This window comes from Saccostrea cucullata, unplaced genomic scaffold (assembly GCF_032062105.1).
Source record: "Saccostrea cucullata isolate Sc308-1 unplaced genomic scaffold, CSIRO_AGI_Scuc_v1 ctg1483, whole genome shotgun sequence".
NCBI lineage: Eukaryota > Metazoa > Mollusca > Bivalvia > Ostreida > Ostreidae > Saccostrea > Saccostrea cuccullata.
The window spans coordinates 300852-445030 of NW_026932763.1; the positions used below are offsets into that span (position 1 = coordinate 300852).

The 144179-nt window shown below is 32.3% G+C and overlaps 3 protein-coding genes across 6 annotated transcripts; all 3 read right to left on the reverse strand.

Annotated features, from left to right (window-relative positions):
• Nucleotides 1-23978: 23978 nt before the first annotated feature.
• LOC134236036 (receptor-type tyrosine-protein phosphatase alpha-like) lies at nucleotides 23979-112775 on the reverse strand. 4 transcript variants are annotated; one of them, XM_062718216.1, is made up of 26 exons: nucleotides 112534-112775; nucleotides 112040-112288; nucleotides 108797-109054; nucleotides 108432-108566; nucleotides 107356-107493; nucleotides 107069-107209; nucleotides 106709-106846; nucleotides 106473-106576; nucleotides 105924-106036; nucleotides 105729-105787; nucleotides 105354-105643; nucleotides 105011-105098; nucleotides 104751-104818; nucleotides 104429-104465; nucleotides 103868-103965; nucleotides 103560-103688; nucleotides 103000-103148; nucleotides 102560-102695; nucleotides 101905-102051; nucleotides 100863-100956; nucleotides 99829-99902; nucleotides 99483-99617; nucleotides 97214-97333; nucleotides 24797-24945; nucleotides 24409-24544; nucleotides 23979-24187 (listed from the first exon to the last, which is right to left on the reverse strand). In XM_062718216.1, the coding sequence occupies exons 1-26, from the start codon at nucleotides 112583-112585 to the stop codon at nucleotides 24110-24112; spliced, it is 3315 nt and encodes a 1104-aa protein (XP_062574200.1). In that variant the 5' UTR covers nucleotides 112586-112775; the 3' UTR covers nucleotides 23979-24109. The 4 variants fall into 4 exon arrangements, with proteins under 4 accessions (XP_062574200.1, XP_062574199.1, XP_062574197.1 ...); XM_062718215.1 differs by lacking the exon at nucleotides 24797-24945 and adding an exon at nucleotides 96878-97026; XM_062718213.1 differs by lacking the exons at nucleotides 23979-24187; nucleotides 24409-24544; nucleotides 24797-24945 and adding exons at nucleotides 95925-96248; nucleotides 96454-96589; nucleotides 96875-97026.
• Nucleotides 112776-119753: 6978 nt separating this feature from the next.
• LOC134236046 (uncharacterized) lies at nucleotides 119754-128861 on the reverse strand. Its single transcript, XM_062718234.1, has 3 exons — nucleotides 128740-128861; nucleotides 126197-126259; nucleotides 119754-120900 (listed from the first exon to the last, which is right to left on the reverse strand). Exons 1-3 carry the CDS (start codon nucleotides 128825-128827, stop codon nucleotides 120725-120727), a joined length of 327 nt encoding a protein of 108 aa, XP_062574218.1. The 5' UTR covers nucleotides 128828-128861; the 3' UTR covers nucleotides 119754-120724.
• A 2682-nt stretch (nucleotides 128862-131543) lies between these two features.
• On the reverse strand, nucleotides 131544-134837 carry LOC134236053 (multiple epidermal growth factor-like domains protein 11). The gene is made up of 9 exons (XM_062718235.1): nucleotides 134780-134837; nucleotides 134128-134265; nucleotides 133810-133950; nucleotides 133190-133324; nucleotides 132869-133009; nucleotides 132546-132680; nucleotides 132214-132354; nucleotides 131991-132105; nucleotides 131544-131848 (listed from the first exon to the last, which is right to left on the reverse strand). Exons 1-9 carry the CDS (start codon nucleotides 134835-134837, stop codon nucleotides 131689-131691), a joined length of 1164 nt encoding a protein of 387 aa, XP_062574219.1. The 3' UTR covers nucleotides 131544-131688.
• Between the last annotated feature and the right edge of the window lie 9342 nt (nucleotides 134838-144179).

Below are 144179 nucleotides of genomic sequence, written 5' to 3' on the forward strand. Positions count from 1 at the left end.
ATCCTGGGTAGTGTATATTGTTGATTATTCAATTCATGATCCCTGGTGGTAGGACGGGGGCAAATAGGTATTACTAGAGTCAAATTCCGATAAAGAACAGCATTCCCAGTTACTCAGTTGAGTGATATGTCCCACGGACCTCTTGTTATATATTTATGAATTAACATATAAAGATTTTTATCTTTCTCAAACTACTCTAGAGAAAACTACAGAGTGTAAATTCTCTCTCTGAAGTTTCCACTGAATTGTCTCATAAACATATTAATTTTATTGTTTGAATTTTTTTTTTTTTTTTTTTTTTGATTATTGTTTAATAGGTTCAATGTTTCAGACGGTAAGTACTTTTGTACATTTACATTGTGGATCCATCTTTTTCAAAACCAAAAAATAAATGTAGGTTATCCATTAGAAACCTATTTTTTATTTAGTTTCTGTGGCTCACCACAAAATATGCATGAAATGGTTGTTTTTTGGACCCTATAAATGCACCTAGTTTTATACAGTACTAGTGCATCTCACCCAAACATGCACTCTGCAATCGGTCTTAATTACACACGTCATTATTCAACATATATACATATGATGATTATTGTGATTAACAAAGTTGTTCAAAAATTTCATTCCTGACAATAAGTGTTTACTGGCTTTAAAACCTGGCAATAGAACCTTAAATGGTGCTGTGAGATTCTAGAATATATGATAATTATGGAAGGCAAATTTAACTGCCCCTTGTATAATCATCAAGTAAAATATAGGGAAAAAGTCTAGATCTTTCTCTGATTAAGGCCTTATTTTGTTCATATATTTGAGCGAAAATGACAAAGTGCAATTCGGCAGAGTCAAATTGTGTAATTGCACACTTTTAGATGGGCTGTTTGTCACGTTGAGTTAAGGAAACAAAAAACAATATTTTCATTTCCATTTCATTGGAAAAAGCATATAAAGAAAATTATTTTTTTAAATATATTTTTAATTATTAAAAATTAAATCTTTTAATTTAATCTTTTTAGATATATAAGTTTTAATGCGTATTCAAAAATTTAATATCAATAAAAGTATATATCCATAAAATGAATACATATTAACCTTACCTCCACTTGCAGGGAATGTTCTCATATTTTGAAGTCTAATTCAAATTTTATAATGGTGAAATATAAATAAAAAGTCACAATGTCGAGGTTTTTTCAGTTCATAATTTGCCTGAATCAGTAAAATTCTAAACCAAACATAAATAAATGAATAAATAAAAATGAAAAAAAGAGATATATTTCAGCATATCATAATCTGTATTTAATGGCAAAGTTTTTATTTTACAATGAATGACACTTTGAAACATCGTCACCAATAATCACCAAATTAATCAAATATGAATGATACGTCTTCTTTAAATCTGCATTGCATTCAGGGATGTCCCTTAGCACCGGGAATTCCGCCTAAAAATACCCAGGCTATTGGTATCCCCTGTTAGATCTCTTTTTAGGAAGAAAACGCCAGACTTTTATTTTGCTTTTTCTTATTTAATATCCATTGATATTTTTTTTTTATTAATTGGATAAATGCGTTGTTACAAGGGGGAAGCGTTTTGTTTAAATACAATAATAAACATTGCAGATACTTTTAATCAAATATCTGTAACACAATACTCCATCCTCTCATTGATTACTGGACACGTCATTACAGGTGATGTGAATATAGTTTATAATGAGGATCCTAATTAGCATTAAGTCTTCCTTGTGAACACATTTCAAATTAAATTAGCAGTAACCTACGTTTAATTCGAATTAAACTCTTCGTGTGAACAGGTCATTACATTGTGTCTATAACTACTCCTGTCTATGGCCTAATGCCTAGGTCACATTTCCCGGCCGGTAGCCGTAGACCGGTGGTAATCGGTAGTAATCCGTGGTGTTAACGATGCCCCAACATCGGTCCACATCGGCCTATCTGTCCTAAAAGTATCAGTCACATTATCCAGCGATGTGCATACGATGGGCAACCAATGCGTTTTACGAGAAAAATGGCGTGGTTGCCGGCCGGACTTATAAAGGTTCAATGATGCATTGGTAATCATAAAACGATGTTCCAGGATAATCGACCGATGTATATTACATCGCTCATACATTGGTGAATATCGTTCGTACATCGGTCGACTACGGGCCAATGTTTGGTTGAACATCGACCGATGATCGGTCGTTATCTGTTGCCCACCACTCAACCCTCTGATGACCTCAGATTCAACGGATATTGGACAATGCTCGGCCATACATCGGTCGATCCTTGAAAGATGTGTTAATGATGGGTTGCCGATGAGGAGCGATGTGAGGCATCGTTGGAGACATCGCTGAATTTTAACTACGAATTATTTCCTACCGATGACCCCGCCGATTCGCAAAATAGACTCAGTCACCTTCCGATCACTAGTGGTGCCCAGCCGGCAAGCACACCATTTTCATCAAAAAACGCATCGGTTTCTCATCGTATACCCCATCGTTGGATAATGTGACTTATACTTTACTCTTTTAATGCTAAAAAAATCAAATATCTTCATGTTTGGCAAACAGATTTCTACAGCACAACAACCTTGGATATAATGAAATGAAATTACTCCATTAAAGGTCAAATTCATAGGAAATTGCTTTACTTGTAAATGATATATGTTGTATATAATAGTTAAAAAGAGGGAATTACAATATTTGTTTAATTTTGAACCTCGTTGTTTTCTTTTTCACCTGTTCAAATATCGCTTAAGATAACATTCATCAATAGAGTTACTTCCCTTTTTTGTGACGTCATAAGAGACACTCGACAGAATCTAGTTACAAACGTATAGTAAAAAGTGCTCTTGAATATCTAAAATATTGACAAATTTTTGGGAAGACAAATGTTGACATACCATAGTTATGCATAAATCTATCTTTTAGTTAAGAATAGACTTTGTGTGTTTGAGCCAATCAAGGACGTACACAAATTATTTTTTCTTCTGTTTCGTCCGAAGCCGATGAGCCTGAAAGTGGTAATTAAAATAACACAACTGACAAGGGATATATTTAATGACTTTTACTGAGTGTACTCAATATTTCCGCAAAAAAGTGTTTAAGGGAGTCGACTAAAAATCGACCAATATTTTGCGCATCGTAGAAAAATGAAGCGTATTTACTGTTTTAATGCAAGTTTTTTCTAATTGATTGTTTAACCGATTTTGCAATTGACGTCGTTGCAGTGTGTTTTTGACGTTAACATAATCTGTATTTCTTAAAGAAAGGGGTAATGAAATATTATTTAAGAAAAAGTAATAAACATACTCTCTTGAAATTCAAAACTTAAAAATTTGAGAATATCTCCAATATTTTACTATGTTTTCATGTGAATGCATTGTGAACGTCATATTTTAAAAATAGTAAAATTTGCTAATTGTTTGCATTTTGAGATGCCCTCAGGTAACAAGACAGTAGAATTTTGTGTTTCTTACATATATAGTATAATATTGTATTACTCATCAAATATTATAGTTTGAACAAAATGTTTATTGTAGTCTTTGTATAACTTGCTTTAAAGGTACTTAGACACAGATTTGAAGTTAATATTTTATCATTTTTTCTGTATAATATCACGAATTATATATTTTAATAGCATTTCACACAAAAATTGATTAAAAATCTTATTTCGTTTAAAAGTTATTAAAACTTTAATCTTTTTTTTTAGGGGGGGGGGGGGGGTTGATTGACACATCCTTGCACTTTCACAAATTTTAACTTTATTCTTAATCCTTAGGAAAAGTGGTAATTTTGAGACGGTCCGTCAAAAATACCTAGACGATATATTTCCCCCAAACTTTGCATGTACACTGAAGTTAATGTAAGTTATATATGGCATAAAAATGAGGAGTTTTGCTATGGTAGTTTTCACACAATAAAACTATAGTCGGCCCCCTTAACTGAGAATAAATTGATTTTATGTTTTGTTTTTCTTTCATCATACATATAGGACTAAGACGTTTACTGGATGAACAAATACAGAATTCTTTTTTTCTGAAATTGCATGGCTGTTTTTTTTTTGTGTGTGTTTAGACGTTGCGTACGGTGTTGGTGTCAGTTTCGGTAACGTCAAAATGACGTTTTTTAAAGAAAAATAAAAACCCAGTAAAACCTCCAAATATAATGAAGTTCATTGAAACACATGTAATAAAATTCACAGGGCCAAAAAGCCATAAGTGAACCTTGTTCTTTAATATTTTAGCATCCTTCTACATATGTGTACTGTTCACGGTAGCCTAGCGGTAGAGCGTTCGCTTCGTGATCGGGAGGCCCGGGTTCGATGAAACCTAAGACGTAAAAATAGGTAGCGACTGTTCCTTCGCCAAGCGCTCGGCATCAGAAGTGAAAGTCACGGGTCTTTCGGATATGACCTTAAACACGTAGGTCCCGTGTCAAGGTAGGCGCTGGCACGATAAAGAATCTTCACTGTTCAGTGACCCTGAGTGCTGAATATAGGTCTTCATTTGAAGACCCTCACCGGCATACGGTGACTCTCCATATGAGTGAAAAATTCTCGAAAGGGACGTTAAACAATATACAATCAATCTCTCAATCTACATACATGCAGGTACTTAATGCGCTGAAAACAACATTTATTTTCCAATTTCATTAATTAAGTAACAGTTATGTTATAATAATAACCGTACAAATATCGTCGAAATTTTTGTCACAAAATAATACATGTATTTCTTCAAATAGGATATCTTAGTTATGAAATTTAAACAAAAAAAAACTCCTTAACTCCTTTCACTTCGGAGTTCGTAATGACAATAAAGACTTAACGATAAGATAACGCTTAACGCAAGGTGAAGGCAATAAATAGAACGAAGAGCGAACGTATTGTGAACGCTGAACGCGATAGTACGGTTGATGCAAAACTGTGAACGGAGACCGAACTGTGAACACACGCTGAACGTCAGGTGGACGAACGGTCAACAACGGACATGGAACGGAAAAATGGGAAAGTAGAAGGATTCAGACTGTATTTAGGGCATTTAAAAATAAGTGATCCAAGGTCTTAATTTGTTGTTGGCCAAGTTTATCTGCGAAGCCTATGCCGTTTTAGCAGAGCTTTCTCTCTACCATTTCTTTTTCTTCAATTATTACTGATCTTGTAAAGATGTTTATGCTTACACCATTTTTATGTCAATTTACAATATGATTGATTGATTGTATATTGTTTTACGTCCCTCTCGCCTGCTGCTGACAAGGTCTCATCCGAAGTACCCGCAACTTTCACTTCAAAGTGTCGAGCGCATGGCGAAGGAACAGTTGCTACCCATTTTTTATCGACTTAGGTCAGTCGCGGCCGAGATTCGAACTCACAACCTCCCGATCACGGAGCTAGAGCTCCACCGACTAAGCTAACGTGAACGGTGATTTACTTAAGCACTGAATTCATATTTTTGGATGTCTTCGGTCCTATAACACACCTGGCCGTGCCGACAAATTGAATACCGCGCGTTAGCGCGGTATGATAATTTGTCGACACGGCCAGGTGTGTTATAGGACCGAAGACATCCAAAAATATGAATTCAATGCTTATATTTACATTCTCTAATTTTCCTTCTTCAGAATTGCTTATTTCGTTTATCTTAAATGTGAATTTAGCGCCTTTCAAAACTGCCGTGGTTAATAGATGTAAGAGCCATTTGTGACGTCAAATGATGTTAAATGACGTTACAAAGTTAAATTACGCAAACAAACATTGCGACGAAAAAAAATGACAAATTAATTCTGAACGCACATTACGTTAATTTTTACCAAATTTTTTCAGGATTATAGTTTTTCATTAAATTGAAATAAAACATTTTACATTTTGGTGTTCATAGGGTATTGAAAATGCATATAGTTCATACTTTGTATTCTAACGCGCGGTGACAAGGTTTCGCGTGTGTTATAGAAATTTGAATGTCGTGGATTTCTAATGGATTTCATAAGGAAAATTATACCTAATGTATATATAATATGATGTTTATAACATAACATGATCTATAGATCTATTACATGTATACTATATGATTTGTAAAATCACTGAAAAGAGGAAATAAAGATGGAATGAATTAATAAAGAAGACTGTGTTTCATCAATCATATTTTTTTAAATTCTTATTCTGACCTCTTTGTAACCATGAACGCCCAGATCCTTCTTTAAATGTCGATAAGACTGATGTCAATGGAGAAGACTGCGCCTTTAAAGCCACCTAGGAACGATATTGACAGTGGTAATTACTGAGTATACAAAAAATACGTGTGCTAATCAACTACGTGGTCATTATCAAATGTGAATCCGACGAATTGATCACCAAAAAAGTAGAAATCAGATCAGGAGGATCATAGCGAAAATGACCTTTAGAATTTTCAAGATGTGATCGTGTGCTATAGAAAGTAAGTATCTTTATTTGACAGGTCCAACCAAAAAAATATGCAGCAGTCTTTTCTTACAGAAATAGATTCATTGTCAAATCTTAATTGATGTCTTATTTTAGTGTTTATATCTCCGTAACGACTGAATTTGATTAAGAAATAAACAAACAAGTTCTGAGGAATGAACTTTTAAATAGTCATGTGATTAAATTCTCTGAAGCCCGAAGGAGAGTTTTCAAAAAAAGGCCATATCTCCCTACAAAAGATATTAAGAAAACACAAAAAAAGGGTTGGTTCATCATAAAATCGTCTTCTCAAGAACGATTCGGCTAAAAAAGCTGAAATGTATGTGTAAATTCTAATTCTAAATTGTTATAATCCTGACCCTTGGGATAGGGCGGGCTCACAATACGGAGCAGAAATTTATATTGAAATATTTCGGAAAAAATCTCAAAAATTACAGGACTAAAAAAGCTGAAACTCATATGGCAGCATCCTTATGTAGTGAAAATTCTTAATTGTTCAAATTCTGAACCCCAAGGGTAGAGTGGGGCCACTATAGGAAATCAAATTTTAACTGTTTGTAGAAATATAGGAAGAACCTTTTCAAGTCTTCTGAAGAACCACTGAGCCATAAAAGCTAAACGATTGTGTGGAAGCATCCTGGTGTATATTCATATTGTTTACATCCTGGATCACGGAGGTAGGTCGGGGCTATAATATGTTTCAGATGGGGATACGATAAATACCAAAATGGCTTAAGTTACTTAGGTGAGCGAAATGATCTGTAGGCCTCTAGATATTTTTCTGATTTATCATTAAAAGAATATTTGTTTCCATTTTACTCAATAAAATACTACATTGTAATTTCTCCGCAGCATTCCCTAATAAATATATTTACCGTTTGATTTTCTTATTAATGTTTTTGTAGCTCCAATGCTTCAGAAGGCATTGTACAAATGTACAAAAAGTACTTTTGTACATTCTCAAGTTATGTCCATCTTTTCAATACCACTAAAGAAGGTCATTCATGAGAACCCTAGAAGACTTACTTCCTAACAGTGTACTTTGTCCCAATAAGCACTTTGAAATCGGCCTTAATTACACACATTATTTTTCAACGCATATACTAATCAGCACCTATCATGTGATGATTAATGAAAAGAATAGTTTTATCATTCCTGGTGATTAATATCTACTGGACCTACCAGTAGGTCGATAAACGTGACGATAAAAGGTCAAAAGGTGCTGCCAGTTTCTGGAATGTAAGATAATTAGGGAAGGTAAATTTTTATTCCCCTTGTCTAATACATATAATCAAGCAAATAAGAATCTAGATCTTTCTTAGATTAAGGTTTTAACTTGTTCATATGTTTTAGTGAAAATGACGAAGCGCAATTTGGCAGAACTTACTTCTTGACTCTAATGCAGACGCTCTAACCATTGCGTCACATGGGCGATTTACATATGTAATCATGTATGAAATCATATATAAACAATGATACAGTCTTCAGATTCCCAGTTGCGGTATAAAACCAATAGTTCATACAAAAAGTTGTTGAAAGATGGTAAGGTTTCTATTACACATCTATTTAAAGGTTTCTTTTGCGATCCTTTTATTTCATTTTTGTTCTGCGAGAAACTGTTAAACTATAGGTTTCCTCTTTGTTTGTCTGTTCTCCTGGTCCTTTCGTCTACCTGCCACCATGTCCCACTTAGTTTTCCGCACTTTTTCTAAATGCTCACAGATATTATGCTGATTTTTGGTATGTGAGTGTTTCTTGACTGGTTACAGATCAAATTTGAACTTTGTTCCGATTTTTTTTTTTTTTTTTTTTTTTTTTTTGACGGAATTATGGCATTTCTATTTTTTTTTTAAATTGGAATGACTATCGATTTCGTTGTGCACTAAATAAAAGCCCGAAAAGAGCTTGTATCCTAAAGAGAAAAAGGGGCCCAGTAGAGGACATGTATTCCTTATGCAATACTATTAGAATGCTTATTTACTTAGGGAAGAATAGCAGCCCGTACTACACATCTCTAAAAATATTTTTCTGTGAGTTATATCACCTATAATATAGATTTAGAAAACAAAATGTTTTATTGCTTGGTAGCGCTGCTGGAATAACTTTCAGCACTGCTAAAAAGTGTTCCATATGAGTGAAAATTCTCAAGAGGGACGTTAATCAATGTACAATGATTAATAATCAGTGTTTTTACATGTATAACCCTATTACATGTATCCGCTTTACCCTATTCAACATGAATTTAGGTACATACATGTATATTATTACAAATCTCGGTCTCTCGGTCTTACGGCCTTTCATGTTGTAATTAAAGACTAAGAAATATGCTTCTAAGCGCTATCTTTAAAGTAGAAAAATATATATCATAAAGCTAATATTAAAAGCTGATTCTTAATATAAAAATCACATTGAAATCGTACATTGCCCATTTATACGATGTAATGCACAAATCAAAATATGGATTATATAAGTGGTAAACGCCATCATCCATAAATAAAGTTAATCCAACCGAAAATAAAAATCAGTGTTAGTGAACTTTCTTTTCCTATTTGATCGTTAACTATATCGGCAATATACATCATCAATTAATTCGACTAAGTATGTTTCTTTTTGTGAATGATTTTTTATTCAACTGGTTACTGTTTTTTTTTTTTCAATATACCGATGTTTATTCATAATAGGCACATTGTTACAGCTCGTTTTTAAATGGAAACATTAAGTATACAGAGTATATCGTCAAAGGGGGGATCAAATTAATTGAATTGTATATATACATTATGTACATGTGTACATGTATGTTCCATAAGTTATATAAATCTTCCATTTATATTACTTAAATAGTTTGCCGTAGTTTTACCTCATGATGCTATTCAAATTAAATCGTAATTCAATTCAGTAATATGTATACTAGTATATAGTTTAAATATTTAAACATATGTATATCTACAGTGAAAATGAAAGACTCCACTTTATTAAGTGTGCATGTTTTAATGTAAAAGAAATAATGAATAAAAAATACCTTATTAAATAAAAAAAAAGATAAATAACAAACCAAATAAAACAAACTGACAGCTTCAATAGCTGCAAATGTGATGGTGATTTTCTAGGGAAATGCTTTTTTAAGTCCTTAAAATGTCTTTTTATCTCGAAATAATATTTCGTTTTAAGATATCTTTGAATTTTTTTTCTTTTTTTCACTTTTTAAAACTATTTTCAGGCTAGTTTCTTGAAATTAACTTTTTAATATTTTTTTTCATGAATTCCTTTTTTTAAAACCTTATTTAGCAAATTACCATGTACACAAAAACTAGCGAAAAAAATAACAACATGCATTATATAGAAATTATAGTTTTAGTTACTATATTATAGTTAACATTATATCAGTACTAAAAAAACTTTTAAACAATTTTGAATTCACAACACTTTACAAAAATTAACAGCTTAAAATCTTATGACTTTTCAACTTTATACACATCAATTCCCCACGACAAATTAAAATCCAGGCTTTTTGATATCATTGACAGCTGCTTCTTCAATAAAAATGGAACTAGTAAATTTACTTACCTCATCATTGGTCATTTGCAAAATTATTTTGTTAAAACAGATTTTGATTGCACACATAAATACTCTGAAGTTGACATCAAGAAAGTGCTTGAGTTTCTGATTGACAATACCTATGTGGTTTTTGGAGACCATGTATTCCAACAATCTATTGGAATTCCCATGGGTACAAATTGCGCTCCGTTTATACCAGACTTATTTTTATATTCATATGAAGCAGAATTTATGCAAGATCTCATGCGTGAAAAGAAGAAAACACTTGTTGTGGCCTTCAACTCGACATTTATATATATCGACGACGTATTGTGTATTAATAATGGAAATTTCCATTCCTACGTTGATACCATATATCTTAGTGCGCTTGAAATAAAAGATACCACAGAGTCCGACACTTCTCATTCATACTTGAATATTTTACTTGAAAAATACATTAATGGTAATCTAACAACCAAGCTATATGATAAACGTGATGACTTTAATTTTTCTATCGTCAATTTCCCTTTCTTATGCAGCAATATACCTTCATCACCTGCATACGGTGTATATTTATCTCAGTTGATTCAATACGCAAGAGCATGCTCTACGAATGAACAATTTCTAAAACGAGGTAAATTATTGACAAGCAAGTTGATGAAACATGAATATCAGCAGTCTCGTTTAAAGTCATCATTTCGTAAGTTCTATGGTCGATACAATGACCTTGTAAGCAAATACAATTTATCTTTGAGTCAAATGCTCACTGACGTTTTTCATACCAATTGTTAGTCCATTATTTATACACTGAATTGACGACGGATTTTTTCCGCTATTTCCTGATCATGACAAGGAGCACACGCCTGGTGTGACCGGTCCAGGGGATACTTTCCCCTCCATGACACCTGATCCCACCTCTGATGTTTCGGGGTTCTGTGTTTACTCTGCTCTCATGTTGTATTGTTTTATGGACTTAGAGACTGAATACTGTTCGTTATCTCCATATCCTTCTTACTTACATTCATTTAAATGAGTTTTTTTCAGAAAAAAAGAAAGGAAAAAAACAAACAAACGTCTTTTAAATACAATTGCTAGATTTTTTTCTTCCGTGATGAACTATATATTGTACAGAGCAATCTGTGAAAATGTCACATCATTTTAGAGAAATAAAAAGTATTAACGGGTTGATTTCAGATATAAATCCCAAATAATGTAGCTGCATCTTTGCATTTTTTCTTTTTGATTTGATTATATGTCTTACAACCTTTTATAGCGTTCACATTTCATTTTTTTATTTCCTCGAAATACCGTGCACATCTATTCACATTGTTTCTCTACAATCATTTTGTCAAACATCTTCCCTTAGTCGGAGGGGGAGGCGGTGGTCGTTGAGGGCCTCTAATTGGGCCACTTGGTGGCTGCCCAGCTGATGGTCGTGGTAAACCTGGTGTATTTACCTTTGGAACGCCTCCAGGACCTCCAAAACCCTCTAAAAAGAAAACAAGATTTTTTCATTTTTTGCAAACCCCTGCTAGAAATGTTGGAGTGTTTATTTATATAGTGACCAGGAAGTCCCTTCTACCGTCTGTACGTCCATTTGTTCGTCAGTTAAGGTTTTGTGTTTCCATCTCTTATTTGCAACTCATCTTATATCACTGATTGAACATTAATGTGTCATTTACAGAATTTTTTGAGAAATTGCTATTGTGCACCTCTTATTTTTCACTTTTTGGTTCGATGCATATATATGTTTTTAAAAAAACACTACCATTCCTTCTATTATATTGAAAGATACCGGTCTGTTACTCACAAATTCTCTAATACCAATAAATAAAATTAGTTATATTTGCACAAGTTCTGTTTGACGTAATACAATCGACTATGCTCTTTTTTTTTAAAAAAAAAACTTTTCTACAAGAAAAATGAATCAAGAATCAATTTATAATAAGACATCGTACAAAAATTAGGAAATATGATACATTGTAGATTTTTTTTTATATCAGAAAAAAAATATTCAGGGGCGAAAACATAATTTTGCATAGATATTTGATGGAAATATGAATCAAGAATCAATTTTCCATAAGACATCGTATAAAAATAAAGGAAATCTGATACATTGTAGATTTTTATTTTACTGCGGTCTACTTCATTTTCATTTTCAAATCAGTATTGTTTTTGCTATTGTATATATTTCATAATTGTACATGATTTTTTTATATCATAAAAAAAATATTCAGGGGCGAAAATATAGTGTTGCATATTTGATGGAAATCATGAAAAAGTTTAATATTTTAACACAAGTTTTTTTTTCAATTGATTGATTAAGGAAGTATTGCCATTTTGTGTATATTGATGTAAAAATAAATCCATTTTTAGACGTCTCCATATAAGTGAAAAATTCTCGAGAGGGACGTTAAACGATATACAATCAATCAATCTTATTTTTGGACGAGGAAGAAAGAACGTACACTTAAGGAATTATATTAAGAAAAAGGAAATATATCTGTATGACCAGGATAAATACCTCCTCCCTGAAGATCCCGTAAAAGAAAGGTGCCTACAGATTTATCAAAATAAAGAAATAAATACCTTAAATAATGCTTTATCACTTCAGTTTTGTTAGATAAGGTGTATCGGGGCATAATTTGTAGATAAACAAGATGAAAAATTATGAAATTATTTTATTTTAAAGTGTTATTTCCAATAAACAATAGAAAATGGAAAAGGGAAACTTTTTCCGTATCCGATAAAGAACAAGTATCCAGATTTCCTACATTCTTTCTGAAAACATTAATTTGTTTGTTTTTGGCCTCTTTCTTTATTTAATGTCAAATTGAATACAGGTATCGGGACTCCTTTTCCAGTGATTTCAAAATAAATTCAACGAAAATGCTCCATTTTTCTCATAATTCTATTAGAGCCGTAAAGTATGGGAAGAAAGAAAGTTGAATGTGAGTATGACGTCATAATGGATCTAGCACCAAAAAAAGTGAGTCAAATGACATTAACATAGATCTTGACCTGAAGGTAGTAATATAAACAGATTCAGTTTTTGATGCCCATCACATGGAAGAAGATAGGGATCGCAAAATGCACGAAGTTTAAAATTCTTTAAAGTAACATTATAAAAACACAACATAAATAAATGTGCATTAAAGCACAACAGTGGTACTTATATAAACTACCATAAAGATGATTTTCTTTCAATGACAATACTTAAATATATTTAAAAAATGCATTTTTATTATTTTTTAGACTGGCACAGTTGTTAGAACGTCCTCTCAAAAGTCAGGGCGTAGGGAGTTGATCCTTATGTCTTGGTTCGAATGGGGAATGGAGACCGGTCCTTTGGATGAAACTGTATAAATCAAGGTCACATGTCTAATAGAAACTGGCAGGAAAAAAGACCCCCTGTGATTTAGGGTAGGGTTGTGTAATTTCGACCGATTATTTTTTTGAACTTAAGATTTGCTAAAGTATGTCACTGTTATGTTATGTTACAACTTTCACAGGATCCTTTTTCCTTCGAAATACCTTCTTAGTTTTCAGATAACATCAATTTTGAATATAGTTTTGGCCATAATATGAAATAAATGCGTTCGATTTACAAGATACGCGTGTTAGGTAATTTCGACCGCACACGGGGTATTTTCGACCTGTGAGCCAACACAAAGAAAAAAAATGACGTCAGCTCTAATATAGCTTAAAAAATATTAATTTAAATTTTACTGCTGTACAGCATAAAAGATCGAGTAAAAATACTGACAAGAAAGACAATTTTTCTAAATGTACCTAATTCGAAGACATCGAGTGCACCTGATGTCTATTTCGCTGATATGCCAATTAGTTAAGGCATGCTATACAAATTTACATGTACAGGCATCTAAACCGCATGTAAATAAAATAAATGATTTTTCACTAAATTATAGTACTTGTTTCTACCGGGTAGTAATGTACATAATTCTTATTCCAATATTTTTTCCGGACGGTCATGAATTATTTCTGCAGCTGGTGACGGATAGTTAATTGCGTCATTTTACATTGGTCGAAATTACCCACGGACGCAAGCCATATGCATATAGGGATAACTTCGACCGATTTCTGTTCAGCTGGTTTGCTATTTAATTTATTAAAACTAAATACTATAAAGTAAAAGGGTATAAATTTCATTTTCAAAATAATATTTGATAAATCTCACGTCAGGGATATCCTTTGATTCTCTTTCCATGCAAGATTTTTCTGAGGTGATAGTTCGCCGTAGTAGCAAAAATAAACTCGTCTGTAATTTGTCGGGTTATAAAGCCTATACTTTGATGTGATTTTCCAAAAACGATCTTAATAACGCTCATCGAAATAAAACTATATTGGACATAATAAATTAAAAATACGTTTTCTTTCTGCATAATATAGATGTACATACACAATTATACTCAACAAACAAAATATATTAAGGTACATGTATTTATGAACGGTCGAAATTAACCAGGTGGTCGAAATTACACCACCCTACCCTAAGGCCTATGTACTGATAATGAAACAAAATTAACTTCTCTCAACCACAGTATTACAAAATACTTCGTGTGACAAATATTTACAATAGGACACAGACAAATAGCTAAGGAGGGAAGAAGTGGTTGGCAATCTATGCATAAAAGTAATATAATTGTTATTTCAAACTTTATGTAATTTCTACGATTTCAAGGAAACATTTAACACTGAACATCATCTTACAAGCGAATGACAGACAGCTACGTTCACTTACATGTATATATTAAAGGCTGGTTGAAACAGCATAAACTTACTAATTGAAAATGGCATCGCTTATAAAAAATGTTCTTCTCACATTAATCCTTTGGAAAACACCTGAAATGAAAAATTACTAGATAAGATGAAAAAATGTAACTTTATTAAGTAGCTTAAGTTAGCAAGGAAAACGATTTCTTGGGCTTTTTGGTAAATTAAAAAAAACAGCTGAATTGTAATTTACAATGCGTTAAAATTCATCTGATCTTTTGTGACTCCATATCTCTTGTTATAGATGTTAATGCTTGCTAAACTTTGCCTTATAACATTGTATTGTTACTTTCTGTATTGCGTCAGTCGCCCGCGTGTTGCAGTGGTTAGAGCATATGCTCTACAGTAGCGTGGTAGTGAGTTGATCCTTACGCCCCGGGTTCGAATTCCACGGTGGGACTTAGAGACTGGTCCTACGGGGGATGAGGCCGTATAAACTTAGGTCCAGTGTCGCAGTAGGTGTTGGCACGAAAAAGGATTTTACTGCTCAATGTCCGTATGTGCCGAACATAGGACAAAATGTGCAGCTCTCTACCGGCAAGTGATGTCACTCCATATGAGTTAAAAATTCTCCAGAGGCATGTTAAATCAACAATTTGTTGAAAAAACAATCTATTTTATATTGTTTTATTATTATCACCGAATCCTAATCATTTTTTTCCAAAAAAAAAAAAAAAAACAAAAACAAAAACAAAAAAGATCCATTTAAAAAGATTTATCTCACTTTGCATAAAGCACAAATATTTTCAATAATTGAATAATTTGAGCAGTGATATATCTGACCACTTTGTCCGAGAAACTTCTATATTCTTAACCAATGCAAATTCTAATTAATTAGGACACCTGAGTAAACTCAGGTGACCTATTGCTATTCGCTTTCGTTCGTCGTCGTCCGTCCTTCGTCGTGCGTCGTGCGTTAACATTTAAACATTTTTTAGCTTCTTCTCTAAAACCGCGGAACCAGTTTCAACCAATTTTGGTATATAGCATCTGTGCGTGAAGGGGAAGAAAAATTGTGGACTTCATGGTCCCTGTCTCCCTGGGGCCCTGGGAGTGGGGCAAAAACCACTAAAATTAGTGCAATACTTAAAAATATTCGTCTTTAATCCTGGACATCAAGCAGTCAACCCAAGGGTCAGGGGTTCTGGTGTTAGGGCGGGCTATATTGATTATATAGTGAAATTGCATTCATTCTTTGAAAATCTTCTTCTCCGCTCCTGGGTATTAAATAAACTAATTAAGTTCATAGTAATGGTGAGCAAGAGTGCCTCTACCAAAATTGTGAATTTTAAGGCCCCAGGGTCAGGGCTTATGGTGTTAGGGCGGGGCTCTATTGATAATATAGTGAAAATGCATTATTTCTTTAAAAATCTTCTTCTCTCTTTCTGAGTTTTAAATAAACTAATTAAGTACATACTTATGACGTCGATGAGCAAGAGCGTCTCTACAAAATTCATGAATTATGGCCCCAGGGTCAGGGATTATGGTGTAAGGGCGGGGCTCTATTGATTATAATTTTATAGTAAAAATGCATTATTTCTTTGAAAAGCTTCTTCTCTGCTTCTGGGTATAAAATAAACTAATTAAGTACACAGTTATGATAAACATGAGTGTCTCTACTGAAATTGTGAATTTTATGGCCCCATGGTCAGGGGTTATGGTGTTAGGGTGTGGCCCTATAATGATTATATAGTGAAAATACATTATAAAAATCTTTTTCTCTACTCCTGGGTAATAAGCAGGTGAACTTTTTATAAAGTTATGAAGAGCAAGGGATCTTAATCCAGAATTTTGAATTTCAAGGCCCCTAGGTCAGGGATACCAAAGAGGGGTGGGTGGTCTACTTACAATGTATATACTAAAAAGTAAAAATGAATTGTTTGAAATCTGCTCCTTTGTATTAATCAAACATTTTTTGATAAGCAAGTGTGCCTTTTCAAAAAGTATGCAATGTGTAGACCTAGGGTCAGGGGTTCATGTGTAGTAGGGGCACTCCTGATTATTGCTGAATATTACTGATTAGTTGACATGCATTTTTGTTCCCTTACCCTGCTTATGGGTATTGAGTAAACAAACTAAACATTTGCTAAGTGTATAGTTATGATTAGCAATGGTACCTCTTTCAAAATTGTGAATGTCATAGCATCTAGCTAAAAACATGAAGCAAATTCAATCATTTGAAAGTTGTTGCATGATGCTCAGGTGTCCTATTAGGCCCATGGGCCTTTTGTTTTATAAATCTTGCAGTTGACCTTGGAGTTTCCTTATACTAGTTCTCTTAAAGTATAAGGAGTGTTGTGGCTTTTCATTTTCACAGTTAATTTAGCATTTGAAAAATATATTTTTTAATGTTCTCTGTGCTGAAAATATTTGATCTTTTAAATCAAAAAGATGATTGATTTTTCACTCATAATATTTTTCTTTTGAGTTTTCTATAAGTTTTCAATTAATACATTTCCAAAAGAGGACTTTTATGTACATTGATTTTCTTAAGTTAACTTTAATACACCTTTTGAAATACAATGTACTTATAACAAGTTTTTATTTTTTTAACAAAAGTTGCACGGATTAAAAAAAGAAAACAATGTTTTAAATCCCGACCGGTCTATAGATTTTAAAGCAAGCACTGACCAAATAACCTAATTTTGAAAGCATTTAAATAGTTGTTTTGCATTATTCTTATTTTCATTCATGGACTACCTTGTTCTTTTACAACCCTCATTATCTTCTTAAAAAGGAGTATTGTATACCAATGCACCACTTGCAAGGTGATATGAATTTCATACACTGTATGACTGTTTCAGTTTTTTTGTTTCTTAGTGCTGTCCTTATCTAAAGTAGTGGGGAAGCTATAGTCGTTGATAAGAAGGGCAACATATAATCAAATAAACATCAAATAATGGAACATTATCTATATTTAAAAAAAAAGACTTTTAACTGCAACATAATTTTTCTTCGGAAAAAAAAAATATTCTTTTTACATTAAATTAGATTAAATGTTATTGAAGCAAGACATGCACCTTCGCAAGAAAACATAAATCCAATATTTCCTGTTAAAAGATATCTAGCAGAATTCCTGATATTTGTAGTCTATATATTTTAGTTTATATCAATGTCAAGGAATCAAATAAATGAAAGCGTATTATTTGATTTAAAGAAGTAGATAATATATCTACATTTATAGGATTCAAGCAGACAATACTTTGCTTTCAAAAAAAGTTACATTTACATTCTTTTATTGTTGTAAAAGATAATTGAATTTGAACAAAATAGAATTGATAAAAGAAAGTCGTGTTTTCGTTTTCGTGCAACTTACTTCTTAATATACAGCCGTATATCGATACAGTTGTTGTTCAATAGAAATAAACTTATTAAGTATCCAACAGTAAAAAGAAAAACATATTATAGAAAATGCATATTTAATTGTATTTATGAATAAAAAAACACTTACCTCTGTTAACACTGATTAATTCCAAGTTTCAGTTTAAAAGGAATTCCCCGCTTGTTCTCGTGTACACCCAAAATAGATGTTTTAGTGTGATTGAAGTAATCTATAAATAGCATACATTATTCTTACAAATTTAAAAACAATTTCAAGAGTAACATAATGCACTGCAACTGTGTACCTTAACCGTATTTTAAAAAGCAGTTTGACATTTCAAATTTTGATATAAAACTTATTTATATACAATAGAAATGGACTTCTGCACACACTTCTGGTCAGACTAGTCTTATGGTGTTTTGTGTGATTTCTATATAAACAATGATTAAATCATTCCGTTATGCATCCGTACAATGTCAAGTACCGATTTATAATAATAATGATTCATGGAAAATAAAATTAATTGTACATTAAACACATATTGAAGAGTAGTATTATTAAAGTGAATTTCAGTTCCATTATATTTCAAAAAAATAAAGAGGGGACGAATTCTTAATAAGATATCGGAATTATCGAGGGTACAAATTGCGTTTTCTTTTCTAAATATTTATCTTTCTATAAAGCAGATTATGTTATAAATCGTAATATGAGAAGAATCTCCCCGCTATTTACTTCGACTCGTCATTTAGAAATATAGAAAAAAAAATATTATCATTTAACAAAAGAGTCAAGTTGGGTAACTTTAATTTATGAAAAAGTAGTATGAAACATATGGGGATAACGAACAATATTCCAGATCAAAAGTCCGTTAAACAATATAAATAAGAGCAGAGTAAACGTAGACCTCCAAAACATTACAGGTGTATCAGGTCTGGGGACCATAAAACTAAGTGTAGCCCACTTTTGATCCAGATTCGCTACAGATCCCGTGATGCAAAAAAAGTGCAATTTACGGCACAATGTTTTTTTTTTGCACAGTTCTGGGGAGAATTTTTCCACTTTCCAGCATCGGTCAATTAATTACCCTTCACTCCCTAATTCTAGGCACATTAATTAACCAAACTGTATCTTTTATACATCTACGAACCCCTTACAGTCGTCTCCACAAAAGATAAACTCGCTTGATCAAAATTATATGTTAGATTGCTGAAAATTCACTTCCAGCGAGTGTATTGCATCAAGAGACAACTACAAATGGTTGCCAGATGGATGAAATACACTTATTGGCTACAAAACGAGTCTAAAATAAAGGAGTGAAAGGTAGTTGATTGACCAATGCTAGAAAGTGGAGAAATTCCTCCTCAATTGAGCGCAAAAATATTACGCCGCAAATTGCACCTTTTTGCACGGGATCTGTAGCGTTATGATCAAAGACAAATATATAAAACAATAACGCTATAGATCTGCAGCTAACACAATAATATATTTTATTAAATGATGTGGAATTTTGGTGCTCTCTGATTGGTCTAGACGCCATTTACTGGTGTGTACCTCAGAGTGAGTTCACCTCAAATGACGTTCTGGGAGGTTTATTCGGGTTTTCCCTCTCGACTAACCATAGGTTTGCGTACAGCTTTTTCGACCAATCAGATTGCGTGTTTCAAAGCATGTGTCGGTGTGAATGTAAACATGTCAGACGCCATTACCAAGGAGATTAAGATCTTTTGAAAGTAAATGGTTGAGTATTTATTGTTTATTAATATTGTTTTTAACTTTTTAACTAATATTAGTTTAGCTGTTGAAGTATATCAACATGTAAATAGTGTAATTACACTTTACATTATGGATGTTTATATTAGATGGAGACAAGAATGAAAGAGTCAGCAGTGTTGTAAAATTCCTCATCATTTAATGAAACGGTTATTGACTTTTGAATTCGGTCTACTCGTGACTATACAGACCTGGTCAGGTATTGGTTAACCTCGGCCTTCGGCCTCGGTCAACCAATAGCTGACCAGGTCTGTATAGTCACGAGAAGACCTCATCAAAAGTCAATAATTGTATAGTATATGCCGACAACGTCATTGTATCGACCATAAAACTTACGAAATGATGACTTTAATCGAGACTGCTGAAATTTTTGATTCATCAAATTCTCTGTCAGTATTTACCTCTGTTCATATGTAAAGTATGCTTTTGTGTATCTAATCAACTGAGATATGTAACTTCCGTATGCAGATAATGAAAGTTGATTGCTGCATTAATAAGGCAATCTGACTATAGAAAAGTTAAAGTAATCACATTTATCAGAGAGCTTGGTTGTTATATTACCATTAATGTCTTTTTCAAGTAAAATATCTAAATATCAAAAGGAGATATAAGACTCTGTAATATCTTTTAGCTCAAGCTCACCAGGATATATCGTATCGACAAAAGAATGGAATTTCCATTGTTGATAGATACAGCAAAACTCGTTTAGTACGAACACGGATACAGCGAATTTACGGTTATAGCGAAGTTATTTTGGATCCCCAGCTATATAAATTTAACGTATTCCTTATATGGATATAACGAATTACGGATATAGCGAAGTAAATTCATAGGTCCCCGTGACTTCGTTATAACCGAGTTTTACTGTAAATCCTCATGCTCCTTAAAAAATCTATCAAAACAAAAATATCTATTACTCACTTAGTAATAAATACAGGTTTTGTGCATATGCGATATGGCTGACGTAACAATAGCCGTATCAGCCCTGTAGGGCTGATATGAATTTGTAATGTTGATAACCTATATCTGCCTCGCAAATCCATATCAACCCTGCAGAGCTGATACAGCTATTGTGACGTCAGTATCAAATTAAACCACAAAAACAGTTTTTGTGATCATACACATCTTTTGGTGGGTTCATATTTTCTTAATTTTAACTTTTTGAAAATAAGGTTTATCTTAATTTACAAATACATGTAATAGATTATTTTCAAATTACAGATCGAGTGCATTGAAATAGAAGGAGAAACAAACCCAAATCGTATAGAACATTATTATGCTTCCTGTCAGTTTGTCTCTATATAACCCATACCCTACTATTCTCGCATAGTGGTCTAAGGATTTATATAGCGTAAGCATACTATGCCGAAATAGTGCACGGCTTTATTTACTGAATACAATTCTTCAATGCACACGCCGGGAATCGAACCCCCGATTATTAAATTGTCAGTCCGATGCCTTATCGATTACGCTACAGAGACGATCATTGATTGGTGGAATTTTATTAAATATATAAACTTAATTTATACAATTGACACCAGAAGGAAAAAATAGACAAATATGATTTGAAAACAGTTATATTATTCTAAGGAACTTTAGATTAATGTATACAACAAAGTTTCAAACTAATTACATGCAGGATCGTTAGATGAACTGATTTCATAGGGTCATTAAAACGCTTTCTTATATGACGCTTGATTGAAGGATGTAAAAGAAATAATCAATGAGAATCGACGTCTGCAAACAAATGTCTTACTAACAAAACAGAAAATAAAGATGAGTTGCTTTGGGACAGAAAATCCCGACTTATTTAGAGAAAGTACTAGTAAGCAAATTAACTAAGCTTGCAACGAATTTTAGCGTGAAGATTTTGAATGAGTACTTGCAATTGTGCTGTGTTACATGTAGCACCGATATTTTCAGGAAAAAGTCAAATGGATTGCGCATAAATAATTACAACAGTCAGCATAATAATAACAATAGTGTTGCATTATGCATGTACTATGCCTAAATAGTAGGCAGGGTTTGACACATAGTGCACTCGTCTCCGGCTCGTGCACCATGTGTCAAACCCTGCCTACTATTTAGGCATAGTACATGCATAATGCAACACTATTATATAAATAGACCATGTACATGTATGTAAGAAGTCCATGCATTATTATTTACTTATTTTCTTCTCAACTTAATGTATGCTGTATTTTATTACTAGGTTTGTAATAAACATATTAATACATACCCTTTTCCACATCACATCCTGTATCAGCCCTCGACCAATATCAGCCCTCGGGCCTTCGGCCTTCTGGCTGATATTGGTGTGTCGGGCTGATACAGGATGTGATATGGAAAAGGGTATGTATTATTCTCTATGTAATAAGTTCATTATGGACCTGTGGAAATCTCAGATGTGGGATCAGGTACCTAAGATGAATAAGTATCCCCCTTGACAGAACACAAGAATATGGTCAATAAAAAAAATAATGTTTGAATTTCCCTTAAGTAGTTTAAAATCAAGGTCACGGTGTCAAAAATCAAAATTCATTCAAGAAAGGTCTTGTCACAGGTTATATAAACGTATTATATAAGCCCTATCGCTAATGTTTAAAGAGATTTGACCAAGGTTAATTATTTTGTTACAGACGGACAGAATTACAGACTGACAGAAGAATAAGATTTAATGTCCCCTATCATTCAAAAGGCGGGGGAAGAATTAAACTTCTACGATCTTTGTAGCCGTACATATTTTATTTATCTGTTTGTTCTGTTTCACTTATATAAGTTAAGAAATTCCACAGAAACATGTTTCTTTAAGATTTCAGTTAGTTTGGTAAAATTGTAAGATGAAAAAAATCTCCTAAAATAGTATTTGTATTGATCTCATATGACAATCAAAAAAAGCTAAGCACTAATGGTCAATCTATCTTTTGAAAAAATGAGTGGAAAGAACATCTTGTAAGAATATCTAAACAATTATTTTTCTTTTTTTAAATCAGAAATTGTATATATCCACGTTTGTCTTAATCTCAAACAAATAATGAAGCTTGAAACCATTGCTTTATTTCCATCAAAACATTTTAATTTACATTAAGAAGCACTTGACAAAAACAGCAAGCGTCTGAGAAGAGCAAAGAATTAAAAGAGGACAAAACAGTTTTATGTGCCATTTTCGTAGATATTAGTGGTCTTGTGTTCAAATTCTTATTCGGGAAGGCAATTCAATTCTTGAGGAGTCTAGAAGGCATTTTTTTGCCGAAAAAACAAAAGATTTTTGAACTTCTTAAAATTTCTTCATGACAGACACATAATAATCACACAATTTTCACAACAATATTCGCCTGATATGTTGACTTGGTTCATTTTCCAAACTTGAATAAAAAAAACATTTTAAAAGAATAAACAAGTCCAGGACGTCATAAAATCTGTCAAAATCCAGTATAAGAAGGGTCATACTCAAAAATAGGTCTAAAACAATCCGAACTTGGTTTAAGAAATGTAACGGACACGTGTTAACTTAAAGATAATATTTAAGTCAAATCAGTAGACTAAATCATTTAAAACATATTTTGCTTTTCTTCCGATCATCGATGGCGTTATTTATTGAACAGGCCTCTTTATTAACAACACTTTGATACACATATTGAAAAAAAAAATATTATGCGTGGCATCCTGCACGACTTTGTCGTCATTTTCTTCTAAGCACCAAGATTTTGAACGGCCCACGTACATGTATATCTCTAAGATACTTAAGAGTGAAATGGTCTACAAAATGGAATTTTACTAGCAGAAGATGGAACACATTTACCCCCCCCCCCCCCAAAAAAAAAAAACAAAACAAAAAAAACAAAAAAGAAACAGGTCACTAACGTACATCAAAATTACAAAATGATGAACATATAAAAATACGTAAAATATCTTGATAGAAATGTGCAACGAATTTATTTTATCATCCAAATCTATTTAAAGTTATAGTTTCAGACATGGAACAATTTTTCTCTATATTAAATAAAGCAAAAATCAGGGTAAAAATAGAGATATTGCGTTCATACAAAGTTAATTTAACACATGTTGTATATAAACACTATTGATTTGTTCTCGTGATTATATTTTTCCCCATGATATTTAACTTATACATTTTTCTTTGAAAAAGTCAGTTACAAATGTAGATTAGGAATATTGAATTACACCTTTACTCTTGAATAAATTAATAGTTCCTAGATCTGTTATTGATTGAAGAAATAATACATTTCTTGTCTCCTGTTCATTTTATTGGTTGTAGTATATACTTGTGTCACTGCCTTGAATATGATCATAAACAGCGTTAATCACCAACCGATATTCATCCTAAAAAGAAAATAAACAATTCGAATGTTCAGTTGTCCAATTAAATTGCAAAACTAAAATTAAAATTCCGGATCTATTAACGCTTTAGATGATCTAATATCGAAGAATCTGATATTTAATGTGGCCTTTATAAACCACATCTGTCTTAATTATTTAATTTAAAAAAAATGACCCGTGTCATAAGATTTAAAAAAAATTATATTTGGTTCTAAAAAACGCACGAGGTTGGAACAGAACTCCGGTCTTCTGACTTGAAGTTGTCTGACAGCAGTGCAGATATCCACACAGTTGTCCATGTTGATCTGTTGTATCACGTTATGAACAGCACAGAAAACTCCACATAATGCTGCACCATCACTAAATACGAATATATATTATATGATATTTCAACAAGGATTGTCCGATGGCGTTTTTCAACAACAACAGTTTGAAAAAAGAACAACATTTTGCATCAATAAAACATTAAAGAAAAGAATTGCAAATTCAAAAAATAAAATCTGAATTTATACATCTGATATATTCTGTTTCATAATTGAACTTAAGATGTAAGCTTATATTTTTAATTTAAATGGATAACAAATATAAGTAACCCAAAAAAAAGAAATTCACCTGCTGACAATTGTAATAGGATTTTCTGTCTCAATGGCTAAAGTGCTAGATACAAGACTCCGAAGTGGAGATGTGTCACGAGAAGTCCCGGATGTTTCAATACTTACTTTTGGTTCTATTATTGTCACAGGGTGAGCCTCCTCTTCATTCTTAAGAAATCAATTTGTAATTTGTCCTTTTATTTTCTTTCCGAAATCCTATTAATCCTACTTTAAAGAATGTTTAATTAAATTTGAATTGCAACATATCTAAAAATTATTTTTATGCTGAAAACATAAAAATTCAAGCTTTATGATAAACGTGAAGACTTTAATTTTTCTATCGTCAACTTCCCTAACGTATGCAGCAATAAACCTTTATAATCTGTATACAGAGTTCTTTTTTTATATCCCAGTTGATTCGAAGCACAAGAGCATGCATTAGGTATGAACAATTTCAAAAACGAGGTAAATTATTGATAAGAATTTCAACCATCTCGTTTGAAGTCATCATTAAGTACATGTATGTTATATTGTCAATACAATTACCTTATCAGAAAATTCAATTTATCATTGAGTCAAATTAGCTGACTTATATTTTTCATACTTATTATTTCATTATTTATACACTGAATTGCCGACAGATTTTTCCCTTTTTTCCCGACCATGACAAGGAGCATTCGGCGGTTGTGACCAGTCGGCATGGGGTACTCATTCCTCCATGGCACCTGATCCCACCTCTGATGCTTTGGAGGTTCGTGTTTGCTCTTCTCTTATTTTGTATTGTTATAAGGAGATGTTGAATACTGTTCGGTATCTCCCTATGTTTCATGTGTGATTAGAACAAGCGTAACACTACTTTTCTTGCTTACATTTTTCTCGAGAATGTGCACAGTAGTGCTTATGAAGTCATTTGCAGATCTACTTTGAAAATGGACAGTAAAAGGGAGCACTGTTTTGGAAGATGAGGGACTTGGTAACCATGCTTTACTCTGAAATTAAAAATGAAACATTGCATAATGAAGACTTGAATCTTAAGTGCGTAAATGCCCCCAAATCAGCATGATCGTGTTTTGATTTATGAACTTTATAAATAAGATACCTAACTTATAAATGAACTAACAAATTTCTTAAGACCATCCACGATGCATCTTGTTTATTATTCATTGTAAATTATCACACTTTCAGATATCAGTAGAAAATTAAAAACACAAGGAATAATTCTTTCATATTATGTTTAAGAAAGAGTATTACATACCGAATCAATCTTGTTCTGAGGATCCATACAAACGACAATGTCAGATTCATGATCATTGAGCAGACGCAGGAAATCAACAGCGTCCTCTTCCGTTGGATACTGCGTCACTATAAACGCTCTTTTGTTGGTGTATGACTACACAAAAAGAACAAAAAAGAAAAAGAATTACATAGAAATATTTTTTATGTAAAAAAAAAACGACAAAAGAAAGACTTGCTTAATATAGTTATCTCTTTCATTAATGAATCAAAAGCAACCGTCAACACATAATGGTTAAATTATAGGTAAACTTTACTAGTCATGCAAAAGTCTGTAATTTGTTAGCAAACAAAAATAGAATTTTACAAGTACCTATATTGATAAATGTTAAGTGAAAGGTTTAATACTTACTGAAACAGTTATTGCATTGATGAAGTTTCCTCTTTTAGGGACTACAGATGATAAATGAACGCTGTATTTATCCACTAAATAATGTAGAAAAAGAAATTGCACATTATTTCAATTATACATTAACAGAAAACAAACAATGATCCTTAAACATTGAAGGTCACCGTGGTGTCTTTATTCTTTCTTTATGTGACAACTTCCTATTTCCTATTTTGAACATATCGTGTAATTCAATAATTGAATTGTTTACCGTATTTTAAGAAAAAAATTGAATTAATATCTTATGGAATAGGATAGACATTCATAGTTTCAATCTATATTTTCAATGCTGCAAAAATATTTTTATTCGTAAGTGTTACTTTCTATGGACAAGATGTAAATAAACTTTTGGGGATTAAACTTGTGAGCAAACAGAAGATTTAACAAAGGATTTCGTAATTTATTTATGGAGACTAATATTGTTGTGTATGGATGTGCATGAAAAATATCGACCATGGCTTCCAAAGAGAAAAAAAATGATTTATTACAGTATACGACTGTCTTAGCCTCATCATATTTCGTACAATGCAAGATGGACCAAGAATCATTGGAGGTCACATATATATATATATATATTTTTGGAAAAAGTTTTAGTCCTCGTGACTGATGAAAAAAAAACATCTTAGTCCATAAAATACACACAAAAAAGATTCTCTAAAACATAATGCAAAATCTAAAATTTCAATATTAAATTATACTGTAGCCTGGATCCTGATGCAACAAAAAGGACAATTTTGAATAAAGCAGGAATCAAACGATTCATCATTTTTGTTCTTCTTCTTTAATATAAACGATGTATTTTTTTAAGCGACAAAACTATTCTTTCAAATCATGAAAGATAATGAAAGAAAAGCATTTTGATAGTTACAACTTAGGTATTCAGGAAACTTCAAAGTGTTTCCCTCACCAAAATGTATTATATCTTTATGAAATAGAAAATTTAAAATATTATTGGTTTTCTACATATAAACAGAAATACTAATTTATAAGTTGGCTTTTTTCAAAAAGTCATAGCTCTGAAGTTTATATATGAAGAATGAGAATAAAATCAAATTATAGCTTACGTGGCAAAAAACCGTTAGAATACATGTCTCCACAACCTTCTCTGGCGAGCTTGAAGTCGTTATCGGTGTAAACAGGTCGTATCTTCATTAAAAGCTGGATAGAAAACCAAATGGGAAAAACAAACGTGCAAAAGGAAACGATAGTTATGAAAAACCAAATGCATTTGCGATAGCGATTTGGATTAAAATCAATAAGAAGGCCAATGAGCTGACAAATATTGTAAAAATGTTAATTTGCAGTTAACCTATATATTTGAAAATTCCTCAAATTTATATACTAAACAAATTTAAATAAATACGATTTATGTTATCACATTGACAGTTATTCTTTAAATTTAAAAGCGATGTTTTTGCTTTACCTCATCTGACATATTTTTCCATCGCTTGTTTATTTCAAATTAATTTTTTTTTCATCATGAACTTCTTTATAGCTATGAAAAGCTTTGCTTACAATACTTTTTTTTCTTTTGCATTTCAAACTTATTTTATCATATTGTATACCTGAAATTCTAGACGCAGTAAACTCTGATTTGCCGGTTTGTCTATTGTCCTGTTCTTTGTTTTTGTAGTAAATTCACCAATGGTATTGAATTTAACTGGCGATTTGTAAATTTCATTCAAAGCAAGGAATATGGTCATATATTGCTCCTGGAACAAGATATAATGTATCATGTAAAAAAAAAAAAAACAAAAAAAAATACAAAAACAAGACAAAACTTCTTTGGTTTATGCTCTTTCTTGGGGCTTACATGTACTAGTAACTTATCTACAGTTTCAAAATAACAGCTTTAAATGTAATCAAATTAGAAAAGTTTATGAATTTTTTTAGCAGAATATTCTTAGATGAAGGGGGTAGTTGTAGCCTACAATATTCTTTTCCTCCGCTTTTTTTTTATTTAAGTGCTACAATTTAAACGGAAAAGCCATAATTAAGTAGTTTTGTTCTATTATGAATGGAAAAAAAAATACTTACATATGTTTGAACCATATTCATCCTATTTTCTCTCATCTTCTTTACATATTCGGAAACGTTGACTTTTCCCGTCCTTCTCCCTATCTCATTCAGAACGTCTATTGCTATGTATGTCCCTGTCCTACCTATACCCGCACTTAAGGCAAGAAAATGAACAGAAAAGTATAATAATTGTAGAATTGGAATATGCATTAACAAGAGGCCCAGGGGCCACAGCGCTCACCTGAGCACATCGGGCTTGAATTTATCCCCCCCCCCCCTCCAGGCGTTCATCATTTGAACAAATTAGAATCTACACTACCTGAGGATGATTCCATATAAATATCACTAATCATAGCTTTGAAGTACTTGAAAAGAAGATTTTAAAAGTTTCCCTATATATCCCTATGTAAAACTTGGGTCGGCCATTTTGGCCCCATCCTAGCCCCGGGGGTCATGATTTGAACAAACTTGAATCTACACTACCTGAGGATGATTCCACATGAGTTTCATCTTTCCTGGCCCAGTGGTTCTCGAGAAGAAGATTTTTAAAGATTTTTCTAATATATTCCTATGTAAAACAAGGGTCGGCCATTTTGGCCCCACCCTTGCCCCGGGGGTCATGATTTGAACAAACTTGAATCTACACTACCTGAGGATGATTCCACATGAGTTTCATCTTTCCTGGCCCAGTGGTTCTCGAGAAGAAGATTTTTAAAGATTTTTCTAATATATTCCTAAGTAAAACTTGGGTCGGCCATTTTGGCCCCACCCTTGCCCCAGGGGTCATAATTTGAACAAACTTGCATCTACACTACCTGAGGATGATTCCACATGAGTTTCATCTTTCCTGGCCCAGTGGTTCTCGAGAAGAAGATTTTTAAAGATTTGTCCTATATATTCCTATGTAAAACAAGGGTCGGCCATTTTGGCCCCACCCTTGCCCCGGGGGTCATGATTTGAACAAACTTGAATCTACACTACCTGAGGATGATTCCACATGAGTTTCATCTTTCCTGGCCCAGTGGTTCTCGAGAAGAAGATTTTTAAAGATTTTTCTAATATATTCCTAAGTAAAACTCTGGTCGGCCATTTTGGCCCCACCCTTGCCCCAGGGGTCATAATTTGAACAAACTTGCATCTACACTACCTGAGGATGATTCCACATGAGTTTCATCTTTCCTGGCCCAGTGGTTCTCGAGAAGAAGATTTTTAAAGATTTTTCCTATATATTCCTATGTAAAACTTGGGTCGGCCATTTTGGCCCCACCCTTGCCCCGGGGGTCATGATATGAACAAACTTGAATCTACACTACCTGAGGATGTTTCCACATGAGTTTCATCTTTCCTGGCCCAGCAGTTCTGGAGAAGAAGATTTTTTAAAAATACCATTAATTTTTAACAAATTCATGTTTATCTCCTCTTGGAAAAGGGCGCGGCCCTTCATTTGAACAAACTTGAATTCCCTTCACCCAAGAATACTCTGTGCCAAGTTTGGTTGAAATTGGCCCAGTGGTTCTTGAGAAGAAGATGAAAATGTGAAAAGTTTACAACGACGACAACAACAACGACAACGACAACGACGACAGACGACGGACACATTTTGATCAGAAAAGCTCACTTGAGCCTTCGGCTCAGGTGAGCTAAAAACACACTGCGTCAAAATTAGCAATTTGTTTTTGAATCCATTTTTTTCAGTTTGGTGAAAGATTGAAAATTAAAGGAAAAACATGAAATAAGTCAGTTCTAAACATAAAAGTACCAATTATGATGAATTGTTAGATGGTAAAAAATATATTTCCAAAACAGTCCATTATTCAGTTTAAAAATCTACCTGCAGTGTACGACTGTTGGAGAATCTCTCTGATTGGTCCCTACTTTCCTCACGTGGTAAAGGAAGATAACAAGACAGAGAGGCTCAGGAGTTCCGTGGTCTGGCCAGGCAGTATAATGGTATTGTGTCACCGTACGTGACATTTTTGTCTGTTGTTTTTCAAAATAAATGTATGTTTAAATTGGTATACATATACAGCATTTTATGTATTCTTCATAATTTTTTAGGGTTTGAGCCCAAATTGAATGACATATGGATTTAGGTGAGATAGCAGTGCAGTTCTATTTAAGAAAACAGAAATCATTCGATAAGACAATTCGATATTTCCATTTTCATTGAATCCAAATTTATTATCCTACCGTCATTTTATTCATCTCTGTAAGTATTTAATAGTTCAGATTCTGTGGTTTTCTTAAATCGCAATTTTAGCAATCAGGTAAATGGGTCATGGTGAGTCAAAAAAAAAACACTAAAAATAATTTCGAGCGAGGATGCTTCTCTGGAAATGATTAGGGAGGCAAGTAGGTTAAATAAATTTTGTTATGGCTTATCATATCTTCATATCACGAATGATTTTAAGTAAAACATAAACCATTTGATCATAGGATATAAAACATTATAAATCAATGAATAATTCATTTGATTCTAGTGCCTGGATTTCGTGATGTTAAAGCCCATTCAAGTATCAAATCTATATGCAAAGATCTAGGCAGTGGTAACAAACAGCATATAACCTCACATCCACTTAACTGAAGTTCGTCCTCAAGTCACCAGGGGGTTCAAGTTATTAGGAATCTTTTGTAAATAATAGTTCAATCACAATTTTTTAATGGTTAACCTTTAACTCTGTAATATCTAGTTCTGCTGAAACTAGATATATTTCAAGACTGCAATGACTTGGGGCCTTATGTGCCAGCGGGCACGAAGAGGACAGGTGAGGTGAGGTGAGCAATGACTTGTAACTTACCTTCCCATGGGTAACGTTCAATTTGCGAACATCATAGAATGCGTACTCTTTTTCTTCTATCGTTTTCACAGACACAATTCCGTAGCTTATGTGCTGGTTTGGATCAGGCCAATACTTAGTGCATTTGGTCTAGAAAGATTAAAATGATAATAATGGTACTAATATGTCTGCGTAAATATGAATTAAATCCCATGTATTTTTGAATGCTAGTCTAATAACATAAAACATCTTTCAATGAACATATCAATTCATTGAAATATTAATCGATAAAATTCATTTAAACTTGAGATTCAATGTACCTTATTTCCTTCCCTAAGGTTGGTCAACATTACAATTGTCGTCACTTGTTCCTGCCAAACCATTGTCCAGAAATCAGTCACTGTGTTCTTTTTCGGTCCTACAATTATGAAGTGGAAATTTATCTATAAATTATTGACGATGAAATGTGAAACCTACACATGGCGTTGATATTCCGGTTTCTAATAACGCCTTTTGATTATTTAAAAGAAAATACATACGTATTTTATTCATCCTCGAAAAAAAAAAGATATGTCTTTAATATTTTAATCGCATATTTAATTAAAAAAAAAAACTATTATCTCCTTTATGATTAGTATAATTAATGATGTACCTTGGGCGGCAACATACTGCTTTTCATGCTCCGCACCCTTAGAAAACAATTAACATTTGTATTTGTTTTTTACTGCATCGAACACCACACAATTGAAAGAATAAAAATTAAAATATATTAAGACAAAATGTTAGCAATTCCATGTCTAAAATAATGTAAAATGAAGGACTGATATCTCTTTTCACAGCCTAATTTCACTCATTTTTTTAAAGTTCTGTTTTTAAATAGATTATCTGTATGTGTTTGCGATATGTTGCTATATGTTTATTAATCTGTTAATTTTGTTTGGTTATTTCTTTGTGACTTACATGTATGTAATGTTAGGGGTTTTAGAAAAGTATGTATTTACCTCTATCTAATTTGCGTTTATGTAGTCGGATCCTGATTCATTGTGAAGAATTACCCTAGTATGGTCGTCTAGATACAAATAGACAGATAGTTATTTGAATTGACTTATTGTTTCCAAACAGTTCACCTTCAGTAGAATTAAACAGGTCGAGACCACTACCTTATATGGAAGCCAATTTTTAACGCGTGACAATGTCTTCTTTACACCTGTTGTCCAATCAAGTGAATTAGTCCTAAAGCATGACAGTCTACTACGTGTACAGTCAACTACTAAGATTTAATGGTTAGACGTGGTTTTCGTCGGTTTACTGCACAAAATTTACCTCGTCACCGGAATAACTGTAGAGCTTCTTTGTCACTTTATAAGACCGAAATTGGAAGATTATATTCTACAGACATTTCTCCATGCTCACATTTAATATTGGAGTTGTTTTAGATGATTAATAGTTGCTTCTAATACCGTAGAAACACTTTGACGTTTGCATTTACATAAAACTCTTTCTGATAATATTGAGGAGTTAAATAATAGTTGCACACCTTCTTCTGCTGACTAAAACCAAGGCCCCATGAACTATCTGCTAAAACTATGTTCACGTATATTATGTGGAGAAAAACGCAGTGTTTTATCGACACAATAGCACCTATGTCTCTTTGAACAATGTTTATATGCCGATGTTTAATAGGTTGATATAAGCCTTCCTAGCGCAAGTTTTGTAAATGTGAGGATAGAAATGAAAGATTATACATCATTTCAAATATTTCTTTCACAAATCTCAAAAAAAAAAAGAATTGGAAATAAGTTTCCAAGGAACAATTCAAGTTTCCTTTTATTTTCAACACAGCTGGGTATTAGTAATAGCCCACAATGCATTGCGGTTCATTCAGCAGAAGGTAAAGTAAACAGATAGCTAATTTACATGCAAATTTATGCTGACGTCAGAAAATCTAGTGGTCTCGACCTGTTAAATAAGCTTTGAAAACAAATTACTTGGCTGCAATGGTAAATAGTTACCACAAATGAAACATATGTATTGTGAACAAGCATTGGTGTAAGTAATGTTGTAGAAAAAAAAGGTAAATAATGATTGAAACTTACAAGGAAATGTAGTCCTATATCTATTTTTAACCATATTTTCTTCTTTCTTCCCAGCGTCACATTTGTATTTTTCTCCGTATGGTAAAGTCTTATAAAAAAACATATTGATTAGGATTTTCATTTTTATGCATATATTATTGAGGAAGATGACAAAATATTAAAATGTTTTTATGAACTGAAAAAAATAAAAATGTTTTGATGCAATTACATTTCTATTGATTGATTGATTGTTCACTGTTTGTTATGTACAATAATGCATTAAAAAATATAACCGCTAAAGAGGCCGAGTCTAATTCGAGAGCGCGTGACTTTGCGCTGTTTTTTATCCAATTAGTCGTACGTGCAACAATACACCTTTTCCAGGTAATTTAACATTATATTACATTATTTGTTACGTCTTTCGGTCTTTAAATATGCTTTTTCGGTCTTTTAATATGCTTTCACGACAATAATAAGGAATGAACATTCAAGGACTCTAACATGACCAGTTTTCCGGTTCTGTAAACAATGCATGGCGCTTACCACATTCACACATCAAGGCCGCTTCTACTACGATCAAAGCTTGAGAGAAAAAATTGGCTGTTCGTGACAAATTGCAGGAGAAACATAATGGAGTCTTCATAAGCACAGTATGATTACAGTAGAATGTTAATGATCGCAGAGCTCTACGCTCTAACCGCGCTTATTCTAAACGAGCAAACATAGGTGGATTGTGGCGAACAAGAATCGGAGTATAGTCGTTAAAAGAGCATAGCACTTAATGCACCGTAATTTAAACATCGTCGATAGATCTTTTTCATCCTGGTCATAGCGCAGTAAAAGCATGGAAAATTATCAAGTACGCTCACACAACGCTCCAACTACGTTCTTACACGTATTACCTTCCCATTCAGATCAGTCTACGTTTCTAGCGATCTTACAAAGACCTATAATGACCACACGCAAATCATAGCACGATTTTTCTGGCAGCAGTTTTTTTTTTATAGCTCTGATATTTGACCAATCATCATGTCAACTACATGTAAAGGTTTACACTGGATTTACGATCTTTTGAAGTTGTAACTTTGAATGAACTTTTCAGTTAAAAATTGCTCGATTTAGACGCCGATCGGTTAAGAGAAAAAATATATATATAGCTTTATCATGCTATTCATTAAAAATGTTTACCGCATACTCTCTCTGAAAGCCATCATCTTTATTCTTTCTTTTTTCAGCTATATACGCCACTAACTGATCAAGAGGTACATCCCGAATTGCTTTTTCATTTGCATAAAAATCTCCATAAGAATTTTCCGAATGTATTTGCTCATCAGCATCTTCTTCAGCTTCATCGCCCTTCTTCTGAGTATTATGTGAATTTTGCCTTTGTGTTTTTATGCGTCTGCTTTTCTGATCAAGTGCTGGCGCGGGTTTTGAGTCAATACGTGAGAAATTCGTTTCCAGCACTTCAATTTTAGCTGAAATCATGATCACAACAAATGTTATTATTCTTGAAAGAGTTGACTGTAAAAGGCAGACATAAAAAGCAATTATCACTAACAATGATTGGGATTCTCTGTGTCTTCATTGGATCCGTTGTTCTTCTGTAAACTTCGCCTCCTACAAACCCAGACAAAACAAAACAAACAAAAAAAAAACAAAAAAACCAACATAAATTAAGAAAACTTGCAATCTTTCACTGCATGTTAAAAATCAACAAAAAGACAAAAAATCAAAAGAAAAATATCATTATTTTTTAAAAGTAACCGTTTAAAGGTAAGCACGGCTATAACAATAACAACACATGCAATGGCAACTCCTGAACTTGCACCAACAATTGCTCCAATGTTATCACCAACGCTTTTTTCAGGCGATGTTTTCTGTAATAAAGATATGCATAAACAAATTTGTAAAAAGTATTTTTTTTTATTTTTGAACTATATAAAATATTAAGAGTTCAAAAGGAATCGGGCATAAATATATATAAAAGAAAAACAATTATTTCATATATGTTGACAATTTTTTTACAATAGCAGACTGTCTTCTAATTCGTCTAAGGAAAAGATAGAATTACATTCGGAAAGACTGCGCTACCTTCATCTCACGACAGATTCCGTCACTTGGTTCACATGTATTATTAAGGCAAACACTGCTGCAGTTCTCCAGACAGTCAAGGCCATAGGTCCCAGGGCTACACACTGATAGATAAGGAATATTGTAATTTTCGTAATGTAACAGTAACATACTAAAAAATATTAACCTCCGCTCCATAGGAATCACACAAACTATTTTTCCCAAAGAGAATTTATACGATGTAACAATATATGTACCTGTGAAACAAAGCATGTCTTTGTATTCCGACATGCATCCATTTGAGCATGTGCCGTTGATATGATGACATTTTGCTCCATCTTGACAGTAACCACAAGGTCGACTACAGTTTTCACCAAACATACCTTTAGTACATTCTGAACATAACGAAAAGAATCTGGTGAGATATAAAAGACATTTAAAGTTTCAATGAAAAGAAAATGGAACAATAATGTATGTTATCTCTAAGCAATAAAACTGAAATATGGATTTGTAATTTTATAACGTGTGCACAAAAGAAAAGCTTCATGAAAAGAGAATTGCAATTGTAATTGTAGAAAATATTTACCATCTCTACATGTAAGTCCTTTCCAACCAGGTTGACAGCCTCCATCACATTCCCCTGTTGTCCCATTGCATCTTGTAGGTACACCACTGTTTTGATTACAATCTTGCACACAGTTCATGCCAAAGTTGCCAAGTGGACACCAAGATACAATAAACAAAAATAACTTTTAAATCAAAACCATATTTTAATTCTCAATAATCCTATCTTTTCATTAATTTGTTTGTTTATTTTAAAACTTCCCTCTCGAGAACTTATTTTTTGGGAGTCGCAACCACTCGCCGAGTTTGATTTGCAATTTTACATTTACAGGCACATTTGACATTCATAACATTGAGCATTGAGGAATCTTTTTTATGCCAAGACATACCTCAAAACGGGTCTTCGATTTATAGTGTTTAATCCTGAAAACTGGTCTTAAGAGCAGAGGCTCTAAGACTGCACTACATGGACGACTCTTCTTAGGACGTACAAGTTTTCAAATCATGTTTTGCTTCAGTCATTCAAAAACAAAAAAAAAAATTGAGAGACAAATTACTTGTTTTACAAAGCTCTCCTATGTATCCAGCATCACAACCTCCAAGACACGATCCATTGATATGATGACATTGTTTATATCCCAGGCAGGTTCCACATTTCTCCATACAATGATTGCCATATGTTCCATTACTGCACTCTTTTTAAAGGATGATGTTTAAGATTAGTAATGTACTTGCTTTTTAAGATTTATTTAAAAGATAATTCTACTCGAAATATAGCAATTTGTTTGGAATGCATTAAAATTCGAAAATTCAAAGGTAACTTTATTATAGTTTTGAACTAAAATTACCGTAGGGTTGTTATTTGAATAATACATTTGCCAAATTTTTGACTTTTTTTTAATTTTTGGATCTTGTTTTTTTTTTTTATCTTGTTCTTAAATTTGTAATACTCTTTTACTTTTACATTACTATTATTTAACAATCATAATACATCATACTTCTCTTTTATTTTTCCTTTATTTAAAGAAAGTAAATTTATACAAAATGAGAAGACACAAAACACCAACATTTGAATGTAAATAATCTGTCAAAACATTGATAAACAAGAAGTATAGTGTTAATTATAGCTTACACATGGAACCAATTCTATAAACATAAATTGTACGCAGAAAGGAAACTTTGAAAGAAGCAATTGATATAAACGGAAAAAAATTAAGGTTAACGGGGATGATCAAAATCTCTGTGAATTATCTCTATAATTAAAAAAAACAATAATCAGTTGATAATGAAATTCGAAAAACATAAAGTCATATATACCTTCTATGAATGACATATGTTCAGCAATGTTTTTCTCTCTTTTTGTGACGTCAAATGCGAAAGTGACGCTAATATATAAGTAGTGTTTTACAATTAATGATTAACCCAGTCTTACCCAAGCAACAGACTGAGGTAATACAGACCTATACTTGGCACTCATGGCAATATGTATATATATATATATATATATATATATATATATATATGCATTAATTAATATATATATATATATATTATATATATATATATATCAAAACTGTGTATGGTATTTACCTTCCTTGCAAAAAATTCCTTTCCAGCCTGTTTTACATTCAGATGTACAGTGACCTGTAAATCTGTCACACGTATCACAATTTCCACATATTTCTGAACATTTCTTTCCATACCAACCGGGTGCAAAGGCTAAATACGAACAGAGGTGTTACTATTAGTACATAATAATTACTCATATTTTTGATAATTCTGACAAATAAAAAAATAAAGATTTTTTGAAGAAACTGGATTATACTTTATAAACAGTATGATATTGGAAAAAAATATCAATATGAGTGTTGACATTTATTAAGAAGATGTGTAAGAGATAGAAAAATATAGATATCCAAGGTTTTGGTTACAAGATTTCAGCATTAAACATATACATGCACAAATAATTCAAAGGTGCAAAGAAGTCGATTTTAGATTTAAATACGTCAATAATAAAATCATTGAAACAGATGTGTTGCAGTTCTCTGAATATTAGTCCCCTACCGGTGAAACCGGATGGGTCTACATGCTTCCTCAAAGTCCGTCATTAAGTCTGTCTACGCAGAGGCGTTTTCTTTTTCAATGTACAACATTTCAGTATATTCAACATTAAAATTATTTTTTTTCTTATTATTTCTTAATTGTAGCTGTCCGTCCGCCTAGTTGTCCTTCCCTCTGTCTTTCAGTCTGTTCCACTTGGTTTTCTGCACTTTTTTGTCTAAACTCTTGTAGATAGTAAAGTAATTTTTAGTATGCGAGTGTATTTTGATGAATTACAGATGAAGTAAGAATTTTGTTCCGCTTCAATGGTTTTGGACGGAATTATGGCATTTTTAATTTCTCATAAATGGGATTACGATCGGGTTCTCTATACACTGAATCAAAGTTCAAAACAAGCTTGTTTCTTAAAAAAAAGAGGGAGCCGGTTGGAGACATGTATTGTTAATGAAATGCTATCAGGATGCTTGTTATAAAGTGAAAAAATAAACTGTGAAAATTTCCATTTAGTGAAAACAATGTACTTACGTGTTTTACATTTGTTTCCAGTCACCCCAAAGTCACATCCATCTGGACACACTCCGTTGACATGGTTACAAGTGATCCCTTCACTGCAGTTGCCACATTTCATCGAGCAAAGTTCTCCATAACGAAAATTGCTACAAGCTGATTCAATATTTTTCATTAAAACCAAGTTACAAAAGCAGTAATTGATATTACTTAAGTTATTTGTATAAATTATCTTTTGGAATATATCAATCACAATATCATATAAAATCTATTTTATTTAATTAAATATCGGGTGAATTCAAAACTTTGAAACTCATAACATATTAACATAATGTTGAAGTCGAATAGTCATTTCAACATGATTTCCTTGAGTTGTAACTCACGAAGTTCACACCTATGTCCCTGGTACCCAGGTTTACATCCCTGACAAGCACCTGTCTCTATGTGATAATAACGACAGTTTGTATCCTAATCTATGAACAGATTGTATTAGGGTATCCACTTTGAAACTTACGTAGTTCACAATGATGTCCCTGATATCCAGGTTTACACCCCTGACAAGCACCTGTCTCTATGTGACAATAACGACAGTTTGTACCAGGACAGGGGAGGGAACAATCTGGTCCATAGTAACCTATTTCTCTGCATCCTAAACAATTCAGGAACAAACACTTTTTATATAACTTGGATTCTGTACAACAGAAAATATTTTATCTTTAAACATGATTATTACAGTGGTACTTATTTAGGTATTTAATCCCATGTAGACTCAGAATATTATATATATGCATTAAATACCTTGTGAAATCTTTAAACTTTTTCCAATCGATAAAATAATATGCAGTCAAACTTTTTTTTAAATAGAAAGAAATTCTATTTATTAGATTCAAAAGGATAAAAAGAAATTCTTTCAGATTGATGCATATAAAATAATAAAAAAGAACAAACCATTAACTTCCACTTCACATAGTTCAATGAGAGCATCATTTGAGTACTGATAGGAATACTGTGTATTCTGTGGTCTCGTATTGTAGTAGATGACGTATTGCCCACGAACAAAACAATTTATATCTATATTATCTGGTATAGTAGCCTTTGAATGGTTTGTGTCGTGGAAACATAAATTACCATCAGATCTGTTTGTTGTGTTAGAAACGTATACATAGAATCCCAAAAACCTTGGTTTATAACCATTTGTTGCGTCTAGGAAGAAATTTTTTTATTGAATTTAAAATTAATGAAAAAGCTTTGTGTAGTATTATTTTATTTTATTCTTAGAATTTGGGGATTGTTTTTGAATAAGAAGTTCATTCTTTGTTTTTATTTTCAAGTGATACATTGAATTGAGTTGTATAATAGTAATAATTCTTTACTTAGATTGTTTTTGTAAAGGATTTATTAAGATATAATCATAGCTGTTCCACTAACAATTTAAAGAAATAAAAGTTTTTTTTTTCCTGTAAAATAAATTCTTTTTCAGTTAATTTTTTTTTCTTCTTCTGAGCTTACTGGAAAATCAGAGCCATAAAGTTTTGATATAAAAATAAGGATATTCTATTGTTATGGATTTTTCTAATGTTAAGTAGTCAGGATTTAAAGTCCAGTTTGTTACCGACGTTCCTTTTATTAAAGTCAAAATGTTGTAGCGTTATAGAAACCACAATCCGGTAAGTACAGTATGCCTGGGCATCATCGATATATGGAGACATGGGATAATTTGTATAACGGTATTTCTCATATTTCAATTTCATTATAAAATCAAACTTTAAATTAAATTTTGAAAATTACACTAGGTCCCGTGGGAAATTCACCAGTTCCAGCCCACTGTCTTTCACGTGATTAAGAGGGCTATCTCCAAAAATCACAGAAATTCACCTTTGTTTCATAAATTTATTTACAAGAAAAAAATAATGATAACAAAGATCTCACACAATCTATTACACACAGATCCACACGCTCTTCTATGACAATCAAACAATTAAACCAAAAAAAAAAAATTGGTAACCTACAATCTACAATTAACCAATTAACAACCAACCAATCAATTCTAGGTATATTTTTTGTTCTCAATCAATTAATGCCTAACATTTCCTACTGTAGTCGTCTCCGTATCATCGATCAACATCGATCATCATCGTCATCATCATGATCATCATCATGGTCATCATCATCATCGTATAAATAAAACAATGTCAGGTTTGCCAGTGTTCATCATATGAATTATTACAACGTTATGAGGTTTGACTTATCTGTGTCTGTCCACCATCACCGAGTCTTGATCACGCACACATCATCCTTCCGGGCTTATGTCTTGGAACCTTTCAATGTGTAACCACGATCAGACGATCCATTCTTCTTAGTACATGTATAAATATACTTGACGCTACAATGATGCATATTGATAAGAGATATATTTCACTCAATATGCTTTGCAATACTACTATGTTTTGCAATTCATTCTAAATATAAATATAATCCAAAAAGCAGCCAGTTACCAGTGTCAAAGGAAATTATTACCAATATGGCGCACCTTACTTTCAACTTTCGTTCATTCAATTCTACAAAAGCCCAGAAGGCTCATTCGAGATTCGAGTTTCGAAATACAAGATTGGAAATTCGAGTTTCGAGATTCAGATCGAAAGGCAGGTTCAACATTTGATTACTCCCCTTTTATGGTTTTGCTATCAAGAAATCGTTGAATATATTTATAACAAATGGGCCAATTGCTTAAATAATAATGCAAGAAAAGATTATATATATATATATATATCAAAACTAGATAAAAAAAAATTCGGACTATTTTGAAAAAATACATATAAAAGCTTATTTTTCCTCATTGCACAAAACAAAACGTACCTACAAAGAATATTATACAGGGTTCTCCACAAGGGGTTTTACCATGGCGGTCCGCCATGGTTAAGCTTTTGTGCGCTATGGTTAAACGAGCTGCGCCATGGTTTAAATACGCGGCCACCATGATTAAATTTTATTGCTTCTCAGTCCTGACACATACATTTTTAATGACTTGAGTAGTTAATTGTGTTTATACTACGACTGCCGTGCACCTGGCATGCCTAGAAGAAAAGCGGACTATGCTGTGAAGCGTGACAACCATAGAGAGTCTATCAGCTGATAAGATTATTAATATATTGAGAGTTTATTATCCTGTACACATGTAAATAATTTTTGGGAACTTCAACAGGTTTACAACATGATTAGATATATAACTGGTTCATAAAAGATGACGATTACGAGCACGATAATCGTCTTGCATGTTGTTTCAGAAACAAAAAAAATACTTTGTGAAAATTTCATATTCCACTGCAGTTACATGTAATCAATTTTCCATGATCTGTTATTTCAGCTTTAACTTTATTAGCTTTTTGATAAAATGTTCATAGGGCCTACGTCTCAAGCTACATCGTAGCATGCTTAGGTTTAATCGCCGGTATACATGTAGTCGCAGTTTTAGAGTTACTTCCCGTTGTTATGAAACGTCGCGTGGCGCTATTTCAAGCACTGGGCACGTGGAGAAGTAGACAACACTTGGTGAAAATAGATATATTGAGAAATACAACGTTTAGAAAAAAGGGACACTGGTCCAAATGTTCCTTTGCTTGCTACTTAAGAATATACTACCCATTCATCAGTTTTAGTTATAGTGAAACAAAACATTTCATGCAACAGGCTACAATTCTTATACTTATTAATTTCAGAAAAAAATATTGCCATGGTTACTGACTAACTGTATCAAAAAATTTTCTTTAAATTCCTTCAGAAGGTTACTACATTTTGGGCAAATTCAAAAGTACATTTATGAAATACGATACAGGATAAATCCTTTTCAATTAATTTTTTTTTATTCAAAAAAAAGAACATGTATTTGTTATTCCAAGGGACGTACCGGTATATACTAACAGGATTGGCAACTTTAGAACTGAAATGTTAAAATCTATTGAAACATAGGTCCATGGTTATTCCATTGTTTTGTGGTGCAGTGGTTAAGTTTAAACATTGCAAAACCAATCATTGATAAATGAAGATTAAGAAGTCTAACACGCATAATTTTGTGTTGTCGTTCACATTTCGCCTTCACGCAGCTTCCTCCATATAATTAAAATGGAGGTTTTATGTTTTTTTTACATACTGATACAGATGTTTTTAAATATTTTGTAGCATATTTGTAAGCCCAAAAGACAACAACATTACATGTTTAGTAAATCATTGGCACCCCATTGACTGAAACAATGAAATTTCAAATTTAATTTAGTATAAATTTGTATTATTACTGACCCACCCCCCTTTACTACACATATTGTCTCAAAGAAAAAAAGCGATTTGACAAGAACTGTGTATCAATTACATTTTCAAAATTCAAATTAAAAAAAAAATGCGCAACTCTGTATGGGAATGTTGGGAGGGGGTTGACATACACAATCACAATCAATGTACTGCACTAGTTTTTGACTGAATGTGATCTATATGAATATGTACAAATTCGCGATGTTTTTTTTTCTTTTACCGGTATGTCTAGATATTGTACATGCATGCGTATAAGTTACATACCTGGGCTTAATGTACTGCAGTGATGGGGAGCTTCTGAGGATCACTCGGAGATCGTCTGTCTTCAATTTTCCGAAATAATGTCCTCATGTTCTCGTAATATGGATAAACAATGCATTGGCTCTTATCTCATCCTTATTTTCTTGCGTCTATAAAAATTCCCCGGCTATTTCATTTAAATCCACTGCATATCTCAGCTAATGTCGCCACGTTTTAAGATGTAAACAACATTCCGTGGCATCGAGTGCAAGCGCTTTGCTGAAGCCGAATGTAGCCAAACGGCACATATAAAGAGAATTATTTTAAAAACCTGCTATTCTATATAAGAAAAATTCACAAATAATTATTTATTTAAACATGAAAATATTGCCGTTTGTTACAAATTCTTGCAAATATCGGTAAAAAGTTATTTTTAGCTCTGTTTCCTTACAAGGATTAATCAGGGCGGAGCAACTGTCATGACGTCAAACCTCATTATGACCTCATTACCATATTTTTTTTTTCCATGAGTAGCCTTTACTGTACTCCGTTGACATGGACTTCATATATATATTTTTTTATTCTCGAAAATATTTTTTTTTCTGTTTTCTTTTTTTTTATCTTTGAATTGTTTTAATTTGGAATTATCCATAGACTTATCCGTTGTTAATAATAATAATAATAATAATTTAAATCAGTGGAGCAGATTTTGTTACAAAGCCACGAACAGGTCTTTTACCAGAAAATAAGTATCAATACCTGAAAGGTAAAAACAGTTAATGAAGTTTTAGTTATTTATCATGAAAAATGTGATTCGACTGAGCTGTCAAAGTGGGATTTTATTTTTGCAGTTATTTACGAGCTAGCAAAATATCAAAAGAAAATCAAGAAAGTTTTCTTGGGTGATGTTTATTCAGTTGAATGTATAACACAAACTTCAACAATTTGATATAGTTGCTTCTTCCAGCGAAACAAAAGTGAACAAAAATTATGCTGCTCTAGTCGGCCCTTTTTGACAATAATGATTTAAATTTATACCAACATCTGTAGAAATAGTAATGTTGCATGTTCAGTTACAAGTGACGTCAATTGGCATCATTTTACCAGCTTACCCTTTCTCACTCGCCGTATAAACAACTTCTCTTCTCTCCTGTATTACAAATTCTCAATTGTTTTTTGATGCCTTTGAATCATCTCTTTTAGGATCTGGCCAAATTTCCGTGTAATTGATAGAAAGATCTGATTATTCTACACTACCTCTATACTATATGATTTCATAAAATATATAAAGGTAAAGATTCACTTTTGAAAGTGTGTCACTTTGTTTGGTTTTTGAACCATAACGAGTGTCAACTATGGAACTGAACTTCATGTACCAATTATATATCAACATATACATGTAGTAATTTATCTTCCAGGAAAATTTTCAAATTCAACTTATTAGTCCGTTAGAAAACATGCTGAAAATACTATTTCATGATTTAAAAATGACAATTGTAGTTATAAAGAATTGAAATACCCCATCGCGCATTGTCCGTCCTGTAGTAAATTCGAATATCATGGATGCTGAGGATTGATGTCAAGTTTACCCACCAAGTGGCATATTTGTATTTATCAGCTGAAATTGCACATTGTCCTCCAAAGGCACTACGGTTGGACATCAAGCCATCAACTGCATTACTTGAATCGAACGTAGCTTCACCAAACTTAGTGTCGGTACTTTTATATGTATTTGATTGATATGTTGGGTTGTTTAAAGCCAAGTTTTCTATCAAAAGATATTAAAGGTTAGAAAGTACTGCCAACTATTGTTTATACATGTACGAGAGGTGATCAAAAGTTCAAGAACTATCTCTTTATCTACGAAACCACAATTCAGATTAAAATAAAAAAAATGGTACACACATAGCAATACACAAGTTTTATAAATAGCATATGCTGAATAAAGTTTTACTCTTTGATTGTGACGTCACAATGAAAACATGTCAGCACTATGTCTATCAACTGTGACAAAAAAAAATGGTTGCCTCAGTCGTACTCGTTCAACAAACGACTGTAAGATTTATGGTATATCTTAAAAATCCCTAGGCAGTAGCGTTTAATAATTTGTACACAGCTTATTCAGACAAAATGCGTCCTAAAAAATTTAATCAATGATTGCATTGATCGTTGATGTGAAGGAAGGCGATGGTTAAAAATGATATTTTTTTTGCCATGTGGAAGCAAGTTTAAACTCTACGGGGGGTCTCCTGTGCGCCTATATCACGTTAATCTCGCATGAGCAGAACGGTGGCAGATGTGCATTAAAATTGGAAGAGGACAAAACAAAAATATAATCAAAACTGAAACCAAATATTATTTCTTAGATGGAAGATATTCAATCAGTTAGAGAACATTTTGATCACCACTCTTACATCTTCTTGAACCATTTGTTTTTGAAATGTTGCAGCTGTTATTGAATATACGCCTTGTCATCTCTGCCAAAATATAAATAACAGAATCACAGAAGGTCAGTAAATGTGACATTTTTGAAAAAAAAAAATTCATTTTAATTCTTTTTTTGGAAATTAACATCATTTTTTTTTCAAAACTTTGCTTAAGAATCTTGTCGTTCTACCGAATTCATTTATTTTATACATTCTAGTACACAAAACAAAAGACCACCTTTAAGCAATCGCTGAATGGTAGCTTAATGGTGAGTAAAGGTGGCTTAAAGAAGTTAATTCCCTTAAGCCACCATTAAGCTACCATTAAGCTGCAACTTAAAGGTGCTTAATTTCAAAACTTCACTAAGCTACCATTTAGCCGCTTTTAAGCTTAGCACTGTTAAGGCCTACTATGAGAAATCAAGGGAAAATATACGTGCAAAGAAAGGGGATTTTTTAAAAACTTAAATTATTTTAATTAAGCTGTTTTATTATCAAAGAACGTAAATACTTTATGGAAATAGCATAGTATAACCCATTCTGTACTGTATAAAGTTTGGTTCCATTGATGGACAGTCACGTGATAAATGCATAATATGTGTACTGAATGTAGGTGATTAACAAATTTCAATATTGCAAGGGCATATCCTACTTGAAATTAAAATATCAAGCTATTAGTTGTTTCTGCATACTTTGTAGTTTCTGATAAAATGCTGCTGCTTTTGAATAGAATTCATGTTTTAATAGTTAAATTTTCAGGTAAATAAGCCAATGCCGAAATATGTTTGACTTTTACTAAATATTTAGTGTACTTATAAAATCACGCCCTCGATTTAAAGAAAGCAGCAGCACTTTCAAGTTAAGAAAAATGTCCTTTATCTATATTAAAAAAAACCGGTTCAGATCTATTTATTGTATGCCCTTGCGAAAGTGCGATTTTATTAGGCATCTCGATTTAAAATATACGTAACTTGTACATAAAACGCAACATAATTAATAAAATACAGTATCTCGATAGTTAATAGATAATCGCACTAAACAAAGGATATACACTGGTATTAATCGACTATTCAAAACATTTAAATAATATTCCATTCAATAATAAAACGCAATTTTCATTGTTAAAAAAATCCTCAATCTGCCTCTCACAGTACATGAAATACGTCATTTTTATCTAAATGACGTCATGTTTACAAGTTCATTGCGATCAGTGCTTTGTTTATAACCAGCTACATGGGATTTAACTAGCAAGTTTTGTTTAATGCATTCATAAGTTTTATTGTAGTTTATTATGCTAATACAATTAAAAGTTGTAAATTATTTCATTTTCAGGTATTATGAGAAATACATGTCATATTTTTGTGTGTCGTCACAGTAAACTTTTCCCGTATAAATTAGGCCCCGCCCCTTTTTTCAAGCCTTAACAATGCTGCTTGGTGTCTAAATTGTCAAATCCCATTTAACCACTCTTACGCATCTTTTATCAATTTTTTTAACTAACGTGTTCAGTTGTTTGAATATCATTTACGAAAAAAAATATTTCAACTCATAATGATGTTGAGATCGTCAATTTTATAAAACATTCTTGTCAACATGCATAAACTCGGGCACAGAGAACAAAGTTATTTAATAGCCACTGGGGCTTGCTCCAGGTGTCTAATAATTATATACTTTTAAAAATCCTTTACAGTTATAATAAAACACAACATGTTTTATATTATACTGTATATGTTTTTTTTTAAATAAATAATTACATGTATATAGTGCGTTGTTATATTATACTTAAATTAGTGTTCATGATTTTTTTAATAAATAAAAATTACACCCAAGGAGCAAGCCCATATTTTAATTTTTTACTATACCGAAAAATCAATTTGTTCTAGTAATTAAAATTAACGTTATCCATGAACACAAAATATATATCACTTTTTTAAAAAAAGATGATATTTTTATTTCATGTGTTAAAAGGAACATTTTGCTACAGAATTCACGCGTATATAAAATGTTTTCATGAAAAAAAAAACCCTGCTTTTTTTTTTTGGGGGGGGGGGGGGGGTGTACCACAAAAAAATGTTAATTTTTCCAAGATTGATTTTTCACATAATGGATAATTTAAATTAATTCGTGGTTAAATGCCATTATTTGTTGATATAATGCGGCGGTAAGTATCTGTTAGCATATAGTCGGTCTTCAATGATTGTTATTTCAAAATCGATTTTCAGAAGAACAACCGATCAGGTTAAACATGCCATCCGACCAGATTTATACACATTTGGAAACGGGATAAGATTAACCGATTAACAGTGTGCAGTATACCGTGTGGTCAGACAATAAACCTTAATTAGGTGTGTCCACCCTCCCGGGTTATATGTAACTATCAGGAAACTATACATATACAACGTAGACTGACATATTTTGATGATAAATTATTTTTACAAAACTGAAATTGAACGCAAGCATATAACAAATGAAAAATTATGTTTCGTTGTAAAAAGACAATTATTATTATATCCATTATAATACAAAAAGAATTTGTATCATAGGACTGGCGCGAGAAACAGATTTTACTTTGATGTTGCAGTGGTGTATTTGCCAGAAGAACCACAGTTTTTAAGTCACGCCCACAATTTGGCATTAATCATACTACATGTAACAAGACCTTGACTGATGGAAAAATGATGCTTATTTCAAAACCTTGGCAATAACTGATAAATGAGTTTAGTCAACATTTTAAACTTCAAGAATACTAGAATTAATTTGTCGACATTCGCTTCGTATTTTACTAAGTGTATCCTCTTAACTTTATACGTTCTATCTCGAATTGCCTTAATTCTTATTCTTGTCTCCAAATAGTAATTTCACATTAAACATGTTAAAGGTCCCGGTCTTTATACCCCCCTACCCGCTTGAAAAGCGGGCGGGTATATCGTAATAGTTAATATTCCGTCCGTCTGTCGTCCGTCCGTCTTTCCTTCCGTTCGTCTGTTACGCTTTGGGGTACCCATCTCTTATCCGCAACTCCTCTCATTCCACTGAAGGAAATTTAATGAAACTTTCATAGAATCTTTATTACATATTGCCATTGTGCACCTCTTATTTTACTTTTTTTTAACTTGACATTGGCGTCGGATGACTTGGAACCGGAGGGGGGTGGCGCTCTGCCCCCAACTTTTTTTGCAAATATAGACATAATATATAGGCATTTAAAATTGGGAATCGAGGTTTCCCTTTTTTTGGTTGGTTTAAGCCCCCCCCCCCACCCCCCTGCCCTTCAATTTGCTTCCGACGCCTATGCTTGCAGTACCATATAATGTCAGAAATCATTTCGCGGTTTTTGTACATTGATCGCTATAAATAAAACGTTCAATCGGCGATGTTTTCCATTGACCCCCCCCCCCCCAAAAAAAAAAACCAAAAAAAAAAAAAAAAAAAAAAAAAAAAAAAAACAAAGAAACAAAATCGATCTTCGAAATGAATAACAGCCTAAAATAAAATAATTTGGGATCGCTACATCTGTTCCTGACAAAAATCAAGCCCTCTGACTGAGCTGCAACATCTTCACTTGTACCCAATAATGATCAGTCATTCAGATTTTTTTGATCGTTGATATCCCTGACGCAGCATTAAAAATACATTCCTTTTAGATGGAGAAAGGTATTTATACAGTCTCCGGACCATGCTTGACAGAATGAAGTGGGCGGTGCTAACTGTCAACCAGCTTTTCTCTCATTGTTCCTCTGGTACAAGTAACTTACACAATAGATACTAACTGGTTAATGGTAAATACACTCACAGTTTTTTATTCACTCGGGGCTCCGCCCCTCGTGAATTAAAAACTGTGAGTGTATTTACCATTAACCAATTAATATCTATAGTGTAACTATAACTTAAACTGAATATGATATTCTAAAACAAGTTATTTTAAACGTAATCGGTTAACTTTTACGCGAGGATGGTCACTAAATTTTAGACACTGAAAACCGTGAATATCCGTATATATTTAATAGAATCTGGGGTTGCATCATCTTTCTTTTTCGATGATAGATTATTGTGCTTTATCTATAATTAATTTAATTTCGAAAAACACGTCTTTCCGTCCATCTGCTACGCTTTGGGGTACACATCTCTTATCCGCGTCTCATACCACTGAATGAAATTTGATAAAACTTTCACAGAATCTTTATTGCATATTGCCATTGTCACCTCCAAGTTTACTTTTCGATCTGACACATATTTTGGGTTTGCCGGGCCATAGCAAAAATAGACTTTGCCATTAAAACTATTTGCAGACAGGAGGTATCATTTAGTGAGCTTATCGCTCAAGGAACCTCTATTTTTTTTTTTTTTTTTTTTTTTTTTTTTTTGAGAAAAGAAATTCGTTCTTTTCCCTTATTTTCACCAAATCAAGATCTTTGTGAACTCGACATTTATAATTTGTGATAATAAATCACTATAAAAATAATGTTTTCACCCATTTAAACATTATCATTGACTGCGTAATGATGGCTTAACGGTGACTTAATGGTAGCTACAGGTAGCTTCATAGGGTTCGGACATTAAACACCTGTAAGTCTGGCTTAATGGTAGCTTAATGGTGACTTAATGGTGGTCTAAAACCACCATTTAGGTACATTTAAGCACCCATTGAGGATTTTAAAATGTCTAAATAGTAAGTTAATGGTGTTGTAAATATTACTTATAGGTACTTAATGGTGACTTAAAGACAACCATTAAACCATCATTAAGGACCTATAAGCCACCATTAAACCAGGCTTAAAGGGTGTGTTTCATCTTGTGGTATATATTAAGATAATTGTCTTTATAAATATCACAGTAAGGAAAGCTCGTGCTCTTTGTTTCCCGAAAAGAAAAAAAATGACGATATTACAACTGACTTTGAGAAATTATGAAAATATGTTTTAACTTGGGCACTCGCGTAAACCTCACATATGCTACAAATGACATTCTTTGCTGGTCTTTCTTTTTTAAACAAGCATTATTTCAAATCGTTAATTAACATCTATCAAAGCATTGTTCTTTACCCATACATTTTACACCGATAGAAGTCTAGAAATGAAACTTACAAAATACGAAATCCATTTATATGATATTCGTTAATTTAAATACCTGGTAAACGGAACAAACTACCAAAAATACATTTTTCCTGTTGTTGTTATAATCATATGATTTACTCTTGTGTAACACTCTGGCAACAACAAATCAAACATTAACAACATTTGGCAGTGACTACATTATGTTATCAAATGCGTTAACTTTAAAGAAGTGTTAAATGTATTACTGTAAACAAATTTAAAAAAGTCAAAAATATACGAGGGCCGTTCAAAAATTACGCGGACTTGTTGCATAGAAGAAATATTTGACGACATAATCGGGCAAAATTTCACAAATAATTTAAAAGAATCTTTACTTATATGGTCTTCAAAATTTCTTATCAAAATGTTGTAAATTGGTATCAATTTTGAGTGGTGATTTTTCAGGACACACCATTAAGTAACGGCGCAGCAAAATCTTCAACGTCACAAGTATTTATTTATAAAATAATATGTGATTGAGTTTTTATTTTCTCAACATTTTCCCTTAAGTACCTTACAGTGTGAAAGTATAGTTTGAGTTACCTTATCTACTCAGCATCAAAACACCATTTCTTGTCAAGCTTAAAATCTATTAAACAAGAAAAGAATATTCTTTTTTTTTTGTTTTAAAACCAAAACGCAACATTGTTAAGGCTTGAATAAGGGGGCGGAGCCTAATTTATACGGGAAAAGTTTACTGTGACGACACACAAAAATATGACTTTCATGTTTTTCTCATTATACCTGAAAATGAAATAGTTTGCAACTTTTAACTGTATTAGCATAATAAACAACAATAAAACTTATCAACGCATTTAAAAAACTTGCTAGTTAAATCCCATGTAGCTGGTTATAAACAAAGCACTGATCGCAATGAACTTGTAAACATGACGTCATTTTGGTAAAAATGACGTATTTCATGTGCTGTGAGAGGCAGATTGAGGAATTTTTTAACAATGAAAAATGCGTTTTATTATTAAACGGAATATTATTTACAGGTTTTAGAAAGTCGATTAATACCAATGCATATCCTTTGTTTAGTGCGATTATTAATTAACTATAAAGAGAATCTATTTTGTTAATTATGTCGTGTATGTATGTACAGGTTACGTATATTTTACATCGAGATGCCTCATAAAATCGCATTTTCACAAGGGCATACAATAAATAGATCTTAACCATTTTTTGAATATAGATAACGGATATTTTTCTTAACTTGAAAAGTGCTGCTGCTTTCTTTAAATCGAGGGCGTGATTTTATAAGAACAAAAATTATTTGGTAAAAGTCAAACCTATTTCTACATTTTCTTATTTACCTGATAATTTAACTATTAAAACGCGAATTCTATTCAAAGCAGCAGCACTTTTCAGAAACTACAAAGTATGCAGAAACAAATAATAACTTGAATTTTTAATTTCAACTAGGGTATGCCCTTGCGATATTGAAATTTGTTAATGGCCTACATTCAGTACACGAACTATGCATTCATCACGTGACTGTCCATCGATGGGACCAAACTTCATACAGTACAGAGTAGGTTATACTGTGCTACTTCAATAAGTATTTGTGTTCTTTGATAATAAAACAGCTTAATTAAAATAAATTTCAGTTTTAAAAAGGTCCCCCTTTTTTGCACGTCTATTTTCCGTTTATTCTCATAGTAGGCCTTAACAGTCCTGCGAAACTACTTATGAGATGTAGTGTGATATTGGTGACTCTCAATCACGTTCTTTACAGCCCGGATAAAATTAGCTTTTCGTCTTTATTCTTCTTCCCGTCCTCCGGTATAGCCTTTTTACAGAGGTCTAACTGTCTAAAATTTCAATTTGCTACTTGTGGGCGAATGTTACGAGTTACCTAGTTTACTATATGTTTTATTATGCATATTTTGGATCTATGTTGCCGATATCTCGAGCATTACACATATTTTAACAAACGTGTGGTGCGCCTTCAATTCAGGAGACGTCACTTTCACAGTCGTTTTCACGGGAATTGCATCAAAGAAAAATCTCTATATTTTTGTTAATACTTCAAATATTACGTCCGAAATCTAAATACATAATAATAAAACAATTTAAAGGTACACTTGAGAAAATTGTTGAAAAATATCACGAATTTTAGAAAATCAATGAATTAAATTTTTGAATCCGCATGCTTTTGCTTCAATTTTTTTGTCGTGCGCCGTACCTCTCCATCAACGATATCAACATACCGATAATTTTAGTAGAATTTTTTCAAAATACAGAAATTTTGCCCAAAATTTATTGGAATCTTTAAGATACATATTTCTGTGAAATTTTATAATTATATGACTTCTGTAAGAGAAAATAATAGCACAGTCGGCGTAATTTTTGAACGGCCCTCGTAGATTTTCCGCACACGCCTCCTTATCACATATATTAAATCTCTATCAAAAAAATTTGCAATTACAATTTCTGATAATATAACTAAGCATTTACAATGTATTTTTTCATAAGAAAAAAAAAGATAATGCATAAAATCATACCTTATCCACGGATAATATGTAGCTGTAAAATCATAAGACCGACCCGTAACATGTTGGTAGGTCAAAACCTTATCAATCAGGAAGTTAATATGAAGGTTAAAAAACACCGCATGCCTAGGTTGAAAGGCAAACCTATATTTAAATGACAGTTATTTGATTACATTAAATACTATTTGATCAAGTTTCTGCTTTGAGGGACACTCTATGAAATTAATTCAAAAGCACTTAAATAAAGTTGTCGCCGCCTTTAACAGTTGTATTTACATACAATTTTAAATTAGTCTTTACCTCGAAATGACTTTAAGCCCCCTCTTAACTTTCACCTCAATGGATGTTTTCTTATTTATTTTCAATTCCATACCTCCATACATGACGAAGGTTTAAATGTCGAAGAAAGCCGTCATCTGTAAAAGTCAGTGTCTTCGCAAAAGTCCTTTGCTAGAAAGATATTTTATACAATTAAAAAAACGATTTATTCATATACATGTAGCTAGATTTTTTCAGGGCAAAATGGAACTCCCTTTCTAAACATTTTCATGCTTTATTATTTGTATGTTAGACGTGGATGCATTCGATCAAAATTATGTGACATAGGATTTACTTATTTAGACTGACAAGGTCATTGAGCAATCTTGTTCCTATTAAAGCTGAAATTAAGACAATTTAAATAAATTGTGTAACTATTGATTATTTAAAATTCTTCTTTAATCAAACAAACAATATGGATGTTATTTTGCTTGTTTAATATGGCGCTTCTGGCCGCGGTGATCTATTTGCTAGGGCTACCACAGAACCGCCTCACAATCAACAATCAATACAACAAATTTGACGATTAGAATCTGGCGGATCATGCACTAGGTAGGTCATAAGTGCATGAACGTCACAAATTCAATAATCAATCAAATTCAATCAATGAATTATTAATCAGTTAGTTAATAAATAAATTCAAATATCAATCAATCAATTTTAATCATTCAATCAATTAAAATATCAATCAAGTCATTAAACAATAGAACGAGCGTAAGAACATGTCTTTCACTAGTCAAATTGTGCTGAAACGCGACGGAATACGCTAACACTAGGAATTCCAACCACGATAAGATTGAATTGGACGGTATCCTCAGATAGAGTATTTTTTTATTTGTGACTAGGGGAAACGAACAGGGTATATTTCAAAGTGTTTATCTATGGAACATGTAAAATACAATCAATTGGATAGGAAGGAAGTGTTTTAAAATCATTCTGTTACCTAACAACACCCTTTAGTTGTAAAAAGAAATGTAAGCTACATAGCTTTCACAAAACATTGTAACTCTTATAAGATTACTGAAAAAAAATGCTAGTTTAAGACCCTCTACCCTTCATAGCTTTTTAAGTTAACGTGACTCTGCGTCATTTTTTATCTATGATGTCATATAGTTGAATTTCATGAACATAGTAAACTGTAATATTTAGAAAATCCATCGACTACAATGCAGACCAACGTGTTAAAATGAAAATAGATTTTTTTTTACATCTATATATTAAAACGGATTTAAAAATATTTAGAACATGAACATCACTAAAGAAATGTAATTTGTCGAAATGCACATCTCATGTATCGTATGATTTATATTATAATACAAGTCAATTTATATAGGTTGTAGAACTGGCTCCTATGGACCTAACTGTTCTCTCCCCTGTCCTGACAACTGTCGTTATTGTCACATTGAGACTGGGGTGTGTTCCTGGTTTAAACCCGGGAATCATGGATATCAATGCGAAAATGGTAAGAAATCTTTATTGGTTTCATTGTGTTAATATCTATTTAATCAGAACAATTTTATCAATGTGAAACATATGGAGATAAGGAACGCTATTCAAGATCAAAAGTCCATTAAACAATACAAAATAGGAGCAAAGCAAACACGGACCTCCAAAGCATCAGAGATGACATCAGGTGCCATGGAGGAGTAAGTATCCCCTGCCGGCCGGTCACAACCGCTGTGTACTCCTAGTCATGATAGGGAAATAACGGAGAAATCCGTCGTTAATTCAGTGCATAAATAATGGACTTACAATCAGTATAAAAAAAACGTCAGTCATCATCTGTTTTGATAATAAATGGTACTTGCTGACAAATTTCAATGTATCGACCATAATGAGATGTTGATCCATTGAAATTTGATACGTCCAAAATAGATCCTTAAGAACACCCAAACTGGCATATTCATAACATGTTTCCTCTTAAATAGTAAATGTATACATATTTTCCAAGATTATTTAAAGCAATGTAAACTTAACCATTAGTACAGCTGAAAGACTTACAAAATGAACAAGAAGAAAACAACTTGCCTCTATATGGAACCTTTTTTTTTCTTGCAAAGTGGTTATTCATTTTGTATCATTTTATAGTGTGCTATGGTGGTAGATATGGCCAGTCATGTGGTCAGATAATTGAAGCCTGTCTTAGGTACTTTACATGTACATAATCTGGCGTATTCAAAATTTAGCGCAATCAATGAATATGGAGTTTGCGTAATCATGAATTAATGCTACACATGTTGTTGTCGTATATTCTATTTTAACGTGTTTACTTAGCGGTATTCATAAAATAGCGCATCATTATCTGCGCCACATCCGCTAAAATATGAAGCCCTCTATTTTAAGTATACATACAGTATGTAACGGGACTGTCGAAGGGTAAAACCCGTACATAATTCGATAGATTGATTGATTGTATATTGTTTAAATTCCCTCTTGAAACTTTTTCACTCATATGGAGACGTCACCGTATGCCCGTGAAGGGTTTCAAATTTTGACCTATCTAAAATAAAAAAAAAAAACGAAATATCCCACTTTATTCATTGTTTTAACGTAAAAAATATATAAATAATAAAATGAGTAATAAATAGAGACAAAATAAAAAAAATATACTGCTAGCTTCTTTTAAAATATTGCAAATGTGATTATAAAGAATCACAGTCTATGACAAAGCTTTTTGGAGTCCTTAACATGTCTTTAACTATCTCGACAAGAGTATTTTTAACATTGAAACTGCACATGTTTTGATCACCCGTTGTATTATTCGATAATTCAAACATTTAATACTATTAAACCGATTTATACTTTTTCTCATTAAATTGACAGCAAATTTTATTGAAACAGGAAAAAAGCTATTGATTAATTATTAATTAAATTAATTTTCTCTGCTAATGATCATATGAAAAAAAGATACTTCACAAACATCTGGCGCTTTTATTTCCAGCTAGCTATAGATTTTATTTTTTTCTGGATATGGCGACAAAAAAAGTATTGTAATGTGTCTTTTGTATTTTATCGCAGGATATGCACATTATTATGGTATTTTTTTTTCAATGTACAATTATGCATACCGATATCTATACAAAAATACAAAATATTTCAAATGTAAATATTCTTCTATAAATTCTTCATTTAGACATTTATTGAATACGTGTACATGTTAAACCTTCCTTCAAATATGGAAGTTCGTATTTCCCAATTTGAGAGCCTATCATGATTTGAAATAAAACAACTTGTTTACAAAGGAATAGAGAGAAAAAGATGACATTGCACTGACATGTTACACAATAATCTACACTCACACACCCTCTTGAGCCATAATACCTGACAGAAGCTCAGTCGGTAGAGCGCTAGCTCCTTGTTTGGTAGTCTCTGAGTTCCAAATTCGAATGCGACTGACCTAATTCGATTTATAAAATGGATAGCCACTGCTCCTACGCCATTCGCTCGGCACTTTGAAGTGAAAGTTGGGAGTCCTTCGGATGAAACCTCAAAAACCGAGACTCCAGGTCACGGATTTGTTCTTAAAAATTGGTACTCTAATCTTAGCGAGATGTAATTAAGCGATTTTAAAATACTCACTACAGAAGCTATTACTGATAAAATGCAATTATTTCTTCACGATATTTATTTTTAGCGATCTCAACATCCTCGCTAATGATGTCAAAATTAAATCCTTGCTAAAAATTCTGCTAATACGGTAGCATACATAATTCTTTGCAAAAAAGTTCATCCAACAATTATTTGTATGGTGGTTTAATTGATTGTTTGTTGTTCGACGTCCAATTCGAGAATTTCTCACTAACTTGGACAGATTCCCATACCGACGAAAGACTACAAATTTTAGCCTTTACTCGGCACTCAGGGCCATAGAGCAGTGAGGGATCGTTATCAATCCGACGTCTGCCGTGAACCGGAGCCTCGATTCACGGAGATTTCATCTGAAGGACCCCCGAATTTTACTTCAGAGTACCTAGCGAATGGCGTAAGAGCAGTGGCTATCCATTTTTATTCATCGAGTTAGGTCAGTAGCAGTCGAGATTCGAACTTACGACCTTCTGATCACGGAGCGAGCACTTTACCGATTATGTTAACGTGAACGGTAATTTTCAAAAAGGAAATAACTGTCCTCCCATTTATTTTGCGACCGTTAATGCTGATTTAGCGGTCGCAAACCTATTTTTTTTTTTACCAGCGATGCATCAGCGCCGTATTGTTAAACATTTGTAACATGAAACTAGACTTTGACTCGTGCATGCACTGGTTGACATTGTTATGAATGCATCCATGTGTATATCGGACATTTACAAAATAGATACCAGTATAGCGAGGCATTCATATTTTGTAAGGTACTTTTTAAATAAAGAAATATGCAGTGAAGGTGAACATATTGCGTAACGGCGTAGCGAAGAACGAGTTTGACCCTCCCTCTCCAGTTATCTATAAATCACGTAGGAATTAACATGAAGTTCACCTTTCCAAACAAATCTGATAAAGAAATTATGGATATTTATTGCAAAAATGACAACAACAAAGCGATAAGCACTGCTGATACATATTAAACAAATTAGCAAAAAAGAAGCAATGTGTTAAGCTTGTATCTATACAAAAAAACAGGTAGAGTAATAAACTAAAGCTGTATATTTTGAACTTTGGAGGTCTTAACTTGTTCAAAATATTACCACAAGAATAAAAGATTTATGCATCATGTATTTACATATACTTTATATAAACACAGGTTATAGACATCTATCAAATTTGTAACAGAAAGAATAAATATTGACAAAGTTTTATGTGCTGAATTGGCATTTTGTTCACAATTTAGCAGATGTGAAGCAAAACGGAATTCTTGCAAATACCTCCCATCCCCACCCCCCCCCCCAAAAAAAAAAAAAGAAAAAGAGAAAAACACACTGGTTGTTCAAGAAATCATAATAAAAATTAAGAATATCAAATGAACTTCATAGATGATATTAGAAAATGCTCTCATGACTGTCTGTTTTGATAAGAATTATTGTAATTTATGTTCAGGAAATAGTACAAAAAAAAAAAGTAATAAAAACAGTAACATATTTTCAGTTCAAAACTTCTTAATAAACAATTTTGTCAGTTGTGTATCGTCCATTGGAAGATGATCTCTTTGATAAAAAAAAATGTGACTGCCTGCAAGGAATGTTCGCTTGACAAAAATTCATGAAAAAAGGGTTTACTAGATTTACAAATTGTAGTCATATATTCCCGATTCGACCCGGGTTTTACTATCCATTTAAATCACTCTGACTTTAATGCATAAGCGCAAGATTGTAAAATCTTAAACAAAATTAATAAGATGACCTTCAGATTTTTTTTAAGGAGTTTTCGTTGATTATTGTATACAGGGTTATTTTCGCCCCGTCTTATTTTCGCCCTTTTGAACTTGTGAACAATTTTGCCCCGTCTAAAATTCGCCCAGTCATAGTTCTGTTTAGGAAATTATGAGTTGTAATTTGAATTCGCCCCGTTTTAAATTCGCCCAATCAAGGAGAGTGCGAAAAGGGCGAAAATAAAACGGGGGCGAAAATTTCCCTGTATACAGTATTAATTAAAGAAGCTTAATTGAGAAAAAAAATCAAAATAAATGGTATTCTTCAAGTACGTGTACCAATGATGTTTAAAATAAACAAAAACAAAAGTCTGTACTACTAAGGTTCATGGATATTAAAGGCCAAGAATTCGACTCTATTATTTTAATATACTGGTATAGAAAATTCTTTAAGGATAACATTTACTCGGGTTTCAGAAGTCAGATATTTTTTAAACTATAATATTTTAAATCAAAAATTGTTATGAAATAGTGAAATAGCTAAATTTAATATCGTATTATTATAATTATTATTATTATTATTATTATTATTATTATCATTATTAGTAGTAGTAGTAGTAGTAGAATTTTTGGAACAAAATATACAGGAACAGAAGTCAATATTAGTCGATGCAGAGGAAATTCGGATTTTATTTTAATTATTTTTTGGTCGAAATAAATTATTTCTTGAATATCAATTACATTTAAACTACCGTTAGATGTATTATAAAACATCATTTTGCAAATATTATGTGTATTAAAGCTAATGAAATGTTTCAAATAATTGAATGCTATGAATTAAATATATTCAAAAATATGAACAAAAACATTTCAGACGACATATCTCAATAATTTGATCATTAACATCATATAATATTAACACAGTTAGAAAAGGGGCAACAAAAGTAACGTGAGGCTATAATTTAGACCTCTTATCATTCAGTTTTTATAATATTCGATAACAAATGGAGATAAAATGGAAATATTACAGAGGAAATTCGGACTGCAATAATTAAAACTTTAATGGCCCAGACTCTTACCGCTTATTTTTTTAAGCAACGCTGTTCCGTTCCCATAATATTTCATTAGTTAAAACGTTTTCTTGCTCGTAATATTTTGTGTCTAAAGGAAAAACTGGTCATAGTGTGAAAAAATCGAGGTGTTTTCTGCAGAAATACTAGCATGAAAAGTAGGTCGTTGACCTACTTATTTGAAATTGAAACAATTTGAAATTTAACACAATAATTACAGGTGTACAATGTGTAGTAAATGGTTTTTCATTGTTATCAGTAGAATTTTTTGTCATGTGAGTAAATGTGTATCTTAAATAAGGTTTTCGTCGCGTCAATCTCGTTTCACTTTCTCAAACAACAGTCCATCTATCAATCAAAACACGCTTTACAGAGTAGGCGCATATCCCATTTAATTTTCATTTCTTGAATCGTCTCCTTCATTCCTCTGCTGTTTGAGTGATTCATACAGAGAAGATTCCCTCAGAGTTTCAAGCTCCTGATAATCACTAAGTATATATCGGTCAGGATTTTCGTAAATATTATTTTCTTTACTTGGTACGGAGTCAAGTACTTCAGTTGTCGTTTTTGATACATTTACTTCCTTCCTCCTATATCTTAAAAAGAAAAAAATAGCAAATATTTTATCTTAAACAATATTTCAAGATTTAAAAGTTTCTTCAATTGCACCATTACATTGACGTTACATACATATCAAATCGGTAAAAATATCTGTGTACATTCTACCTACCGCTTTAAACAGAACAAAGCGATTAAGACTGCATTTACTGTAACTGAAGTTCCAACTGCTACATAAAATCTGAACTGCCAATCTGGTTCTTTATATGTGTTAGCTACAAAGCAAAATCGTAAAACCTGCTTTGAAAAAAAACTACAAAATTGAGAAACCAATGATTTGATATTGTTCTTTTCTAAAGACATGCACTTTACTGTACCATTAGAATTTAAATAATTAAATCAGATGCATTCTTAAATCTAATCAAACAAGTTTTCTGAGGGTATTACATAAGCAACACATGTCCCCTACCGGTATGTTCCCTTTCTCTTTAGGATAGAAGCTCGTTTGGAGTATTGATTTAGTGCACAACTAACCCAATCGTAATTCCAATGAAAAAAAAAATAAATTACCAAAATTCCGTAAAAAATAAAATACGCGTAATGAAATTCAAACGTGATCTGTAAATCACAAGGTTCAGTAACATGAACATGTGATTCAATATTCAGAGATAATTTCCACAATAAGGCAAAGTGTTAAAGGATCATTACTCTCAATCTTAATGCCTATTATCATGATAATGTTCTTTAGATTTATGAGTACAATTTGCAACACGATATTTTTCGCAAATTGTAGTAATAATGACTTTCCTATTGACAATTTCTATTGTTAGACTTCTGATGATTTTTATAAGTAAGCAAAAAGTACATTTGAAATCCCAAGTTAACGTGTTGAGAAACCTAGAGGTAGGGAACTTCTGGTTTACATTGATTAAAGATCCAAAAGAAATTGGAGCAGTTGCTATTTTTAACAAAATTAGACGTATCCGACAACCCTGTATCTGCCAGGTATATGACTGATAACATGACATTAATTTCTAATATTGATGTAATGATAAATCCAAAAACTTTCATGTAACAAATTTATAACAAAGTGCCATATTCATGTAATTGGAATGTTAATACGGTAGAGATTGTAACATTGATATCGTTCTTCCATAGAAGAAAATGACATATTCAGAAGAATATAATCCTACTCAGTTAGGAAAAAAACCTGTTTATTTACCAAATTCAGATGCAGGATATCCGTTTTCACAACACTGACACCTGCCATTTTCTATATGACAATAACGACACTTACCAGGACAGGGAAATGACGAGTTTGGTCCATAGTATTCATTACTGCAATCTATAATATACAAGAAGGAAATTAAAAAAAAAATGTTTTTTTTTATCACAACAGGCGGCTTATACTGCAAATAACTATGTTTTTGCGAGACCTTATTTTTGTGAGTTAACTATTGGTGATTTATAAGCGAGATCAAATTTCTGCGAGCTGTGATTTCTGATGTACACAGTCCATTATCATATAAATGTACGCGACAATAGTTTCTTGTGTATGCAGACTCATGTAACTACGCGAAAATAAAGTTTTTGCAAATAAAATTGATTTACAGTAATTGATAGATCATAAAAAAATCGCTTAATTTATATTACAATACTTTCACTACTATACAGTGTATATACACTTACAAAAAACAAAATCATGCTATAATATAGACAATTTCTCACCAATCAATCATATTTTTTGTTAGTTTTTATTGCAATTAGGAAAGAATGTTGCTACCATGAACTTTTTATCTTTTTTCTCGTGTGATTGTTGAAACCCAAGATGTATTTATGTATGCAAAATTATCAATCTGCATATAAAACTACTTAGTTCAATATCCATTATCTTTATATAAACAAGTATGGCATTCAGATTTAATTTGGTTTTGAAGTGTTAATGAAAATAGTATACATCAAGACATGTTATAACAATTGGTTTTAAGCAATCGATGAAATGATGAAATTGTACATGTCCTATTGTAAAAGTTTTTTTTTTCTTATTTTAAAAGGAATGGATACTTTTCTACTCCTTTCTCACTGAATTTACACTGATGTCCCTGATATCCGGAGGTATTTAGCAGACATGCTCCTGACTCTATGTGACAATTACTACAATTGTAAGGACAGGAGAGAGAACAATTAAATCCGTAATACCCCGTCGTGCAACCTTGAAATATAAAAACGAGCATGTTCTGTATTAATATTGAAATGTAAAAGGAAGAAAAATCTTAGATGCTACCAAACAAATATATTTTCTTAACGGAAAAAATATCATTGCTGTTTGGGATGATAAAACATTATAATTTTGATAATTAGTTTTATCATTTTTTTTCTGTTTTGAACCGCAATATATAGCTTACCATAAACCTCAATTTCACAAAGATCAGTGAAAGCCTTTTGGGAATATTCCTCAGGATATTTAAATCCTGGAAGCCTCTCATTGTAGTAGATGACGTATTGCCCATTGATTTGACAAGATATATTGAAAAGAGTCGGTATTGTAGATTTGGTGAAATTTGTGTCATGAAAGCAGAGGTAGCCGTCTGATCGATTGGTTGTATTTGATACATAAACATAAAACCCTAGATTTTTGTGGTTGAACTGATCAGGAGTATCTGCAATTCGAAAATTTTTCAAAAAGCAATTTTTTTCATTTCATTTTTTTCCTATTTTGAAAGAAAAAACAAACAAAAAAGACTCATAAGGTTCTTTTATTCTAAAATACTCGCGTAGCAAGTTTTGAGAAATCAAGATGCAATGCAGTTACGGTTGTTTTATGGAAATTTCAGTAAAATTTTTTAAAGTACATTTTATAGCATTATGAAGAATTCTGATTAATGTGTGATAACACAGTTTATTTTTTAAATAAATTAGAACCAGCATCCTTATACATGACCTTATTTCAAGGTTTTGTTCTCCTTAAATATTTCCATATAGTATAAAGAATATCATCGACTTTAAATCATTTTAATGATAACTCTCTTAAATTCATAATTGTTATAAATGACCGTACCCCAATTATTATTATCATTTCTAAGATAAATCCTTATGTCATGAATGCTAAAGACTGATGTTAGGTTCACCCAAAAGGTGGAAGGGCCACGTTGTCCGATTGATAAAGTACATTGCCCTCCCCTTCCGCTGAGGTTAGATTTCAATCCATCGACGGCGTTACTGGCGTGGAATAAACTGTTTCCTGGACTAAACTGACTTGCTTGCCATGCTGGTTTATTCAAAGCCAGATTCACTGAAATGTAATTTTCTGTATTAACATTAGTTTGTCTATAAATCACTTCTAATTCATACTTGAATATTTTACTTGAAAAAGACGCAAATGGTAATCTAAAAACCAAACTATATGATTGATTGATTGATTGTATATTGTTTAACGTCCCTCTCGAGAATGTTTCACTCATATGGAGACGTCACCGTTTGCCGGTGAAGGGCTTCAAATTTTGACCTTTACTCGGCACTCAGGGCCATTGATCAGTGAGAGATCTTTATCGTGCCAACGCCTGCCGCTGACACGGGGCCTCGGTTTTTAAGGTCTCATCCAAAGGACCTGCAACTTTCACTTCAAAGTGCCGAGCGCATGGCGAAGGAACAGTTGATACCCACTTTAACGACTAGGTCAGTCGCGGCCGAGATACGAACTCACGATCTCCCGATCACGGAGCGAGCGCTCTACCGACTGAGCTACCGTGAACGGTGCCAAACTATATGATAAACGTGATGACTTTAACATTTCTATCGTCAATTCCCTTACGTATGCAGCAATATACCTTCATCACCTGCATATGGAGTATATATATCTCAGTTGATTAGATACGCAAGAGCATGCTCTACGTATGAACAATTTCTGAAAAGAGGTACATTATTGGCAAGCAAGTTGATGAAGTAATAATATCAGCAGTCTCGTTTAAAATCATCATTTCGTAAGTTCTATGGTCGATACATTGACCTTGTCAGCAAATTCAAATCATCATTGAGTCAAATGCTGACTTACTTTTTTTTATTCCAACTGTTAGTCCATTATTATTAACTGAATTGACGACGGATGTTTCTGTTATTTCCTGACCATGACAAGGAGCACACAGCGGATGCGACTGGTCGGCAGGGGATGGTTACTCCTCCATGGCACCTGTTCCAACCTCTGATGTTTCGAGGGTCCGTGTTTGCTCTGCTCTTATATTGTATTGTTTTATGGAATTTGAGATTGAATACTGTTCGTTATCTCCATATCCTTCTTAGGAGTATAAAGATTTTCTAATATATTTTGCATGATGGTCATTTCACCATAGGACACCCCTAGCATTGATCTTAACTTGTTTAACAAAGAATTTCCATATCAGTATGAGCTATCAAAATCAATAAATTTACTTAAGTGACCCCTGATCAAGTCCTTCAAATTTTGAAAGTTACACTCCGACAAACTTTTGACATTGTATCGCTGTTTGACTAAACTTGTTTGTTAAATTTATTTTTCCCCCTTTTTTTTTTATAAGATGTAGATTGTTATCTAGTAAGGTCTTCCTGGTTTCTAAAACCAGAAAGCTTAACCTTGTAACACACGTAAAGCTACAGATAGAATATACTAGGTGAAGTGAGATCAACAAATTATTGCTTATAACTTACCCCCCCCCCCCCCCCACACACACACACACACAAAAAATCAGAATTCTAATGCACTACTTGAAAGAATAACTCTTCACCGTTTTTTTTTAATAAAAAAGATGAAAAAATTGCACCCCTTATACATTATCATTAACCATTGATTTGCTTATAATTGACCTTAGTGTTAAGGTAAAAATACTCAATATTTTTTTAAATATAATAATCGTAAACGAACATACTTGATGTTGAAATATTTCTATTGCCTGCAATTCAATGCATGATTGGTTTTTGATAAATAAAGTATGGTAAGTAAAATATGCAACATCTAATTAATATTGAATTTGTTTTTTAAAGCAGGTAAATGTAGCCTTCATAAGGGTTTTATGTTGTTTTTTAATCGTTTTCTCCCGACCTAATTAGCAAAATAACCTGATTTTTCTTGAATCACAACACAGTTTATAACACAAATGATATGTGAAATTTGTTTAAATGCAGAATAAGTTTGTCTTTTCATTCATGCGTAATCAAGTGTAGCAGGTCTAAAAAATAATTGGTCGTTAGAACAAAAATGGGTATTAATTAGAGTAAATTAACACTTGAGCATTAAGGAATGAAGCCTGGTTCAAAGTAGATAAATTAAAGACAGTATAGTTTTGAAATTTATAAATGGTATAATAGTTATTTTGCAGATCGACGACAATTTTACTGTTGCGTAAATACGTATATTTTACTGTGACAGAACTATGACGCTGTTTTTTTTCTTTACTATGACCTTTAGAAATGTAAACGTGGCCATATCACCACGTTGAACAGTCTACGCAGAACTGTGGACCTCTGACAAAAAAAAATTATTCTCATGAAAAAAAATCAAACTCATATTCAGTTCCCTTGAATTTTAGATTTAGGAACAAAATAAATTTTAAGCTCTATTTAAAAGCATCTTGTGTGAAAAATAAAAAAATTCTTTTGGACAGTTGATTCCTGCAGTCTTATGTAAAAAGTGCATGCAAAAACTTTACTGTCTTGACTTATTTCCCTTCTTTGAGATAAAGTGTAGTGATAAGGAATCAGTAAGATCAAAAAGAAATGCCCGCGTGAAAAATCAAAGTCCTAGCTTCAACCAATGAAAAAATTGGTAAAGGTAAAGTTTCTTTTGTGAACGAACAGACAAACAGACGTATAGAGTTTAGACTATAGGACCAAAGATCATGGATTAAGATTGTGCATTATAAAAAAACTTACCATAAGCATGACATTGTGTACAAAAAACTGCAAATGTTAAACACAATACTCCCACAGTAGTTAATGGCATTTCGATCATGTCTTAAATGTCGGTTGTTATGAAGAAAAAACTGCAGAACATGAATATGAGAGTCACTTTATAGAAAATTCTTATCATTACAATCTTATGAATATGCATAAACTTTTAAAGCAAAAATCAAACAATACAAAGCATTGTTTATTCCATACAGGATATGTCAGCCTAAACACTGATGGGGGAACAATGATGTTACGCTACATAGATGAGAGAATACTGAAACACCAGACCTTCTACACTTTTACTGCCAAGTACCAATAGCATACATAACACTAGAGGTCAAATTGTGCAGACTTTTGTCAAATATATTTTAAATAACAACTTAAATCATGTTGTAGTGAGTAAAATGAAAAGGTTTCATAGCGTACTTTTGAATTTTGTTTTCCAAGTTGCACAAAAATGGATTTGCAAAGTTGCACAGAAATGGAAATATATTTGTATAGAATAATAAGGATAATTTCAAAAGGGAGAATTTTGAACATCACAGAAGGTTTACAATTTCTTGATATTCAAGAAAATGTATTATTTGCATCATTTGCTGTGAAATTATGTCCAAAAAAACATATCAATCTACGCATCCATTTTTGTTTGTATTATCTGTCCTTCACGTAAACATGTGAACCAATTTTTTTTTAGTAATGACGTACAATAAACAAAAGTAAATAAAAAGCTTAAAGTTTCATTGTTTCGACTTCCTGTAATGTATCTTTGCAGTTAAGATTTAATATCGAAGATTAATAGACTAAGTGAAAAAAAAATTACAGTATCTGGATCAAAAGTAACATTTGGCATTAAATATGGATTTTAAAATAGATAAGAAGTAAACTTTTGTTAAACCTACATATAAAACAATTACAATTTTCGAAATAACTCAAACAGTATACCCTGTAAAATAAATGTTAATATATTAAATCAAATTAAAATGTTAAAGATACGTACACGTTCCTTTGATATTAAAAAAACATTTTGATTGCAGTTCCACTGATCATAAGACATATTAAAGTTTTATACTTAACCTTGAAAACAGGAACCCCGTAAGATGTTCCTTAATGAGATAACATAATTCTTCGAGGAAAAAAATAATAAAAGCAAACTTACAATTATTCTGCAGCCTTTGATGTAATTTAATTTTTTGTTATTTCCTTTGATTTTCCTTTGATCCCTGATTAATTTTTCTTTTTGATTTAATGCTATTGGAGGGTAATGTTTATACCAAATGTAAAAATAGTATATTGATAAATGCAGGTTACTTAGAATAACGATGAACAATGTTAAATTATTTATTGCTTAACTCTTTACAACTTACTGAACTGTTATGCAACATACACTTAATGTTCACGTCATAGAAATAAAATTTACCATTTCCCCGCAAGCACCTTATAGGGTGGTACACGTTTCTCTAAAGTTTAGCGTAAATAACATCATGACTTAATATTTTACTACAAATATAACTTTTCTTATTTTACGAGATTTTTGCAAGTATAAAATAGAAAGAAATTAGAATTAAAATTTAAGATCAAATGAATTTTTAAAAGTGCGTGATAATGCGTGATTGTGGGAAAACGGTATATGCGTGATTTTGCGTTAGAAATAGGAAATGATATATGCGTTAAATTGCGTGAATGCGGGGAAGGGGTTAATAGTGTACATGTTATTCGAATTAATTAAAAACAACGAAACGTGAACCTAAAAAAAAAAGAATAGAGAAGACGTTTCATTGCCTTTAATCAATCAATTGCTTCATTTTCCAATAAGTTTAGGTTAAAACAGTGTTACACGATAGAATATGATTGCATACTTTCCTGAATTTTATGAAGCTTATTTTTCGTGCTAGGAATGAGTGTTTACTTAAAAGAACAAGACTGAACAATGCATAATAGGTAATTGAAAACTCACATGATCACATGTATGGCAAAAAATAAGGATGAACGATTCAGGAACAGTAGATCAACTGTATGGTGATCAGTGCTGGAAAAAGACAACATGTTTGCTGCTAAAATTACAACAATACAGGAAATAAACTACTGTGAGAGAAGATTATATAATGTAACTTTCGTCCGTTTCATACCAGGAAGGTTTATATTCGTAGAATATGGAAGTAATGCATATTTTATATGATATTCATAATCGGAAGAAAAGAAGACAAAAAGATTTGAAAGATAACGTGACGTTAACACCAGTCATAGGCATGGCTATTGTTAGTCAAAATAACACTTGTTTGCTTATAGTCAAACACAAATTAATAATTAGAGTGTTTTCGGACTCAAAACTATTGGATTTTAGAATGAATTAATCATAAATTAAAGGTTGAGGATGATGTGATTTCATTGTTATTTACTGCATCTTTTTTTTGGATGTCCATGGTTCAAAACATGAAAAATAACTTTCTCTTTTCTTGTAGACTACGAACATGTAGAGGAATGTAATACATTCAAAAATACATGGATTAACCATAGTAAAATAAAACGCTTTTGAGATAAATATAAGAATAATCTGATAGATATCTAAGAGTAAAATGAAGAGCCCGTGGCTCGATGGAAATGGATTGAAACAGATATGGACAATCACAGCAGAATGTGTGTTTCCTTACACGTCACGTGATGGAATTTTAGTATTCACAGAGTTACCGGGGTATAGAAGTCACGTGGTTAATTATAATATTCAACAGGTAACAACGTGGTGAAAATGGCCTATTTACCATAGAGAACGTGAACACATGAAGTAACAGTTTTTTTTCTCTTTTTAACCATGAGCGCATGTTTGTCTATTGATCTCCTTTTAATATGGGGTAATATATATATATAAATATACAACTACCATAAAAAAGAGAACAAAAGACAAACATGCGCTGACTCTGTATTAAGCCTGTAAAAAGTTGGGCGTACTCATTATCCTATGGAGATTTCAGAACATGCGATAATCCCTCCCTATAAAAACGACTTCGAACTTCGTTAATACGAACTTTTAAGACGTTGGCCATTTCTACCATCAAAAGAGAAATGCTCATTTTTAGAATTAATTATGTCGCAATTTCAAAGTTTCCTTAAGTGCAGTCATCCTTTACTGGGAAATTATTTATACGCTTCTTTAACATACCCACATATGTCAAAGCTACGAACAAATATTCTACATGCCTATACAAAATGACGTCATTGTAAGCTACGTGAACTTTGGAGATAACAATTTCTTAAAATATATACTACTGTAAAAGATCAATTTGAAGCCTTAAAAAATAATTGAAACCTGCAAAAGCTTAATATAGTAATATAGATAAAATCTTGTCGTTTCTGAGTGGTGTAAAAAGCAATGTATTTGTCATAGGAGGTTAAAAACCAAACCCATAACGTCATAAATCTTGATCAGTATTTGCAGAGTGAAAGTGAAATGTAACAAGAATCCATATATACAAAAAAAAAATCGGAGTTAAAAAGATTTAGCAGGAGTATCATGTGTGATTCTCGGAAATATAAAGCTTATAAAGTCTTCGAAAAATGAAAGCATACATTTTATTTCCCCTTAGCTATGTTGTGGAAAGGTTAAAGTTCACATTCCTGGTAAACCGTATTGGAAGTTTAATTTTGATGTCAATTAAATTTAAGTCGCCACAAAAATTAATTAACGACATGATCGTGCGTAAATAACAGCCTGAATATATTTATTTCATCAATTATTTATAAAATCATGTAAAATTGCAATATTTGATAGCAATACAGTCGAGTAATAGAATAAAGTATTTCGTCAAATACGACATCATCATCATTGACGTGACGCTACACAGGTGATCCAGAGAACTAAATTCATTGTTTTAATAATTACAAAAATGCTTAAATAAATATGATATTATCGCCACTTTCTAAACCTATTAATCATCAAAACTGAAAGAAAATAATTCAATAAATATATTCTATATAGAAAATAAATTCATCTAGTAACATTAGAGATGCACATGGACAAGGAATGTAGAGAATATGGCTATAACGATTGGCGCATTTTTCTCATATAAGAGACTTTGCATTTCAAATGAAACAAATTTTTCCAGACCTTTTCCGTGCTCCCGAAATGAATATCAGCAATACCTGGACAAGACTATCTGATATCTTTCAAGTGTAAACGTAGTTTTTGAACGCACCCCGACACGTATGTTATGTGTACATATTCCTGCAATTCACACACCAAATAAGCCAATCGTCCTCCATTCAATTGAATAGAAGAAAAATGTCAACATCCAAAAATTAGACTCTTTTTATTGAAATAAAACACATTTAAAGCATTGCAAACAATAAAATACATTATTTGGAAAGTACCTCATAAACTAGACAAAAATAACTCTCAAGATAAAAAAGTGTCCTCTATGAACTGCTAAAATGGCGCATCTGAGAAACGTTGTATTTTTTATGAGTGAGTGTGTTTATTTTGAATAATGTCGCATTCTGAATCATGTAAACTGGATATTGTAATGACTTTCTGTAAGACTGCAGAGGCCCCATATAGTCCCCACATATTCGTTGGCAGATACCCAGTATTTGCCATGAAATATCCCGGTTAATAGGGTATATATAAACGCCCACGTCATTATCCAGTAAAGTCTGTAAATCCTGTAGAGATTGCTTTGACCTGGCTTTGTCACCTAGTTTATGGTGATTCAGTATGATCAACATGTGTAACATAACAAAGGGTGGAATAAATAATACTTCTAAGCCATTTTTCTCAGTGATTTTTTGCTCTATCAGAAGTTCATCCATGTAAGTGGTATAGTTACAGTGTAATAAAATATCTCGGAGATGCAATGTTTGTAAATACTGTGAAAATCATGATCTGAAAGAAATATGTACGGCATAATGTAGGACAATGACATTCTTTTCCCTGCTATCCGTAAAATACTGATTGAATGTTCATACCTATGTGTTCTGTAGAAATACATAGCCAGAAACAGAATATCTGACGCAAAACCAAACTTACAAGACAGTTTTAGCAATGCACATACTTTATCAGTTTTGTAATAAATCTTATTTTGATATCTAGGTACATTTACACTATCTTGTATCAGAGAGGCTGCGTTCTGTAACAAAGTCGCTGTTAAACATTGTACTATAACTGCCTGATACGATGCCAGCTTACCACTTATTATTTTCTCTATGCGTTTCATGTGAAATGCAAAGTCTCTAATATGAGAAAGACCCAAGAGTAATGGCACTAATTCTACATATTTATTAATATCTGACTTGGCGCTATATCTGATTCTGATTTCGTCTGAACTCACCCTCAATGATCTGTTTAGAGAGGCTACAAGAAGGCGATCCCTCAGAGTTGGGCTTAATAGCAGACTTGAATAACCATTACAATACAAATCATACAACCGAGTAAACAATGACATTTGAACAAAACCACTGATCTTTTGTCGAAACATGTTGTTTTGTGGAATAAAAAAGTTAGAACATTCTCCAACACGTACACAGTAAACCAAAAATTTCAAACATTTCAAAAAACAGTCCAGTTAGTTATCAGGTGTCCAAATTAAGGTACTATGTGTATGGATTACCCAAAAAACAATTGTTTTCAAGAAGTATGAACAAAGAACTGGGTAACTGTTCTGAAAATTAATCACTTCCTTTAGAAAAATTTTAAGGAGACCATAACACAAAAATTGACAATGATTCATTGAATAAACAAGCTTTTGTTCCGCCCTAGAAAAAGAAATCCTCCACTCTTCCACATTTTTAGGTGTACTGCCAATAGGAACAACATGAAATCCTCCACTCAGTATTTCCGATACAACAGTTTTGGATGGCCAAACTTTATGTCGTGATCTTTGTGTCCATTGAAGGGCTAACATAGGCCAATGATGTGACTGGAAGCAATAAACAAAGTCTGATTCAAAATCTTTGCCTAAAACAAACGAAGAACAAGGCCCATGCAGGTATGGTATAGAAAGATGACATTTACCAGCATTCTGCATCTGCACGAAACGTAAATACTGTTTGCGAAATAGGTCACTAGAAATGTAAAGTTTGTTATTCATCACGACACAAGATGATCTGACTTCTTTTGTATCTGTTGGACTCATCAATCTTAGTTTAGTGAAACCCGGAGGTAAATCATCACACTCCATCAGAATAATAGTTTGCAGTGGGATACGGTAGAAAGAGATCTGAGAGAGATCACATATTACCTTGTGGCTAATTAACCAGCATATGAAGTCCGTATCTGAAGTCCTCAGTCTGAATCCCTCGCGCCTACTCCCACTCCTCATTGACTGTTTTCTCACCTTTAAGTGTTCGTACCTATTTCTTATCACCTCCATTATGTCATGGACATCTCTCCTCGCAGCACAGTTAAGGGTACAAAAAGGAGGCGGAGCCTAATTTGTACGGGAAAACTTGACTATGACATCATACACAATATACGTCATACAACATTTCTTTAAAATACCACAAAATGAGTTTATCTGCTAATTTAACCAGTAAGAAATCATCGAACTACAGAAAAACTTACTACAGCGTGTTGTTTTGTCGTTAGTGAAATCCCACATAACAAGTTATGAACAAGTCACTGATCGCAATACACTTGTCAATATGACGTCATTTCTTACAACGTGACGTAGTTTGTATGCAGTGAGAGACAGATCAAGTAATATTTTCTCAACAAAATATGTATTCTCTAATATAATATATATATATTAAATATAATATAATAAAATATTATTTTCAGATAAAATATGGGCCAATAACTAGAATTTAATGTCTTCTTCACTATTTTATTAATATATTTTCTGCACATTACGTATTAAATTGACACTGCCTTATATCTGTACGCAAGTACATCGGAGGGTAATGTGTGGGGTCTTAATAAATCGATCTAGTGCAAGGGCATAAACTCTATGGATCAAAGTAAGCTTTTACATTTCAACTATAGAACTATTAAGGTATCGGAAAAGTGCTGCGATCCTGATGAAATCTTAAAAACAATTTAATTATATCAATATTTCATGCCGCTGACCAGCAAAAAATATAGCATTCGGTCATACAAGTATAATTCTAACAATGCAATTGCAGAATTTAGACAGGATCGCAGCACTTTTTAGAAACTACAATGCGTACTGAAAATATTCATATACTAAACTTGGAAATCTAACTCGGTTATGCCCTTGCACTAGTGGTATTTATATGTAACATCAATACTTCAAGTCCATGTGCTAAACGCGCGTGACTGCTGCATCACGTGACTAGTCTAAATATAAAATATAATTGTCCTCGATATGTAGTTATTAATCATAATTACAATTATCCGATATAAATAATGTACTAAAAATAATCGCCATTCCGATTACGAAAACATTTTTAAATACAAAATTTAGTCGATATTTCCATTGCGCACCTTAACAGTACTGCGCTGAATATCAAGTCTGTGGGAGTTCCTATCAAGTGACAAATTTCCAGATAGATTGCGTCAAATAGTTGAGCTAATTCATCCATTTGATGTTTTATTAAACGAGATATTTGAAATAGTAGAAATCTGAAAAAAAGGAACATTCATATATATATAACATAATTGTGTAATTGTTGACGAACTATTTTTTCAAAGAAGAATGTTTCACCTCCTTTGAAAGAAGTAATCTCTTACCACAGAATATCTCTATAAATGTCAAGATGAGAAAGTTAATAGATGTATTTGTACTAACTTAATTGGAGGTTATTGAAAGGTATATTATACACCTATTTACTGGCTATGAGAACAATAGCAAGTTTATCGTCCCCCAAGACAGCAAACTATTTCCCGAGGCGAGATGAAAAGCGAGGGAAATCGAATGTTGCCTTTGAATAGTTTGAGGACTATTCACCATGGGCAAATAGCACAAAAACTATTTCACGGCAGAGACTGTTTAGTTTAAAAAAGCATGTTTATTCGTCTTTTTTAATGTAGATAAAATAAACAGATGTATAATAATTCTATTTACATACCTACATTACGTCATACATAAATACATATCTAACTGTTATTCGTAATAAGATAAAATAAAATAAGATAAGATAAGATAATTTTATTTCCAATTTTGGGCCCAGAAGGCATAACGGTTTCTTACAATGACAAGATAATAGTTCTGAAAGAAAGGTTAGTAAACATATACAAACATAGACACACACACGTTTATATCCGATTTAATATATACAAGTAACTGAACATGTAGATGCAGCAGTTTGGGCTATTAAATTGTCAATTCACATGCGATCAAAATAAATATTATCAATATACATATATACCAGTTTACAAGTAAATATGTATCTCTAACATCATTTATGAAAACTCATGGTATTATGCCTTATTTTGAAGGCTTTAACAAGATATTCACTTAGCTTTGTAATAATTAGATTATCTTCATTAGACATTAACCAGAGAAATTTGTCTCCTTTTGAAAATAATATGAAATTTTTGTTAAGTAATGAGATATCACGAAAAAAATTATCTCTCTCCTCAGTATATAACTGGCATTCAGTAAGAAAATGATATTCATCTTCTATATTATTTTGGTTACACATTAAACATATTCTTTTGTTTCTATCTAAGGGAATTCTTTGACCAGCATTTTTTTTCACAGATTCATATCAGCATTTTTCAATTCTTAGGTCATGAGCGCTTATTCTAAATCTGCAAATGGATTTTCTTATTTCATGAGATTTGATGTACATATATTTTCTATTGTAAAATTTTCTTTAAACATAAAATAAGTAGTAAGTTTTCCAGAGTCAAGTCCCTCTTCACGTTTCATTTTCCAATATTTCAATATTGTAGGAAGTGTTTTTTCACATATTTCTTAACTTGTTTTTTTTAATGTGTTTCTGTATGTTTTACATTCTGGTAATGCGAGATTAATTTTCTTATTGAAATAAATTACATTTTTGTACCAGCAGTTTATATTGCCTTACTAAGGTTAATACTTAATACTTTTTGTATATGCTTTATGTAAAAGGGAAGATTCTGGACTTGATTGCAACCTATGCCAGTATGATAATATGTTTTGAATTATTGAAAAATACATTGGGTATCTTCCCAGTTCAGAAATTAATGCAATATTATTACTTCTTTCCCAGCTACCAATTGATATTTACAAAATTTGATATTTAAGCTTTCTGCCTCCCACTCTTTAAAAAGATCGTATAAAATTGATGTTTGTTTTTATCTTGTATGCGTGCTGTAAGGGTTTCCCAAATTCCACAGCCATATAATGCAATAGGCTTTATCATGTGATAAAAAAAGATGGAGTGTTTTGATGGAAGGATGAATAGCTTTTAGGTCTTTGTATAATTTGAAAGAGGCTTTAAGCGCTTTATAATATAGACGAGATCTTGCTTCTTTGAAGGACCCACATGAGGTTAAAATTACACCTAAGTATTCATATTTGTTTACACATTCAATAAGGGAATTTTAAGTGTGAACTTTTCATTAATAAAATGACCACTTTTGTTAAACATCACTACTTTGGGTTTACTTGTATTTATATCTAAGCACCAGTCTGTAGAGTATTTATAAAGTAGGTCTAATTTGTTCGGAATATACTTAACAATGTCTGGCTAATACATGTAATAAATATAACAGATATATTTGCAAATACGTCAAAATTAAATTCCGTTAAATTACACAGCTTTTATAAAAAAGAAAATGCATTGAAAATCATGTTTTTCATTCTTTCGTCTGTAGACACAATACGGTGTTCCCTTACCTGTGCTTCTGCTTTGAAATATCGCCTCCAGTAGTTTGTGTTGTTGTTTAAAAGCTTTCAATGATCTGTTATAGAAAAACTTTGAAATATAATAAAATTATAGCCACATGTACAAGTAATATGTATGAATGGATGGTATCCACAATTTTGTTTTAAATGTTTAATATAGCGAGTTAGGTGTACAACTTAATTTAAGAAAAGGGAAGTAGATAATGATAGATTGTTGTCGGCATTTAATACTAATCTCCTTGATTTACTATAGTTAACTGTAGTAATCTAAAGACAACTATATATATTTTTTGGGGGTTGTTCTACGGCTTTTAATAGGGAGCAATTTTAAGGGATAATAGTGAAATATTATGACCCTTTTTAAAAATACAGATTGATTCTTAATTTATTTCAGACCTTTTAATTAAGAAATTAAAGAATTTAAAAAAAGAGTCTATGGGGAGCTGTTTTCGATATCCTGCTTCCGAACAATTACCAAGATCCACATTTGTACAATGAACATAATCATGCTTTCATCTTTTTCGACAAACGCATGAGCTGCGTTTTATATAATGTCATTTCTGGATCTTTACGAGGTATAACGCAAATATTTTTTTACAATTTTTTTTTTTATTTTATTTTTTATTATTATTTTTTTTTTTTTTTTTTTTTGCTTTCATTATTTTATATTTCTCATTCTAAATGTTTGTTCATTTTCTTAAAAGTTCTTTTTTGGCAATGATAAATGTATTCCATAATATATCTTTTTAAATATATAGTATTTAGAGTTAAACTATGCAATCCTAAGTGCATCTTCGATCCAAAGCACCCATAGATGGTGAATCCGCCGAAAAATGGCTGAAATATTGCCGCCTCGGCGTTAAACAATATCAATCAATCAATCAATCATAGATAGTGAAAGATTATACTTATTATTATAAAACATTTTTCACAAGACAAACTTACTGATGTGGAGTGCAGTTATGTTAAGGTCACCCAAAGGAAATACGCCTTGAAATGTAAAACAAAAAATGAGCACAATGTCGATATCTTTCTAAACACATTGCATTATGATTAATGGGAATTCTACTCATCATATAAAAAGGTGTGTGTATAAAATATATTGGGTTGAGTTTGGCCAATCGACTTTATTATATACAACAGTTGTTAGTCACATGACAAATTAAAATTTAAAAAAAAATATACTTCTGCAAATGTAAAAACAATGTTATTCGATTCATTTTATTTTTCCTGAAATCCCCTCGATAAAAAAAAAACTTCCTATGCTAGTTAAATGTGTCCATGTATATTCTACTAGTACTATTAAGATGCCTTACCATAAATTATCTACTAGGACGTAATATGCATTAAAAAAACTACGAAATAAAGCAATAGTGCACAACCGTCCAGCTCTCACACAGGTATGATGAGGCTACAACCAAATATTCAACTCGTCTACACAAAATGAAGTCATAGTAAATTATATGACATGAACTCTAGAGCTGGCGATTTCTTAAAATCTATATTTAAAGATTGATTTGAGGTGGTCGTAATAAATTGAAATACACCGCATGCAGAAAAAGTATACGAGGGCTCTTCAAAAATTACACGGACTCTGCTATTATTTATTTTTAGAGAGGTCTAGTTATAAAATATCACTGAAATATTTATCTTAAAGATTTCAATACATTTTTGTCAATTTTTTTTTTTTGTATTAAAAAAAATTCTTCCTAAAATTATCGCTGTGTTAATATCGCTGAAGGGGAGGTACGGGGCCTAACACACACAAAAAAAAAATGAAACAAAAACACGCGAAATCCAAAATTTAACTCAATAATTTGATATATTTCGCGATGTTTTTCGACAATTTTCTTAACTGTTTCTTTAAATTGCTAAATAAGTATGTTTTTGAATTTAAAAGTACTATTACAAATGATTTTTCTCCCATGCAATTCCATTGAAAATGATTGTGAAAATGACGTCTCCTAAATTTGACGGAGCACCATCTTTTTGTTAAACAATTTGTAATGCTCGAGATATCGTGTCGCCCGCGTGGCGCAGTGGTTAGAGCGTCTGCTCTAGACTCGCGAAGTAGGGAGTCAATCCTTACGTCGCAGGTTTGAATCCCACTGTGGGACGTGGAGACCGGTCCTTCGGGTGAGACCGTATAAACCGAGGTCCCGTGTCGCAGTAGGTGCTGACACGAAAAAGATCCCTCACTGCTCAAAGGCCCTGAGTGGACAAAATGTTTAGCCCTCCATCGGCAAGTGTTGGAGTCTCCAAATGAGTGAAAAATTCTCGAGAGGGACGTTAAACAACATACAATCAATCAATCGAGATATCGTCAACATACATCTAAAATATGCATAATGAAATATGTAGTAAACTGTGGTGTTCGTGACATTTGTCTACAAATAGCAATTTGGAATTTTAGACATTTAGATCTCTTTAAATAAACTATATGGGGGGACAGGAAGAAGATTATCCACAAAAACTTGATACGGACTGTAAAGAACGTGATTGACAGTGACCAAAGTCGCACTATATCCCATTTATACCTGAAGTTCTTGGTTTAAAATTTAAAAAAAATGCTAAACTTGTTCTATTGATTTTAAGCTTGGTGAGAAATAATGTTTGGATGTTGAATAGATAAGGTAATTCAAACTGAACAGCAACCATTTGAAAAATTTTGAGAAAAGAAAGTTAATATTTTTTTTATATTGCCAATGACGTCAACGATTTTTCTGCTCCGTGATTCTATGTTATGTCCAGATAAATCACCCAATATTTATACCATTCACACCATTTTGATATGAAATTTTGAAGACCATATAAGTAAAGATTCTGTTATATTATGTTTGACATTTTGTGCGATCATATTGTTAAATATTTTTCTTTGCAACAAGTCCGCATAATTTTTGAACGCCCCTCGTATAGACAGAAACTTGTCGTTCTTGGGTGGTATAAATGTGTATGTATTTGTCATGGGGATTAAATATCAAACCTGTGACGTCATAACTGTTGATCTGTATTAGCAGAGTGTAAGTTAAATGTTTTTTATGTTTGGAGAATTCATGTAAACAAACACAAGAAATCGGTCATTAAAAGCATTTAGCATGAATATAGTGTAATTCATACCGTAATAGAGCTTATGAATAAGGTATACTAATATGATTCTACAATTGATTCGTTCAATAGAAGCATACAGTTTGTTTATACTTCAGCATTTTCTCTGTCGTTTATAATCGTACAAAATGTGCAAGCGTTCAGCTCTATGCCGCATACTATGAAATGTAATTTTTGTTTCTTTCGAAAGTTCTTATTCTATTGCATTTGGAGAGTGCTGCTAGAATCGTATGGTTTACGGAAATTGATACATTTTTTTTCTATCTTATGTTTACAAAATGTTAAAATTTTGGTAATGTTTCATCCGAAAGGAGAGTAGGAATCTAGCAGCACTTTTAATGGCAAAATTATTATTTTACATAACTATTATTACAAATAAAAAAATAATTATCCCCAGGCTATTGTTGAACATTTCATATTTTTCATTAAGACATATTTTCTCTATTTATAGACGTCACATGATTGCGTCGTTGTGTAGTGCTTCCTATAGTACAAGTGTCATTGACATCGAAAGAATGCATAATGATTGCAAAAGTTTATCCATGACTTTTCTGAATTATTAGTGTTACATATTACAAAAATGTGCAAATCCTCCGAATTCTGATCTATGTGCTCCCTTATCATACACGCGCAGTACTAATCCGAATAGAAAGTGATAATAGCTAAACGTATTTAAATAAAATTTTTAGTAAAGGTGATATCAAGGAACTTTTGAGATTTGCGAAGGTCTGCGCCTGTAATTTTATTACGTTACTGTATATCCAGATAGAAGCACATCTTAGGCACAACATCTCCTAATGGTTGCATTATCAGTGTTGGAAGGGGTACTATTCGTAGAACTAAATTTGATTTTGCAAACCTTTTGTACTGTACATGCTGCTCGAATCTGTTTGTTACTTTCATTTAGGAGGTAAAATATACATGTAAAGAATAAAATACACACCTATTCTAAACCAATTTTTATTTGCGAGCGAAAAATTCTCTCGAGTTTTGCGAGATTCTTTCACTTGCAACTATTTCTTGTAGCAAACCAGTTATTCAATAAATATCGGTACAATTATTTCATAATTGATGACAATAAATACATATACATGCATTTTATAGCAGAATGAAGTTTTCATTAATTTCCTTAAAATTCTGGAAAATTATGTTGATTATTCTTCAACTGACAATTCAGTTATTTTTAGAGGTTTTACCAAGTATATTTGTACTGTAAAAAAAATACTGCAGTCAATTAAACACGGATTAAGTGAATCCTCCCCAGCACCAGGCCCCAAGACCATAACATGAGAATAGACTTAAGTCAAAATTATGATTTTGAATAGCTTGTGTTTAATAATACATACAATATTAAAAATTTGTCCATGTGTGTAGAATATTTTAATTTAAAGATATGGTAAAATTTTTGTTTTGTTATCAAAATGATTTCAAAAGTTATATAGATTTGATATTTTGACTTTAGTCTGTTCTTAGATTATGGTCTTGGGACCAGGTCTAGGGTAGTTACAACTTTGTTCATTGTTTACCCCTTACATCATAGAGATAATTTTAAATATGTGATGTTTTAAAACCAAAAAACCCCACCTAAGGGTAATAAAACCTATGATTTGAAATTCCCCTGCTAATAAATATTATACACATAATTTATGTGTAATCCAGCATGCTAGAGGGTCACGGCGAAATACTTTTGCCTTGGCGCCAAGTGACCTCTAGCATCCATTGTAAAAATTTTCGCCGCTGATACCGCAAGTGGAAATAAATCATTTAATATAAAAATAAGGCTCACTAAATTAATGAATGGTAAGAAATAATAAAATATTCACTATTTACGATAAAACTTATGCATAAAACACTGCTAATCTCATGTATTGGCAATAAATCAATAATGTTAAAAATTAAAGCAAAAATTGAAACAAGTCGTCTGTTAAAAATTCGAGAATAAAATGCAAAATTAGAGGAAACAAAAGTAGTCTAACGCAAAAAAATATAGAATAATGACAATTTTCATTAATGAACTACAATGCACACTGAAGAAAATGTTCCGCCCAAAATCTCAGGCAGAACGAGCTCGCTGGAAAATGGCCTTCGGATGCAAGAGTCCGAGGTATATAAGGAGCGTAGGGACGTTAACTGAGGCTCTTGCTTGTAGGAGTAAGTTTATGTGCTAAATTTAGAGGAACAAGGTGGACAATTATTAAAAAAAACAATTTTTAATGGTATCCTCAATCACTGCATTAAACCAAACTACATGAACAAAGAGTAAAGTAAAGCAAATTAATAAGATCTTTCCTTGGTCATCATTTCCATGTCTTTGGTACATTTGTTGAAAACCAAGGGACAGGGAAGTTTATCTTTTTTTTGTATAATGCATTTTAATTTTAGTTAATATTAAATATGAAGATAAAAACTAAAAAAAAACACACATTAAAAGTCCATTAAAAGAATACAAATCATGAGCAGACACACATTAAAAGTCCATTAAAAGAATACAAATCATGAGCAGAGTAAACACCGATCTCTGAAAAACTTCAGAGGTAAAATCTGGTGTCATGGAGGAGTGAGCATCCCCTGCCGACACACCATTTGCTCATTGTCATAATCGGTTAAACGGAAAAGTTAATAGACAATTCAGTTTTTTTAATTTTTGCAAAAATATATATATATATATATATATATATATATATATATATATATATATATATATATATATATATATATATATATATATATATATATATATATATATATATATATATATATATATATATATTATAAGTAAGTAAGAAAAATGTCAGTCAATCGAGTAAATGATAGGATAATATGTGCTGAAAAGGTCAGTATATCAACCATTCAGTGCCGACCGGACACAGCCTAACAGAAAGCGAACCAATAGCGCATCCCTGCTTCGCTCTGTGGGTTATCTTCGGGTTTGCTCGGGATCCACTAAAGCTGAACCCAAGGAACCAAGAGTCCATGCACCCGTAGCGGACCCAGAGTGAACCCGCATATATTGCAGTCGATATTGCTTTACAGAGCTGTCAATCAGAATAAGCAATATAAACAATCAGCGCTTCCATCAATCAAAATGGCATATTGAGCTGTCGATTGGGATTAAAAATCGAATGTGTTGATGTTTCTTGATATAAACCCATGCATTGTACAAGCAAGCAAAGCGTGTTAATGAACAATGTAATTATTTTACATGTGTGATAATTTAAATGTTTTTTTTTTCATTTTATTTTATATTTATGTATTTTGATTCTCCAGACTGTTTTTTTTAAATTTCTTTTAGAAATTCTTAATTTTTTTTTATTCTTAAAGCAATTAATAATTTCTATAATTTAATTATCTAAGTAGAATGATACATGAATATTTACCTATTTATCTTCTTAGTTTTTTTTTCTTTTTTTTTTTGTACCAGTATGAACAGTCCATTGATAGATATAAATTTGGTAAATATATCAGTCAATTCGTAAAAGAAAAAAAGAAAATAATAATTATTACATTTTTTACTGAAAAATATAAATAATAAAAAAAAGCATCTATACATTATACACATAGCACTAAGTCCCGCTAAAAGAGTTCAAGGAACATAAAACTTTTTCACCACATTTAATGTGCATTTAATTAAATGTCAGTGACAGCATACTTATGTCCAAGTAACCGATAAATTAACAAAATTAGATTCAATGATTTATTTACGATTGATCCCTTTAAATTTTAAAGTTAAGAAGTAAAGTTAAAAAGTCTGGTCTTATAGGTACAACATACATACTGAAAAATGTCGGAAATGAAAACAAACCGCCCCAAAAAATGTCGGAAATGAAATGATGTTAATTACCAAAAAATTCTGGAATTTAAATGCACCCTTCCAATACAAGGAGTTCATTTGTGGATTCGATCATTGTTGTTTCTGCGGCGATCAATACATATACACTGTACATATATACAGTGACATTATGGAGAACATTGATAAATTTTGGTATAAAAACTTTTAAAAACCAATTTTTTTTTACTTAGAAATCATTTGATTGCCGCAAGCTAAATTCCGAAAATGAAAAAAAATATACATCGTAAATGAAAACAAAAAATGTCTGAATTGAAATTAAAAAAAAAAAACGAAAATGCTATGCATATTTCTGGAAATGAAATGGAGCGGTATGGGAATATACAACGACCAGGTTTACTGACTGCAAGATTAAAGGGGGGGTCCGCTTCACGCATGAGTTCGTAAAGCGATCCCAGAAAGCGAACGCTGGATTTGCTTTAGGGGACTCAGAGCTGACCATAAGCGATTGAACGCTGAGCGAACCAAGCGTGCACCCTAAGCATACCCAGAGCGATCCTAAAATTTCTGAAAGCGAACCCGAAGTTGACCCATTAAGTTGAACTAGTAAACTACTTCAAGACTCACATCTATTTTCGAACAAGCAGAATTCTCACTTTAATCCCACTTCCGAAGCTTTTACTAAGTGATATTTCAACATTCTGACTGGAATTCTGTTAATGGAGATATTGGGGGATTCTGAAAAGATTAAGAGTAAATCTGATAGCATGAACGTTGACAAAAATACGAGGGTCATTCAAAAAGTTCGTAAGATTTCGCCATACCATTTTTAGTTAACGTCATATTATATCCAAAATGTGTGCGCATATTTAAACAATCCTTTCAAACAATTTGAGCAACAAAATTTGAATATACCTTGATAATAGTAAAAATTCTTAAAGATTTTAGGCAGCAAAAATGTGGTCACGGAGCAGGGTCAAAATTGAGCTATCTACCAATTATACACTTTATAATATTAAAAGTCATTGGTTTAATAAATGGCGCTTAAACAGAATAAAAATGATATGCTTAAATTTAGTAATATTCTATTACTTAAGATGGTAAAATTTAATACAATACATCGCTTAGTTTAAATTATATCAATTTTTAAAGACAGATAGACTTTATTCAAACAAGCAACAAACGATGACGTCAGAGGACGTCACGGAACAGCGAGTAGCGATAAAATTTGTTTTGTTTTTGAGAAACCTTTAAAACAAACTATAAGAATACTTAAGGAACCAAAAAATTGATAAAAAAAACATGAACCATGCAATTGTTTATAATAGAAAAGACCATTTTTTGAGTGTTCAAAACGTTGAATCGCACGATGAATGGTCTGTAAAGACGAGGTTGTAGTTAAAATCTTGTCAACAGAGTTGACACGTCATAAAACTTGATGTGTGATTCACTTTTTCGGAACTTGTGAAAGTTACGTGAAAAAGACTTCGAAATTATTGACAATCTAACTGAAGCTACTCAAACAATTGTTAAATAACTAGGTGCTAAGTGTTATAGATATGATTTTAAGAATGAGGAAGATTCTACACACCATGTATGAAATGAAAAGGCAGCGTACGTTTAAGAAACATGCTCGACGTTGTTTTTTTACGTCACAGTGTTGTTAACCGTGCTCCATGGTGACAAAACATGTTGCTTTTAAAATTGTCTAACATAAGTTCCATTTAATCAGATGGAATGAAACTTTACACACCGACAATATAAATGTTTGACATATAAAAACATGTTGATCTTAAGTTTTATAAAAATAAAATATGATGATAGAGGACATTGTCTACGTATTTTTTAAATGATCCTCGTGTATGTAGAGACGAATTGAATCGACATTTTAAGTTTAAATAAAATTAATACATATTTTCAAACCCAGAGAGACCAGTCGGGGTACCGGAGAGACATACCCTTCTGCCATATAATGCATAGTGGGGTGTGTTTTGGTGGAGCGAATGTTTTTGAGTTTTGACGATTTTTTTTCATATTTTACACATAATGAATACGTGTAACAAATATAATTTGTGAAAAAAAATGTCCAATTACTTCCGAGCTTGAATACCGAGGAGGTAGGGGTGTGTGTACTGTCCACAAGTACATGTTTCATTTACGTATGCACTTTTCATTCAAAAATGTGCAAAAGCTTGATTAATTTTACAGACACGTTAGGAAATAATTTTAATTTTTTTAATGACGCGTTTACCATATTATTACGATAATTATAATCAAGCTGAAATTGTGTTCATCGAAATGGCTTCCTTTTTGCGAAGGTAATCTAGCAGCAAAGATCAGAAGCCGTAAAATTAATTTGATGGTGGCCACGGTCGTCAAACAATGTAAAAAAGTTATACACAAGGACAAGTAGCTAAATATTCATCAAATTCAAGTACCCAATGGATCTTATTTTACTTGATTGACGGGGAATACAGATAAGGTATTTCTAAGGGCGGTGCTATATGTAATTATTTCTGGCTTTAATATCTATCCAAGTTATACATGTACTGTATAACCTGGGTTACGGTAGTGTCTGTTCAAGGCTTAAACTGTATCTTCCAAGGTTTTAAAGTATAACTTGTGTAGCTATTAAGTTCTTTCTTTATAGTTTAATTTTTTTCCGTTAAGTGAAGGGAAAAAACACAACTTCACCTTGAAAGTAATAAGATGTTAAAGTCACGACAAGCAGTTTAATACGTTTTGATGCAAGTCATTGTGAGGTAGCCAACCCAGGTTATACAGTATAAATTAATTTTCGCCAAATGCAAACATGCATTAAAACGTTAATTAAATCATTTAATATATGGACACTTAAACAAATAATCTTTTCCTTAATGTATACTATATTGGAATGGATGAAATTATTATTATAATGTCATTCTTTGTTTAATCTTTTTCTTGTTTGCACTCTTCGTAAATCTGGTGTTATGTACGTTTGCTTAATTTATACAGTCTCTCTGGTGCCACGGAAGAATCATATTCTTGAAGTTAAAACTTGAAATCAGAAATATTATTCATGGTAAGAAATTTTCCGGGTAGACTTTTTTTTTTGCTTTTGTCTTTTTTTTTTTATTTTTCAGGCAGGAAAAAAACTTTTAAGCTCATTATAAAACATATGTTACAATGATAATAACATCTGTTAAAAATTACAGTGTGTGAGATAACGAATGAAATAGCAAGGAAGTATTGAGACAAATTTAATTTCGTGACACTGTCAGACATCGCAAAGGCAAGAAATAAATTCCTCAAATATACTTTCAGTACATTATAAATATAAGCATGATTAACATATCTATTTATATATTTATAGTACTCACACCAAGGAATACTTGGAAATCTAAAATGAATCATTATTTTTTTATTTTTTAAATATCACGAAACAAACAGTATTTTTTACTCTAATTGCTAAAAACAGATACGCTTGTATCAAAAGAGTCTTCTTGTATTTGGTGTTAGAAACTCTGCTTCTTGTCTCTGTTTGTCACGCCCTGCACGCAATGAAGGTATTTTTTAGACAGAGAAAAATGTTGCATGGAATGCACAATACGTATCCGCGTATTCATTTCTTCACCTTTTAAACATTTTATGACGACCAAGAATAGGGCCAAGATTTGATAAATCATTTAATAAAGTTGGTTTGTGAAACACTTATGCTCCAAATGACAACTTATAGAGTCGGTTAAAATTTCTCAAATGCACATCGAATGTGTAACACAATTAATTACAAAAAATAAGTAATAACTACAGCAAACCTCTTTGCAAAGCTACGAGTAGGTTTTCCGTCCTGTTTGACCGGAAGTAGCTTTCATTTTCAACAGAAATGAGAAATAACGCCAAAATATGCTTTGAATCCTCTAAAGCCAAGTTAATTAATGCGAAAATAAGCCAATTTTTGCTTTTTCCGGTTTGACCGTAAGTAACGACGACGGACGGAAAAATAATTTTTAAGCTTTCAGAGACATGTGTTACCCAAAAACTTGTCAAGAACGGCAAAAATACGCAATTTTCTACTATTTTCTACTACTTCCGGTTTGGCCGGAAGTGAACGACGCTGGACGTATTTTGACAACTCCAGTAGATTTAGGTTGACATTTTGAACAACTTTGCTTCATTGACGGATTACAGATTCTTAATACTTTTGAAAAATACAGAAAAAAACTTTCGGCCCCTGTAGGCCCTTCATTTTTAGGTGCTAGCCTTTTTTTTGGAGATATCAGTTGAAAGATCGTGTAATTTTACATTTCTATTGTTCTACATGACTTAAAAAAATATTTCTAGGTAAAAAAAGTTTTCGTTGAAAAGGTGTCAAAATTTATGAAATTCTTGATAGGACTATTTTCGGGCCATAGCGAGCGTCGGCGCTTCGTACTTCCAGTGACAATTATATACTCATTGCACTTCTCCTAAGGTTGCTCTATCATCACTGAAAATTTCATACATCTATCTTCAACAGTTTTTGATAACATTGCTAGACAAAATGACCCACTAAAAATGACAAAATCGCGAAAATCTCCGAACCGGAAGTGACGTCATCAAAATAAAAAAAATGGATCTAGATTTTTTGATCTTCTATCAGACCTGAAAGTTTCTTGAAAATCCATTGAGCCGTTTCCGAGAACTCGCGTAAGAAAAAAATAATAAGTAGATGAGATATCATTGTGAGCAAAGATTAGTTTTTCCGTTGAATTTTTCGATGAGATGAGATGTGGTTTTGACTGAGATATTCGTTAAAAGCGAATGTCATTAAAGGTTTTCTTCATTAAATTTAAAGTTTCTGATTTATATCAAGATATCTTGAACATCTTTTGTTCAATATGGCTTATGAAAATATTCCCCATTTTCAAGATGTACAGCATCAAAGATATAGCATTTTGGTCCCTAGCAACCCCTCATTACGTAACAAATGATCCAAATTTTATCATATATTGTTGCAAATCTTTAAGATATATACCCTTGCTTCAGTAATGTATTACAAAACATTAATCATAAGAGAGTTAAATATGAAAGTCATTTGGTCCTTTTGAGCCCCTAATTTGAAGCGTCAGCCCCTTTTTCTTGATATCAAAGAAAGGTCTTGTCATTTTAAAGATTTTTTGTTCAACACTTATTTAGAGATTTCTTTTCGTTGTGGACATATGCTGAATGGAAATATTTTAGGGGCCAAGTCCTTAATGGGGCCGTTTTACAAAAATTCAAAGTATGCATATTGTTTAGAACATTATTTTGATCATCTTTTGTTGAATATTTTATAAAAATATTGTCCTGTTTCTGCGGGGATCAATACATATACACTGCACATATATACAGTGACATTATGGAGAACATTGATAAATTTTGGTAAAAAAAACTTTTAAAAACCAATTTTCTTTTACTTAGAAATCATTTTATTGCCGCAAGGTAATTTCCGAAAATGAAAAGAAAAATATCGGAAATGAAAACAAAAAATGTTAGAATTGAAATAAAAAAAAAAATCGGAAATGCTATGCATATTTCTGGAAATGAAATGGAGCGGTATGGGAATATACAACGATTATTGACTGCGAGATTAAAGGGGGGTCCGCTTCACGCATCAGTTCGCAAAGCGATCCCAGAGAGCGAACGCTGGATTTGCTTTAGGTGACTCAGAGCTGACCCTTAGCGATCGAACGCTGAGCAAGCCAAGCGTGCACCCAAAGCATACCCAGAGCGATCCTAAAATTTCTGAAAGCGAACCCGAAGTTGACCCTAGCGAACTATTAAACTACTTCAAGACTCACATCTATTTTCGAACAAGCAGAAATCTCACTTTAATTAATCCGCACTTCCGTAGCTTTTACTAAGTGATATTTCAACATTCTGACTGGAATGCTGTTAATGGAGATATTGGGGGATTCTTACAAGATTCATAGTAAATCTGATAGCAAGAACTAAGACAGAAACAAGAGGGTCATTCAAAAAAGTCGTAAGATTTCGTCATAACATTTTTAGTTAACGTCATATTATATCCAAAATGTGTACACATATTTAAACAATCATTTCAAACAATTTGAGCAACAAAATTTGAATATACCTTGTTAATTGTAGAAATTCTTAAAGATTTTAGGCAGCAAAAATGTGGTCACGAAGCAGGGTCAAAATTGAGCTATCTACTAATTATACACTTTATAATATTAAAAGTCAATGGTTTAATAAATGGCGCTTATACAGAATAAAAATGATATGCTTGAATTTAGTAATGTTCTATTACTAAAGATGCTAAAATTTAAAACAATACAGCGCTTCGTTTAAATGATATCAATTTTTAAAGACAGATAGACTTCATTTAAACAAGCAACAAACGACGAAGTCAGAGGACGTCACGGAGCAGCGAGTAGAAATACATGTAATTTTTTTTTTTTTTTTGGAGAAACCTTTAAAACAAACTATAAGAATACTTAAGGAACCAAAGAAAATGATAAAAAACATGAACCATGCAATTGTTTATAATAGAAAAGACCATTTTTTGAGTGTTCAAAACTTTGAATTGCACGATGAATGGTCTGTAAAGACGAGATTGTAGTTAAAATCTTGTCAACAGAGTAAACACGTCATAAAACAATGTGTGATTCACTTTTTCGGATTTTGTGAAAGCAAAGTTACATGGAAAAGGATTCGAAATCATTGACAATCTAACTGAAAGTACTCAAACAATTGTTAAGTAACTTGATACCAAGTAATATGATTTTAAGAATGAGGAAGACTCTACACACCAAGTATGAAATGAAAAGGCAGCGTACGTTTAAGAAAAATGCTCGACGTTGTTTCTTTTACGTCAAAGTGTTGTTAACCGTGCTCCATGGTGACAAAACATGTTGCTTTTAAAATTGTCTAACATGAGTTCCATTTAATCAGATGGAATGAAACTTTACACACCGACAATATAAATGTTTTGACATATAAAAACATGTTGATCTTAAGTTTTATAAAAATAATATGATGATAGAGGACATTGTCTACGTATTTTTTGAATGATCCTCGTATATGTAGAGACTTTGTGAATCGACATTTTACATTTAAATAAAATAAATACATATTTTAAACCCAGAAAGACCAGTCTGGGTACCGGGGAGACATACCCTTCTGCCTTATAATGTATAGTGGGGTATTTTTTGGTGGAGCGAATGTTTTTGAGTTTTGACGATTTTTTTTTCATCTTGTACACATAATGAATACGTGTAACAAATATAAATTGTGAAAAAAATGTCCAATTATTTCCGAGCTTGAATACCGATGGGGTGGGGGTGTGTGTACTATCCACAAGTACATGTGTCATTTACGTATGCACTTTTCATTCAAAAATGTGCAAAAGCTTGATTAATTTTACCGACACGTAAGGAAATAATTTTCATTTTTTTAATGACGCGTTTATCATATTATTACGATAATTATAATGTAGATGAAATTGTGTTCATCGAAATGGCTTCCTTTTGCGGAGGTTATCTAGCAGCAAAGATCAGAAGACGTAAAATTAATTTGATGGTGGCCACGGTGACAAAGGTGAAAAAGTTATACACAAGGACAAGTAGCTAAATGTAAATCAAATTCAAGTACCCAATGATGGATCTTATTTTACTTGATTGACGGGGGATACAGGTAAGGTATTTCTAAGGGCGGTGCTATATGTAATTATTTCGGGCTTTAATATCTACCCACGTTATACATGTACTGTATAACCTGGGTTACGGCAGTGTCTGCTCAAGGCTTAAACGTTATCTTCCAAGGTTTTTAAGTATAACTTGTGTAGCTATTAAGTTCTTTCTTTATAATTTATGTTTTTCCATGAAGTGAAGGGAAAAAACACAACTTCACCTTGAAAATAATAAAATGTTAAAGTCACGACAAGCAGTTTAATACGTTTTGATGCAAGTCATTGTGAGGTAGCCAACCCAGGTTATACAGTATAAATTAATTTTCGCCAAATGAAAACATGCATGAAAACATTAATTAAATCATTCAATTTATGGACACTAAAGCAAATAATGAAAGAAATATATCTTTTCTTTAATGTATACTATATTGGAATGGATAAAATTACTATTATGATGTTATTATTTGTTTAATCTTTTTCTTGTTTACACTCTTCGTAAATCTGGTGTTGTGTACGTTTGCTTAATTTATACAGTCTCTCTGGTGCCACGGAAGAATCATATTCTTGAAGTTAAAACTTGAAATCAGAAATATTATTCATGGTAAGAAATTTTCCGGGTAGACTTTTTTTTTGCTTTTGTCTTTTTTTTTTATTTTTCAGGCAGGAAAAAAACTTTTAAGCTCATTATAAAACATATGTTACAATGATAATAACATTTGTTAAAAATTACAGTGTGTTAGATAACGAATGAAATAGCAAGGAAGTATTGAGACAAATTTAATTTCGTGACACTGTCAGACATCGCAAAGGCAAGAAATAAATTCCTCAAATATACTTTCAGTACATTATAAATATAAGCATGATTAACATATCTATTTATATATTTATAGTACTCACACCAAGGAATACTTGGAAATCTAAAATGAACCATTAAATTTTTATTTTTTAAATATAACGAAACAAACAATATTTTTTTTTTATTCCAATTGCTAAAAACAGATACGCTTGTATCAAAAGAGCTATTTTATTTACAAATTAGATTAGTCTTGCTTGTATTTGGTGTTAGAAACCCTGCTTCTTGCCTCTGTTTGTCACGCCCTGCACGTGATTTTTTTTAAAACTTCGCGATGAACCAGTACATCGATGAATCAATACATTGTTTGGAAATAAAGAACATTAATTAATGTAATTTTATTTTGAATAAAGACATTGGAAATGTTAATATAAGATGTTAAATGATTTCTAATGCATTTCCGACTGGAACTTTTTAATAAGTGGCTTTTGCCAAGATTGATTACCCATCGCTTTATGCCGAGATTGCAATATTTCAAGCATATATCAACAGTTAAAGATTAAAAAATCTTATTAATGATTTCAGTTTCAAACTGGTAACTTTGAGAATATTTGAAACTATGTTGCAATGGACAATTTATTCCGCGCAATGATGGTATTTTTTTAGACAAAGAAAAATATTGCATGGAATGCACAATACATATCCGCGTATTCATTTCTTCACCTTTTAAACATTTTATGACGACCAAGAATAGGGCCAAGATTTGATAAATCATTTAATAAAGTTGGTTTGTGAAACACTTATGCTCCGAATCAACTTATAGAGTAGGTTAAATTTTCTCAAATGCACATCAAATGTGTAACACAATCAATTTAAAAAAATAAGTAATAACTACAGCAAAGCTCGTTGCTAAGCTACGTGTAGGTCTTCCGTCCTGTTTGACCGGAAGTAGCTTTCATTTTCAACAGAAATGTGAAATAACGCCAAAAAATGCTTTGAATCCTCTAAAGCGAAGTTAATTAATGCGAAAATAAGCCAATTTTTGCTTTTTCCGGTTTGACCGGAAGTAACGACGATGGACGGAAAATTAATTTTTAAGCTTCCAGGGACATATGTTACCCAAAAACTTGTCAAGAACGGCAAAAATACGCGTTTTTCAACTTCTTCCGGTTTGGCTGGAAGTGACGACGCTGGACGTATTTTGACAACTCGAGTAGATTGAAGTTGACATTTTGAACAACTTTGCTTCATTGACGTATTACAGATTTTTAATACTTTTTGAAAAATAAATGAAAAACTTTCGTCCCCTGTAGGTCTTCATTTTTAGGAGCCAGCCCTTTTTTGGAGATATCAGTTGACAGATCGACGTGTAATTTTACACTTCTATTGTTGTACAAGTCTTAAAAAAATATTTCTAGGAAAATGAAGTTTTCGTTGAAAAGGTGTCAAAATTTATGAAATTCTTGATAGGACTATTTTCGGGCCATAGCGAGCGTCGGCGCTTCGTACTTCCGCTGACAATGATATGCTCATTGCACTTCTCCTAAGGTTGCTCTATCATCACTGAAAATTTCATACATCTATCTTCAACAGTTTTTTAGAACATTGCTGGACAAAGTGACCCTCTAAAAATGACAAAATCGCGAAAATCTCCGAACCGGAAGTGACGTCATCAAAATAAAAAATGGATCTAGATTTTTTGATGTTCTGTCAGACCTGAAGGTTTCTTGAAAATCCATTGAGCCGTTTCCGAGAACTTGCGTAAGAAAAAAATGGTAAGTAGATGAGATCTCGTTGCAAGCAAAGATTAGTTTTTCCGTTGAATTTTTCGATGAGATGAGATGTGGTTTTGACTGAGATATTCGTTAAAAGCGAATGTCATTAAAGATTTTCTTCATTAAATTTAAAGTTTCTGATTTATATCAAGATATCTTCAACATCTTTTGTTCAATATGGCTTATGAAAATACTCCCCCTTTTCAAGATGTACAGCATCAAGGACATAGCATTCTGGTCCCTCGCAACCCCTCATTACGTGATCTAAATTCTATCATATATTGTTGCAAATCGTTAAGATAAATACCTTTGCTTCAGTAATGTATTACAAAATATTAATCATAAGAGAGTTAGAGATGAATGTCATTAGGTCTCTTTGAGCCCCTAATTCGAGGGGTCAGTCCTTTTTTCTTGATATCAAAGAAAGGTCTTGTCATTTTAAAGATTTTTTGTTCAACACTTATTTAGAGATTTCTTTTCCTTGTGGACATATGCTGAATGGAAATATTTAGGGACCAAGTCCTCAATGGGGCCGTTTTACAAAAATCCAAAGTATGCATATTGTTTAGAACATTATTCTGATCATCATTTGTTGAATATTTTATCAAAATATTGCCCCTTCTTTATATATAAAGCGTGAAAGATTGACATTCTGGTCCCTTTTGACCTTTAATTACGTACATGTAACATATGATCCAAATGTTATCTTATATTGTTGCAAATCGTTAACACGAATGCCTTTTCTTCAGTAATGCATAACAAAATATTGATCGTTATAGAGTTATAGATGAAAGACTTTTGGCCCCTTTGAGCCCCTAATTTGAGGAGTCAGCCCCTTTTCTTGATGTCAAATGAAGTCTTGTGATTTTGAATCAAAATAATTCCACTTTTTGAGATATAAAGCGTCAAAGATTTGATATTCTGGCTTCTTGTGACCCTTAAATACGTAACGTTTTATCTGAAATATATTACAAAATATTGATCAATAAAGAGATAAATGAAAGACTATTGGAATTCTGAGCCCTTGATTTGAAGGGGTCAGCGCCTTTTTCGTGATTTCATATGAAAGGTCCTGTAAATCTGTACAAGTTTTATTCTATATATTTTAACAAATTATGAATAGATACGAAGATATAAAACAAAACATGTCAAATTTTGTGAGATATTTCTGAGACATTTTTGGGGCTCTACCGAGCTTCGGAGCCTTTGGCGCTAAAAAGATTTGGATGCCTGCCTGCAATTCAGCAAACCTTTCCTTACTCTCAACGAAAATCTTGACCCAATATCTTCAGTCGTTTTGGAGGAGTTTCCAGGACAAGCCGACCTCCTAAAAAATCAGAAAATCGTCCATATCTCACGACCGGAAGTGACTTCATCACCGATTTATATTTCCTACAAGGTTCAGATGACTATCTATTAGTTCTGAGAGTTTGGTGAAAATCTATCGAGCCATATCTGAGAAGTCGCGTGCACAAAATCGGTAAGAAAAAAAGAATAATAATACGAAAAAAACGAACGAAAACAACAAGGAAACGAATGACCTTAATAAAGAAAATAGTGGAAAAGAAACCTAAGAAAAACAATAAGGTCTTCCGCTGAAGACAAAAGACCTTTAAGATACTACAAGTAATAAAACTAAAGCAAACCTCGCTGCAAAGCAACGAGTAGGTCAACCAGATGTAACTTTTCATAAAAAAAATAAGTAATGACGTGTCCAATGATTTAAATCCGCCAAATGTATGTTAATTATTGCAAAAATAGGTTATTTTGGCTACTTTCGGTTCGACCCGAAGTGACATCAACAGATGTAATATTCAGTTTTATGCTTTCAAATCATACAAATTATCGAAGATGTGTCAATTACGACAGAAATATGCATCTATACACCATAAAAGTTCGTAATATTGTCTATTGCATGTCATCTGTGTTACAGTACCCGTAATGTTATTCTTGACAATTCTATCGTGTCCTATCGTGCGTGTCTCCTATCGTATCTTGCTTGAATCCTATCGTATCGTGCATGTATCTTTCTTTATTCACGAAGTTCATTCATTATTTTAACCACTTTTTTTTTATATATGTGAATAATTCTAGATTGAAAATCACTTTCAATTTAAATAATTAGAAGGAACACATGAAAGAAATTGTTTTATTTTAGCTGAAAGCTTAAGGTACTTTTTTTCATCTATGGTAAAGTATTAGACATAAAAAAGTAATTTTTGTCAAATTAATCTAGACTTCAGCAAAACATTTCCGCTTTGTCCTGATCGCAGCTTGATAAAGAATAGAAATGAATAGCATAAGTTTTACATGAGATAAAGGACAAATTATGTGGACTTTATGTCTTCAATTGGATATAAAGAAGGGATGTTTTCAGTTAGCAATAAACACTTCCATTACATTATCGATTCGACATATCCGCCAGATAAAAATATAATAAATAAACCTGATAGTCTGAAACATTTGGTTTTTATTCTCTTTTCTCGTCAAAAAAAATTGTTGAATTTTTTGCGGGAAAAATTCTTCCTATGTATACATGTATCAATTTTGAACTCTGAGTATGGAAAAAGCAGGCAAACATTATTTTAAAGATGTCCTAACGTAATGAACATCAGAAGGGTTAAAAAGTTAAAGACCAGTTTCCCTTTTATTTACCACATCGTAGTATATTGATTTTGTCTTCAATAAATTGGATATACAAGAGAAAATTCTACAGAAAAGCTTTTTCTTATACGTAAAAAAGCTCATGAAAAAAAACTAATAAAAAAATGCTAATTTGATAATTGTATAGAATAAAAATACATGTTAAACAAAATATGCGCAGTTTCAAGAACCATCGATTTTACATATACCTTGATACTATAATTATCACTTTATACATTGTGATATCCAAGCACATTTGCAAACTATATATTGCCAATTTAAATTAAGTATTTTTTTCCTGTCTAAATAAAACCAAATCTAGACGTGATTATGCTTGGGTAAATTGTTCACTTCTTGACCTTCTTGAGATCTGTCATTTCATTTCATTGATTGTAGTATATACTCGTGCCAGTGCATTGAATATGATCACAAACAGCTTTATTCACCAGATGATATTCATCCTAAAAATTACATCAATAGATTAATCCATACAAATGTTGAGTACAGAGTAAATTAAGAAACTAATTTTGTAGATATCGTAACAATTTATAAGGGATTTCGAATGGAATGCCGGGTATTTAATATATATTTGTAACCGTTTGGATTAATTATTTAACAGGGACTTGAACTTGGCCTTTTCATTGTATAAATGACAAAACAACTGACGAGGTTGGAACAGAACTCCGGTCTTCTGACTTGAAGTTGTCTGACAGCAGTGAAGACGTCCACACAACCATCCATGTTGATCTGTTGTATCACGTTATGAACGGCACAGAAAACCCCACATAATGCTGCACCATCCCTGGTAAAAAATATATACGTCAGTTTAACAATAATTATGTGCATCAATTCTCCTCGTATTTTGTTTCGACATTTAATGTGATCTTAAAGAGCAAATCAAATTCTTAGATGACGCCCACTATACGTTGCAATTTATAAGTAGGATATGGAGATAACGAACAGTATAAAACTCAAGAATTTCAAAGACAAAACTTTAAAACATTTAAACCTAAAGATTGTTTATCAAAGTTAATGATTATTTCTGTATTAAACTATTAAGAAGTTAAAGTCTCTGACGTAAATAGACAACCTGCTAACAATTGTGATGGGAGTTTCTGTTTCAATATTTAGTGTGGCTGAGACCAGACTCCGAAGTTGAGATGTGTCAAGAGGGGTTCCGGAAGAATGTATGCTGATCTTCGGTTCTATTACTGTCACGGTATGAACCTCCTCTTCATTCTAAAGAACGAAGCTTGTTGTACTATTAAGAGTGCATGGCCGTTCTTTAATTTTTGATTCAAGAAAAAAAACTACTCTATTTAAACACGCATTTCCAAAAATACCTAAATAAATAAAATAGAAAAAAATATGTTGCTTAAGAAAGATTTAAAAAAAAAAACATGCACATTAAGTTATTCCTTCTTACATTTTTCTCCAGAATGTGAAGAGTAGTGCAGGTAAGGTCACTTTCAGATCTGTTTTGAATATGTATGGTGAAAGGGGGTACTGCATTTAAAGATGAAGGGCGTGGTAACCATGTTTTACTCTATATAAGAAAAAGAAAAATAGATTGATGCATTTAAATATTCTGCAAATAAACAGAAACCAGTAAAAAAAAAGTATACTCTGAGACAAGAAACAACTTTTAAAAAAAAATGTATGGAACATCTAACCTACCGGGGAAACAGATGTTGAAAGTCACTACCCTCTCAGGTAATTTAAGCACCATTAATCTTCTTTACTCACCTTTTCAATGGATTTATTTTTGTGGGATGGGTTGGGAACGGATCGATGTACATGTGGTTATCTGGATATTTTATACTTAATAATTTATTATAATTATTTTTGAATGTAGAAGATTGAACAAATATTGACCATCAGCTTATATCTTAAAAAGTAGTCAAAGGGAAAAATCAAGGGGAAAAAGTTTGATATTATATTGCATATATATTTAAAAAAAAATGAATGTTCTTCCAGGAGATAGGACATGTAGTGCCGCACAGATAAAACGGCTAAATGGACATTTAAGTATAATGTAGCAATCTGTTTATTTAAAAAAAAAAAAATCTGAAATGAGGTCAATTTCATACCAAAAAGAAGAAAAATAAAATAATCAGGGAACGGCAAAATATTAATTTTACTTTATATCACCTTCATCTTTAAGCTGATAAAGAATTATCATGTTCTTTTTGTTTATTTGGTTTTGAATTATTATATCATTTTATTTCTTTTTTTACTCTCCTGTATTGTATTTAATAAGAATATCAGCTTTCTTGTTTAAAGTCATCATTTCGTAAGTTCTATGGTTGATACAATGACCTTGTCAGCGACTACGGTTTATCATTAAGTATAAGTCAATTGCTGACTGATATTTTTCATACTCATTGTTAGTGCATTATTTAAACATTGAATTTACGACAGATTTCTCCTTTATTTCCAGATCAAAAAGGAGCATACGGCAGGTGTGACCGGTCACCAGGGGATGCTCACTCCTCCATGGCACCTGATCCCACCTCTGATGTTTTGGAGGTCTACGTTTGCTCTGCTCCTATTTTGTATTGTTTTATGGACTTTGATATTGAATACTGCTCGTAATCTCCATATCCTTCTATCCACTTAATCTACTTTATTACATTTTGCAATCAAGAAATCGACCAATTTTTACAATTTGTCAATAAGTCGGATATTAGATTTCGGAAAAAAATAATCCCAGGCAAATTTATACTAAAAAAAAACGTATTTCTTTTTTTATATATTGCTATTTTTCTTCTCTGACATGATTACCTCATCTTTGAAAATTATGAAAATGCTTTTTGTATATTTTGCTTCAAAAACTATTAATTTGCCTTGATACATAAGGTTTACAGAGATAACTCATCACCGTCCGACAGCTGGAATGGGTTCTCTTTGTAAAATATTTTTTTTGAATAAAGAGTACAAGAGCACAAAGTATATTAAAACGTCGTTGTTATTCACAACCTTAAATTCAATCTTTGCAAAGGAGAAGAGTTGAATTTTAGATAAGTGACACAGTTTTACGTAAGATTCAAATAAGCAACACTCAATTACCCTCCGCTCTAACCGTCATACAGAAAAACATGTATAAAATAAAAGGAAGCATCGCTCTTTCTCATTATCAACATGCATCAATTTCAACAGAAGAGTATATTTCTACAATAAAACATAAAAAGCATAACCCTTAAAATCATCTGAGCCCAAAGTAATACAATTAAAGAATTAAAATTTCAATGTTATAATTTAATGTAATATTTTCAATATTTCCCTTTTCTTATTTATGTACACCTAACCCTGGGGCCCGGTACTTGACAATTTTTATAGAGGGATTATCGCAATCATGCTATCAGTTTAATGTCCAGGATAAAAGTAGAAAATTTTATGAGATTGTACCCATTTTGACGGTTTTGGCCAAAACATTAAAGTCAAGGCCTAGGGGAAGAAGGGACCAAAACATTCACCATATTTGTTTCTCTTCTTTTATAGGTGTTATTTGACAGATTGTTATAAATCGGTACAGCTTCTGCAGATAAGAACCTAAAAAATTTCAAAAATAACGAACGAAACCCAATTTATTACGATGGACAAACACGGATTGGAAAAGGACTCCCTAGTCGCTTAAAAGTGGAATCATTTTTAGTAAAATTATCAATGTTTCAGCCTTATATATCATTACATACCGAATCAATCGCGTGAAGAGGATCCATACAGACGACAGTGTCAGATTCATGATCATTAAGCAGGCGCAGGAAGTCAACAGCGTCCTCTTCCGTCGGATATTGCGTCACAATAAACGCTCTACTGTTAGTGTACGACTAATAAAAGAAAAAAAAAATAATAAAACGTCAACAAAAAAGTCCTTGATCTAAAATGCAGACTAATTTTCTCTTGCAATAATGCGAAATATGGTTATAATGCAAACAATGAAGATTATATATTAGAACGTCTTCATAGCAATACACGTCGCTATAGATTTTTAGGAATAAATTTACAACAATTTCAAATGCTAAGATCTTTAATACTTACTGGAACAGATACTGCATTGATGAAGTTTCCTCGTTTAAGGACGGTAGAAGAAAGATGAACACTGTATTTATCCACTAATTTAGAAAAAAAATAAGAAAATTCTCGGATGTATGTAGACAGTAAAATAAATGATCCTTCATCATTGAAGGTTGTCAGAGTAATATCATTCCCACCTTCTCTCTCTCTCTCTCTCTCTCTCTCTCTCTCTCTCTCTGTGTGTGTGTGTGTAATATTTTAAGTCTTATCTTGAACATAATGGGTAAGTGAGGTGTTAATATATATCAAGGATACACCATGGCTAAATTAATTGGAAAATAGAAAGTTTCATATTTTTGTACTTTTTTTCTAAAGACAGAAATTCTGTGTTTTGGGAGAATAATATTGGGGGAAAACAGAAAATATATAGATTAAATTAAGATTTTTAAATATTTTTATATCATAGGGACTAACTTTCAGAGGGAAGGTTTAGGATATGCATCCAAAAAGCTGAAAAACCTGTGATTTTCACATAATACGACTAAGCCTTTTCATAACATGCACCATACACTAAGGGACGATGGATTAGATATTTAAGAAAGTACACATAAGAGAAACAAATAGTTTCTAACTACAGTTGTATATCTGGAAATATAAGATATTTATCCTATATATTATTCAATATGTGACATTTGGAATTTTCAGTATGTTATCAACTAAATTCAGACAAAAGCTCTGGCATGCAAAGTATTAGGATTTTTTTTAAATTGGCAAAACGATCCTTTCTTTATGAGAAAAAAGAATGAAAAAAAACAAGATATATAGGTAAAATGTTAGGTACATGAACTTAAAACGCTTTATCATGCGTTTTGTGACCAATTATTGCATGTATTAAGTAAATTTAATATATAAAATACAATATAAAATAACAATCAAAAGTTTTCTACACATCAGCAAACCAAGTATTGCTGTTATGTTGCAATACATTACTCGTTGGCTCACATAATAGTGAAGAAGAAAATTGGTAACAGAATGAAATAAATAAAAATGTAACCTACGTGGCAATAAACGACTGGAATGGATATCCCCACAACCATCCCTTGCCAGCTTGAAATCATCTTCATTATATTTAGGTTGTATTTTCATTAAAAGCTATTTATAAAAACAGTTAAACATTTTATAAAACCGTAATTATAAATTCTTGATAACGATAAGAATTTTACTCCAACAAGAGATGAAAGGGTTAATTTTTGAAAAGGGACAAAGAATTTATTTTTTCTCTTAAATACCATTAAAAATCAATAAACATCAGAAAGACGCATTCTAAACAAAACCAGTTAGACCTTTGTTTTCTTCATAACTGGAAAGTTCTATTCTCCTAAAATGTCTTACTTTGCTTGAAAACTAGACGCTAAATGCTATTTTGTTCTGCCTGCTAATCATTATTTTGAATCTGAATAAGAGTACTGATATCACAAAACATTTTTACTTATCGAATTTTGATGTGTTTCAATGGTATCATGATGTGTGCTGCTATCATTTTTAAAAGAAAATGCTTAATTAAATAAAAATGAAAAGCGGTTATATTTATCATAATTATTTTCGATCACATAAATAACAGAATTAGAAATAAAGAAATCAAACGTCGGTTTAAGATCAACACCCGTATACATATGGTTAAGTCAGACGTATTTTATTCATTCACTTAGGCTTATCTTTCTTTTTATCATAACATATCATCATCGACGTCATTACAAGTAATGGAAGCATTGTTTTCATTATTATTATTTTTTTTGCAAGGGTTTTTCTTTAAGGAATGATTGTCTTATTTTTCGATTTCAAGATGTGATCAATCGAATGGCTTGCGTGATAATTCGCATAAACTCCGAAGGCGTGTATGCCTAAAATTATCACGCAGACCAATCGATTGATCATCGTCATAAAATTGAAAAATCTGACAGTTATTCCTTATATGTACATGCTTTGATTCCGCCAATCCACATGCTCCATGCCCTGTTTCTCTTTAGCTGTTAGTCTCGCCCTGCACGAGTCTCAGACAAAGACATTGGAAATGTAAATATTTTGTAATATAAGGTGTACCTGAAATTCTTTTCGAAGCGTGTTCTGATTTGCTGGTTTGTCTACTGTCATGGCGTTTGCATTTGCCGTAAATTCCTCAATTGTTTTGACCATCACCGGCGATTTGAAGATTTCGTTCAAAGAAAGAAATATGGTCATATATTGTTCCTGAAACAAAAATGTAATGTTAAATCCAAAGAAAAAAACATACAGGCCTGCATAATAGTTCTTCGTTCGTTTATTAATATTTACTTATGGATTTTGGCTGTTAAAAATTATAATTTTAATAATGTTTAAGTTATTTCGAAAGTGAAAAGTTCTTGCAATCTACTAGGAAGCTAGGATTGGAAAACTAGGTTCATTATCGTAAATAATTATAATCACTTCATTGTTTTAATCTTTGGAATTTTTTTACTTGCATTTTTTAAGCTAACATAGCAGATTTTCAGTAATTACACTCAAAAAGAAAGTAATTCGATGAATAGATAAATTAACTGAAGATACCAATTTTTTTAATCATTTTTTTTTATTCATATTAATAAATAATTTATTGTTATTATTTACTAATGAGAGTTATCAGTAATTCTCCTCTTTATACACAATTTATTATTAAAGCGGTAGAGGGAAAGCTGGATAAAATGTACATTTTTTTAAATAATAATTTTATTAGGCTTACATAGGTTTGGACCATATTCATCCTGCTTTCTCTCATCTTCTTGACATACTCTGCGACGTTAACTTTCCCTGTCTTTCTTCCTATCTTGTTCAGAACGTCTATTGCTATGTATGTCCCGGTTCTTCCTATTCCTGCACTTAAAAGCATAAAAAAAATACTCTAATTAGTTGTTTAACGTCCTCGAATTTTTAACTTCTAGAAAAGACACAATTTACTGTAAGCAGGTGCAACGGGGGTAACCACAACAAATCGTACATTACAATGAAAACAGACCGAAATATAAACGAATCTTTTCTTCTTTTTTGCGGAAAGGTTTAACCAGGATTATAGTCGATTTTAGTCTTTGACGAACGTGTCATTACCATTTTGATCATTAAAATTTATCAAAAGAAAAGTTTTATCCAATATTATTTCAAAATCATTTTATTATGCAGTTTTACCTGCAGTGTACATCAATTGGAGAGTCATTCTTATTGGTGCCTGTTTTCGTCACGTGATAAAGGAACACAACAAGGCAGAGAGGTTCAGGAGTCCCATGGTCGGGCCAAGCAGTGTAATGGTATTGTGTTACAAAACGAGGCCTTTTTGACTGTAATTTAAATATTTTCATAAAATATTTCAAGTCATTTATTTTAATTTTCTGATTTTTAATACACAAATCAAAACAGAAATGGGAACATTAAGCCTCACTGGATAACCTCATTTCTTTGAAATTTCTAATACTAAAAATGACGGGCGGGTTCTTCCGCTAATAATGAATCTAGACTCAGTGATAAAAATGTCATTGAAAAGAGCAATGCAATACTTAACGTCATAAATAATACCATTACTAATTGCATGCTTAGATTATTTCCAAACTGTGCATGAAGGCGGAAGTTAATGAAAGTAAAATATGAAAGAGTTTCTCTATCGTGGTTTTCATGAGATGAAACCCCATTCGGTCTTTTAAGCAATGATGTATTATCAACTGCTTTACCTCCTCTATATGCTAGTAGCTCACCTCCTTGTCGTTAATGTTAAATTTACGAATACTGTAGAATGCGTACTCCTTTTCCTCTATCATTTTCACAGACATCTTTCCGTAGATTATGTTCTGGTTAACTTCCGGCCAATACTTCGCACATTTGGTCTAAATAATGATTTAAAAGATTGTAATAAAATAAATATGGAACATTGAATTTAAATTTCATAATGTACATATTTTCTTATAATTCCTTTTATTTCGGTTAATAGAACAAACACATATTTGAAATATATGAAGTTTTATGGAGTTAGAAAAAAATGGGAACACTTTCAGATCCATGTTACCTTATTCCCTTCTTTCAGGTTGGTTAACATAACAATGATGGATACATGTTCCTGCCAAACCATTGTCCAAAAATCGTTTACCGTGTTCTGTTTTGGTCCTAATCATATAGCATGGAAATTCTCATAAAATATATCGCAGATGACATTTAAGATTCTTACAGACTGTTACACAACATTGTAGAACAAGCATTTCCCTAATTATCAAGCTATATTAAACTGATATTCTTAGCTTAACTTTAACTTTAAATTTTAAACTTAACAAAGGGATGTGTTAAGACACTGTTTGAAATACTTGTTGTAAGTCGAAAAACAATACATACTCATATATAATTATAAAACAGAAGTATCTGAAGATATCGAAACTGTACTAGAATGGAAAAGAAAAGTAGCATTTGGAACTGAAGCTCTGCAAAAATAACACACGTAATAATTATCTCTATTTGCGTGTCTTTTTGAGACAAGATTGCAATAAGACTATAATAGCTTACTTATCTCTGACAAGTGGATCTGAAAATTGACAATTTTGTATTGTGTATCAATAATGATAATAATGTAATTTACCTTGGGCAGCAATATATTGTTGTTCTTGCTTTGCACCCTAAAAAAGCAACTCTACTTATCATATTTTGCATTAAAAACAATAAAAAGAGCATACGATAATACAAATGAATCTAATCAATCAGGAAAAAAATTCCTATATGCAGCTTAAAGAGAAATGTGTATGGAGCTGTATATTTTAGTTTTATAAACTAAGATTTTGGGAGGAAAGGTACTATATACATGTGAACTAAATTGATGTTAACAAGCATCGCCTTATTGTTGATAAGGAAAATACATACGTTGTTTTTTTTGTGTTTTTTTTTTACGTTAAGCTTTTCTTTACCTGTATGTAATTAGCGTTTATGTAATCAGATGCCGAATCAGTTTTAAGTAATATTCTGGAGTGGTCATCTGGATAAAAAAAAGATATAGAATATAAATTAAGATATCTTTTAATGCAATCCAATGTATGTTACCATAAAAAAGAATACAACAATGCAATCTCGAAAAAAATGCAACGATTAACTAATTATGCATATGGAATGAATGTACATATATTTGTAAATTCGATAAAAAAAAAATACAACCAAGTTAAATACTAACATGGAAACGTTGTCTTATATCTATTCTTGAGAAGATTTTCTTCTCTCTTTCCAGCTTCGCACTTGTATCTTTCTCCATATGGCAAAGTCTTTAAAAAATAAATCACAAACATAAAGCTTTTGATCCCCTTCTATTTTGGGGTGTCTATGTATACATGTTTGTGCCGTACAGTTTTCTTATTATTGTACTGTTAAGACAGATAATGTGTAAACAGTGTGTTTATATTTAAATCACCAATACTTTTAACATGCAGAGAAAAAAATCTTTAAAACGATGCCCCTTTTCTCAAAGAAATGCAAATACAGGACTATAATGGTTGTATTTTTCTCAGGTGCCTACTTACCGCATATTCCCTCTGAAACCCATCATCTTTATTCTTCCTTTTTTCAGCTATATATGTATCCAGTTGCTCTAGAGGTATGTCCCGAATCACTACTTCGTTTGCATAAAAATCTCCGTAAGGATTTTCCGAATGTATTTGCTCATCAACATCTTCATCAACTTCATCATTTCTTTTTTGAACGCTTAGCAGTTTTTGCATTCTGGTTTTCTTACTTTTATTTCCTTGATCAGTTGATGACCAATGATTTGAATTAATGCTTGAGAAATTTGTTTCGGGTATTTCTTTATTTGCTAAAATAAGTAACAAAGCAATTAAATTTATTCCTGTAATAATGTGATGAATCAGAATCAATGTGTTATGTAAATAACGACTCACAATTTTGAGTTCTGTTTGTATCTGCTTTGGACCTGTTATCTTTCTTTAAACTGCGCCTTCTATAGAGAAAACCGAAAATGATTAAAATGCAAAGTATCGAAATGCATGTGATATATGTAAAACACGATTAACAAGAATGAAAAGTATAACTGTACAACAAATGATCATGAATGCAAATCTAAAACGTATATTGACCGTTTTAAAGTAAGAACTGCTATAACAACGACGATACACGCGATAGTAATTCCAGAAACCCCACCAATGATCGTCCCAATATTGTTACCATTGCCTTGTTGAGGAGACGTTTTCTAAAATATTAATATTCATAATGATAAGATTTTGATATTATGCATATACAAAGTTTTTTTTAATTTCCCTAATAAAGAATAAAATTCATTAGATGCTATTTATTTATTTCATTGAATATCCAAAACCAGATTGATTCGTGCATATTGACCAATTTCGAGTATTACGACTATTGGCTAGATTCAGAGGAATTCCTAAAAGTATTTTTTCTTACATCAAAAAGAATTTTCCGATATAATACATGTACATATTCAAAAAAAAAATAATAATTTCAATATTGGAATGTAATTTTAAAAAGACGTATTTAGGTTTGAAATCTTCAAACAAAAATCTAGAGATATGATTCATAGTGAATCGAAGTAAAAAAAAATAACTATGGTTAACTGTGGTATACTTTTTCAGAAAAAATCGGGTTCAGAGATACATGGTTTACTGTACCGACATTGCAGGGCATTCTCCATTATGTGGATTGCAAGTATTATTTACACAGTGGCTGCTACAGTTCTTTAAGCAATTCATGCCATACGTTCCTGGATCACATACTATAAATGAAATACTTATTGAATATATTTCATCTTACAGTTACATTCGTAAAATATAACCTTTTCTCTTCAACAGAAATGCACAGATTCTTCTTTCCCCTGAGAAAATATGTGATGTGATAATAAAAATACCTGTTAAACATAATAAGTCTTTATATCCCTGAATACATCCATTTAAACATGTTCCATTGATATTGTGACATTTATCTCCATCTAGACACTTGCCACAGTGTTGACTGCAGTTCTTGCCGAACCTTTTGTTTAAACATTCTGTATATAGATATAAATATATTAAATATTTTCCTCTTAATAATATATATAAACGACCTTTTCAAATTAAAGATAGAGGAATCAAAGTTAAACGACGTATGATTTCTTTTTTTTCATATATAATCTTTTTTAACTTTTTTTCCCATTTTAAACATAGCCCCAAAACTCTAAATGTATATGTAATATGAATAATGCATTATTTATTTTTTTGATAATGCTTACCATTTTTGCACTGAAGTCCCTCAAAACCAGGCTGACAACCGCCCAAACATTCACCAGTTGTTCGATTGCATCTGCTAGGTACACCACAATTTTCATCACATTGTTCCATACAGGTTATACCGAATTTTCCATCCGAACAAACTAATACCAAAATAAAAGAAAATAACAAAAAAACTTACAAATCTAGTATCTTACTTAATTTTTAGAGTATTTGTGTCATGATTATTAAGCAAACAAATGTAAATTTTAATTATTTTAAAACTTTTATGGACTCATGGAAATGTTACCGTCTTTACAAAGATCCCCTTCAAACCCAGAATCACAGCCTTCGAGACAAGACCCATTGATGTGATGACATTGTTTGTATTCCTGACACGCTCCACAACTCTCTCCACATACAGAGCCGTATGTTCCGTTATCACATTCTATTAATTGGGTGGAAGGGATAGTTGAAAAGAATGAAAGATTTTTTTTTCCTAAGAAGATCATTTACATAATCGCCTGCATTTAATTTAAAACATTTTAATTTTTTTAAAAACATTTTACAACATTTTAAATGCCAAAGCTTTGCTAAAACACGAAGAAATTTATTCTTAAGTAGATAGTGGCGTAGGAGGCATATTCTAAAGTAAATGCATAGAGGTTTATTACTCGAGTATAAGATTGGTTATTCAATTTATCAAAAGCAATGGGAAGAAAAAAATGTTTGTTATAGTTATAGATTCCATTAATTGTATAAGACGGTTTATCTAAAATAGTTCCATTATGATTCTGCTATATTTAAATAATTTGCTTCGTTGTAACACATCAATTAAATAGATAAATATTTAGTTCATATCGTAAATCATAAGTTACCTACGTCACAGTCAGTTACGTCAATTGCAAATTACCCCAGGTGACGTTGATTGTAAAATTGCTCAATTTGATTGAAATTTTAATTGAAAGGAAGGGAATGAAATGTACCTTGTTCTCGCCATTTTTTTTTTCTGATTGAGAAAGTGAATAATGCATGTCTTTCAAAAATCCTGAAGTCATTAATATGATTATGTTTTTTTTTTTCATTTGTGACCCAGAAATATGCATATTCCGTTATCTTTTGCAAAGCGTCAATTAGCTAGCAAAATAATATCTTAGCCATCAGACAATTACATGTATGTTTTATAGCAGTTATAAATTGTATATAAAGTATCAAAATCAGTGAATCCCAGGGTCGTAAACAGCATTTTTTTTATATTGTTTATCTATTAATTTATTGAAAATATTAATTGCAATCCTAATTAAATATAATTCAATTCAACTGGGGTTCCTTACTCTTTTCCTTGTTCTTTTTTATTTTATTTTACTTTTGCTTTTTCATACTTACGTAGTTCACACTGATGTCCCTTGTACCCAGGTTTACATCCCAGACATGCACCTGTCTCTATGTGACAATAACGACAGTTTGTATCAGGACAAGGGAGAGAACAATCTGGACCATAGACTCCTACATTTTGGCAGCCTTAAAAGTAAATGAAATCCATCTAAGTATTCATAAATGATTTAGAGAATTTGGAAATATGTTTAATGTTATAAGAAATATAGGCTTTAATATTTTTTTTTATTCATAATTATTTAAATTTTTATGATGAATTAAGGAATTGATGCCATTAACATTGCATGCTAACTTTTAGTAATTTCGATATAAAAAAACACCTGAGTGCTAAAAAAAAGTATATGTAAAGTGTATACCATTAACTTCAACTTCACACAATTCAACGTGTGCATATTGGGACAATTCCCAGGCATTTTCACGTGAAGGCTGGGGTCTTTCATTGTAATATATGACGTACTGGCCATGAACAGGGCACCTTATATTGACAACAGCCGGTATTGTGGCTCTAGTGTACTTTTCATCGTGTAAACATAGATAACCATGATGTCTGTTTGTTGTGTTGGAAACATAAACGTAAAATCCCAAAAATCGGGTAGTGTAGCCATTTGAAAAACCTAAAAAGAATACATTTATCTATATAAAGCTAAATTCCTTTCCATGTTTGTTTTTTTCACCGGTAATCATCAATTGGCTATTCTTCCTTTAACCTATAATTGTCTTGTAATTGAGTGAAAAGTAACATTAGTTTCTCAAGAATTATTAATTCTAAACTATTGAAGAAAGGACTTTTATTATTTATGCTGTTTCACCGGATATTTTAATCTGTATTTCCTCAAGTAATTGATATTCAGCAAATTTTGTAGTCGATTTAACATCAACATCAGCACTTATTTGTCACTGTTAACATCGCAGTACTGTTAAGGCAACACTTTCTGTAAAAAGTAATGGAATCCGATGCATATATGTTTAAAAGTTTTATTTTTCAGCAAGACACTCTTGTTAAAATGGCTTTATGGTATCTTGATTGATTGATTAATTGATTGTATATTGTTTAAGGTCCCCCTCGAGAATTTTTCACTCATGGAGACGTCACCGTTTGCCGGTGAAGGCCTTCAAATTTAGACCTATACTCGGCACTCAGGGCCATTGAGCAGCGAGGAATCTTTATCGTGCCAACGCCTGCCACTGACACGGGGCCTCGGTTTTTAAGGTCTCATTTGAAGGACCCGCAACTTTCACTTTAAAGTGCTTAGAGCATGGCAAAGGAACAGTCGCTACCTATTTTAACGACTAAGTCAGTCGAGGCCGAGATACGAACTCACGACCTCCCGATCACGGAGCGAGCGCTCTACCGACTGAGATACCGTGAACGGTTTAAGGTATCTTGAAGAGTATGTCCATCGCTTTTCACATCGGTAATTTTTTTTTTGACTTTATGTGACTCTTAAGTCACACGGACTCCGGTTTAAGTCAAATTAAACAAAATCTGCAAAGTCAATGCAAACAAAAAAATAACGGCAAAATGTTTTAGGAGTTGCCAATGTATGTATACTTTCTAAAACGTAATGCTCATTCAGTTAGTTGTTCAGCTAAAACTGACAGTAGTGTATGAAAAATAGGATATTTTCCTACATGTTATTTCATCGCGATTTATAAATTACCTAAAAGATTACACGTACACAGATATGAGCACGACTTTTTTGAAAATTTTACAATAAAATAAAAAAAATGAAAAAAAAACCTTTTAGCCCTTACACTTTTTGATTAAAAAATAAATTCTGATCCAATTGTTTTGTAAAACACGCTTTGATTGGATATGTCACTGATGTTTGAAACAGATAAATGAACATTAAGGAGTGAAAGCTTTTCATTGTGAAGCCATATAGGGCCATACTATAATATTCAAATCAATATCATGAATAGAAATATATCTATATTATAGGATTAAACGTTCTTTTTGAAAAATTTATCGATGTGTAAACTCTTGACATTTTACTCACAAACTAAATAAAAGTGCGAAGCACTTTTATGTTAAGTTTGTGAGTAAAATGTCAAGAGTTTACACATCGATAAATTTTTCAAAAAGAACGTTTAATTCTTATAATTCCAATATCGAATTTTTAAAAATATTTAAATTATTTCTCTTTGAGGCCTCCATACAATCTGTTATTTATGGACGGCGTAGGAATACATTTTACCGTAAAGGAACGTAATCGAGATGAATTTCGATAGAGTTCAACTTAAATTGTCAAAACAATCGATAAATAAACTTATAATAACTAATCAAATGTTGTTTAAGTCAACAAATATCTTAATTACGAGTTTACTTCAGAATAATTCGTCTTTGACCATGGCCATGTTGACATAAGCAACAACTCTCATAGGGAAAGTTGCAGACCGACGACGCCTTCAATTTGCACTTTTTTTTCAAATATTGAAACAATATAGAAAGTAAATATGAATTTGATGCTAATAGGGCAAGAGTTTGAGGTACGTTTCTTTTCCCTGTCAAAACGATACAGACTGAGCTTATTTTCTACGTTTGAACGTTGAGACAGCGATTTTTAAAATTCACACTCGTGATCGGACAGTGACATAAACATTTTCACGGCGTCCATCAGTTAGGCAGTCTAGTATGTTGCCAGTTTTGTTTAAGCCCTAATATTAAATTTAAAGTTTCTTGTATTCATTATTTAGCCAGAACAGACCCAGAAATAACTGCTTTCATTGTTTATACGATAACCTAGTAGTGTCATCAAGAAAGTAGTTCTGATTGAAAGAATTTATCGATGTGTAAAAATTTTCTGGAACGTGTTCTCGTCCAATCAAAACACAGGAAATCAATAGATAAAATGAAGATTGGAATTATATGTATATATATTTGTATCTTTATGTGATGGTTTTTAAGCAATTTATTACATTTTTCTTCTATTTTTTAGAATAAAGGATATGTGGTTGCATGCTAATTTAGAAACAAAACTCTGTGATAAAAATGATGAATTCAACTTTTTTATCGTCAATTCCTTTAACTATGCAACAATATACCTTAAGAATCTCAGTTGATTCGATACACAAGAGCATGTTCAACGTATGAAGAATTCCTAAAAAGAAGTTAATTACCGACAGAGTCTTTTAGATTTTAGATTTTTAAGTCATCATTTCGTAACTATTTATACACTTAATTGACGACGGATTTTCCTGTATCCAAACAGTTTAAAAAAGGGTGGAAACATTTTTTTTAGGTTCAGAAAGTCTATCCTGTTATCTTTCTTTCTAAATATATTTTGCTTTAATACATATTCTCCCACGATTATGTTTTGAAATGTATAGAAACCTAATGTCTCTTTAGATGCACAAGTGATATAATGACCCGATTTTATTTCAAACTGGGTATGAATATATTGCTCACAGAAACTCTATTTTAAATTTTATTGACATTTTATGCATCCGACTGTATATATTTGATGTTCCCTTTTTATTACAATTATATTTATCTCACATTTTAATTTACACAATACCAAGTGTGCAACAAAAATTTTCATTTGATTTAAATATAACCACAACGCATTTTTTAGAGTATAAAAGCGCTGAATAATTACCCCATGTGGAATCGTCTGTCCTGTAGTATATTGTTATATCATGAATGCTGTGGATGGACGTCAAGTTTACCCACCAAGTCAGATTACTGTACCCATCAGCTGATATCGTGCATTGTCCTCCGTAGGCTGTTAACACACTTTTTAGTCCATCAACAGCATTACTGGAATCAAAGGTAGCTTGTCCGTAATTTCTATTGGAACTGTAGTAAACATGCGCTTGGTACGTTGGGTTATTGAAAGCTATATTTTCTAAAAATGAATAAAATGTGAAATAATGTGGTCATTTGCTCACTACCATATTTTTTTTAAAGAATTATAATCATTTATTAAATCTTACTAAATTACATGAACGGTTTAGAAAATGTTTCGTTATAAGATTTCATTTATTTCAAATTTATTTATTTTTGAAGAAGATTTTTCTTGAAAAAAAAAATGTTGCTTCAATTCCTGAAAATTTATTAATATTCTCATAATACGATTTTAAAAGATCTTACCATATCCATAAACAATAGGTAGTACTGTTATTATCAGACCCAAAGCTAGCATGGCGGCGTGGTGAAGGAGACACTCTTACCAATGAGGAAGTTAATAATATAGTGCAACAGAGCGAAAACTCTACCCCATTTGCTGTTACTTGATAAACAAGTTATTCAAACATCACTGATTTTGTTTTGACAGCTCTTATACATTTTTAAAATAAACATTGAAGGAGTCAAGTTACATTTTTAAAGACATGACAAAATGATTTCTTATCTGCTTTGTTAAAGGCTGTGTAAATATTGTCTAATTTCTTTCCTTGTTAAAGGTGACGCACTGAAGCGATAGAGAAAAATCGACATTTCATTGTGTCAGTCGGTATGACATAAGAATGCAATAAAGTATATGTATTTCAAACACTTATGTAAGAGTAACCTAAAGGGTACCTGTCATGATAGAACAAGACTATTTCACACTTGCACGTTTTCGCACAGTGATCTCTTTTGGGTACCAAAAAGTCATGTAAAAGTTCCCCTTTAATCCTTTGCTCTGGTCTGCTACTCCTGTATCTTTTCTAGATAGAAAAAAAAAACATAAAAGTTTTTATTATTATTATTATTAAAATGTCCAATATTCCTTATACAATCAAAAACATGATGAAGAAATAAAACAAAAAAAGATAGCACACATTTCTGAATTAAAAGCTTCCTCGCATATGAGTTTAATGTAACGGAATTTTAACGAATGATAATTTTATTGCGTAATCTTATAATGAAAGCAGTTGAATATTTCCTGGATAATCCGATAGTTGTCCCGATATATCCAGGTCGAAGGACAAACATACATGTAATATAAAGTTCTCTTTTAAGAAGCAAGATTTATTATACGAAATGTTGCCTGCATATTGATATAAGGAAGAGATATTAATTTACACGTAGATTTTAAAGCGAAGGGATAAAATGGATTATAATCATCTGTTTATTTTTGGCAGACAGGTATTTTTTTTGATGTTCCTTAGCTCTCCTACAAAAAACCTTTCTGCTTGAAGGAGAATTTTTTTTTTAATTTCTAATATGGAAATTATTATATAGAAAGGAGGGAGAGCTTCTTTGTGAAACATTATTCATCATTTTTAGCGTTCTGTATAAGAATTTGTAAACCTGTAAACCTTGTTTCTTTAATATCTATCCGACTAATAATTATTTTATTTTGATGAACAATAAAGATTCAATGAACAGTACTATCCATTCTGAAGTTTGTAGGATGGAGGCATAAGAATTCCATTAGTACCTATACTTTTCTTATGAACGCTATGTATGACTTACCTTCAAACTATCGAATAAGAATTCTCAGATGGGCTTTAAAAATACGCATTTAAAGTGTTTGCAGACGATTGAACACCACACACTTTTTAGATCTTACAGCTTGATTTGTTATGTAGGTTTTATATTACATCCTTTGTTTGACAGCTTTTAAAAGAGGAACTAAAAACTGGACAGAACAATAATCTCTACCTTAATTTCCTATATATTGCTTTCATAAATTGATAATTCATTTATTGAGCCTTTAAATTTATTAATATATGATTATCTTACTTTACATATTAAAGTTGAAATTCATAAAGCAATTAAATGTCGAGTCTGTGTTGAGTTATGATAACAACTAATCAAAGTACTGAGAGTACTGATAGGGGAAAGCATTATTGCAAGTTCTCATGTTCAAAAGTTTAATAACACATATTTGAAGTATAAAATGTTTTAAAGGAGGGAGGGGTGATAAATATTTTGAAGTTTGTAGTATTGAAACCAAGGAACAAGAATGAATAATATGTCTCCCTTTTGAAGCGGAGACATGAGAATAAGGGACATCAATAGCAATATGAATATTTTAACATTTATTATACCCCCCTCCCCCGCTTGAACAGCGGGAGGGTATACTGTAATCGGTATGTCCGTCTGTCTGTACGTCTAGCTGTCCGTCCGTCCGTCTGTTACGCTTTGGGGTACTCATCTCATATCCACAACTCCTCTTATACCACTGAGTGAAATTTAATGAAACCTACACAGAATCTTTATTAAATATTGCCATTGTGCACCTTCTATTTTATTTTTTGATGCAACACATATTTTGGGTTTCCCGACCACAGCAAAACATGGACTTTCCATGATAATCATTTGGGAGGCGGGGGTATCATTTAGGGAGCTCAATGCTCACAGTACCTCTAGTTTTTGTCAAGTATAAGAAGTTAAAATTGATATGCAAGTTGCAATACATAAAAATTGTAAAATATGGTTTTGGCGAACAAAAAATGGATAATTATAAAGTTTCACACAAAAATGAGTACTAATGAGTAATCGAAAACAATAGATATCACAACTGCTTTTTTTGTTTTTATGTGTATTAAGTTTTAGTACCAATGACACAAATTCTTGTTATAAAACAGCTAATTAAATAAGGATGCAACATACATAGGAGACTTTACATAAATTTACAATGTGCTTGTGGTTCTATGAATTGTTTTCATTCAATACACCTATGGCCCAGGTAAAACAACTCACAAGTATCTAAAGCTGATGACAGGTGAACCCTGTGTTGTCATGATGTCCAGAATGAATGGAATATTTTTTTTCAGGAGAGCAAGTCCTTGAACGCCAGACAATCTTTAGTTTTATTACTGTGGTAAATTTGTCTTTGATGATTGTAAAATATTGGTACATACATCCCAATATCAATGCCAGGTGATTTTTTTTTCTGGATATTATCTACGCCATTTCCCTCGAAACCGTCTTTCGGAGAATTTTCTACAAAGTGTATAATTGAAAAAAAAAATTAAGAATATCTCATAATGTTTAATAGTATTTAACAAAATTATTTTACAATGTATTCGGCTTTCAATAAATGAAATCAAGATCCTCAATTGACCTTTTATGATATATTTTAATATATTTCCTAGGGAAGTCAACTTTACGAATACGAAATTACAAGTACGAATACTAAAAATAGGTACTCAGTTACTCGGATGTATATTATTTCTTATTTCAAAGTACACATTTGTATCAAAATCTTATCAATTATAACTAAAACATGCAAATGGTAATTAGCATGTCTTCATTTACACCTAGCTGTAAAACATCCGTTTTCGCCTTGATCTACATTCATTCATTCATTCATTCATTCATTCATTCAGTGAAATCTAACAAGCATAGAAATTAATGCCACTCTACCCAAGATTCAAAACCGCTGAACGTCAACTTGTGTAGTAAGTTAAGGGTATGTATACTGGAAACAACCAACGAATGTTAGAATATAAGATTAGCGATGCTGACAAACAACATCCGACCTCTCTCTTTCACTAGTTATATAATTACTTACATGACTGTGTACACAGCAGTTTGTCAAGTAGATCCAATTAAAGCAACCTTTTTTTAATTGTTGGTGTATATTGTGCATTTGTGTTTTATTTGATAATTAATTTTAGTACCAAAATTTTTTCCAATGGAATTGGTAATTATTTGTACATTTATTGCATTGATTAACATGATAAATTCAGCTTTGTGGGTTAACAGAGCTTAATTTAACTAGGCTTGATGAAAATAAAACTTTTATCTGTAGTTTACCGTGTAACTGTGTATTCAATTGGGATAAAGTCAGAGTAAGTGATTATTAAATATTGACCAATTTGACTTCCCTATTTTTTTTTTGTATTTTTTTCTCTCTCAAAAGCCTACTTCTATAAGTAATCATGTATTTGCATGTATTAAAAAAAAAATGAAAGAAAATACGCAAGTCAACAAAAATAAAAAAAAATGTCAAAATATACTTTCAAAAATAGTATTCGGTTCATTTTTGCCATCATAACAAGAACATTTGTTATGCTATCAAAAATCATAAAGCATGAAAAATTTTCCACTAGAAATATATTAAATTGATGTACTGGTCTCTGGTCGTGCTGAGTAGAGTTTTCTTCTGCCATTTAGAGGTGACACAGAGCAAATTCACATTGCAATCTTAATCATATCCCACTTTCTGTAAGCTGCCTCCATAGGAGTATTAAAATAACTATTCGTTCTATTATAAGCCTATTATTTTTATTGGACTTTTTTTACTTAAATCAAAATAAATTTTGATATGATAATAACGATAAAGATTGGGAAGGGGGTCGAATATGATTTAGCGAGTTGTTTGCCCTTAGTTTAAGATACATCCGTTTGGAGTACCATGATACAGGGCAAACATCTTGAGAGGTCAAAAGGTCAACAAAGCAAATTATATGTAAAAGGCGGCTTCCGCCTAAAACGCAAGTTAAACACGAGGGTATGTGCGATTGCACATGCTTAAGTTACATGTATTTTCCAAAAAAGGAAGACAAACATATCTGTTAGAAATACAGACATTTTAATAATATCTTTATGACTACATGTAGAAGTATTTTGGAGTTTTTGTATTTATTAACGAACACATATCTGTGTTTTAAAAAGCACCGGTTATGGGCAACTTTGCATCTTTTAAATTTACTTTTTTTCATTTTTTTTTTTACAATGTTTATATTTTTTTCTAAGGGATTCTTAATTAAACAAAAGCTTTCATGTTTTAAGTTCACCAGGCAATAGTAACAGATGAAAACAGAGAAACAGGGAAGTTTAATATCGATAGGATGAAGAAAGTCAGAAGAAAAACTTAATGATATGACTTAAAAGAAGCACACAAAGGATGATAATTAAAAAAAAAAAGATTGTTCCACTAATATCAATTTAGTACAGATTTAACGGTTGCCTTTGGTGAAGCTTGTCTTGCGAACAAGAATATCATGAATTACGATTTGTTTTTAAACAAAGGTCTTCATGTTGCGTTGACTTCGTTATAACCAAGTTTTACTGTGTATATTTTGTAAAGTGCTTAACATTGCCTTAATATTTTAAAATTAACTAATTGTATCGTATCCTCCTCTACCTGAAATGAACTTTTTATAGCAGGCTGCTATGAACCATAATATGATTAGTGAATAAAACTATGTGGATTTTAATTGCTCACCCATAATTTGATAATGAATATCACAATGAAGCCAAAAGTCAAAAACATTATTCATTCATAAATCATTCTTCTCTTCAGTATTTTCACTTAATATTAAATTGACTTAAAGTCAAATTATATTCAACAATTGAATGGGCGGGTTACGTTCACAAATGAAATTCTACCTATAATCACGGTCCTGTAACAATGTCGCCCGCGTGGCACTGTGGTTAAAGCGTCTGCTCTAGAGTCTCGAAGTAAGGAGTTGATCCTTGCGTCGCAGGTTCGAATCCCACTGTGGGACGTGGAGACCGTTCCTTCTGATAAGCCGTATAAACCGAGGTCCCGTGTCGCAGTTGGGTCTAATACGTAAAAGATCTCTTCCTGCTGAATGGTCCTGGATGCCGAGTATAGGACAAAATTTGTAGCTCTCCACAACAAGTGGCGGCGTCTCCGTTTGAGTTGAAAATTCTTGAGAGGGACATTAAACACTATTTAATCAATCATAAAGGTCCTGTGAATTCGAATATGTCAAAGTCAAGTTTTGTTTTTGTTTATTTATTTATTTATTTTTTCAGGGTCCATTTTTTATTTGTTTTCTAGATCGTTTCAAAAATACAATGCAGTCTTTAATTATGAGAGTTGTTAGAACTTTAAGTAAATTCATTATATAATGTTCTTTAAATCGATTTCTAATGTCGTTTTGAAAAAAAAAAAGAAACCAGATTATCTAACCCAGTTCCTTAAGTGCATATTTAAATTCGTGAAACACATGTTTCCACTCTCTAGTCTTGTTTTTTTTTAAATAAATACAAAGAGAAAGTAGTCTCTGAATAATCTGTAAGGCATCCAGTTATAGAGTACGTTGAAAACTTTATTTCAATAAAATACCAACATTCAGTTTAGTAAGGATATTTTTTTTAATTCAGTTTATTTTATTTATACATGATAACCGCAATTCTTCTTCACTTGGATTGAAATCATTTACCTGTATATGGATAAAGCTTACCGCTCATTTAATACTATGACTCGGAACAAATATATGGAACGCCAAATTGACATATATTCAAATGAATTTTACCTATCTTCAAATGAATTGTACCTATCTTTAAATGAATTGTACCTATCTTCAAATGAATTGTACCTATAATTAAATGAATTGTACCTATCTTCAAATGAATTAGAGATAGGTACAATTCAATTATACCTATCATCAATTCATTTGAAGATAGGCATAATTGATTTGAAGATAGGTACAAATGCAATGAATTGAAGATAGGTATAATTGATTTGAAGATAGGTACAATTGAATTGAACCTATCTTTAATTACTAAGATATTGGTAATAATAGCTACTCCCTTTATCATACGTCATTTCAAGTCATATGTCACACGTATACATGCATGTGCATTTTATTAAGTATTAATCCATTTTACACATTTTGAATCTGGTATAACTAGAATTGAAAAACACAAAATTACTTTCATATATAAGGTAAATCAAAAGGGGGCGTATTATTTCTCCTTTCACCTCGTTGTCGTCGCTCTGAAGATTCTGTACGTCCCCCCCCCCCCCCCATGTTCAATATTTCTCGAAGGGAGCGTTCATTATTTTCAATAACACGAAACGAATTGAACCTAGGTATAATTGAATTGTACCTTTCTTCAAATCCTTTGTGGATATGTCTTAATTGAACCTATTCTCAAATCAATTGTACCTATCTTTAATTCAATTGTACCTATCTTCAAATGAATTGAAGATAGGTATTATTCAATTGAAACTATCTTTAATTGGATAGAAGATAGGTGTAATTCAATTAAAGATAGGTATAATTCATTTGTACCTAGGTATAATTATTAAGAGATAGGCTTAATTATTTACACCTATCTTCAATTCAATTGTACCTATCTTTAATTCAATTGTACCTATTTTTAATTCAATTGTACCTATCTTCAAATGAATTGAAGATAGGTACAATTATTTGAAGATAGGTGCAATTATTTGAAGATAGGTACAAATATTTGAATATATGTTAATTTGGCGTTCCATACAAATAAATGGTTTCATGAGATCAATCAAATGATAAAGAACAACTGTCACTATAGCAGCTTATATGAAATGTTTACCGTTTATGAGCTATAACTCAAAATCTTTCTGGGACCCAGGATCCCTTATTTGAGGGGCTAGCCCTCTTTTAGTGATGAACGAGATTTTTTCAACATGTCTCAACAACTTATTTTCAGTACAAACGATACATAAGGAGATATAAGTAAATTTTTCTGCATTACGGCATTTACATTTTTCACCCTATCTAGCGCTGTTTTGAGCGCAGAAGTAACAAAAAAAAAAAAAGATATGCATAACTGCAATTCTTCAATTATTTAAATTAAGTAGAATATTGCCCAAACTTTTGACGTCTCTGGGCCTTTATCTGGAAACGAATGGTACCATATTTTCATTTAAAGGGAAATAACTCCAAAGCAAAAGATAATTTTTGAAATGTAAAAAACAATCTTACTGAGTCTTGTAACATCTGAATCTCTAATTATTTGTACCAAATCGGTTGAGAAATGAACGGTTTATGAGGTTTCAAAGGCATTTAGGGAAAAAAGAATAATAGGGAATAATCTTAAACAGAATAATCAGTGCATGTAGGCCTTCTGCACAAGCGAAAGACCTGAATTACGGTAATCGGTAGAAGGCATTTACTTGTAACGAAAGACCCTAATAACTACTAAATACTATAATATAAAAATTAAAACATATCATTGAATAAGTATTTTATCAACAGTTGCCATCTGGAAGCTTCTTTCACTGATTGTTCTTTGGTTTATCATTTTCTATCGCAACCCATTGGAAGGTATTGAAAAACAAGAGACAGAAACAGAAACATGAATGTAAACAATGAAATTATAGATTTGGACAGCATAAATCAAGCTTATGATAACATTCAAGGACAAAGAATTGCATGCATTTGATTTTTGATTTAAAAAAAAAAATATTTAAAATATATCATTTTCAAAAAAGAAAATCTTCAAAGCTAAGCAATTCAAATTTATCAATTTTTCTTTCAAATGTTTCAGAACGTCAATATTTATTCTCTCTCTCTCTTTCTCTCTCTCTTTCTCTCTCTCTCTCTCTCTCTCTCTCTCTCTCTCTCTCCGAGTAACTGTGTAAAATTATTAAGACAGGTTTCCTCTAAAAATCATTTTTCAAACATATCTTCTTAGGTGGAGGTGGTGGCATTGGTCGTATAGGGGGTATAACTGGATGTCCAGCCGGTGCTGCCTTTGGTCGTGTTCCACTAATTCCAGATGTAACCTCCGCAATAGTAAATTGTACCTCCACAGAGATCTCATTATGTCCAAAACGATCTAGTAAGAAAAAAAAAGATTTATTCTTCTTGACTCGCGTTGTCCTGCGGTGTTGATAAAAAGAACATGAATGCAGAATCAATTTCTGTTTTTTGCACAGTAGCATATATACATGGTAATTTCATTTCAATTAAAAAATCCTTTTTTGATAGTCCAGGTCTGACATTTGAGGTAAGGAAGACACTGTTCCTCATAAATATACGCAAGGAATTAAGTATCGCGTAATTTTTGGAAAAGAATCACGCGCAAAAATAAAATTTCATTCCCTTTTTTATGGTGCTGAAATCTATATAATCTCTGGAACAACTTTCCATTTGCAAAATATCATTCTCGTGATTTGACGTTGAAGAGTCTTAACATCTGCATAATAAGTACTCGCAAACATGTACATTATCAGAAAAAATGCTCAGGAGGAGAGAATTTTATTTAAGATCGATTTTTTTTCATTGAAGACACCTACTCTGCTAAGTTATGTAAAGAATAAAAAATTTAAGCGCATAGAATTGGTTTGCTGCCAATATTTCATAAACAAATGAATATATTGACAAATGGTTTGCTTTACAGAGATACGTTTAGGCCTCCAAGAAAGTATCACCGTGTACTATTATACAGGGAATAGCTGTCTTATTTTTCGATTTCATGATGTGAACAATAGATTGGGTTGCGTGATAATTTGCATAAAGGCTAAAGACATTTCCGATCGGTAACGTATTCCTTTACAGCATTTTCTAATGCATGTTTTGTGCGATAATTGAATAATGAGCCATCGAAATTTCCTAAATGTTAAAATTCACAAATACGAGGGTTGATCCAAAAGTAATGTCACACTGTCCATATCTTTTATATTTGGCGTCATATTATCAAATACAATATACCAAAAGATGCACAATTACAAATCTAATTAACATTGAAATTCTCATGTAATAATGTTTATTTGAATTTATTTTATAGATGTTTGAAATATAGAGCATAGTGGGTGTCGCCGCGTCACAACTGAACGTCAAGTTTTAAAGTGTATTTTTTGTCAGAATGAAAAATACAAACCCATTAAAAAGGTTCTAAAAAAAGCACCTAATCTCTCATTTTTTTAAAAGACACAATTCAAGTCAATTTCTAGTCTTTTATTGAAAATCAAATGATGGCATTGGTATTTGTGATCATAAATATTGTTGTTTTACTCTGTTGAAGTGAACAAAGGGATTGTCGAAATTGTCGAAATGATAAAAAAAAAAAACCCGGCTCGACGAAGTGTACTGCATTTTTGCTTCAAAATATAGAAATCATCACTAGCGACAGTTGTGTTAATAAATAAGACTCACAGAATAAAGAATATAAGTGAGAGACTTCGTAATAGATGATTTCAGTAATTTTGGTCGGATGGTGTGTCATTGAATGATCAGCAGAGGACAAGAAGACCGAAAGATAGGAGATCAGATGGAAACATTCAATGGTGTCTGACGTTGTCAAAACACACAAAGGGATAGAGTGACATGTGAATTTTTAAGTTTGTATTCTGCTACTGTTTAAAATATTTTGACAAAGGGCTTAATTATGAAAAGATTGAGTGTATAATGGTACCAAGAATTCTTAAAGAGAGTGAAATTGGTGAAAGTCTTTGCGAATCACAAATATTTTTTGATGAAATATAGGGAAAACGCTTGAAAGAATCACGGTGTGTATCCGTCATATGATGTTATATTTAGGTGCGGCGACTATAATAATTGCAATTACCATCGTTTAAAATCTGATATTTTGGAAAGTATACATCATATTCCTTTGAATTTTTCATGTCTCATTTGAAATTAATGAAGTTTTCATCATGTGTAATTTTGTTGTTTTACGTCGAATTATAGCAATTTTATCGAAGTTGTGACATTACTTTTGGATCAACCCTCGTACGTATGTTATAAACAATGGAATCTTAACATTCATGTTTTTCTTAAATATTTCTGCAATTTATTCTGATAAACCCATTTATAATGAAATTAATATATAAGGAAAAACGAAATTATTAAATTAAGAAAAACGAAATGGTTTATTAAATTATTTCGTTTTTCTTTATTAAATAATTTCTTTTTTCTTCGCATATTAATTCGTTTTTCTTTTTATATTTATTATGTGGCCCCGAAAGAAGTTGGGCAACATATTGCGATTGTACTCATGTTTTTTGTTCTACGGACTGTTTCTCGGATAAGGCTGGGACAATCTTCCTGAAACTTTCCACAAAGCAAGATCACTTGATGTAGTTGTGTTGTGTGTTCATTCAGTTTCAAAATGGCTACCATAGCCATGGAAACCTGCAAAAAGCGACGAATTTTTACCGCAAGTCTTCTCTCTGGTCCCTTGAACATTCGTCGTTCTTAAATCTTAGTATTAAAAGGACTGATACGAATTAATGGTTTTACAAGCTTATCTTATCGGTATTGTTTTTGTAATACAAAATAATACAGTCCTCTCCAGTCTGGGGCGACATACGCTATAGTTTGCAATAGCAGACTTTCTAGTTTAGTTTCCTTTATATATTAATTTCGTTTTTCTTTATACATCAATTTCGTTTTTCTTTATACATCAATTTCGTTTTTCTTAATTTAATAATATCGTTTTTCTTAATTTAATGATTTCGTTTTTCTTTATTTAATAATTTCATTTTTCTTCATTTATTTATGGTTTGCACTATTGGGCTTCCGTAATCAAGTGATATCGTTACAAATGTGTTTTAATATAGTCTACATAAATTGGTCATACTTAAATACCTAAAGTACAAATAAAAATCAAAATCGACCTTGCTATGCAGTTGTATGGATTGGGCGCATTTAGAGCTTCGGAAAGCCTTCACATACAGTCCCTGAAACGTTCTACTTTCCCTTTTTACCGTTCGCTCACCGTTCGTTCAGCGTGTGTTCACCGTTCGCTCTCCGTTCACAGTTTTGCGTTCACCGTTCACCGTGCGCTCGCGTTCACTGTTCACAAAACGTTCACCGTTCGCTCTTCGTTCCGTTTACTTTGCGTTCACCTTGCGTTCACTGTTCACTTATCGTTCAGTCTTCATTGTCATTCGGAACTCCGAAGTGAAAGGACTTATCTTTTTGATGGTAAGGATTTACACCTTTTTTAATTGAATAACTAAAATATCGTGTTTGAAGAATAATTATTTCATTGCGAAAGTTATCTACGATATTTATATTTCTATAAATATAACCTAGCTGTTACTTTATCCGTGAAATTTCCCTAAAAAATAATACATTAAATACCTACATGTATGTAGAACGATGCTAAAATATTAAATTTAATAAAGGGCGATGTAAAAATGCTTCACGCTCGGCATCATCTTGTTGTAATGTAAAAACGACAAATCATTTATGGATGGATATCTAAGTAAGACAAAAATACACAACAAAATTATTTCTAACATGTATTTTAAAAAAATTCACGAAAAAATATATGAGAACTACACATAGGTCTGAGAATTATGAACAGTACAGCAGATATTCAGTTAATTTAATATCTCTAGAGCTAATGAAATTTATTAGCATGCTTTTAAATTTTAGAAAAGACCAACTGTTTAAAATGTAATACATTAGATTTTTTTGTACACTAAGTTAAGTGTAATATTAGAGAAGAAGAATTCCTTAATTCACCGTACCTAAATATATGTTTGCCATTCAATGTGATTACGAGCCCCCCCCCCCCCCCCCTTCCGTGCGTTATCTCCCGATATCAAATACTTAGCTAGTATATCCAGAATATTTCAATTAATATTTAAAGTGTATTGTAACACAAGAAAAATTAATTTTAAAACGAACATCAAACAGTCATTAAACAAAAGTATTTCGAAATATACATGTACGGACAGTAGTTTTTAAAATTGGCAGGGAATATGTTTCAAATTCAATTTCAAACTTAATCCTTAGAAGTATAAATTCCCATTATTTATATATTTTCTCTGCAGGAATGCAATAAAGTGCCCCGCCACAGCATGATAGCCTGTCAAATATTGTTCAATAATAATAAATTGGTTAGGATGCAAGGAAATCAGGTAGCCTTGATTAACAGATTGACACAGATTTCAATGATTTAATTTCCATTTCTTATCATACATCTCTAAGAGACTTGCAATGTAGGGATTGTTTATAAGAAATACATCATATAACTCTAAACTGGTTGTGTTAGAGCATAACAAATATCCATCTGCAGCTTACTTAAACTTAAATTGTTTATTGCATATTTTATGAAATAATAGAAATGCTAGAGTTTAAATAAAAAAATCAAACATAAATTATAATTTCTTCTGACTATAAAATTCAATGTGAGACATGACTGCAATTTGTTGCAAATATATAAAAATTGAAATATATATATTTTTTTCAATGAACACATGTATAATTAGTTTTAATCATACTATACAATACTAATTTAGTTTTAATCATACACTAAAACATCAATTTGTTTTAATTACATTACACCAATTGAAAGATCTTTATCTGGACTAGCCATCAAGAACTCTTAATTAACACAAGCAACTATGAGGCCATTTCTTTTTGCCCAACTCCCAAGAGATAAATTAAGATAACAGCTGCATCATTGCTAGAGATGCTCTTAGCTCCTGACAATAAACTCATTAATTTCTCTCTAATTTGACATGCAAAGTTTCTGCTATCAAAATTCTTCTTGACCAGTGCTTGATAATTATGCCCATGGGACAAACTGAATTCCTCTCAAAGCATAAACATATATTACAGATTGCTGTAAAGTATATAATGAAAAAAATATGGTTTTACTTAATTTAACATTTTTTAATAAGGATACAACTATATTTTTAAATTTTTAAGGTATATGAAGTTTGAAATTTAAAAGACTTAGTTTTAAAAAAAAATCACTTAAATTAAAGGTCACAGTGACCTTGAAATAGGCTGCGACACACCTTCTACAATAGCTGTATACTTTTGCCAAGTTTGAAAGCTCTAGGTCTCATAGTTTTCTAGTTATGAGCCGGACAGGATTTTTCCATATTTGGTTATAGCATCTTTATTAAAGGTCAGAGTGACCTACTTTTTGTGCGAGACACACCTTCTACCCAAGATGTATCAGCTGACAACGTTTGGTAACTCTAGGCCTTATAGTATTAAAGTTATGAGCCGGACACGAGAAAAGCTAACAGACGGACAGCTAGACAGACGGACGGACACGAAGCCTATAACATAATACGTCCCGTCTTAAGACGGGCGTATAAAATTCAGATCTAAAAATGAAAAGTAAAAATATTAAAACTTTTTGGAAATACTACATGACTCTTTACCTTTGCCATGCTCGGTGAAACGAGATTTCCACACCTCCGCTTTGATTGGCAGGCCAAGCACGTCTGGTGAACCATGTGAAAATGAAGATGGAAAATAAAAGCCAATAGTTACTGTGAATTGAATTTGTTAATCTTAAGAATTTGAATATTTTTATTGCTTGGACAATTTCGGAAAAATAATAAGAATTTCTATTTGATACAACAGATATCTGAGAATGGGGGGAGATCTCTCTCTCTCTCTCTCTCTCTCTCTCTCTCTCTCTCTCTCTCTCTCTCTCTCTCTCTCTCGTACATTTTTTCTGTTTAATAAAAACTATGACAGCACTTTACTTATTTAGTTTTTAGTTTTTAAAATTTAATCTATTACAAATTATTTTAATGCCTCTTTCCATCATCTTGTCCGAGAATAATCACGACCTGGAAATGTCTACAGATACATGTAGAAGTTAGGTAATATAATTATCATAAAAAATTCAAATTGAAACATAAATATAGAATATTTTGCAATCGGGTGTTCTTATGCAATACGTTAACAGACAATTGTGAATTTCAAAAAAAAAAAAAATCCGTTATTTTACTCAGAATCGCGTTGGCACGAAAATACATGTTTAGTTGTTTCAACCGGGTACAATGAAATTAATTCATTCTATAAGTAGCAGTTCTATCTTCTAAAGTCCACATTATTTTATAAGTGAAAAAAATAAGCATAATTATTTACTATATAAGTAGATAATTTTATTTTTTAACTACACGCGGTAACAAATACACGTTTTACGGCGATTAAAATCATGTTATTAAAATATCGATTTAAACATGGGTATGTACAGAAAAAAATGTGTTTATTATTTATTTTTTTCCTATCTATTTATTTATCTATTGTTTATCTAAGTAGTAATTTTATCTTCTAAAGTCCACATTATTTTATTAGTTAAAAGAATAAGCATAATTATTTACCATATAATGTAGATTTATTTTTCAACTACACGCGGTAACAAACACATGTTTTACGGCGATTAAAATCATGTTATTAAAATATCGATTTAAACATAGTTATGTACAGAAAAAAAAAGTTTTTATTATTTATTTATCTATCTATATAATTATCTATTGTTTATCTATTGTTTATTAATATTAATTTATGACATTTGAATAATAGAATAACAGAATAATTTCAATGTAAGGAAAAGATCGAAGGTATTCCGAATAAATCGTTCATCTTGCGTTCACCGTTCGTTCACCGTTCACATTGCGCTCGCGTTCGCGCTCAGTTCGCATTCTGCGTTCACTTACGGTTCACCGTTCACACATCGTTCACCAAGTTGCGTTCAGCGTTCGCACATCGTTCACTCACCGTTCGCTCTGCGTTCGTTCACCGTTCGTTCAGGGTTCGTTCACCGTTCAGGTGGGAAAGTAGAACGTTTCAGGGACTGTAGTTGCATTAGAAAAAAATATGCTTCCTGCAGTTTACATACAATCTTCTCAGTGAATCCTCTTATGAAAAAATTAATAGTTATGTGTCATTTATCAATAATGAATAAAAAAAAAATAATGTGTTTCTATTAAACAAATTATGATCAAGAAGCTACACATTCATATGCTAAACACCGTCATGCACAGAAGTCTGTTTAAAGGGAATTCCTTTCCTTGTATGCTAAAAATAAATGGTGTATCAACGTATGCTTGTATTATTCCTTCTCTCTATAAATAGTTATTAAGTCATGGTCATGAAAAAAAGGAAGAAAAACAACCAAAGAAAAACTAAAAAACAAATATGTATATAATGAACCAAACTCATTTTTCTACGAATTTAATATTCAAAAGTTATCAATCCGAACAATCTTATAATGTATACTTGTATTGTGGATTTGATTTAAAAAGGTATGTTCCAAAAAAGCACATAGAGAAATGAAAAAAAAAAAAAAAAAAAAAAAAAAAAAACTTCAGGGTGTCCATTGTTAAACATATACCTTATTATATAAAACTTGGTCCATACAAAAAGTCTTCGTTTGGTTGTCCTAGACACTTGGATACTTTCATTTTATTTAATAATAGAATTTTGGTTGAAGGTAAACAATTCTAAAGGATTTTATTTTCTTTTTCTTTATCTGAAAGTGTATTAAAATGTATCACATACGACATATCTATTCACTGTTTAGTAAAAATGGAAAAGAAACTATATTGTATTTTCTTGAAGATTATATATATATTATTAGGAAAAAGACAAGTTATAACCAGGGCAAAAAAAATCCTACCTCTGATGTTTTAGAAGAATGCTTTTGTTTGCTTCTGATTTGATTTAATTGCATTAACTTTTGAATTTGAATACGGCTTTTTTATCCATAAATTTACAAATACCCTTTACGTTTTTACTGTTCACGTTATGTTTAAAAAGAAATGTATTCAATAATTGTTTGTAAACTGTAGGATACAAATATGATTTAATAACTAATAAACAGAAAAAAATATCAACAGTAACTGTATAATTATATCTAAGAATAAAGAAATAAAAATCGTGGGTAAAGTACTCAGAAAATGCAACTTACCTTCTCGATGTATCGAAGTAAATATTATAATCAATAGAAATATCGTAAACATAATCAGACAAAATCTCGAAAAAAAACTTGATTTCATTTTGTTGCATTACAAACTTATATACCCTTTCTCTAGGAGTTAAGTTGGAAGATTACTTTGTAGTAGACCTCAACTTCCTTATTTATATTTTAAATGCCTGTTTGCAGGCATATTTGTTCAAACCGGTTTAAAACATTTGTTTAAAATTAAAATCAAATCAAATGGATTTTTAAATAGTGTTCATAACACCGTTTTGAATATGTTCCAATTAACATTCAACAGCAGTACGACGGAGTAAGTTCGTAATTTATGAAAAAGTATTTCCAAATCAAGTCTTGAAATAGATCGTTCAATTTAAGGTCAGAATGAATTTTGAAGCAATATGTTTATAATATGCCAATTAACCAGTAGGTAGAATCATCTATGAAAACCCCCAAATTTACATGTCATCTGACCTCGTGTTTTAAATGATATTTAAACCTAGGTGTCAGGTTCTTTTGACAAGATTCCAAATTAATCACAGTAAGAAGGCTTCATTTTCTGCTTAATTCATTTATTCTTGTAGCAGTAGAAAGAAATTTGCACCCTTGTAAGTTATATATTATGGACAATGTTATTGGGGATTAGAAGGATTCTTTTTGTCGTATATTTCGAGTATACTTTAAACTGAAGATTGGTCATTTCTTCTATATTTCTACTAATAAGTACAATGCACATTCATATGAAAATACCTCATATACTTATAAAAACAACCATAAATTACCGTATAATTGGAAATTCTAGCAAGTCGCAACACTATCCTCAGAAAGAGGTATCCAATTTTAAGCGAGATGTTATGTTAGCTTAACATGCTCACTTATGAAGCTATTACATATAAAATGTATTTGATTTTTAGCAATGTTCTATTTTAGCGATCTCAGAATCCTCGGTAATAATGCCAAAATTTAGTTCCTCGCTTAAAATTCTTTTTATACGGTATTCATTTAATAAAAATGAATGTCACTAATGCAGGAAAATCCAGAACAATGTATTAAAATGTGTCTGTATGTGAGCATATATTTTCATTATGCTTGTTGATCCTTTGAAGCTAGGTTGAAATGTATTTGTGTAGATTAAATACAACACTAGGCAAGTGACATATTTGTATACCTTGAATTTATTACGCAACTTCGAGCCAAAGGAGTTCGCACGGATCCCATATATTACAAACTTTGGTGGCAGCAGTGGAATCTTAAAATACATTATGAATGCAACGGGGAAAGAACATATTGCTCAGATTGCAAGTATGCTTTAAACGATGAATTTGATAGAGGAGAAATTGAAGAGATGTTAATTTTACAGTTCCATTACTAAAAGTGACAAGCAGCATGAAGCAAGAAGTCTTAACATTTTATCACCTGGGTATTATGACCAATGTGAAATGTCGCCATATTCATTCACAGACCGCAAAGTACAAGGAAAAAGAAATTACTATAAAAATGAGTCTAGAGAAAAGTCTCGATAATCATATACCAGTGTCAGAACACGACCAAGTGTTCACTTTGCTGACGAACATTGTAAAGGATAAGGGAAAGTTGACTGATTAAAAAGCAATCTATCAATCGGAGCAGGTGATCGTAAGAAGCCTTCTGAGCTAAATGTTTCTAGAGACAATGCAAAAGTACCATTGCAGACATAGACATATAGGGTAGATAGAGACAATGAAATTGCCAGTAAGTCAGCGACTTATGACGACTCAAGCTGTTGACTTGATTACACGTGCCATTTTGAAGCCTGTACCTACATGAATGGCTGGGACTAACTGAAAAGGCATGTTAATTACTTTGTCACTGCGTGGACAAGCAAAAGCTGTGCTAGGCAACATGCCAAGTGACAAGGAACAGCAATACAGCACACTTATTTGATCTTTGCACAGGAAATGCAGTAATGCAGTAGAACTGATGACCGCCAGTCAAACACACACCCAGATGACAAAGAACCAAGTACATTTTTGTAAAGGACCCAAAGTGTTTTCTGGAATCGGGACTTTAATTAAGGAATGAGGGTAGTATATCAGTGTATTAAGGGCGAGAATACAAAAGTATTCTTTGACACCGGAACAACTGTTACATATGTATTCACTTGTCCGCAAAGTTGCATGAACTGTCCGACCACTGTCCGAACAAACCTACAAAAAATTACCCAGACCATAATGTCTGCTAATGGTACACCATTGTCAGTCAGAGGGAAGGCGGAGCATCGATTTTGCAAGCAATGACTTTAAGAAATGTTGTTTTTATTCAGTGCTTTAAAACCAAGAAGAAACATCTACCTATGATAAACACTGACCAGAAACAATAGCAGTTTTTAAGGGAATTTCCTGTTTGTTTTCATGTATGCTACAAATACATCCTTAACCAAAAAATACTATAGTTTACTATTGTTAAATGTAGTTATAACGTTGACACTTTAAAAAACTTTGGTTTACTAAAGCGAAAAGTTTGACACTTGGAAAAACTTTGACGAAAACTTTGACACTTTGAAAAACTTTGGCGAAAAATTTGACACTTTCATTTACAAATACAGTTATCTATATTTACTATAGTTAAATATATTTTTTTTTGTTTTTTTTTTATTTTTTTGTTCTATCAATGACTATTTGCATAATTACTTTATCTGAGTGTAAATAGTTCCTATGACGTACATGTTTGTCACAAAAAAGCCCAAGAGAAATTAATGCAGAGACATCTAGCATTAAGTCTGGGATTGTTAAATCTATTTATTAAAAACTATTTGTTTTAAACTTTGATGTTGAAAATTAAATTATATAAAAATGAATCTGTTTATTACTGCGAGACATATTCGGTCAACTTCGCGGCGCCTCGCTGCGCTCGCTATAACTTTGGCCAATATGAATATAAGATGTGAACGTTCAGATCCGATCATAATCTGATGGTAGCGCCAGTTCCCCCCAGCTCCTGATATCTGTTCTTGTCGTCTTCATCAATTTTATTAGAGCTAATTCCCATGTTAAATGATGTTGACTTTGTCTCTTTATCTTCTTTATACATCGATTTCCTTATTTTTCCTTTCAGATTCCATCTACAGAGATATTCAAATTGTGTTGAAAATTGTCAGTTTTTTCCCTAAACAAATCTAGGAATTTTGAAATATGAGAGAGAGATAAAGAGAAGGAGAGAGAGAGATGTTTGCTTGTCCTATATATTCATCAAAGATAACTTACCTATAGATACAGATGTAGGCAATTAAAATGCCGATTATTATTAGACAAACACAGAGAGAGGCAAGAACACCATTAAATCTTGCGAGACAATCAGTATCAATAGTTTTCTCTGCAACTGCATAGAGAAAAAAAATCATATCGATAATTTTGGATCTATTGATGTAACATAATATTCCTTTATTTCAACGTTGTGATAACATTAAGTAGATTATTAACTATTAACCTTGTAAACACATAGCACCCTGCCATCCACCAATACATCCTTCATTACAATATCCTGTCACGTGGTTGCAGTCACGTGATGACTTGCAGAAAATGCTGCATTCTTTTTTGCAATTCTCTCCATAAAATCCTGCCTTACACACTGTCATTTGAAGTAAAAGGTTCATTTAATTTACAAAGAACTATGCTAAATGAAATATTTTGATTTCTGTTTTAAACAGTGAAATATAATTTCTACCCATTAAAGGTAATGTGTTAAAAGTATAAAATCCCTACTGACATACTTATGCCTTATTTTCTACATTTTATTCTAAATTATGAAAGTTAAATTACTTTCATTGCATAATATTCCTATATATCCATCCGAACATATTCCAGGACAAGAACCATTTACATAGTGGCAGTTTGAGTCCTGACAGAATCCACACGAATTAGAGCAGTTTTCACCGTACTTATTTTCCTTACAAACTGAAAAAAAAACATTTCTATTTATTACTTTTTCGTCCATGAATTTCATTTCATTATCCTTTTTTCATATATTCTCGTACATAAGAAATTGAATTGTCTTATCGAAAATTCAGTTCTTAGTAATAAAAAAAATCAGGAGAAAAATAGCATTAAAGTTTAAAAGCCATATTAAAACAGTAATCTGGAACCTTCTTCGCATCGAGGTCCCTCCCAACCTGGTTGACATCCTCCCTCACATTCTCCTGTCGTTCTGTTACATCTAAATGGTACACCACAGTTCCCATTACAATTTTCATTACAGTTGATGCCAAATTTTCCAAGAGAACAACCTAATATAAATTTCTACATTGTATGCCGTTTGTCTGCTAAAGTGTTTATGTATTGTTAAATGATATGACCGATGATAATTAGTCTGGTAGAGTGTTTACGTATTCTAAAATGACAAATAGAGCCGATGATAAAAAAAAATGCTAGCTATCAATGCTTAACTTAAATTATTAATTTTTTACCCGTTTTACAAAAAAATCCTTCAAATCCTGCATCACATCCTTCAAGACACGACCCATTGATGTGGCGACATTGTTCATATCCCAGACAAGCTCCACAGGTCTGTTCACAATTCTGTCCATATCCTCTGCTGCATTCTGTTAAAACCAATTAATAAACTACAGTGTAATTCAATTAAATATTGTAGAGAAATGTGTTTAATAAAAATAACTATTGCAACACCCTAGCCCAAAGATGCCCAGTGAGAAGAATTTGCACCATAAAAGAAACCTACGTATCAATATATTTAGCTCTGAATGCTCATTTAAGGTCAAAATTTGAAGGCCGTGAGGTATGATATCTCAAAAGAAGTCTATCAATGGTGGCTTAGTTCAATTATATCATTTCATATCAGCTTAAGGTGTTGAAGGTAGCGATCATCAAATAAGCATAACCTAAAAAAAAACCACTTTTATTTAATACTTTTTCATCAATGAATTTCATTTCACTATCCTTTTTTCATATATTCTCGTACATAAGAAATTGAATTGTCTTATCGGAAATGCAGTTTTAAGTAATTAATAGAAACAGGAGAAAAATAGCATTAAATTTTAAAAGCCATATTAAAACAGTAATCTGGAACCTTCTTCGCATCGAGGTCCCTCCCAACCTGGTTGACATCCTCCCTCACATTCTCCTGTCGTTCTGTTACATCTAAATGGTACACCACAGTTCCCATTACAATTTTCATTACAGTTGACGCCAAATTTTCCAAGAGAACAACCTAATATAAATTTCTACATTGTATGCCGTTTGTCTGCTAAAGTGTTTATGTACTGTTAAATGATATGACCGATGATAATTTGTCTGCTAGAGTGTTTACGTATTCTAAAATGACAAATACAACCGATAAAAAAAAATGCTAGCCATAAATGCTTAACTTAAATTGTTAAATTTTTACCCATTTTACAAAGCAATCCTATAAATCCTGCATCACATCCTTCAAGACAGGATCCATTGATTTGGTGACATTGTTTATACCCTAGACACGCTCCACATCTCTGTTTACAATCCTGGCCATATCCACCACCGCTGCATTCTGTTAAAACCAAATAATTTAATTTCACTTGTATCAAGCTATTTCATTGGCTGACGCATTCAGAGGAACATATAATATCTTGGATAACATAACTTGCCTATGTCACAATGAGTTACGTCAAAAACGTATTACTCCACTTGACGTTACTTTTTAACTAATGCTCAATCTGAAGCCTTATTCTGGAGGAAAAACTTATTGTCTATACTGAAATTAAATTATAAGGAATGAAGCTAATGTTAGGTGTGGTATTTGGGGGGGTACCAAGTTTTATTATGAGCAAAGAGCGATAACTCTAATATTGTTTTTGTAACTTTTCGCTGAGCTCTTCTTTGTCAGAAGTTAGAATTTGGTGCCTCGTCCTACAATAAAAGTGTAAACACCTAACATCTATCTTATTTTCTCCAGGTAATTATTTAATTAGCACATTTATATGCAATGTATATTACCGAACTTATTATTGAAATCCATTTGATATGTTTCTAGTCAGTATATGTTAGGTCACACAATTATTAACTTGAATTATGAAAATTGTTGACTAGGCCAAGCACATGTGCGGCACATGTTCCCGCCATTTGTACTTTTCAGTATTCTATCATTTTTAATTAGAATGTCGTATAATTTACATAATTCATAAAGGTCAGATGTCATTAACTGTTATATTGTACATGTAAGGATTGTAATTATACTTTATTAAGCTTTATTGAATGAATTATGAAATTACCGTATATACTCATCTGAATGCGCACTGTTGAATTACGTGCAGTTTGTATGAAATTACCGTATTTCCTCTTGTAAACACATTTTGTAAAATTGAGTCAGAAGTTAGAATTTGGTGCCTCGTCCTACAATAAAAGTGTAAACACCTAACATCTATCTTATTTTCTCCAGGTCAAGTGGCTATATGTAACATTTGGGGGCTCGTCCGGGATAGTTGTTTCCAAAGCCATGGGAGAAGAACAAGAACTAGAATTTGAGGTCCTGGCCAAGTTGTACCAAGCACCAGTTGAAACTCTTCGTGTCATCTTAAAGAGCCATCAGATCACCACATAGCCAGAGAAGACAGACAAATTTCTGGCCATAAAAGCTATCATCGCCTGGTTGGATCAAGAAGAAAAATCTGAAGATGGTAACTTTACAACTTTACTACTCCTTAATGATGCATTGACCCCAAAGAAAGTCACCATTAAGACAGAAAAAGGTTCGGGACCAGCACCAACACCAACTGTTGATACTAAAATCAAGCACCCACCTTTGTGTCATAAGGACTTCAAAATATGTGGTGAAATTTCTGACCGCCCTACCAGACTCTCATTTGTTAGCCTTATTAGACAGATTGAGGCCGGCATTCGCAAGTCGTACACTGAAGCAGACATAATTGATGGGGTCACCAGAGCCATTTCACCTACCCTACCTTTGAGAAGTTATTTGGAGGGACGTGACAAGTTGTCACTATCATCATTGCGTAAAATTCTTCGGTCACACTATGAGGAGAGATCAGCGACTGAGCTATATACTCACCTGACAAATTCTACACAAGGGAGGGATGAGCCTCAAGATTTTCTGTTAAAATTATTAAGCCTGAAACAAAAGATCCTGTTTGTATCCAAAGAAGAAGGAGCTGAGGTACATTATGATGAAAAGCTTGTCACGCCGGTGTTCCTACACACTTTGTATATAGGACTGAATGATGAGACACTTCGACGGGAAGTGAAACCAATTTTGGACTCTAAAGTTGAAGATGATGAGCTTATTCAGCAATTCAGCACTATTGTCGCTAGGGAAAAGGAGAGGAAGGGACGATTAACCAAAGCGAAGGTTAGCTCTATTGCAGAGGAAGTTCACAACTCTCCAAAGAAAGAACAAAAGCAGAAGGATGTCAAAGAGGGTGTTCTCTGGACCGAACTTCAGGAACTACGTGCTGAGATTGCGGAAATCAAGAAGCAAAGTTCCGCCACACCAAGGAGTTCATCAGATACAGATGGTCCCCGTAGATTCCAAATGGGCTGTGAAAAGTGTCGACAGTCAAACACAGATTCGTCATGCACTCATTGCTGGATCTGTGGCAGTGATGAACATTTTAAAGCTGACTGCAAACAGAGGAGAAGGTCGGGAAACGGGAGGGGGTCACATCGAGGGAGCCGACAGTGACTCAGAAGTGTGAAAGCTCCCAATGTGTTGTGAATACTATTCATTCTGACTTTGAGATACCAAGAAGTGAAGTTGAAACAATTTCTCTTAACATTAAAGCAAGACTTGTTAAACTTATTGGTGAAAAGTGTATTGTGACTTGCTATCTGGACAAAGTACCTGTACAAGCATTGTGGGACACTGGAGCCCAAGTGTCCATTATCTCTAGTCAGTTTCTCCAATCTCAATGTCCGAGTTGTGACGTACGTCCTGTTAGTGATCTGTTGTCAAGTGATTTGATTCTAACGTCAGCTAGTAATGATGAAGTTCCCTTTGATGGATGGACAGACTTAGAGTTCAAACTAGGACATAGTTCAACTTCCCTAAGGGTTCCATTTCTGGTATCCAGCTCACCATCATTAATCAGACCAATCATCGGCTACAATGTTATTCGTCATTACATCAACTCAGGTGACTGCTTAGATAACGCTCTAACTGGTGCACTTCCGGGAGTCAATTCAAAGACGGTGAACATGATAACTCGCATATTACAGGAGACTGAGACAGTGTATGATGTATATAGTGGATCGTCGACACAAGAAGTTCCGCCTCAGAGTTCCATAATCATACGCGCCTGTGTCAGGATTGGTCAGCGCCAGGGCAGTCAGTGGAAGGGATTGTTTACCCCTACAGTTGCTGAAGACAGTGGGTTAAGGATGGCCGAGGCCCTACTAACCGTTAGTGACAATAAACGTTCTGTGAGTTTTGTTAGGATTCCGGTACAGAACTTTACAAACTCTGTTTTGATCCTGAAGAAGAATACTCATTTAGGCACTTTGGAGGCTGTGTCTTCGATTGTTAGTACGAACTCTGTAACAGTGGATACCGTAAAGACCCCAAAGCCAGATAACAACACAGAAAAGTGGCATCCACCTGTCCCACTACCTACAGATAAACTTGGCACCGAAGACATCGCAAAGGTGAAGCAGCTATTGTATGAGTATTCAGATATTTTCTCACGTGATGAGGCTGACATAGGATTTGCGCCTGATTTGATGATGGACATCAGTATGCAGGATCCCAGCCCTGTACGACAGACATACAGATCCATTCCAAATGCTTTGTACAGCGAAGTGAAAGATTACATACAGGATCTGCTGTCCAAAGGTTTCATTCGCAAGTCAAAGTCTGCATTTGCCAGTCCCTTGGTATGTGTACGGAAGAAGGACGGTGGCCTTCGCCTTTGTGTAGATTACAGAAAGATAAATCAAAAGTCAGTAGCTGATAGTAGGCCTTTACCTAAGATCCAGGATGCACTTGATAGCCTTGGGGGAAGCAAGTGGTTTTCCCTACTTGACCAGGGGAAAGCTTATCATCAGGGAGTGATGTCAGAAGAAAGCAAGAAGTATACCGCCTTTATAACACCTTGGGGACTATATGAATGGGAGAGAATTCCATTTGGCTTGTCTGGCACCCCGGCCGCTTTCCAAACCTTCATGAATGATTGTCTAGAGGGCATAAGGGATCGATTTTGTCTGCCATATCTGGATGACACCTTAGTTTACTCATCAACAGTTGAACAGCACTTGTCTCATCTGGAACAGGTTTTCCTACGTTTTCGAGAAAAAGGGGTAAAACTGAAACCGTCCAAGTGTCATCTATTTAAGCAGGAAGTGAGGTACTTGGGTCACTTAGCTACTGGTAAGGGATATACTATGGATCCAGAGGATAAGAGAGCAGTCTTGAAGCTAAAAGAGAGGACACCGACTTGTATTGGGGATGTGAGAAAACTTCTTGGATTCCTGGGATTTTATCGGAAGTACATACCCGACTTTGCACGTCGTGCTCGACTGCTTTATGATTTGATGAAGAATCAGACGACCCAGAGTCCTCTTAAGGGCAAGACAAAGTCCAAAGTAAAGATGAAAAATGGGCAGGTATCATCACAAGTGAAGATCCGTTGGACCAGTGCCCATCAAGATGCCTTGAATGACCTTATCGATGCACTGACAAACCCACCAGTCATGGCTTATCCACTCTTTGACAAACCATTTGATCTGCATGTGGATGCATCCGGGGAAGGATTAGGGGCCATACTGTATCAGAGGGATGACCAAGGAATACCCAGAGTGGTTGCTTATGCTTCTAGAACACTGTCTCCAGCAGAGAGAAATTACCACATGCATTCAGGAAAATTGGAGTTCTTGGCTATGAAGTGGGCCATAGCAGACCGTTTTCGTGACTATCTGTATTATGCTCCACACTTTACAGTGTATAGTGACAACAACCCGTTGTGTTATGTTCTTACCACACCTAGGCTAGATGCCACACGACTTCGGTGGATTAGTGAATTAGCAGACTTCAATTTTTCTGTGAAGTACAAACCAGGGCCAAAGAATAGAGATGCCGATGGACTTAGCCGTATGTCTCTAGATTTTGCCACTCTCCAGTCTGAATGCACCATGGAGTCTACAAAAGATGAAGTGGAAGCTACAGTTAAAATGGTGGAGGCTCGTACCAGTAATAAGCTGCAAGGATTTGTTTCACCAGTCTGTCCAACACCAGAGTCTATTCCTGATGTACCAGAGGATGTCAAGGTTAGCCGTGAAGATTTGCTAGCAGCACAAGAGGAGGATGAAGCTATTTCAGTGGTGACCAAGCTTGTGAGGAAGGGGAAGCAACCTAGTGGAAAAGAAAAGAAATCTATGTCTGCTCAAGAAAGACAACTGTTACGAAGCTGGAAGAAACTCTATATAGACGATCAGGGACAACTTAAGCGCCATGTCAAGTTACCCACTGGTGAAACCAAACATCAAGTTGTCCTTCCACCTATGTATAGAAACTATGTGTATGATGAACTGCATTCTAAGATGGGTCATTTGGGGGCAGACAGAGTTATTGCACTGGCCCAGGAGCGGTTTTTTTGGCCACGGATGGCATCCGATATAACAGAGTTTATACAAAAGAAGTGTCCATGCATCAAGGATAGACCACCAACCATAAAACCTGTTGCGCCTTTAAAACCTATAATTACCACCTACCCTTTTGAGATGGTATCAATAGACTTTCTATATTTGGAACCATGCAGTGGGGGGTACGAATATATTCTCGTTGTGGTGGACCATTTTACACGTTTCGCTGCTGCTTACCCAACTAGGAACAAGTCTGGACGCACTGCGGCTGAGAAGATGTTTAATGATTTCTTCATGCGGTTTGGATCCCCTGATAGATTGCACCATGACCAGGGGCGAGAGTTCGAAAACAGTTTCTTTGCTAGACTACAGGCTCTAACTGGAGTGAAACATTCTAGAACCACACCCTACCATCCACAGGGAAATGGTCATACAGAAAGGATGAATCGCACGCTACTTGGGATGTTAAGAACTTTACCTCAAGATCACAAGCGCAATTGGAAGAACCATCTTAACAAGATGACCCATGCCTACAACTGTACAAAGAATGACAGTACCGGATATTCGCCATTTTACTTAACATTTGGTCGTCATCCGAAACTACCAATAGACCTGATCTTTGGACTCAATGATCAGACGACAGGGAAGAAAGACTATGTGACTGAATAGAAGAATGGGTTAGAAGAGGCGTATAGGATTGCAGCTGAAACTTCAAATAAAGCCAGTCGTCGAGCTAAGGACCGATATGACAAGAAACCGCAGAGTGCTGTGTTGGTCGAGGGGGATCGTGTCCTAGTGAGGAATTTATTAGAACGTGGTGGTCCAGGTAAACTTAGGTCCTACTGGGAACCTGAGGTTCACAGGGTGCTGAGACGATTAGGAGACTCACCTGTCTACGAAGTCCAGGCTGAAGGCCACAGTGGAAGACTGCGTCGACTTCACAGGAATTTATTATTACCTTGTAATGACCTACCAGTGATAGTAAAACCTCCCTCGAAGCGCAGACCAAGAAAGAGGGTAGAGCACAGCAGGTTACAGAGAGACTCAAGCGACTCCTCGGATTCTGATGAAGTGTGCTGGGGACATCAGTCTGAAGTATCAAGCAGTGACCCTAGACTGGATCCCACAGCAAAAGAGTTTATTCCAGTTAATCAGCAGGAAGAACCAATGGTTGTTACAGAGAACTCCTCAGAGTCATCAGGATTGACCAGTTCTCGGAGTCCGTCCAGCGAAGAATTCATATCTGTGTCCGACCATGATGAGGATCTCACTACTGGTCGACCGACTCGTACTATCCGACCTCCAAGAATCCTAACATATGATAAACCTGGAGAACCAACAGTCCGTGCCGTGCACAACTTTATTGGCACATATCTACAACCAGTGTATGTGTAAATGATACTCGTGTAGAGAATAACTTTTTTTTATTGATTATATGATGTCAAATCATGTACATTTTCATGCCTCCTTTGAAATGTAAGAGATGTTTAAGTCAATTAGTTTAGCCAGTGTAAGATGAAAGGTGATTGTGTTGTTTCTCTTGAGTCAGTTCAGATGTTGTGTGTGGTATGATTTTGTATTGAAATGCTAGTCATTTTTAGCTTTGACAATGTTGAAAACCACTGTACGAAAACTCCTTTTATATTTACTTATCTTGACATTTTGTTAAGGAACACAAATGCTTGGCCAGCTATGTGTTATGTTGTATCATTCCTGGAATGTATGTAAAATTTTTGGAGTAATTATAGCGTACTGCACTCTCATGTTAAGAGTAACTTAGTGGTAACAAACAATATTGTTTTGAATAGTTCATGTATCCTATTTAGATGACTCTTATGTTGCAAGAGCGTATTCACGTGGATGTAATTCATTGATATTAATGTTCTAGTCTTGTACTTATCTAGTCAAATGGAATTTTTTTTATGTTTTTTGTTAAATGTCGGGTCGACATTTGTTGTTCAGGGGGAGAGTGTTAGGTGTGGTATTTGGGGGGGGGGGGGGGGTACCAATTTTTATTATGAGCAAAGAGGGATAACTCTAATATTGTGTTTGTAACTTTTCGCTGAGCTCTTCTTTGTCAGAAGTTAGAATCTGGTGCCTCATCCTAGAATAAAAGTGTAAACACCTAACATCTATCTTATTTTCTCCAGGTAATTATTTAATTAGCACATTTATATGCAATGTATATTACCGAACTTATTATTGAAATCCATTTGATATGTTTCTAGTCAATATATGTTAGGTCACACAATTATTAACTTGAATTATGAAAATTGTTGACTAGGCCAAGCACATGTGCGGCACATGTTCCCGCCATTAGTATTTTTCAGTATTCTATCATTTTTAATTAGAATGTCGTATGATTTACATAAATCATAAACGTCAGATGTCATTAACTGTTATATTGTACATGTAAGGATTGTAATTATACTTTATTAAGCTTTATTGAATGAATTATGAAATTACCGTATATACTCATCTGAATGCGCACTGTTGAATTACGTGCAGTTTGTATGAAATTACCGTATTTCCTCTTCTAAACACATTTTGTAAAATTGAGTCAGAAGTTAGAATTTGGTGCCTCGTCCTACAATAAAAGTGTTAACACCTAACATCTATCTTATTTTCTCCAGGTCAAGTGGCTATATGTAACACTAATTTCAACTTATGTTATACGATATAACAAAACTTGGGGCAGTTTACGCTTTTTTATAAACCGCTTCGCGGTTTATAAAGCTTAAACTGCCCCAAGTTATGTTATATCGTATAACATAAGTCGAAATTAGCTTCATTCCTTAATTAATATACTACAGTTTAATGCTCATTTAAGGTCAAAATTTGAAGACCGTCAGGTATGATATCTCAAACGATATCTATCAATGGTGGCTTAATACAATATCATTTCATGTCAACTTAGTGTGTTGACGACGGCGATCCTCAAATAAGCATTTTTTTTAACTGGCGCATAAAACAGTGCAACAGGGACGCTGTTTTGATCAAGATTCATAAGACAATTTTGGAAAATCAAAGTATGACAGTTTATAAGATATTTATTTACGCTCATATAATGAAATGAAAACAATTATAAAACAATAATAAAATAAATATCAATACTGAATAAAATAGAAACGCAGGGTAAATTTTAGAGGTGAAATAATTTTATTTTTCTTTATGTATTTTCTAGTAGTCCTATTTGACGTTTAATATCGTCCTTAATAAAACATGTAACAATATTCATGAAATAAAATAAATATCAATACTGAATGAAATAGAAACGCAGGGTAAATTTTAGAGGTGAAATAATTTTATTTTTCTTTATGTATTTTCTAGTAGTCCTATTTAACGTTTAATATCGTCCTTAATAAAACATGTAACAATATTCATGAAATAAAATAAATATCAATACTGAATGAAATAGAAACGCAGGGTAAATTTTAGAGGTGAAATAATTTTATTTTTCTTTATGTATTTTCTAGTAGTCCTATTTAACGTTTAATATCGTCCTTAATAAAACATGTAACAATATTCATGAAATAAAATAAATATCAATACTGAATGAAATAGAAACGCAGGGTAAATTTTAGAGGTGAAATAATTTCATTTTTCTTTATGTATTTTCTAGTAGTCCTATTTAACGTTTAATATCGTCCATAATAAAACATGTAACCAAAAATCATTTGACCGTGACTACTAATGCCTAAGTTATTGAAATTGATATGACAATACCCCCACCCTCCCCCTTCTATTTGAAGTGAAAATTGAAAATTCTCATTATTTTCAATGTCTCATTTGCATCTGTCACAGTCTTGTTTCTCCTTTGCATGGAGTTCGTCAGTTTGTTTATCTTATAAATAGTGATATTTTTCATCCTTTTCAACAAGATAATCCTTAATTTGAAAGGGACCGTCTTCGGCATTTCGAACCATATATTCCTCTCTGTCCCATAAATAATCAATGAGAAAATGATGGAATTTATGAATATTATATCTAGTCAAGTGGTTAATTGTGACTGTGTGCTAGAGAGTCTCGATACGCCCAGGCTACAATGAGCCGGAGGTAAGCATGCCAAAAGATAGACAACCGGCGGGAACATGCGCTAGTGACTGGAACCCCAACGTAAAGTTGACAAGCTTTTTGTCAAAGATATGTTTTTGCATGACTATCAGATAGCACAAAATATTTATAAAAATTGCACAATTGATTTGAATATGGTGCAAATCAAAGGATCTTTTAAGGAGTATCTCTTATTTAAATTGTAAGTAATAATTGTACGTAATACATTTTCTATACAATAATAAATTTCATTTTGTACAACACATTATAATTAGGACTTCAAAAACTTTTATAGGGGTTGTTTTAAAGACAGTTTTTTTTTTAACTTTAAATAAATACATACTCTTAAAGGAAATGATTTGTACGTGTACTTATGCAATTGAAACAATTTTAGAATCCTATTCATTTTGAATCATCGATGAACATATTGTCTCAAGATATTCATTTTGAAACTTATGTAATTCACATCTATGTCCCTCGTATCCAGGGCAATTTTCAGCAAAATTGCAGAGCTGTAATTTTTCTCCATGAGGAATTTTTTTTCCGATCTAATTTCACTTTCATGACTATTTTTCCATTTTATATATTATAATTCAAGGAAATCTGCTAATGTCCTTTTAGATGCAGAACTGATAGAGTGACCCGATTTTATTGTGAAAGCAAGATATGAATTTGGTGTTCATTTTTTGATATAATTATATTGATATCACCTTTTAATTGACACAATACACAATATCCAGTGTAGAACAAACCCTTGATTTGATTTAAATGTATCTACAACTTTCTTTTCAAGAGTATTAAAGCATTGAATAATTACCCCAT

Bases quoted from the DNA above. Each gene is read 5' to 3' on its own strand.
- LOC134236046 (XM_062718234.1), bottom strand. From the start codon at position 128,827: ATGAAATCAAGTTTTTTTTCGAGATTTTGTCTGATTATGTTTACGATA. The intron at 126,260-128,739 runs GTAAGTTGCATT...ATGGTTCACCAG, and splicing joins TACTTCGATACATCGAGAAG to ACGTGCTTGGCCTGCCAATC. The intron at 120,901-126,196 runs GTAAAGAGTCAT...TTTTCTTACTAG, and splicing joins TTTCACCGAGCATGGCAAAG to ATCGTTTTGGACATAATGAG.
- LOC134236053 (XM_062718235.1), bottom strand. From the start codon at position 134,837: ATGGCGGGAACATGTGCCGCACATGTGCTTGGCCTAGTCAACAATTTT. The intron at 132,355-132,545 runs GTAATTTAACTT...TTCAAATGACAG, and splicing joins AGGAATATTATGCAATGAAA to TGTGTAAGGCAGGATTTTAT. The intron at 131,849-131,990 runs GTAAGTTATCTT...ATATCTCTGTAG, and splicing joins GCCTACATCTGTATCTATAG to ATGGAATCTGAAAGGAAAAA.
- LOC134236036 (XM_062718213.1), bottom strand. From the start codon at position 112,585: ATGCTAGCTTTGGGTCTGATAATAACAGTACTACCTATTGTTTATGGA. The intron at 106,847-107,068 runs GTAAGCATTATC...ATCTATATACAG, and splicing joins GGGACTTCAGTGCAAAAATG to AATGTTTAAACAAAAGGTTC. The intron at 97,334-99,482 runs GTATGTAATGAT...TTTCTTATATAG, and splicing joins CTCTTCACGCGATTGATTCG to AGTAAAACATGGTTACCACG.